At 45.8% G+C, this 122,749-nt stretch overlaps 3 protein-coding genes across 3 annotated transcripts; all 3 read right to left on the bottom strand.

Annotated features, from left to right (window-relative positions):
• Positions 1-17,897: 17,897 nt before the first annotated feature.
• RPAP3 (RNA polymerase II associated protein 3) lies at positions 17,898-60,032 on the bottom strand. The gene is made up of 17 exons (XM_032420731.1): positions 59,959-60,032; positions 57,139-57,322; positions 56,021-56,161; positions 53,248-53,370; positions 52,298-52,425; positions 39,495-39,616; positions 38,696-38,766; positions 37,406-37,531; positions 36,315-36,442; positions 33,475-33,596; positions 31,425-31,495; positions 31,205-31,306; positions 24,714-24,949; positions 23,282-23,468; positions 22,361-22,458; positions 21,683-21,783; positions 17,898-19,329 (listed from the first exon to the last, which is right to left on the bottom strand). Exons 2-17 carry the CDS (start codon positions 57,289-57,291, stop codon positions 19,244-19,246), a joined length of 1,995 nt encoding a protein of 664 aa, XP_032276622.1. The 5' UTR covers positions 57,292-57,322; positions 59,959-60,032; the 3' UTR covers positions 17,898-19,243.
• A 10,125-nt stretch (positions 60,033-70,157) lies between these two features.
• ENDOU (endonuclease, poly(U) specific) lies at positions 70,158-85,518 on the bottom strand. The gene is made up of 10 exons (XM_032421054.1): positions 85,277-85,518; positions 80,394-80,516; positions 78,053-78,124; positions 77,440-77,574; positions 76,810-76,981; positions 76,200-76,399; positions 73,852-73,965; positions 73,106-73,212; positions 72,203-72,345; positions 70,158-71,512 (listed from the first exon to the last, which is right to left on the bottom strand). The coding sequence occupies exons 1-10, from the start codon at positions 85,329-85,331 to the stop codon at positions 71,392-71,394; spliced, it is 1,242 nt and encodes a 413-aa protein (XP_032276945.1). The 5' UTR covers positions 85,332-85,518; the 3' UTR covers positions 70,158-71,391.
• Positions 85,519-97,026: 11,508 nt separating this feature from the next.
• On the bottom strand, positions 97,027-118,655 carry RAPGEF3 (Rap guanine nucleotide exchange factor 3). The gene is made up of 28 exons (XM_032420805.1): positions 118,325-118,655; positions 117,636-117,848; positions 111,848-111,901; positions 111,656-111,762; positions 111,338-111,459; positions 111,016-111,184; positions 110,382-110,466; positions 109,960-110,020; positions 109,768-109,844; positions 109,427-109,573; positions 108,746-108,858; positions 108,385-108,473; positions 108,015-108,093; positions 107,657-107,807; positions 107,490-107,572; positions 106,621-106,660; positions 104,208-104,289; positions 103,729-103,875; positions 101,698-101,795; positions 101,104-101,229; positions 100,833-101,014; positions 100,471-100,561; positions 100,318-100,368; positions 99,306-99,393; positions 98,893-98,957; positions 98,451-98,505; positions 98,295-98,366; positions 97,027-97,519 (listed from the first exon to the last, which is right to left on the bottom strand). Exons 1-28 carry the CDS (start codon positions 118,328-118,330, stop codon positions 97,401-97,403), a joined length of 2,772 nt encoding a protein of 923 aa, XP_032276696.1. The 5' UTR covers positions 118,331-118,655; the 3' UTR covers positions 97,027-97,400.
• Between the last annotated feature and the right edge of the window lie 4,094 nt (positions 118,656-122,749).

Below are 122,749 nucleotides of genomic sequence, written 5' to 3'. Positions count from 1 at the left end.
CCTGCTTTCACAGCTCTTCTTCTCTCTGTCTGGAAAGCTCTTATCGCCCCTTCTGCACCTGGCAAAATCCTATTCATCTTTGAAGGCCTCGCTCAAATGCCATATTCTCTGTAAAGCTTTTCAAAATCTTCATCCAACCATCCAGCAAAATTAGTCACACAATTCTTTCTCTCTTAGTGTTTTGTTCCTACCTTGAGCTTAAGGCTTACCACAGTTTATTCACACATCATATTGTAGTAGTTACTGGTTTGTGCTCTGTCTCCCACACCAGACTGTGAGAAAATAGAGGGCTTTACTCATGTTTGTGTTCCTGGGATCATGTACTTAGCCTGGCATATAGTGGGCCCTCAGTAAATGATGGTAGAATTGACTCCATTAACTTTGGGGGAAAGTACTGAATCTCCTCAAGCCTCAGTTTCCTCCTTTATAAAAGGTGACCAAGATATCTACAACAAAAGGTCAGTGTTCAGAGTCTCTATGGCAGATGTGAAAAATTATCTTACACCCAACATAGATCCCTGTACTCACTAGGGATTAGCTCACTAGGAGCTGATTAAATTCATCCAATCAGTAAAAAATACTTAGATACTGTATCTCTAGAGCATCTCAGTAAACAAGATAGGAAATAACCCTGATCTCATGGAGTTTATATCTCATAAGGAGAAGACAACTGATGACTAGTAAACAAATATACCAGGAAATATTAGGGATAGATGTTTTGAAGAAAATTAAACAGGGTGTTAATACAGAAAGTTACTTAGGTAAGAGAGGTGGTAGGGAAAGCTTCTCAGAGAAGGTGATGTTTAGCTGGAATCCACATGAGCAAAGGAATCCTGTGAAGATCTAGAAGAGCACTCTGGGCTCTGCAATAGCAAGTGCAAAGGCCCTGAGGTAGGTACAAGATAGAAGTACTGAGGAGGAAAAGTAAGGTTATATGATGGGATCATTTTGATTTAAAGGAGGAGTAAAAGAGATGCAGTTAGAGAGGTAGGCAAGGGGTGAATCATTTGGATACTTAACAGACTATGACAAAGAATTCACATTTTATTCAAAATGCAATGAAAAAAAAATTTAGAGGTTCTTTTTTTTTTATTTTATTTATTTATTTGACAGAGAGAGAGCGCAAGCAGGGGGAGCAGCAGGCAGAGGGAGAGGGAGAAGCAGGCTCCCTGCTGAGCAGGGAGCCCAATGTGGGGCTCGATCCCAGGACCCCAGAATCATGACCCGAGCCAAAAGCAGTCGTCTAACCAAATGAGCCACCCTGGCACCCAAACATTTAGAGGTTCTTAATCAGGGTAGTGACATGAAGTTATTTACGTTTTTAAAAGTTTACTGTAGTAACTGTGTAGAGAATGGGTTGCAGGGGCAAGAAATGGAAGCAGGGAGACCTGTTACTCTTACATGTAGTAGTCTAGAAAGCAGATCCTGACTTGACCTTGGATAATGAAAGCGAAGATGGAGAGGAGAGGATCTGAATATGTTTCAGAGATAGAGCCAAGAGGACTCAGGGATGGAAAATGAGGGAAAGTGAGGAACAAAGCACGATGCAGAGATTTTGACTTAAGCTTCTGGGGGAGATTGTTTGAAAGTACATAAAATATTTTAGAACTATTAGTAGTAGGTATATTTTCCCTAGTTCTCTTGCTAAATACAAATAAAATCTCTGGACATTACTTATAAATCAAATATAAGAAGATTGAAATGTAGAGAGAATGAGGCAACCTCAGATCAACTAGGGAGATTGGGACCCAAAGAACACAGTGGTGAATACCCTGGGCTTTCTTTTTGCCTCATGTATCTCAAACATGTTGCTGAAAAGATCAGCAACCCAGAAACACCAATGGGCACAGACCAAAATAAGGCCCCAAAAGTTTGCCAAGGACCAGGAAAGGAGCAGCCAAACAAGGGAGAAACTTCTAGATAATAGCAGTTTTGCTCCAGACAAATACCACAAAAAAAATCTATGGCTCCACTCTCATCCATACCAGCAAAAGCCAAGTAGGGAGCCTAGGCTCCCACCCTCATGAGGCTGTAATGAGGAGCTCCAACACTGAAGGGGGCTGATATGAGAGAAGGACAAATAGGGAGCCAGGAATTTCATCCCCACTGCCCAGTAACAAGCATGCCAACCCCTCATGATGTCAGTGGACACCACAGAGCAACTGAACTTCTACCTCTACCCAGCAATAATGAGGTGCCCACTCCCCTTCCCAGATGGAATGGTGTCAAAGGAGACCTAATAAAGAATCAGGACTTTGATCTCCATTCAGCAATAAGGAGACTGCCCCAGGGTGCTTGGGTGGCTCAGTCAGTTGAGCTTAGAACTCTTGATTTCAGCTCAGGTCATGATCTCAGGGTCATGGGATCAAGCCCCGTGTCAGGCTCCATGCTCAGTGGGGAATCTGCTTGAGATTCTCTCTCCCTCTGCCCCTCCCCCCCACGCATGCTCTCTAAAATAAATGAACAAATCTTTAAAAAAAAGAGAGAGAGACTGCCCCTACCACAGTGTCACCACATGAGGAAACGACACTCCCATCTCCACCCATCAGTAATGAGGAATCCCCACCCTCACCCAGGTGTCAACAGAGGCTGAGTGGAGAACCCAGAATTCTACCTCCACCTGCTAGTAACAGGGTGGTGGTGCCCCCCACCCACATGCCTGCCAGAGAAGTGCCAGATTAAATCGGTTTTAAAAATAAGGTTTAAATAAGACCCAGACTTTCATACATAATATGAATATCCCCAGGTTTCAATTAAAAATCACTTGTTGCAAGTTGGTACAGCCACTTTGGAAAACAATGTGGAGGTTCCTCAAAAATTTAAAAATAGAGCTACCCTATGACCCAGCAATTGCACTACTGGGTATTTACCCCAAAGACACAGATGTAGTGAAAAGAAGGGCCATATGCACCCCAATGTTCATAGCAGTAATGTCCGCAATAGCCAAACTGTGGAAAGAGCCGAGATGCCCTTCAACAGATGAATGGATAAAGAAGATGTGGTCCATATATACAATGGAATATTACTCAGCCATCAGAAAGGATGAATACCCAATTTTTACATCAACATGGATGGGACTGGAGGAGATTATGCTAAGTGAAATAAGTTAAGCAGAGAAAGTCAATTTTCATATGGTTTCACTTATTTGTGGAACATAAGGAATAGCATGGAGGACATTAGGAGAAGGAAGGGAAAAATGGGGGGGGCGGAATTGGAGGGAGAGATGAACCATGAGAGACTATGGACTCTGAGAAACAAACAGGGTTTTAGAGGGGAGGGGGGAGGGGGGATTGGTTAGCCCAGTGATGGGTATTAAGGAGGGCACGTACTGCATGGAGCACTGGGTGTTATACGAAAACAATGGATCGTGGATCACCACATCAAAAACCAATAATGTATTGTATGGTTACTAACATAACATAATAAAATTTTAAAAATAAATAAATAAATAAAATAAAAAATAAAAATCACTTGTTATACAAAGAAAAAGGAAGTGCTCAAACTGAATGAAAAAAAAGGACTAAATGCCAACACCAAAATGACAAAGATGTTGGAATGATCTGACAAAGATTTTCAAGCAGCCATGATTAAATGCTTCAATAAGCAATTACAAACATGCTTAAAACAAATAAAAATTAAGAAACAGAAGATGTAAAGAAGTGGAAATGGAATGTGAGAACTGAAAAATATATTAACTGGAATAAAAATCTCAGTAGATGGGCTCAACAGCAAGGGGAAACATAGGGGAGAAACAATGAACTGAAAGAACATTAGAAACTACAGAATAAAGGAATTAATAGATTAGAAACCTTGAAAGCAGCCAAAGAATAATGACAACTTACCTATAGGAAAATTACAATGACAGTGGAATTCTCATAATAAACCATGGAGACCAAAAAGAAGGGACACAATACTTTTTAGTTATGAAAGAAAGAACTACCAACAAAGAATCTAATAGACTCACTGGATTCCAGTAAAAATACCTTTCAGGAATGATGTGGAGATCAAAAAATTCTCACATGAAGGAAAACTGAGGTCTTACCAGGAGACCTGTCCAAAAGAATGGCTAAAGAAAGTTCTCTAAACAGAAAGAAAACAATAGGCTTTCCTACATTATTTTCTTACATTTTTCCTATATAACATTATTTCCTACAACAGGCTTTCTAAATTATGTTTGAAGGTTGAAGCAGAAATTATAACATTGTCCGATATGGTTCTAATATATGTAGAGAAGATATATAAGACTTACAAATATGGGAGGATAAAGGGACGTAAAGGGAGATAAGATTTCTATATTTAACTCAAACCGGTAACATGACAATACAAAGAGACTGCAATAAGTTATGTATATATAATGCAATACTTAAAGCAAGCAATAAAAATGCTATATTAAAACATATACTTTAAAAAACTATATGTAGAGATAAACCAAAATGGAATTTTAAAATATGTTCCAGTAACACACAAGAAGGCAAGAAAAAGAAAACAGAAATGAAAAACAGTAAGAAAACAAAAAATAAAATGGCAAACTTATATTCTAATATATCAATAATTACATTAAATGGCCTAAATATACAAATTAAAAGACAGAAATAAGCAGATTGGATTACAAAACATGACCAAACCATAGCCTGTCTACAAGAAACTTACTTCAAATATAATGATACAAGAAGTTTGAAAGTAAAAGGATAGGAAAAGGCATATCACACAAACATTAATCAAAGGAAAGCAACCAAAGGAGTACTTATATTAAGTAACAAAGAAAATCACTAGAAACAAGGAGATTACATAATGACAAAAGGATCAATCCCCCAAGAAGACATAGCAATCCTAAATGTATATGTTCCAAACAGCACAGCTGCAAAGTATGTGAAGCAAAAACTGATAGAATCAAAATAAGAAATAGATAAATCTGCAATTATAGTTGGAGACTTCAACATTCCTCTCTCAACAACTGATAGAGCAACTAGACAAAACAGCAGATATAGAAGAACTCAACACCATCAACCAACAGGTTGAGCATTCATAAAATACAAATTATTTTAATTTTCACAAGAATACATAGCTTTTTCAAGGGCCCACAAATCATTTACCATATGCTGGGCCATAAAACAAACCTCAAGAAATTTAAAATAATTGAAATTATTTTAAGGATAATAAGAGAATACTACAAATAACTCTACACAAACAAATCTAACAACTTGGAAGAAATGGATCAAAACACAAACCACCATTATCATTCAATATGAAATAGATAATTTGAATAGTTCTATAGTTTGAAGGAAATTTAATTTGTTATCTAAAAACTCCCAAGAAATAAATATACAGACCCAGACTGTTTTACTGGATAATCTGATCTAATGTTTAAGGAAGAATCAGCACCAATTCTACATAATCCCTTCCAAAAAAGGTAAGAGGAGAGAACATTTCCCAATTTGTTTTATGAAATTAGTACTACCCTAGTTCCAAAAACCAGACAAAGACAGTACAAAGACAGACCAAATATTCCTCCTGAATATAAATGTAAAAAATCTTAACAAAATATTAGCAAATGGAATTCAGCATGCTATAAAAAGAATTCTATACCATGAATGGGCTTTATTCCAGGGATGCAAGCCTAGTTCAATATTTGAAAAATAATCCATGTAATCCACCATATAAAAAGGCTAATGGGAAAAAATTACATGATCTTATTAATCAGTACAGAAAAGGCATTTGAAAAAATTTAACACCCATTCTTGATTTAAAAAAAAAAAAAAAAAAAAAAACTTTCAGGGGCACCTGGGTGGTGCAGTTGGTTAAGCCTCTGACTCTTGGTTTCAGCTCAGATGTGATCTCGGGGTCATGAGATTGAGCCCACCACCCCCCCTGTTGGGCTCCACACTCAGTGTGGAGTGTGCTTGAGATTCTCTCTCCCTCTCCCTCTGCCGCTTGTGCTCTCTCTCTCTCTAAAATAAGTAAATCTTTAAAAAACTAAAATTAAAAAAAATATAGAAATAGAGGATAGAGGGGACTTTCCTCAGCTTGATAAAGAGTATGTACAAACAAACAAAAAAACACACCTAGCATTATACCTAATGATGAAAGACTGAATGCTTTCCCCCTAAAATCAGGATGAAGGCAGAAAGTTCCCTTTACCACTCTTATTCAGCATAATTCGAGACGATCTGACCAGTGCAATTAGCCAGTGAAATTTTCACAAAAACTTACTCAAGATGGATCATAGTCCTACACGCAGAACACAAAACCTCTAAAACTGAAATGCAAAGAGAAAAAAGGGAGAAAAAGACAAAACAGAATATTCCAGAATTGTGGGACAATTATAAAAGGTGTAATATATATGTAACAGGAATACCAGAAGGAGCAGAAATATTTGAAGCAATAACGACTGAGAATTTCCCAAAATTTATGATAGACACCTACCCTACCCTTTCCCTGGTCCAGAGCCTCTGAAGCGTTCTGGAATGCATTCCAGAATACATTCCGATTAGTTTGCTAGGGCTACCATAACAAAGTACCACAGACTACGTGGCTTAAACAACAGAAATTTATTTTCTCACAATTCTGGAGGCTAGAAGTTGGAGATCAAGGTCTCAGTAGGGTTGATTTCTTCTGGAGGACTCTCCTTGGCTTGCAGAGAGCTGTTTCTTCCATGTGTCTTCATATGGTCTTCCCTCTGTGTGTCCTAATCTTTTTTTCATAAGGACAACAATCATATTGGTTTAGGGTCCAATGACCACATTTTAATTTACCTCTTTAAAGACCCTATCTCCAAAGACAGTCACATTTGGAGGTACTGGGGGTTAGGACTTCAACATATGAATTTTGGGAGAATGCAATTCAGCCATAACACCTTCTTTATATTCCTTCATGCAAATTCTTTCTATAACTCCGTCCTTCATCTTTCCAAAATTTGTTGATATCTCATTTCCTAAAGCCCTGTTGCCTTTCTTTTTGCTGTTTATGACTTATTCATTTGTAATCCTTTACTACTATCTTAGTAGGATCTGAGGAGAGAGGGGAAGAAAAATGAATGTGCTTAAGCCACATCTTTATCCAGAAGTCCCCACCTCCCTTTAATTACCACCTCTGAGAAGTCTTCTTGCTGGTATCAGACCACAGCAATCTCTCCTTCCTCTTAACTCCTAATTTAATACAAAACTGTCATATGTTTCACTGTTATTAACCTTGTGAGTCCACATCTAGGTTTTAAGCTTCTTAAAGCAATTAAGGCTTTTTATATTTCTACTCTACCCACTGAAAATCCGGCACAGAGATTAAGTGTTCACTATTTGCTTGATTAAAAAAAAATAAGATTAATTTTATGAATTTAAAATACGACCCTATTCCTATGACTCCAATTCAATGTTTTACTATTGTTTTAGTATAGTAAATCAATGAACACATTACATCATGGATTTCACAATGCACTGTCGTATTATACATGCCAGCTTATGGGAGAGGGAAGTAAAAGATTTCACATCCAAGTCCCAAAACAAAAAGCACACTGCCATCTCCTGGATCAAAGTTAATAATGCAGCTCTTTAAAAAATGACAATAATACAGCTCCAGCTAAGAGCAGATCTACAAAAAGTAATTATACATGAAAATGAGGCTCTGCTTTCCTTCTAACAAACATTATGGGCAATGTCATTAAAATCAGTATTGATTGGGTGCCTGGGTGGCTCAGTCAGTTAGCCACCTGCCTTCGGCTCAGGTCATGATCCCAGGGTCCTGGGATCAAGCCCTCGTTAGGCTCCCTACTCAGTGGGGAGTCTGCTTCTCCCTCTCCCTCTGCCTCTCCCCCTGGCTTGTACTCTCTCTCTCTCTCAAATAAATAAAATCTTTTTTAAAAAATCAATATTGATCACTATAGTAATGAAAATCTTAGTCCTAAATTCAGATCATTTACAGCTAGTTAAGTTGACCTGTTAACATGATCTTCCAAGTTCATCTAAAGAGCCTCATTCCCTTGTATCATTTATTCTTTTCCTGAATTTCTACCAAGTCTGGATTCAAAATGCTCTTGTGGTTGATGATGCCATGTGTTCAGGTAGTAACAGCTTTGTTCTGCTTTGCTCTATCAAAAGCAATGACAAATCAAGTGAGATGAAAAAAGGGATGGCAAACGCACTGTAGCCTGACTTTGAAACATTTCAGACTGCAAAGGCTCAAGCTTACTTGACAGACTATACACTCAATTCGAACATTCTGACTTACTCTGGTTACCCAAATCAGGCTTTCTTGGATGCAAAAGAAGGTAAAAAGGGTGAGTAAAAAGGGCTAAGTCAAATCCTAGGTACCCAATGTAAGACATGAAACTAAAAAAAAAAAAAAAAGTAAACCCAACAGGCAACATTCAGGGGAATCACAAGCATTCTCTGCATCCTGTGTGTACTGGAATTTTTTATTCCTTTGGGAAGGTTCTCCTACTGCTCTGAGAAAGACAGTTGGTGTTTTGGTCAAGCACATCTAAGGTTAGGTGCATACGCACTCTTCCTGGGAAGTCCTGAAAGCAGGTGTGGTCCAAGTGCAGGGGCAGAGGCTGCAGCCTGAGAGGCTGAGCCTGCAAACATAAAAGCCACCTGAGAGGAGGGAACCTGTGCGGAGACTATTAGAGGAGGGTACATGGTCTTGGCTTCACCTGGCTTAGGCCAGCTGGGAGAGAATTCTGGATTGAGGAAGGGCACTATGCAAGGAAGCATGGCCTCCAGGAGCAGGCATGCCTGCTTTAATGTTCTCACTCCTGTAATGCTGTGATGGCATCCTCAAGCATTCGGTGAAGTCTTGTTAAACTTTGCCCTCTAGTACCACCTGTGTTTGGGAGGCTAACAGAGAGGTCTATGCCCACACTTGGGGTTGAGCAGGCTTTGGGAGGAGCAGAAGCCAGAAGCAGCTACAAAGGCCATGGCAGGAAAGGCTGCAGCAGCTGTGCACAAGAAGAGCCGAGGAGAAGCGGACAGGATGGATTTGCGCAGGTGTGCACACTCCCTGGGGTGGGGGCTGCTGGGAACGAATGGAAGATGATGCCTTCCGGGGACACAGGTAGGCTCAGGCTATGTTTGGGGGAAATCAAAGAAATGGATGACCCACTAGAGCTGGAGCCCTTGGAGATATCGTGGTGACAGGTACAGAAATCTATTTGAATCTGGATTCTGCAATTTGAGGGCTTCAAATGGTCTTGCTATTTGGTTTGCAATAGGGCTGAAGGCAGATGGCAGCCACTTAGAGCATCCTACTGAACCTTACCTTCCACTAACCTCAATCTAGTTATTACTGGGGTAACAGAGTACCTAATATTGAACTGACTCGGGAAAACGCTCACCCTGGGGACCCATTATATTTACATCAAGGTTGTGAGCCCAGGACTTCAGTGTGTCCAGGCCCCAGGCTGTGAGACATGTGCCTTCCTCTTCTCCTCCATTTCCCTAGTTAGATCACTCTTCACTTCCGGATTACTTGGAACTCCACCCAGGCTTTGGCATCCCAAACCTGCCTTTGGATTCCTTCAGCATCCTCTCCAAGGCCTGAGGGTAGTATGGATTTTATCTGATAAAATCATCCCTAATAAGGGACCAATTAGCTCTTTCAAATGATAATGTCTGGGCCAAAGTAAAACCGTGTCTCCACGAGGTCCAGAATAGGTTTCTCAGGCACTGCAGCAAGCCAGTGGGGAGATGTATTTGGCAAAAGGGGTTGTCCGGTGCCTGTTGGTGGCCGTCTAATCCAGGCCCAGGGCTGAGGACTTGATCAAGCCTATACTCAAGCAGAGTTTGTACCGCTGTATAATACTGCCCTGGGTCTCAAATTATAGGCTCTCGGGGCTAAAATCAGGTCAGTAGCAACTTCAGCTAGAGAAACAGAGTGGCACATCACTTTATTGCTAGGCAATAAATGGATGAGTCCTTCCCTTTGGTCCTCTTGCCATCCTAATAAGCTAATTTCTGCCCAATGAGCAGTGACTAATCACAAAGAATTCAAGGATGTTTAGCACTCACAAAAGGCTTGATACAAAGTGTAGAAAAGAGGATTGAACCTGGTATAAGCTTCAGAATATTGAACAAATGACCACAAAACTATGACAACTTCTTCTCAACTTGGCTTTCTCCTGTGGCAAATGCACCACTTTACCATAACCCAGAATCTGCCTTGACTTCATAGTGATTATAGTTTTTGCTCTGATGTTATAGAACATGCATATCCCAGTAAGAAATTATCCCAGTGAGAAATAAATACTCAAATCACCACATATTATTTACTTAAATGGACTCCTTAAAGCAAAACCCGAAACAATTTATTGATGGAAAATGGGAGGCAAGGAAATTAGAAGAGAAACAGACCCGAGTATTATATAAAGACCTTTAGCCATTTGCCACATGCACACACACACACACATGCACACGCATGCACGCACACCCACACACACCTCCCCCTTTACTGTCCCAAGGAAGGACAGACATTTCTACACACTCCTTTCCAACTGCATTTGTGACATCTCTTCCTTTCAAAGTCCAGTCTTTTAGATCCAGATCCCGTGCACTAAAGTACTGAAGGGAAGAATACCCGCCCCCACACCCTCCTAGTCAAAAGAAAGACTTTGTGACACTCTAGAAAATGAGATTCTGCTTGGTACAGGAAGATGGAGCTTCTGATGTGGCATAGCTGGGCACTGAGTCTGATGGGTGCTCCCTGGCTGGACATTTGCCCAGGGACTTCACAGAACTCCCTGCAGGACCACACCCAGGGATGCCAGACAACTATGGCCAGGACAGTGAACCCAATGGCCCATAACAGGGGCTAAGTAAACACTAATATCCTTTCCTGTGTGCCAACTACCCAAGCCAACCCCACGGTGCCCAGCACAGAGGAGGTCTGCAGGACCTATGTGTTAGTCAAGAGAATGAACTGAAGAACTCATGCAGGACCAGACTTAACAAACTGTTGGCCACACTCCATTCTTGCACCCTATCCTCCTCCCACTTTCCAATACTGGACAACACCGTCCAAGGTTAGACCTTCACTTTTGCTAGAAGTGCTAGGAGACTTCCATAGACACTGAAGAGTCAACGTCTTGCTAAGAAACTAAAACTCACTCTCATTTGGATTCCTATCAGCATGCTGTCTGTCATGTTTGTGCTATTTTCTGAAGCTACAGTGGGTGGCAGTGATACCACAGAAAGGCCGGCTGCCAGCCTGCTTCTCTAGCCACCCTACTTTTGTGTTATCGTGAAGACTGCTTGGCCGTGATAAAGTGTAGAAGGAAGTGTACGAGTGTCTAAGTCAGACTCCCAGCTCCGCAGAACAACCTCCTTCTGAGCCTATGTCTAGGACTGAGATAATACGTGCAAAGCCCCTGGTACAGTGCCTAACAAGAGCGCATATAAATGGTGGCTAATATTATCACTAAGCCTGTTGGAACTGTGAAGACCAATAAAAGAGAGTTCCACATGAGAAACAAAATTCTTATTCCCTTTCCACGCTCATTTAAAATTCAAAGAACATTGGAGCAGGGGTGCGGAGCTCTCTCAACATAATCCTATGAAATAGAATTAAAATCATCCCCATTGATGATGAAAAGGTCTTTAATGTTCAGGCAAGTGCTTTGAGCCAAAGTTAAAAGGCTATTCACCTGATACTTCATCTCATTCCACAGTACTTCAATTCATTCATTCATTTATTCAGCAAATATTTAGTAACTTCATATTATGTGCCAAGTAATGTGCTTTGGAAGCCATCCCCTGAAAGCACATTGCATGTCTATAATCCCACTGATAGGCAGACTGAATCTACTTCCCATGGAGTCCACACTCAATGGTTTGTAGCACTAAAAGTTGAGTCATGATATCATTACTGGCTTCCACGAGAGGGGACCTGATAGAAATTTCTAGAACCACCACCAAATTTTGAGTTGTATCACTATTCTCATGACTTTGGGCAAGTAATTTAACCTAAGAGCCTACATATAGTTTCTACATATAGGTTTCTAACCTACAAATAGTTTCAAGGGTCACAGAGGATCAACTGAACGTCAAGAAGACTATGCTGCACCACAGCATGTTGTGATAGTAGAAGTGGTATCTTCTGTTATGGCCCTGATTCTCTGGGACAGAACTCCAGATGTATTCTAGATGGTATTGCAAATTCCATTCTGGTACCTGATCAGTAGAATGACTGTGAGTCATCTACCCTTGTGTGTTTCTACCACTCTGGCTACAAGATGGCCATCTTAAAAATTCTTTTGTAAGATCGAATTAATGTAGATTCACTTGTGACTGGTGTTGGTGGACAAGACGGCAACAGCTGTCTGGAGCTTTACTCACCTCTCATTCAGTGAATGTTCACTGAGTGCCTACTCTGTGCTCTGCTCCATGCAAAGCGATCTCCATCCTGAGGGAGGAAGCAAGCTTGTGTAGCGAGACACTAATTACTAAAAGAGAGCCAGACCAGGTCAGAGAAGCATTTGATATACTTCAGTAAACTTACTGGCAGCTGAGAATCTTTTATCATTGATGACATTTTTACAGATTTTTTTACTATTTCTGTCTCTACCCAACCTTTATTAATCTTCTCGTTTTACCCTGTTCATCTGCCCCACACCACCCAAAGGACGCCCTAGTTTTATGAAACTACTTTTCCCCCCACCAGCGGCCTCAGGGTCATCATCGATGTGTTCGTCAGCTTGGGTGATTTTAAATGTCAGTCAGTAAGGCAAGGAGTAAGGAGTAGATTAAAACCGAACTCAAACATTTCTTCCTCATTTATGCTATTCCCTGAAGAGAGAATAAACCAAAGGAAGGATTCTAATGAGGCCTAAATGTATAGTTTTATCCATGTCGATTGCATGACTGTCTGCTTCGATTTTTCTCTCTGACCCTCAGGCTGGTATTTCAGAAGCATGAAGTTTAAATGCTACAGTCATCAGAGAAAATACAGAAGCTTCCCGGAGACACATCAGCTGACAACGCTACTACTTACTGTTCTCCCCAAGCTATCCCCGGAGGGAACAGGACTGGGCCTTTCTGTGCCATTGGGGACCTGTCATAGCGGCTTCCATTCTGCCACGTGGTTGTCCATCTGCAAGCCCTTGGCAGCTAAGACGCTGTCACCCTTCTTCCACCTAACCAGACCCTCCGTGCCCTGCCAAGCCGCTCAGACCCCACCTCCGCCACACAGTCTTCCCTGCCTATCCCTGTACCTTCAGCTCCAGAACCATCAGTCCTGTCCCTCCACTGCGTCTTTCATCACACACAGCCCCACTTGCTCTGCAGCCAGCAACAAGGCCCCGGTCCCTGCAAGGGCACAGTACTGAATCCGTGAGCCACAGGGAATCCACTGTCCTTCCTCCCACGTTTGATTGGCTGCTTGCAATCAGAGAGGTCACAGAAACTGAAGGAATATCTTCTTCGATATGCTACCCACAGCCCTGTGTCCTGGGAGAGACACAGAGACCGAGCCCTCTGCACCGCCACCTGCCGTCCCCTCCAGGGCTGCATCCAGTGAGACACCAGGGCAGGGCTGCACACACCCACAAGCTTTACTGTGTTGTTGGCAGGGTGCGTGTGTGTGTCTTTTGGTCTTGCTGTTATTAAATATGGATACTCTAAGAGAAATACAGATGAGTAACACTTACTGAATAAAATTTCCCAGAGGTCTTTTTCAAACTCCACAGTAAGCATCAGCTAATGAAGGTTTCCAGACACTTGAGGTGCTCCTACTTTAGGAGCAGCGATTTTCAGAAGAGGGATGGAGAATTCCGACCCCTCGCTAGCAGGTTAGAATCAGGAGTGTGCATGGCCTGCTACATAAACGTAAAAGAAGTGATCCATCTTGTTAAAAGTCTGGCTAGACAGGCTGCTGTTAGGGCTAATTTAAAGTGAGGCTTTCCATCCTCATGCCTCAGGGGGGAATAATTGAATTTTTAAACTTATATATAATTCAAAACAATCATGTTAAAAAGGATTGCTAATCAAGTCCTTTTGTTGCCCCAAATTACTATTTGACAAACTATAATCAAACTGATTCTGGAATAACCTACACCATGTACAGCTTCATTTTATTTTCTCCTTTTCAAGCAATTACTCTGAAAAAGTTGTGAATAGTGTAATTCACCAGTGAACTAGAAATTTTGCTCTATTTTTTAATGCCACCTGCTTTATAACTCACTTCAGGAAAACAAGTCAATCTCTCACATCTTTTTCAAAAAGCAAAAACTCCTGAAAGTCAACTTGCCACACCATTTCAGATTTTTAAAAGCATGAAAACAAGTTTTATTTACCTACCTATGTAAAGATTAGCCATCGCAAAGTATCTGCCATCCAAGCCACATTAGTAGCAGCCCCAAAAGAAAGGAGATGGTATACAATAAACTAAATCCATAGTTTCTTCATGGAGTTGTTTCATTATCACTGAATCTTACTAAGGAGAAACCCCCTGCTTAGCAAATGGTGTGACACACCTGAGGCTCCCTAGAACCAGCATTTGTGTGATTTGAGGGTCCTGCATTAAACAATCACAGTGAGAGAAGAAACGCACCAATAATAGTAATAACATATAGATCAATCATCAATAAAGATTAACTCAGCCTGTCTTAAACAAGGCCAATGCTAGCACCAACAGCCTACAAGCCAACGTCGGGACCTTCACTTAGCTTAAAATCTAGTACAGAGTCAGGATATGCTTGCATGAAAAATGAGTTAAAAAATGAAAGGAAAATGTAGTCAATCAACTCAGCCTCTCCCCCACTTGCTACCTCCCATGATGTATGGCCTTGCTTACAACCCCCACGGCAAATCAAGGTGCTAATGACCATGTCCCATGAGTCTTCCGCTATGCTGATCCTTCTCTGTCTGGACACTTTTCCTCCCGTTTGTGCACCCTGACCATTGTTCTCTTCTCTCAGCTCTATCACCCTCCGCCTCCTCCTGCCCCTCCCACCTCATATGATTCAGAGCTGCCCCCACCGTGCCCCCTTGGTGCCCTCTCCAAGCCTCTCCCAGGGCACCCATAACACTATTCTGTAGCTGCTACTTAATGACTCCCTAGCTACACTGGGATTTACCTGAGGGTAGAAGCTCTGTCTCGTTTTCCCCGGTGCTTAGTCCCCTGTGTCACCCTCTGTCGTCTCTCTTTCAGTGAATGAAACTACCACCCTCTGGGAAAAAAATCTGGGCACGGTCTTTAATGCTTCCTCCTGCTTCTCAACTTGTCTCTCACCCGAATATCCAGCCCACACAGGATTGAGAGGTTGCACAAATCAGGAAGCATTCACACTATATCCAGAGGTGCCATTCCCTAGACAGCATGAACAGGTGCTCTAAATGTGGTGGCCCTGAGTCCACTGCCAAGTCTTACCTATTCTACTTCCTAAATATTTCTCCATTCTTATTACTTCTCTCCGTCCTTATGGCTAGTTCAGAATACTCTAGTTCAGAATACCATAATATCTTGCCTTAATTACCCAAAAAGTCTTCCAACAAGTGTCCCTGACTCCAGTGTCCCCATGTTACTGTTCTTCCCACAGCAGCCAAAGTAAACTATTCACAAAATACAAACCTGATGGTCACTCCTCTCTATCAATCATCACTAGCTCCCCAGCTCCCTCATGCTGAAGTCCCAATGTCTCCTATGATCTTGGCCCTATTTTCTTCTCCAGCTTTTTCTTACCACTGTCTAGCTCCCACTCCATCCTCCAAATTCATCTGTCAAATACGTCTTGTATTTTGCATCTGCTACTTCCCGTGACCCCCTGGTATTACCTGTCATGGCATTTATCATACTGTTTATTTGCATCCCCCACGCCACTTTAAGCTTTGTGAAGGCAAAATCCATTTTTAGTGCCTGGCATTGTATGTGCACTCAATAAATACTTGTTAAACTAATAAATGAATGAATGAATTAAACAAAAGTTTCATTAACATTAAATTTTTTAATGTCACCTTAAACAGAATTCTCTGATAAAAGCCAAACATTAAGAAATTGTAAAAAGGTAATCTGAGCTTTGGTACTGTGTTCAGAAATGCCTTCTGTTAACACAGATAATAGATCTATAGGTCAGAAGTAAAATCTTTCTCAAATGCATTGGCACAAATTACTGAAATAGTGAGGACTTGGGTATACTCTACCCATTCATTGAAATTAGTGCAAATAAAACAAAAGACTGGGAGGAAGCCAATAAATGATAGGCATGGTATTTCTGTCAATAATGCCAGATTAAGATTTAAATGATGCTATCAAGTAAGAAGATACTTTTAACAATGAAGAACTACATTTTTAGAAAGAAATCACTTGGGAAAGTTCTGCTTTTGTGTCTTTATGTCAATTAATGATATTCCTATTATTAACAAAAATAACTTAGCACTACATGGCAGGCACTGTAGTAAATGCTTATATGTATTAGCACATTTATCTTTCCAAGAATCTTTGAAGTAGGCACTTACTATTTTTCTAATTTTATGTAACAGGAAACAGGCTTAAGGAGGTTGAGCAATGTGTCCAAAGTCACAAGCTAGTTAAGTGCAAACAGGATGTCCACTCAGGTCATGTGACTATACAAAATGACCCTATTTACCACCGTGCTATTTTGCAGTAAGGTGACAATATAACATTCCCTAAAGACTATAATTTATTCCAACAACTTTAGGACAGGAGGATAACTGCAGTAATAACAACAACAGTAATTAGTAAGTACTTACTATGTATCTGGGTGCTGTTACAAACACAAACATGTCCATTCCTTTAATCCTAGCAGTCGTCCAATGAGGTAGAAACTATCAGTATGCCCACCCACAGCTTAGGAAACCGAAGCACAGAAAAGTGATTAGTCCAAGGCCCTAAAAGCCAGATGAAGCCAGAATTCAAATATGAGAAGTCTGATTCCAAAGCCTTTTGTCTTAACCACTACATGAAATTGTCTCTGGAGGAAAACAGGTTAACATTAAAAAATAATAGTAATAATTAATGCAAATTCTAAAGTAAATCTTGGGATCTATACCTCTTCAGTCCAGTCTCTACAGAAGTAACGCAACATAAATAATAAATGTTGCAGCCTGGAGTAGTTCAAAGAGCTGTAGATTATAAGTAGAAGACAGCACATTCTGAACCTGTTCTGCTATTTTTTTAGCTCTGTAATCCTGGAGCCATTTGCTCTCTGAATCTCCTCTTATGTTAAAAAGGACAATCAGCTAGCAATAGATGAATGAATAACAAAGAGGTGGTACATATATACAGTGGAATACTACTCAGCCATCAAAAAGAATAGAATCTTGCCATTTGCCATGACATGGATGGAGCCAGAGAACATTGTGCTAATAAGCAAGTAAGTCAGAGAAAGACAAATACCCTATGATGTCACTCATGTGTGGAATTTAAGAAACAAAATAAATGAGCAAAGGGGGAAAAAAAGAGAGAGAGAGAGAGAGAAACCAAGAAGCAGACTCTTAATTATAGAGAACAAATTGACGGTTACCAGAGGGGAGGTGGGAGGATGGGGGGAATAGGTGAAGGGGATTAAGAGTACACTTCTCATGATGAACACTGAGTAATGTATGGAAGAGCTGAATCACTATATTGTACACTTGAAACTAATATAACGCTGTATGTTGACTATACTGGAATTAAAAAACAAAACAAAAAAAATGGCAATCACACTACCTGCCCTACTTTGTAAGTTTCTTCTAAGGATCACATAAGAAAATATATGAAAGAACATTTTTGCCTTTGGAAGGTTTTTATGTACATCAAAATCAACTTATAGGGGCACCTGGGCGGCTCAGTCGTTAAGTGTCTGCCTTCGGCTCAGGTCATGATCCCAGGGTCCTGGGATCGAGCCCCACATTGGGCTCCCTGCTCCAGGGGAGGCCTGCTTCTCTCTCTCCCACTCACCCTGCTTGTGTTCCCTCTCTCACTGTGTCTCTCTCTGTCAAATAAATCAATACAATCTTTAAAAAAAAAAAAAACAACTTATATAATGATTTGAGAAAAATTCAAGTCATTCAAAATTCAATACTTATAGTTCACGTATAAGCTATACATAAAAGGCACAATTTCATTACCTTTTCATATGCCATAATACAATACATTTAGCAATGCATAACACTAACAACCTCTATCCTAAGTGCATTGTAAAATACTGAGGCTACACAAGTTATGATCATTTCAGTAATTTATACTGTGAACTGGGGAAATTATCTTTGTAAATAGATTTTGATTCTTACTCAAGCAATTTTAAGCATATGTATGATGCAACAAAAATAACTAACAGTACAAAAGTCTTAAATTAGACAGTCTTACTGATGCTGATAACAGCTAGAGGACAGTGACCTAATATTTTAACAACCTGGTAGCCTCTAAAATTAACTTGGTTTTAACAACATTTACAGTATGCCCAAAATTTGCTAGGGTGCTATTTTATACATTTGCCAAAGTTGGTCCCTATGGTAAAATTCAATTAAGTTGTATAAACATCAGTTGAGCACCTAACTATGTGTAAAGGACTGTGCCAGGTACTATGCAAAACCAGGATGAGAATACTAAGCCCTGCTTTCAAAACTTACAGACACCACACTCATATGCAACACATATACACAAGCTATATGCTAATTACTACCGTAGACATTCCTAGTTTTTAAAATTCTTACACTTTGCTTTAGATTATTATCTGCCTTTAGATGACATATAATGTGGATATCATGAGGGAAAAAAACTGCAGCATGAAAATTTAAGGATGCTGTGACTCTTCAAGTAACCTACTGAAAGAGTCTAAAATCTCCTTTCGTTGTCAATACTAAAAATACACACCCTGTAAATAAATATTTCTATGTTAGTGAATTAGCACAATATTAAAACATTTATAAAGAAACTATCTACTTAACACACTCTATACAATGTATGCTAATGAAGCAAACTTGTCACGTGGCTACAAAAACTTATGAAAATATAAAAATATGTTAAAATTATGGGGCACTGAAGAATGCATCTAGATTTAGAATTTTAAATGACATAAAATACTGATCTTAACAAGTATAGGTCATTATATTTTTATTTTTGGAAAATGACTTATAAATAGTTCACCTGAGTACATTTCTCATTACTTAAGTCACAATTCACCGTATAGTTAATTAACTTATGTCTAAAGATAATCTTTTCCTGCATGATTTCATTTTCTTAAGAAGCAAAATACTTTATTTTCAGTAAAAAAAATTTTACATATGAAAGTCAAAGACAATAATTTCAGTAAAAATGAAAATCAACCACCATATCTTTTCTTGAGTTCTTCAACAGACTTATCCTTCAATCCTGATTTGTCTATGTGATTGAACAATATATGTGCAACTGAAAAAAGAGAAAAAATTCATTTTAATCTCCATTTTTTAAAAACTAAGTGAGACAAAAATTAAAGAGAGTAATCTGATAAAACTTTTTATATTTTAAAGCAATAACCATTAGGATTATTTATAAATTCTAATTCAGATATTTAAAAAGCTAATCTGAGAATATTATATAAGAATCTAATGATGTTTCTTACCAGAATATTTTGTAAAAAATTTCCCCTACTTTCTCAATAACACTAATCTTGCAGATTTAAAAACTTAACTCATTCCGTACTACCTTAAACATGTTTGCCCTCTGTAACAAGTATCCTTTATTTACTTAATATTTCAATTAACTGTTTTTCAAACTGAAACCATTTTATAAGAAAATTTTTTATCTACTACTGTAAACTGAAACTTAGTAATAACATCTATAAAATATTAGCTATACATTTTTATAATATCCAATAAACTATGTAACTATTAAAAATTAAAACAAAACTTCTCTGTAAATCATATACAATCACCTTTCATACCACTGAATGGTCCACACTCAACGCTTTGGAAAACTCTGTATAGTTCAAAATTAACACTGGCTACCGGTTGTTACTGATAAAAAAGGTAACAACAGCTAAGACTGATTGAATGCTTATTAGTTACACTCCAGGAACCATTCCAGGTGCTCCCTGTGTTTAGCTTAGCTGACAGTGGTGACCCAACCAAGACAGTAATGTTGGTAGGCCAGTCTAAAGAACCAACTCATATTCTTTGAGTACACTTGTACTTATCACATTACAGTAGCAAGAAATTTATTTACTCAATGCATTTACACTAACACGTTGTTATGCACTGTTCTACACCCTGAGGCCTAGAGAACAAGGTATACAAAGTTCCTGCTCTCATGGAGCTTTCATTCTTTCAGGGAGAGAGAAATAATAAACAAATACATGAAATATTTTCAGCTAGTTACATATTATGAAGAAAAATAAAGGAGGGTAAGAAGCCAAAGGGTGATAAAGGGAAGCGGACAGTTGTTTTGAGTAGGTCTGTTGAGTAAATAGTGTCTCTGAGGTGGCAACTCTAAGGTGGAAACTGAATGAAGTCAAGCAGGCAAGGGGGAGATCTTCTAGGCTGCAGAAATGGCCAAATGCAAAGCACCTAAGGCCAAAATAAGTTTACCAGCTTGGTATATCAAAAAATATAAAGTCCGTGTGGTGGGGCAGAGTAATCAAAAAAAGTAGTAGAAGAGGTTAGAATAGTAATAAGAGAAGCTAGTATTTTTCAGGGAACTTCAGGGACTGTTTTTGAGTAAAGATAAACAGAAACGTCTTTTAGCTTAAACCCTATTTAAAAATCTCATGTAAAATGATGTGTCCTCTTCTCTAAGTACAATGTAAAGAGTATTTTTCTTAGTGATTCAGACTCATTCAATGTCGCTGCTAGAAACATAAAGAAACAAGAAAAAGAGCCCGAGGTATGTTTAGTCCAGGAGGTATGTGAAAATGGTACACACAGAGTTTCTGCAATTTTTAAAACTAAAAACCTGGTACTCTTGTGTTCTAATAATTTTTCCTTTTCCTAAAACTAGAGTAAAGCCCAAAACTCTGAAGTAACTGAAGTTCCTGAATGGTTTGATTTTATTTAAGGTTTCCCTAAACTGGCACTTCATGGGAAAAACTGAGATGTAGAAATAGATAAGGAAGAGAATTCTGCAAGCTCATCACCTGCCAATTGTCCCCCTGACTCTACAATCCAGCTGCACCATACTTCTTTTAATTTTCTGAAGGCAATTTGCTCTTTCCTGCCTCAGAACTTCTGCATACATCATTCCCCGGGTCTAAAACTCCTCCCCACCCCTTTCATCTAACTGACTCCTGCATGTCTCTGAGGAGTCACGTTCAATCACACACACACTAGGAAACGGGCTCTCACAGAATGGGGTGGACCTCCCCTGCACCCATGCCCAGTGACACGCGTCTGTGGTAGGTACCCTTTACATGTCCCACCACAGCAAGCTCTCAATCGTCACATTTTCATGCATTTTCAAGTAGAAGAGTCCAGACTATAAAGCCTAACTTTAAATCCTGGGTCTGGCTTCCTACCTAGGTGACCTTGGTCAGGTTCCTTACCTCTCTATGCCTCAGTTTCTGCCTTTGTAAAAGGGAATTGATAATCACACCTAAACCTCATAATGCTGTTGTCAGGATTAAAAGATCTGATTTTACTTAACTGTAATTCAATTTAACTTGTGATTAATTTAAATTTAATTGTATGTATCTTAGAGTAAATATTCAATAAATGTCCACTATTTTTGTTGACTAAATAAAGGAACGTCAGAATAAAGAGATCTGGAAAAGCTTTCTTCACAGACTTACTTTTTTTCTCAGGTTCTGACATAAACATCACTGCCATATCAAACCTTTTTAGTTCAGAAAGTTTTTGTAAGATTTCAAAGATGAGTGATGGTTCTTCTTTCCTGAAACAATCCAAATATGAAACAAATGATTAGTTAAAAGTAGCTCATGTAATTCTGTTTTCCTAATACAATATTTCCAATTATATATAAATAAGGTCATTTATCTTTTTTCCCTGGATGTGATCTACATTTTAAGTGCCCAAATGAAGAGATTTATCAAGTCAATTGAAGAAATTATAATTTTCTTAATTTTTTTGAATTTATTTTTTAATTAAAATTCAATCAATTAACATATAGTGTATTAATAGTTTCAGAGGTAGAGTTCAGTGATTCATCAGTTGCATATAACACCCAGTGCTCATTACATCCCATAGCACAGACTTAATCTGCTATCACATTTGTCACTTCTACACCTCCCTTTCGTTAAAAAAAAAAAAGTTGGAAAGACCTTTTTCCTCCTACCTAATCATTTCCCTTTTTATTGCTTGCACTTGTCAGCTCTTCACAACTTATACTAGAGAGCTAATTTTGCTTTACAGAAGGTAGTAATATGACATCAAGGAGAATGACTTTCCCAAATCACCAGAAATAGCGTAACATTACAATATGCAGGTATAACGAAAAAAATTCCACTTACTCAATATAAAAGTCATGCAGAATTTTAATGATTTGGTTGAATACATCTGGATCTAGATTTTTCTGAAACAACTTAGGATACATGGATGGCTCAATTTGCTTGGAAAAGATATAAAGAGTTAGAAAATTACATCATGACAACATTCACATATCACAAATTATGTATATAACAACTGCGTAGGTGAATATAGGGAAGAGTAACTGTTATGCACACTAGTCCTTACTGAATAATAATGGGTCACAGTGCAATGTAACTGTGACAGAAGAATGGAAGTCAGAGTAACTGTAAGATAATCACTCTGTTCAAGGCAGAGAAAAATCTCATGAATAGAGAGATGTTCCCTGAGACAGGAACTTGAGAGAGCTTTCAAGGAGCAATAAAAATAACTAGATAGTTTAAAAAACAGAATTACATGAGATAATGTACTTAGAAGTAACTGGATACTAGAAAATTGTAAGGGATTATTACTATAATCACACTTGAAAAAGACAATGCTAAAATCCATTATTTGGTAAACTTCATAAGATCTGGTCTTTTTTCTTGGAGCAAATAAGAGCTCATTTTCAGGAGAATGATTGTCTAAATATTGCAAGCACAGTGCTTGGGGCACATGGAAGGCACTCAATGTATTTTAACATCCTTCCCCATCTTGAAGAATGAAGAATTAAGTTTAAGTTATGATTTCTGAAATTAGAATAAGTTGTTTTAGACCACAGAACTTAACACAGACCTATTTCCAAAGGTTTCCTGGCTGCAAATATTTAAAATAGTCTGGCCGAGGTAATACATGCAGCAGGCAAGGAAGGGGTCTACAATCATATTATACAAAAAGCAGATACAGTGCTATTGCACAGTACTAGTGACAAAAGAAGTTCTTTGACCTTCTACTTAAACTAGAACTACTAGCTTCCTCTTTCTTACCTTCAAATACTGATACAACATATCCGGAGAACTTTTCAGTTGTCTGAAATCAGATTCAAGCTGGAATGAGTTTGCAGGAACTGGAGGGAGAACAGTTGTGACAAACTGAGCAGGTGTCTTGTCTATCTCTACAGAATTCTTCTCACTGAAAGACTGACATACATCCTGTTTCAAGTTGACTGGAGGTCTGAAATATTTCAGAGGCATCAGTCAAACAATTAGAAAAGAACCAGAGATAGTTACAGCTTATATAAGGAAACATCAATGGTGATTTCTCAATTTCTGACTTTATTAATATAGTATTGTTAACTATTTATATTCTACATGTAGCAAATTCTCTCAGCTGATAAAAATATACCTATATTTTTGCCAAGACAAATTATGCTTTTGCCAATTTTCACATGCTGGCTATGTAATGACTATTCTCATCTGTTGGGCTAATGTAGCCTGGCCACCTTTTGAAGCACACCATTTCTATATACTGCGTTACTACATCCTATCACATATACTCACAACTCAGCCTTTCAGAAATCTGAATTATCACAGTTTCAAGAGAGATAGCCCTAGACACCAAGAAATAGTTCCTCCTTTAAAAAAATCTGCCTGGTTAGCGTTTTCCCCAAATCACTAAATAATCACTATCACTTTAAATAAAACCACTCAAATTCAACATTAAAAAAACTTTTAATAGGATTGCTGAGTGGCAATACAAGAATGCATGAATAAAGTTTCAACATCCCCAAATAAACCTAATTAATCTAGATCTTTTATATTCTCACCATCAAGCAAACACATGACTATTTTTTAAAATTCCACACATAATTTAAAGAGCCCACAAATAATCTTAAATATTAATGACTAGAATAATGATAACTAAATTCTACATTTTTAATGAAGTTTCCTTTTAAAAACTTTAAAAAGTGAAATGCATATACTGAAGTTCTAGAATAAAAATGCACAAAATCAATTTGTTCAAGATACTTTCTTACCTCTAAATTCCCCACGATGGTGTAGGAATAGTGATCATACCTTAAGCAAAACCTCTCTTACGGTTAAGTACAAATAAAAATCTAGAATGTGAAGTTGGGCAGTTCGAAGAATTATGGTGATAAGCACAAACCAGAAGTCTCATCAGTAACACCAATTCTCTAGTGAATTATTACCATTCTAGAGGAGTATCAAGTAAGAGTATTTCCTCTGGGGCGCCTGGGTGGTGCAGTCAGTTAAGCATCCAGCTCTTGGTTTCGGCTCAGGTCATGATCTCAGGGTCATGAGATGAAGCTCCACACAGGGCTCCTGCTCAGCACAGAGCCTACAAAAGACTCCTTCTCCCTGTCCCTCTGCCTCTCCCCTCGCTCTCACTCCCCTACTCTCTCTCTCTTTAAAATAAATTAATAAATCTTTTAAAAAAAAGAGTACTTCTTCTACTCACGGCAGGGCTGAGGTATCACTGATTTCTTCTATTTTCAATACTTTTGCTTTTGGAATATCACTTGCGGGCAAAAGGTCACCCTGGCTTGAATTCTTCTTACTTGCAGGGCCTGCGCTTGCTCTTCCGTTTGCCAGGAGAATAGGATTACTCTGCGCAGCAGCAGCAGTGCTATCTGGCACATCAATAGTCTGTATCAAATCACCAGTTTCTTCAATAACAACTTTCTTGAGTGGTTTCTAAAACAATTAAAACCAATTCTTCAAATCAACGTATAAAGGTTTCCTATTTGAGGGTCACAAGTTAAAAGGCTGCCGTGTTCTTATAACTAATATCTGCTCCATATTTAGAGAATGTACTCAGATTTTAATTTCATAGACGAACAGCTGTAAGTCAGTTCAGTCTGATGGCTAGATAGACAGGAGTCATACTCTGAGAATACAAAGAATTAAAAGATGCAGAGCACCTAGCACATGTAAGTGTGAATGGGAGAAAAAGAGATGTACGTATACATAATTCCAAGGCAACGGGCAGCATGCCGTAAAAGAGGAAAGCACCACATGCTAAGGGAACACAGAGGAAGGAAGACAAACAGTGGCATCGGGGGAGTCGCCACAGAGAAGTACACACGAACGGCAATGTGGAAGGGCAAGCACGGTCAGTGGAAGAGGAGAAGTCCAAAGGGGCTAGAGCAAGGCGAGGAGTTGGGGGGACAAAGTCTGAAAGGCTGCTGCTTAGAGACAGCTTATAAAGGAATTGTGCGCCATGTCAAGGAGTTTGGACTTTATCCGAGAGGCAACAAAGCCAAGAAACATTATGGCCAAACCTACAGTGGGCTAACTGAAGGCAAGCAGAACAAGGTCAGGCAATAACCAGTATCCTGTATGAAACAGAGTAACATTAAAATCTAAGTAGATTAAAACATAACAATAATAAACAAAAAACACCTAAGTAGATTTTCTAAATATGTAGCTGCTGGATAAAACCAGCCCAGGATTAAAGATTTGCCAAATATATTCACAAAGTTTCTAAGACGTGACCACAATGGTTTCTAATTTAACAAAATAAATAGGATTCACTGTTTATTTCAATCATTACAAATGTCAAAAATGTTCAATTTCTTCTTAAGTTTACATATAGTATTCTATTTTTAATAAAAAAACTTTTCTTCAATTTTTCCTAAGTGTTCATTCCAACTGTATGGTTGAACTTTAAATCAAAAAGTTGTAAATATAAAAACTTTAGACATATATATTAAACTCAGTGTTAAATCCAGACATTCTATTAGCTAAGACCTAACAGCAACAACCAAGTGTTACTGGATGAACAAACATAAATTTTAAAAGCTATTAGCAAAATTGTTAACAGAGTCCTAGTAGCAGTTCTATTTAAAGTACAATCATGTTAAGCTGAAGCCTTTGCCTTGCTGAGAACTCTCAACAGCAACAGTTTTCTCTGAAGATATTAACCAAGAATGGGCATGTCTTAGTGCTGCACAATGGACTATCATTTCTGACAGGCAATAATCATTGGATTAAATTAATACAGTCCCATTTAAAACCAAATCCCTTCACTGACAACAGATGTGTGAACATGATAATAATTTTAAAATTTCCTAATCAGTGGTCTCTATGAAGTGTAGACCAGCGGGTACTGGGAGCTGCTGAGGGCTACTGATGGTTGGGAGGGATGGGTGGGGGGGAGGCGGTGACAGTATGCTGGTTAACAGGAATGAAACACAAAAGATATCACTACAGAAAGATTTAAGAAAATATGAAAGGTTGAACTAACCCTTTCTCAAAACTAAGACTTAGATGCATAACATTTTATTTAGCTCTACGTTATGGCCATTTCAAGAAAAGGAAGAGAAAAATAAAAATAAAACAGGGAGAAAGAGAAGGGGATGGACCAAGTAGAAAGATGAAGCTTTGCTATATAGGAAAACAGAAAAATGAAAATAAAATAAAGTATTTCAGCAGAGACTACGAGACCAGTAGACCCTTCATTTACTACCACCTGTGCGGGAACCCCAGGTCCCAGGAGACCTACATCATTGCTCTCCTACACGCTCTCCAGAGAAGATTCGCCAAAAGTACTCCCAGGCCGTCAGCCCTTGAAACACAGACTTCCCTGGCCTAGACTCTCATTTGACTCAAGTAATCCTAGGACTCTCCTGCCACTTCCTGGGCCTTCCTCTCTTCCTGACCACTTTCCCCAGGGGTCTGGTTGTCTCACAAATATGGACTGAGAAGGAAATCAATATTCATTTCACCTAAAACTGCCTTAGCATTAATGGATATTATTTCCCTTGATCGAAACTAATCTGAGTTATCCTCAAGGAGAAAAAGTAAGGATTACACAGGGATTAAGTAACTTGCCCAAGATTTCAAAGTTTATAAAGTGAGGCTCAAATCAACTCTTAAAAACATTACGCCAAACTGCATCTTCTATCTTTTAAATAACGCCCACATTTTTATTATGAAGACCTATTACAAAAATAAACAGCAATTTTCCCCCTTGCTGCTAAGATACTGATTTTGTTTGTTTGGGATCACTTACAGAATGGTTTACCCCAGATCTTTCATTTCACAGAGGTGTTTTGTTTTAAGATCTTGCCACAGAAGACTTAAATACATGTTCCATTTTCAAACTATTAACATAAGTTGATTTTTAAGTGAGGGAGAAGAGAACCCAACAAATGTATAAACGCTCCTTATATACTGGCCATGGGACATCATATATACAGATATTTCATTTACCACATGGCCATGTTCTTATAATTATGGACAACAAAGTCTGACAAAGGCTTTTTTAAACCTTGTGAATTTTTTGTGAAAATGTCTTATAAAGATGTACAAGTTTAACCATTTTTTAAACCACTTTTCATTAAACATTTAATCACCTTTATTGAAAAGAATAGTAGCACATTAACATAATGTATGAAAATGAATACAATGTACAGAAGCAACTAGATCTATGCCTGGTCACGAAACAAGTATTGTCTCAGAAAATCCAAGAATAAAAGTCACAAGAACACGGAGGGGGGGGGCCTCTGGCTGGCTCTCAGTAGAGCACAAGACTCCAGATCTCAGGGTCATGAGTTGGAGCCCTCATGTTGGGCATGGAGCCTACTTAATTAAAAAAACAAAAAAACAAAAAGAACACTAGAAAAGCATTTAACTAAGAAATTCTCTTACTAACCTGAAATTTGAACTCGACAAAACAAACTTTTTTTGCCTCACTTTCTTCCTTTGTAAAAGCAAGATAAAAATACCTGCTCTGACTTCCTTATAAAATTGTTAAGAATCTCAAAGCATCCACCATGCATAACAGTTACTTCCAGGAGGCAGGGAGAGGATCATGACCAGTGAGGGGCACACAGGGAGATTTTGGAGACTGAGACCTTTCAATTTTTGACCTAGTTGGTGATTTCATGGGTGTTCACTTTGTAATTATTTTTTAAATCTTATTATTTTGTCTTGTGGACTCTTTTGTATATGTTAGGTTAATGTCAGAAATTACCAGTCATATATATATATATATAAAGTTATAGATAATAACTTCAAAGATTCAGCACAAAACAAATTGCTAAATTCATGCCAGCTACTCTTTCTGTTCTAATATTGCAGGAAAAAAACTGGCTTTGTTGGATTTAATGAAAAATTGTATGGTATACCAAAAACAATGTGCAATGTATATTTTTAAAGACAATTTGCTTACACTAGAGTTTTGCCTTAGGTGATTTTTTTTTTTTTTTTTTTGAAAAGAGGTAGGTATGGTACTGAGGGTCTTGCAATGCAAGGGTAAAGCTGGCTAAGGACACTGTACCCATCCTCAAGTTTCTCAGGACACCCCTTATGATGGACTGTGTCATTTCCCCCACATGATGGAGCTGGAGAGCAGGGGTCTCTTGCAGAGAGGGAAAGAGGCTGTTTACAGAAAGGCAGACATGCACCACCTCCGTGGATGTGCACTATACAAAGACCACGTGCTGGGTTCTCTGAGCCATGAGGCACGCCTCCAACTTTTGTTCCAGCTGATGTGAGCCCCAAGCTGTCCACAGTTGTTTGATGAGTTATGAAAACACCTGAACCAAGGCCCTGTGGTGTCTTCACCAAGTATAGGGGACAGGGCTCCCCCTTATCCTTGCGGATCACCTGAGCATGTGGGAAATCCTCCGCCAGTCAGGGACCTGAGAGTAGGGAAGAGTTTAAGGTGGTCAAGAAATGAGTGGAGGGTTTAATTCTGCACAGTCTATGCAAATCAAAATAAACCTCCATGCCTTCTAGGGCCTGAGATCCAGAAGCTGGCGCCGCTCCCCTGAGAACAGCAGCTCTGTCTCTACCAAGGGCACAGGGAAGGGCAAGGTAAATGCTGTGGCCATTCTCAGTTGTACCCCTTTTGCGAAACCATCTTACTGTACAGCGCTCTCTCCTGGCCTTACCTCTGTTTTGCGTGTTGGTGAGACGTCTGCTTGTTATTTATTTTCAAAGTGCAAACTCTTAACCCAAAAGCCTACCGGCTTCTCTCTTTTCAGCGTGTCATCTTGGTTGTGCCTCCAGAAGCCAAAAGTACCTAAACGCTGAGGACCTTAGGGCTTTGTGTGTTTCTGGGAATAACAGGAAGAGGATGACACCACACTCCACACTGAAGCCTCCTGGCCTGGCTGACTCCTTCCAGAGCTCCTCTAGGTGGGATCATTGTTGTTTCCTCCTTTCCTATTGTTAGGCGATTAACCTGTTCAGAATGTCTGCGGTAATCCTCACAATTGGAAAACGTGAAATGCCATCCCTCCAACTTTACATTGTGTGCTTTGTGCAATTCTGAATGGTCTTAGATAAGGTCAGTTTCCTAACTCATCACTGCTCCATCTCTGGTGGTAAATGTGCCACACAGAATCCCTCCAGTTGTACCCTGGGTAAGAATATTCTGAATTATCAGAGGTGACATATTTGTAGTAGAAAACGTACACCAGCAATGAAGTCATGAAGAGAGAAAAACCAGTTACTACTGCAGGGCCAGTTCCACACAAAGTCCTTCAGCTGTGTTCATATGAGCAGGTTCTGTTGTGTCCTGAGTCACTGGTTAGGGCTCATTCTGCCTCTCATGATAAAGCATGGGAATTTTATACCAGAAATCAAAACACATTTGCGTTAATTCTGTTATTTAGAATTTTTGCCTCCTTCTTCCACAGAACATAATTACTCTGTGTCTCATAGTGTCCTTAGAACTACCTATGAATTGATAAGATAAACATAGCTGAGCTTAGCTGACATTTATAAGGAACATGCTCCTCCCAGAAAACACCATCTCAGTTCCCCTCCAAGACTGCAGGCATCCCCATCTCCCAGAGGTCTCTGAGGCCACTGACAGAACTTCCAGAGAGAAGACCCCTTTGTCAGGGAGGGAAACAAAGGAAGGTGGTCATGGGCTGGCAGGCAGAACTCTTCCACAGGAGTGGAGAATGGGCTTTTTATTCTCACTCATTCTTTCTGTTCTCAATATCCAAAGAACCACCTCCTGCAGCCACGGAGGAGGGACGCAGGGTTATCCTGGACACAGACGCCTGCCTGTCTGGAGTACGCAACTTTATTCGTTTGTAATTACTTCCGGTAATCCTCTAGGATGGAACCCCTTGCCGTTCCACACTGCAGACATGGGCAGTGACGTGTGGTGACAGTCATTTAACCTCCTGGCCTCTAGTCCCCCGAGCTGCAGGCAGCATGCAGTGGAAGGGCCGGAGTTTTCTGGCGCTGATGCTGCCCTCTGGGAACCTGGTGATAGGAAAGGTAGCAGGTGCTGACGCCTGCTTTTCTGGGGTTCAGCTGTTGTTGGTATTGGCTCTTTTGTCTGTCATATCAACATAGCTTCCACTTCTGCTCTGCAAGCCAGTATGGCGACAAGAAGACCCCCTTCCTTACCAGGACCATCCTGCCCGTGCTACTCCACGGGCCCCCCTTTATCACTATCCATGGGCTATGAGCCACCTCCACCTCCTGCACCTCGGCGGCCCCAGGGACCACACGCACCACCCCCACCTGCACCAGCTGATAAATGATGTGAGCAGTGTGAGATGACTTGTAAAGCACGTTCATCTTTTGTTGTTGTTGAGCTTAAGTGCTAATTTTAGATCTAACCCCACATGAGATGCAAGGCTATTATTATAATAAAATCATAATCCCAAATAAAAATGGTACTAGAAATTAAAAAATACTTATTATAAAACGTAAAACTACCTAAAATTCCTTTAATATCAGAAAATATGTCAAAGTATTTAAATTCATAGTGCTAAATTAAGTCACTGAAAAAGTTCTCCCAGAATTCTAAACAGCTGTATTTTCCCCATTTTTATTATGTCAATAATTATCCTAAGAGTGTTTTTTAAAGATTCTAAGAGGAGTTTATTAATTCAACAGTTTGCTTCCAACTCTTATTAATATAACACTGATATTTAAAAAGGAAGGAAAAAAATGAAAGAAAAGTGCTTCACTTACAGTTGACCCAAGATGAGATGGATTATCAATAGGTTTTATCACATTTTGCCTTTGTGTAGAATCGAGAAAAACGTCATCCCAGTGTCCTTTCTCAATTAAGTCCTTGAAAATAAATTTGTAAGCATGACTACCAAAATACATTCTCAAGTTAATTATGTAATAGATAATGTGTTTCTGTTTTAGAAAATAAGACCATATTTTGGTGAAAAGATTACATTACCTTTTTAATTTTGGAAAGTTCAGTTACTGCTTGCTTATTCCCAGGTTCCAAAAGTAAAACAGTTTCAAAATCTAAAGTGAATTTTTAAGAAACAGAATAAATTAGTGAAAATATTTACAGAGTTCAAGCCATGATACATTTAGTTAATAACCCATGTTTCTCTCTAGAAACTTTACTCAGGACGCTAGGAAACAGGTGAGCAATAATAAGAGCTAAACATTGACTAAGTGCTCCTCTAGTTACTTTATGTGAATTCTCCTGTCACCCTCATTACAATCCCACTTTCCAGATGTTACAACTGAGGCCTAGAGGTCATCTAACTTACCAAAGCTCATACTATTAAAAAATGACAGGGTTACTCACCAAATGTAAGACAGAATCTAAGAGAATTCCATATAATGGAATATTATTCAGCCTTAAACCTTGAAGACATTATGCTAAGTTAAAGAAGCCAAACACAAAAGGACAAATACTGCATGATTCTACTTATATGGGTTACCTAGAATAGTCAAATTCATTGAGACAGAAAGTACAATGGTGGTTATCAGGGGCTGGAGAAGGGGGGAATGGGGAGTTCTTGTTAATGGGTAGATTTTCAGGATTGGATGATGAAAAAGTTCTGAAGATTGTATGGTGGTGATGGTCGCACAACAGTGTGAATGTACTTAATGCCACTGAATTGTACACTTAAAAAATAGTTAAGATGGGGGCGCCTGGGTGGCTCAGTCGGTTAAGCAGCTGCCTTCGGCTCAGGTCATGATCTCAGGGTCCTGGGATCAAGCCCCACATGGGGCGCCCTGCTAAGCAGGGACCCTGCTTCTCCCTCTCCTCCCCACTTGTGCTCTCTCTCGCTATCTGTCCCTCTCTCTCAAATAAAGAAATAAAATCTTTAAAAAAAAAAAAAAAGGTTAAGATGGCAAATTTTTATGTTATGTATATTTTACTATTTTTTTAAATGCATGAGCTTCAGCTGAAGCCAGGCTTAGAGAGAAACTGTCAGATTTAAATGCACATATCAGAAAAGAAGGAAGGCTTAAAATCAATTATCTAAGTATTGATGTCAAGATATCAGAAAAACATCAAATTAAACCTAAACAAAATTGGGGCGCTTGGGGGCTCAGGTCATGATCCTGGGATCCTGGGATCAAGCCCTTGTTGGGCTCCCTGCTCAGCGGGGAGTCTGCTTCGTCCTCTCCCTCTGCCCCCCACCCCCGCTCATGCGCATGCACGCACGCTCTCTCTCTCTCTCTCTCTCTCAAATAAATAAAATCTTTTTTTTTTTTTAAGATTTTATTTATTTATTTTGACAGAGAGAGAGAGAGAGACAGAGAGGGAACACAAGCAGCGGGAGAGGGAGAAGCAGGCTTCCTGCTGAGCAGGGAGCCCGATGCGGGGCTCAATCCCAGGACCCAGGGATCATGACCTAAACCGAAGGAAGACGTTTAACAACTGAGCCACCCAGGTGCCCCAATAAAATCTTTAAAACAAAATAAACCTCAACAAAATTGAAGGAAAGGAATAAAGAGCAGAAATAAATGAAACAGAAAACACCCACAATAAAACCAAGCTGGTTCTTCAAAAAGACTAATAGAACGAATACTTAAAAGATAGATCCTGGAAAAATAAAATAACTAGTAGCAACACTGCTACTAGTTATTTATAAAAAGGAGCATCACTGCAGATCTCACGTTATATCCTCTAACCTTTAACAGCTGATTCCCTTTCTTTTTCTTTTTGCCTTTTCCTTCTCACCTATAATTCAAATTATTCATTAACTCTGATTGGCAATTAGCCAGGTCAGACTGTACACTATTAAAGTAAAAGATAATCTGGTCCAGTATGGAAGCTGCATTCCTTCAAATCTGCAAAGTATTCACGATCTGAACTGTGAAAGAAAATTTACTTCTCTAAGTTCTGTATCCTTGAACAACAGCAAAGCTACATAAATCTCTGCTTCTGTAACTTAGGAGTCTCATAAGGACAAGTGAGTGATAGTTGTTTTATTTATTTATTTATTTTTTTGTGATAGTTGTTTTAAAAATAGTCGTACCTTGTTTGGCCTCATTTAACTTTCCCAAAAATGTTCTTGCTGTTCCTCTTCTGGCAAAAGCTTTAGAGTATGAGCCATCTAATAAAATAGCTTGTGTGCAGTCTTTTTCGGCTTCTTCATATCTATTTAATATGACAAAATTACCAACTGAAAATGCAGCTTATAGATAAACTTCACATAAACGGAGTTTCTAACGTAAAACACAGGCATATTATTTTAATTAAAAACTCCCAAATCTGTCTTTGAGGGGAAAGACTATTTTTTTTTAATTGTTCACTCTCACCAAATCTTGGACACATCTAGGAAGGAGTGAAAAGGTACGAGGTTAAAAGAAAGTCAGGAAGAGTGTGCTGGAAGAATGTAAGAAATGATGGCAAAATACAAGCAGAGCAGACAAAAGAATATCACGTGCTGGCAGCCCACTTCCCCCTCAACATTCAAAACACACAGGTACTACATTGACAATTAAAACTGGCATTAATTTTCTAATATTTACCCACCTAAGGATCACCTAAGATATACATCACCTAAGGAAAACCAACCTATGCAAAACTTAGGACTCGTTATATGTGTGATGGCATATCATCTAACGTTTTCATAAATTCTACTCAACCATGCAACTAGCCATCAATTCAGTCAGACTGGGTAGTGCTCTAAAAAACAAAAAGTTAAAGAGAGCTAAAAAAAAAAAAAAAAAAACCAAACAAAAAAACTGAAGACCCTCCTATATGTCAAAATGACATTAATGAATTACTGTAAATTTATTTGGCATGATAATGGTATTACAGTTATGTACAAAAGATCCTTTAGGGACAAGATGTCATCATGTCCTAATTTGCTTTGTAACAATTCAGATGGGAAAAAAGCTAACTAAATATAATGACAAATGTATGGCTTGTTAAAACTAGATGATTTGGTACATGGGATTTATTATATTACTTTCATGAAAGCTATAAAAGTTTCAAAATAAAAAATTCCAAAAAAAGAGACTCTCCCGTGATTACATTCTCCCCAAAGCCTAAAATGAATGCCATTCTACCCTCAAAACAAGACCTCATAAGAACAAATCAAAATTTCTAATGAAACATCTTTTAATTCTTTAATTCACTTTTCAATGAAATTATGTCTGTCTGTACAAGTGTGTGTGCCCACGCCCCACTAAGAGATTTTCTATTTTGCTGATTGTATCATTCTCTCATTCCAGACACATGCATGCCCTCCTCCCCCCGCCCCAGTTTTCAGGGTAAAGTACTTGAAGGAGCACAAAGTCAAGGGCTTGCCTGACTCTCCAGCCTTATCTCTACCACTGTACCCTGTGTAACAGCCATAATATGGGCCACTTGCCCTTTCCAGAAGTTACATTAACTTTTCCACTCTTGTGCCTTTAAACCTATACTGGGATACTCAACCTGTTTTTCACCTCACTTACTCTAACCAAAATAATGTAGCTCTATTGTGTCTGTTAGTTTAAATGAGAATAAATATACAAACAAAATTTACTCCTATGACAGGAGTTCCTAACCTGAGGTCCTTTGAGAGATCTGAAAAGTTGGATGGGAAAAATATTACTCCTTATTTTCACTAACTCTTAAATGGGATTTGGCTTTTCTTTCTATTATAACTGCAGACAAGAAAACCACAGCAGCAAAAGCAATAGCTATGACTTCGCCCCAATAAATATCATTGATATTTTCATATCACATTACAACTGTTACAGATATCTCAAAATATTATTTATGTTCACCACTATTTCAGAATTATAGTAGTAATTAAACCTGCTATTTGTTTGTATGTGATCACAGCATCCCGGTCTATAAATGCTCCTAGGACCTAACTGGCCAACTATTAGGCAACTAACTCTGCCCCTAGTAGTCATTCAGATACCAAAGAGCAAAGTCATATGTCACCACACTGGTAACATAATCATCTGTGTTACTTTTCTTACTTCCTATCCACACTTATTAGTTCATCAGTATGTGGAAGAAGATGTCACAGATCAGCCCAAATTTAAATTTTCATATTATGTCTTCAAAGCAAATTTTTAGCTTTAAATCTACCTGTATTTTAAATGTAGCTTCTCGTTTTGTTGTGTCAATAAAAAAGTATATATACCACTGTGTCACAAATTGTAGCATTTTAAAAACTATATTTCAATATAATTGGCTGCCTCTGTAGTCTCAAATGTATAATTATGCATTCAAAGATATCCTGAGAAAGGTTCCCCATGCAGCCAAATGGGTCCACGGCACCAAAAAAAGTTCAGAATCCCTATTTTAAGTATTCAGTGTTTTTTCTTAAATTCTGTCACTAGTATATAAAATATTATGACAAGAGATGTAAAGAACTGTGAGACACAGTTTCTGCGAGCAGATATATCCAGCTGATTGTTCAACTTGGAACCCTTGAGTGCATCCAGAAACAGCTGTTAGTATATCACAGGACCAAGTCTTAGCTGTATATATAATCAATCAGCTGATCTCAATGGCAACAATTCTCTTTTGTTATGTATGGATATGCATATACAAAACACTGCCAGATAAGAATTTGCCCAAAAGGTTCTGAGGTTAAAAATAATTTTTAAATCACTAATTCAGAGTAACATGCATTAAACAATTAATGAAATGTTAAATTGTGTAATGCCACACTATTACAAGTGGGAAAATAATAACAAGAGCTAACATTTACTCAATATGTACTGATACACACCCAGTTTCTCTCTCATTTAAATTTAATGCTCATGAGTAAATAAATTATATTTTAATTTATTATTTATCTAACATGCCAATTTATGGTAAATTTCATTTTCATCCTGAAAAGCATTAAATAGAACCAATACTTACTTCTGAATCCTCAGATAGGCCATCGCTCTGTTACCTGGAAGAAGGGCATTAGTGCCATCTGCTGCTATCCCCCGAGTATAGCATTCAATTGCTCTTTCGTATTTCCCCTCTTTGAAAAATCCATTCCCCTATCATTTTGGAGAGAAGTATAAAGAATGACAAAATATGCAAAAAATTAGCTGAATTCAAATCTTAAGTAAACACTACAAGAATACTCATCAACACTGTATCAGTAATTAAAGTATATTTTAATGTTAAAAATTTAGTCCATGATACATGTTCTAGAATCTGTTAGTTTAGGTTGTTTTTTGTAATGGCATTATTCTCTTTTCAGTACTAAAAAGAAAAAAATGTATACTACTATACTACTTTGCACCATTAATCATTATTCTACTAATTAAATATTACACAAAGCTTAAATCTAAAAACACACTTCAATAAATAGAGGCCCAAATATTATACTCCTTAGTTGTATTGGAAGCTGTACAATAGATTTTCATTAACTCAAATAATTTTTGTGAAAGAACAGAGTACCAGAATTGTACAACTCATTCTTTGGTAATACTAACATGCCCAAACACAGGATAAATCAAACCATATTGGAATGTGTACCAGATTTCCCTGTAATATTTATTTATAATCAGTCAGGTTTATCACAATCAATATCATTCCATAAAGTATTTGTCATTCCATAAGTATTTTTCCAAGAAAAGCTACAAATATGTTAAACTAAATCTCAAATCAGGATTTCTAAAGGAATTTTGACCAGAAAACAGTCCAGTGTGAATTAATGAAAAAAAATTCTATGTAAGAATGAATTGTAACTTATTTCTATGTTAAATTTATAACCATCTATATGTAAATATGTTAAAATCCTCAAAAGTAACTTCCTCCCTAAACTATACTATTTTTTTAAATTATGTATTAAATCATCAACTACTCAAATTTTGAATTAGTAACCTCCAGGGGTTTTTTAGTATAATTTTCAGTTCCTACTGAAGAATTTTAATATTAGAGAAGACAGAAAGAGACACAAGAAATGAAGAGTAAACTCAGCAAAACATATATATGTTGAAATCCCTCTGGATTACCAGATCTTTCTCTGAAATGGCCTGCTGCTTATTCTTTTGCTCTTCAATTTGTTTTTTCTCTCCTTCAGTTGATTTAATCATTGTATCAGCTCCCTTTGGATATGAATTTTCTTTGGATGTTAAAGCCTAGGAGACACAGTAGTCAGCTAAAATAAAACAAGTAACGCAAGATGCATATACATTTGACTTTAAAATACTAAATCATTCAAATGTATTAGAATTTGTCACATTTCAAATTAATATTGAAATAATAGTTTTTACGCTAATCAAAGTCTAATTCAAATTAAAAAACAAAATAGTGGATTTAATATACATCTTATTCCAATTAAAATAAGCCATATCCACTAATGGTAGTTGTTCATTTATTTATTCAAGAAATATTTATTGAATTTTTACACAGGCCAGGCACCATTCTAGTAACTATTTTCAAAAATAAACAGATAATTAAGACCACATCACCAAATTTCTGATTTAATATTGAGTCATTATTTAATCTCAGACAAAATACAAAAATATGTAACATAATTCACCATTATAAGCAAGTTGATAAATTTATCAGCAGATTATGTGCAATAAGTAATGGCAATATTTAAAAGCAGATTTTCCCCAAACATTGTCACTTTTTTCTCAAAGTTTCAACAGATGGCACAGTACTTGTAACTGATTCAACAGCAACATGAAAGGAATATGTAACATCATTTGACAGCAAATTTTATAGCTAAGTAACAACTTTTTCTCACTGTTAAGTAATTAGTATTGCTTTTGCTAAAATATAAACTATGAGGATGGAGCAACTTAAAATTACAAAATCAAACTTACTTACTTTTACTTACAAAAGTAAAAGTTTAGTACAGAAATCAAAGCACAAGCCAAAAAAGAAAAATCAGTGGGATAAAGAGAAATAATTCTATCATCTGGGAAAAAATACAGCAGCAGGAGTTCACAGACCTCAGATGACTTTTTTTTCTTTTAAGACTTTAAGTAAATCTCTACACCCAACGTGGGGCTCGAACTCACAACCCCAAGATCAAGAGTTGCATGTTCTACTGACTGAGCCAGCCACGTGCCCGTCAGATGACTTTTTTAAGATGATGACTCCTAAGGATCTTTAAATACCATTCATTCTACTTCCTCTGGCTTGCAAATCTGTTTAATAAAACTATACAGTACAAAGAACTAAAATTAGAAAAAGTCCGTATTAAGTAATCTACAGTACAAAGACTATGCAAAAACTTTTACTTCATCAAATAAAGGTAAGTAATGCACTTAATTTAAGTAACTATGATTTACCTGATTAATTTTCCTGAGTTCATTCGTTGCTTCGAAGTTATTTGGTTCCAGTTCTAATACTTGTTCATAATCTGGGTAAGCGAGAAGATTAATATTTAAAAGATAGGATATTTTAAAAATTCTGTAAAACAATAATCATTTGCTACCTGTGACAAAGAGGCAAGTGTCCTGCAGCAAAATTAAGAGGAATAAGAAATACTAAGCAACAGCAGGCTACTGGACTTTCTCCATTCTCCCCCAGGACAAACAAAACCCTGACAGAATCCCACGACAAATCATGTTCTTCCACCAGCCCCAGGAAGGATACTTGCTATCATTAAGTTGTACATCATAAAACCAAGAAGCAGCAGAATCCCAGACTATCAACTTTATTCAGATTTTGTAATTTATAGTACACAAACCTATTTTAGAGAATAATAAAAGGCTTAGATTTTACAAATAAAGAAAAACATGTTAAGAACTTTATGTACAGTGCCTCTGCCTCAAATTATCCAACAAGGTGTTTTAATCCCTATTTTGCAGGTGAGAAACTGAAAATCATAGGAGATCCTTCCATAACCTTCCCTTTGGTCACACAGCTAATAAACGGTGGAATAAGAATTTGAACCAAAGTGAAATTGGTGGCAAATAATGCATTCTTTCCCAAAGTATCAAGATACTTTTAAATAGCAAAAGTGAGCTTTATTAAAATACAGAAAGCTCTCTGAAGGTAAGAACGGTGATTGTCTAGTATTCTTTGTAAAGCATCTGTCAAATTAAACAAAGAATTTTTTAGATACTAGGGCCTGGAAAATAATACCTTTTTTGGCATCCTCTAATTTTTGCAAAGCAAATCGAGCAGCACCTCGTCTTGCATAAGCCTTTGTATAACTTCTATTCAAGGCAATTGCTAAATTACAATCAGACTCAGCAACAGCAAATCTGCAATTTAAAAAAATTAAGGTTAATAAAATTCATTTGTTAAACCAAAACTTCAAAATTTGTTTCTGAAATCCCCAAGAAGGGGATTTAGTTCCCAATTAAAGGTGTGTTACCCACCTTCTTTTATTTACTTAAGGCTACTGAAAAACATTAATTCGTGATGGTGAGATGTAAGTAATGTTCCCTTTAAAGCAAGGAACAAGAATGTCCACTATCACTGCTTTTTGTCATTATTGTACTAGAGGTCCTGACTAATGCAGTTTCATAAGGAAGAAAAACAGATAAAAAGACTGGAAAGGAAGGAATAACACTGACATTCTCAGATGATATGATGGTCTACCTAAATAACTCAAAACCATCTAGAGACACTGTTAGAAATAGTGAAAGTTTGCCAGGTGGCTGCTTTACTAGAGATAAGCAACAAAAACAGAAATAAATCTAACAGAAGATATTTAAAGACCCATACACAGAAAATTTGAAGACCGTCTTCAAAAACATTAAAGACTTAAGTGGAGATACAGCATATTCATGATCTATAATAAGTCACAAAAACATAGCAATATAGGGCGCCTGGGTGGCTCAGTTGGTTAAGCGACTGCCTTCGGCTCAGGTCATGATCCTGGAGTCCCAGGATCGAGTCCCGCATCGGGCTCCCTGCTCAGCAGGGAGTCTGCTTCTCCCTCTGACCCTACCCCCCCATGTGCTCTCTCTCTCAAATAAATAAATAAAATCTTAAAAAAAAAGAGTTTAAAAAAAAAAAAAAACATAGCAATATAATTCTCCCCAAACTGAGCTCTGAATCCAAAGCAATTGTAATCAAAACCCCAACATAATTTTTCAAGGAATTTGACAAGATGATTCCAATATTTACACTGATAAGCCGAAGTCCAAGAATACCCAAGACATTCCTAAAAAATAAGGTAAAAAAACATGCCCAGTGTCAAATATCAAGACTTGTAATTATAATGCTATAGCAATTAAAGATAGTATGGAATGGGCAGAGGGATAAGCAACAGATCAATTGGAGAACAGAGTGATAAAAAAGAGATCAGTGCAAACTTGATATAGAACAATGGTGGCATTGCAAATCCATGGGAAAAGCATGGATATTCAATAAATAAGACTGGGGGGCCCCTGGGTGGCTCTGTCGTTAAGCGTCTGCCTTTAGCTCAGGTCATGATCCCAGAATCCTGGGACCCCTGCTTGTGCTTTCTCTCTCTGTCTCTCTGTCTCTGACAAATAAATAAATAAAATCTTTTTTTTTAACGAAAAAAAAGATATTTCTTGAATGTTAAAATTTTTAACTGTTAAATTATTATTTGGAAATATAAATTATATGGGTATCTGAGTTTTTACTATTTAAATGACATATTTAAGTCCTTGAAACTTATTAATATCTTGACAAATTACAATATTTACCTTTTGTAATATACCTATAATTTAGTATGTGTAAGTTATGGAAAATAATTTTAAATAAACGCACATGCACTCACCATGCAACTTAGGAACTAGAACATTACTATTATTTTTGAAGCTACCTTGATACTCCTTTCCATATCCTGACCCTTGCTTCTCTCCCAGTTAGCCACTGTTTTAAGTTGCAGATTATTCTTTTGGTTTAAAAAAATTCATTGTATATGTATATATTCCTATGTAGTATATTGTATGACTGCTTATTTTTGAGCTTTAGGAGTGTATTATACTGAATATAATTTTCTATGGCTTGCCTATTTCTCTGATTATATTGCTAAGATTTGTTCATGTTTTGCATGTAGCTGTAGATCTTTCATTTTCACTGTTATATGTAATTCTTTTCTAGGAATATACTATTCTGTATCCATTCTCCTGTTGGCTGGATTGTTGGTCTCCTTTCTTCCTTTCCTTCCTTTCCTTCCTTTCCTTCCCCTTCTCCCCCTCCCCTTTCTCCTAGGGACTCCCACCCTTCTTTTCTTCCTTATTTAAAGCAGTGATACTGTCAAGATTTTTGTATGTTTCTTGGGGCTGGGTCACAGGATATATGTGCAACTTTACATGGTGACGACCAATTGTATAAGTAGTCAAAGGTGGTCGTATAAGTTTATATTCCCATTAGGAGCATGTAAGAAGCTTGCTCCATTGTCTTTACCAACACTGGTAGAATCCTAGTGGATGTAAAATGGTAATTCATTGTGGTCTTAATTTGCATTTCCACGATTGCTAATGAGGTTGAACATCGTCTTATATATTTATTCACCACTTGTATTTTTTTTTTTTCCTGTGAATTGCCTGTTTTGTCTTTTGGCCATTTTTCTGTTAGGCTATTTTTCTGTTGATTTTTAAAAATTCTTTATTCTGGATACTAAATCCTCCAGTGTTTATTTATAATAATTATTTTCTTCCAATTTGCAGCTTTGCTTTTTTTCTTTCTCTGTGAAGTCTCAATGAACAGAAATTCTTAATTTTAATATATTTCAATTTATTGATTTTTTTTAAAGGCTAGCACTTCCAAAAATATGATTTGTTAAAAAAAAAAAAAATAGTTTCCTTTCCTGAGCTCATTATAGTCTTCTATATTTCCTAAAAGTTTTTATGTTTTACTTTTCACGTTTAAGTCGTTACATATGCTTAAGGTAGAATTCAAATTTCCTATCTTTTCATGTGAATATTTCAATCATTTCAGTCTTATTTTTTATTTTTTTATTTTTTAAAGATTTTATTTATTTGACAGAGACACAGTGGGATGCGGGACTCAATCACAGGACCCTGGGATCATGACCTGAGCCAAAGGCAGACGCTTAACCGACTGAGCCACCCAGGCATCCCTCAAGAAATATCTTGATGGTATTTGTCTTTGTTTAAATTCTTATGATAAGTCCATTCTCTGCATATGATAAGACCGTAACACATTCATGTTCAACATTAAATATGTATTTAAAGGGTCAGTATGACTTAAAGATAAAAAGATTAGAACACATTTTAAGTTTATTATAATGAAAGGTCTCTAGGTTAAAGAGTGGATAAATGATTTTTCAAAATAAGGAAATTAATTTCTAAAAATTTTTACCCAGCTAACTTTCCTTTCTTTTGTGAATTAGGTAAAGAACATCATCACTCAAATTTTTATTGGAGGATACATCTTCGTAATGTAAACTACAGGAGCATGGTCTGAGTATCTGAAACCATTTAAACCATTTAAAATTGTTTGAATAAAATAACTCAATAAAAAGAAGTGAGCCAGGGGCGCCTGGGTGGCTCAGCCATTAAGCGTCTGCCTTCGGCTCAGGTCATGGTCCCAGGGTCCTGGGATCGAGTCCCACATTGGGCACCCTGCTCAGCGGGAAGCCTGCTTCTCCCTCTCCCATTCCCCCTGCTTGTGTTCCCTCTCTCACTGTGTCTCTGTCAAATAAATAAATAAAATCTATTTAAAAAAAAAAAAAAGAAATGAGCTGTAAGAATTTACAGTTGAAAAGAAATGTAGTATGTGTTTAATCTTTCACAGATACTTTATCATGAAAGATTTTTTTATTCAAATTTCTTTTATTAAGATAAATTTTCCAGAGCAGTTTTAGGCTCATAGCAGTACTGAGGGGAAGGTACAGATATTTCTCATCTGTATACTCCCTGCCTCCACACATGCATAGTTACCATTATCAATATCCCACATGAGTGGTACATTTGTACAAGGGATGGACCCATACTGGCACATCATTATCACCCAAAGTCCATAGCTTACATTACAGTTTATTCTTGATGTTGTATATTCTATGGGTTTGAGAAAGTATAAAATGGCATGTATCTATCATTACATTATTATAGAATGTTTTCATTGCCCTAAAAATCTGTCTATTCATTCCTCCACCACCCCCAACCCCTGACAACCACTCATCTGTTTACTGTCTCCACCATTTTGCCTTTTCCAGAATATCATAGAGTTGAAATCATGAAATCATACAGTATATAGATTTTTCAGATTAGCTTCCTTCACATAGAAATATGCATCTAAGGGGGGAACTAAGATGGCAGCGCACTAGGAGGACCCTAGGCTTGCCTCATCCCTCCAACTCAGCTAGATAAATATCAAATCATTCTGAATAGCCAAGAAATCGACCTGAGGACTGAAAGAACAAACTGTACAACTAGAGGGAGAGAAGAGGCCACATCGAGGAAGGTAGGAGGTGTAGAGATGTGGTTTGGGTGCTATGGAGCGGAGGGAGCCCTGATGGAGGAGAAAGGTGAGAGTACTCGGGGATATGCACAAAGAGCATGACCCCAAAGCCACTGGCTTCGAAAACGAGAGGAGCTGATTTTCATGAGTTTTTGCAGCCAGGTGGGCTCAAAGCCTGGAGTTTTAGAGGTCGGGCTTGGCTGGGATAGAGCCCTGAGGGCGCTGCCCTACTCCTAGAAAGAAGACAGGCGAACTACCCGGGGGCAGAAGGTGCGATCTGAGGTTCACCTATGGCACATGGGGAGAGACCGTTTGCGCTTCTTGGAGCGCATAGGAGAGGTGGCATTCACAGAGATGTCTCTCAAGGGACAAAAGAGCCAAGAGGCACCATTTTCCCCCTCCCCCAACCCTCAGCAGAGGCGCAGAGACCCCTGCTGAGGGCGGCTAACCCGGACACTGGCTTAGCCGGCTTGGCTCCAAATCCCACGCCCCTGCACTGACTACCCTTCTTGGTCAAAGCTGCATTCGTCCCAGCGCAGCGAGACCCTCCCCCAGAAGACCAGCGCAGGCCCTTGCCACAGCATGTCCCGAAGGTTTGGAGTTTTAAAAGTCAGTAGGCTTGGCTGGGACAGAACGCAAAGTGCACTGCACTGCTCCAGGCAGGCGAGCAACCTGGAGACAGACAGCGGGAAAAGAGTGACCTGAAAAACGCCTGGCAAACTGTCTGCTCTTCTGGAAGTGCTTCCCTGAGAGCAGCAAGTACGGAGACCCCACTCCGGGGAAAAAGGAGCCATTTTCCTCCCCCGCACCCGGCCCCCCTTAGCATAAACCAACTTCAGTAAACAGCACAGCACCAATACTGGCTGCCTAACCTGCTTACCCCAAGTCCCAGCCCCCCGCGCTCCACCGGTACAGCTGCTCTCAGGCAAGCGTGCCCAAGTCCCAGCGCGGCAGACCCCTTCCCCAGAAGACCAGCAGAAACTGCCACACGCACATCTCCTGACCAGAGAGTTCCACAAGGCTTCGGTTCTAGGGGAAGTAGTAGCATCAGGTCTCACTGAACAAGCAGACCAGAGCACACCTAGTTAAAACTCACCACACTGTGGCCAAGGCTCAAACGCTGCCCACGGCAGGCAAGGAGAACCCCTGCAGACGACTGACCTGAGGGACAGAGCAGCCGAACCACAGCAGCACAGTGCGCGCGGCACACACCAGACACTCCCCAAGCGCCCCGCCCTGGACACGATCTGACCTCTTCCCCATGAAGCCATTACTCTCAGGAGCAAGACACAGAACAGGCTTTTCTAACACACGGAAGACAGTGACTTAGACAAAATGCCAACACAGAGGAATTCATCCCAAAAGAGAAGAAGAAAAGGTCATGGCCAGAGATTTCATCGAAAAAGACGTAAGTAATATGCCTGATGTAGAATATAAAGCAACAATCAAGGATACTTGCTGGGCTTGAGAAAAGTATAGAAGACATCAGGGAGACCCTTACCACACAGATAAAAGAGTTAAAAACCAATCAGAATGAAAAATGCAATAACTGAGATTCGAAACAGACTTCCAAAGATGGAAGAAGCAGAGGAACAAATAAGTGATACAGAAGAGAGAATAATGGGAAATAATGAAGCTGAACAAAAGAAAGAAAAATTATGGGGCGCCTGGGTGGCTCAGTTGGTTGAGCGACTGCCTTCGGCTCAGGTCATGATCCTGGAGTCCCTGGATCGAGTCCCGCATCGGGCTCCCTGCTCGGCAGGGAGTCTGCTTCTCCCTCTGACCCTCCCCCCTCTCATGTGCTCTCTCATTCTCTCTCTCAAATAAATAAATCTTTAAAAAAAAAAAAAAAATTATGGATCACAAGAATAGACTTAGGGAACTCAGTGACTCCATCACACATAACAACATTTGTATCATAGGAGTCCCAGATGAAGAAAAGAGAGAAAAGGAGGCAGAAGATTTGAGTAAATAATCACTGAAAACTTCCCTAATCTGGGGAAGGAACCAGACATCTGAATCCAGGAGGCACAGAGAACTCCCATCAAAATCAACAGAAACAGGCCAACACCAAGACATATTGTAGTTAAATTTGCAAAATATAGTGAGAAAGAAAAAATCCTAAAAGCAGCAAGACAAAAGCAGTCCCTAACTTACAAGGGAAGACCCGTAAGGCTAGCTGGAGATCTCTCCACAAAAACTTGGCAAGCCAGAAGGGAGTGGAATGATATATTCAACATGCTGAATGGGAAAAATATGCAGCCAAGAATATTCTATACAGCAAGGCTGTCATTCAAAATAGGAGAGATTAAAGAGTTTCCCAAACAAAAACTAAAGGAGTTCATGAGCACTAAACCAGCCCTGCAAGAGATATTAAAGGGGACTCTTTGAGTGGGAAAGAAAAACCAAAAGTGACAAAGACTAAAAAGGAACAGAGAAAATCTCCAGAAACAACAAAAGAACAAGTAATACAATGACACTAAATTCATATCTATCAATAATTACTCTGAATGTAAATGGACTAAATGCTCCAATCAAAAGACATAAAGGTGTCAGAATGGATTAAAAAAAACAGACCCATCTATATGCTGCTTACAAGAGATTCCTTTTAGATCTAAAGACACCTGCAGATTGAAAGTGAGGGGATGGAGAACCATCCATCACGCAAATGGAAGTCAAAAGAAAGCTGGAGTAGCAATACTTATATCAGACAAACTAGATTTTACACCAAAGACTGTAACAAGAGATGAAGAAGGGCACTATATCATAATAAAGTGGACTAACCAACAAGGAGATCTAACAATTGTAAATATTGATGGCCCCAACGTGGGAGCACCCAAATATATAAAATAATTAATAACATAAAGGAACTCAATAATAACACAATGACAGGAGGGGATTTTAACACCCCACTTACAGCAATGGACAGATCACCTAAGGAGAAAATCAACAAGGAAACAATGGCTTTTGAATGACACACTGGACCAGATGGACTTAACAGATATATGCAAAACATTTCATCCTAAAGCAGCAGAATACACATTCTTTTCAAGGGCACATGGGACATTCTCCAGAACAGATCACATACTAGGTCACAAATCAGGCCTCAACAAGTACAAAAAGACTGAGATCATACCATGTATATTTTCTGACCACAACACTATGGAACTTGAAGTCAACCACAAGAAAACATTTGGAAGGAGCACAAACACAGAGAGGTTATAAACAACATCCTACTAAAGAATGAATGGATCAACCAGGAAATCACAGAAGAAATAAGAAAATACATGGAAACAAATGAAAATGAAAACATGATGGTCCAAAAGCTTTGGGATACAGTAAAAGCGGTCCTAAGAGAGAATTATACAGCAATACAGGCCCATCTTAAAAAGCAAGAAAAATCTCAAATACATAACCTAACCTTACACCTAGAAGGAGCTAGAAAAAGAGCAACAAAGCTTAAAGCCAGCAGAAGAAGGGAAATAATAAAGATTAGAGCAGGAATAAATGATACAGAAATAACAATAACAAAAAACAGAACTGATGATCAATGAAACCAAGAGCTGGTTCTTTGAAAGAATTAATAAAATTGATAAACCCCTAGCCAGGCTTACCAAAAAGAAAAGAGAAAGGACCCAAATAAATAAAATCACAAATGAGAAAGGAGACATTAACAACCAAGACCACAGAAATACAATTATAACAGAATATTATGAAAAATTATATGCCAACAAATTTCCCAGAAACATATAAACTAACATAAATGAAACAGGAAGAAACAAAAAACTTGAACAGACCAATAACCAGCAAAGAAACTGAACCAGTAATCAAAAATCTGCCAAAAAGCAAAAGTCCAGGACCAGATGGCTTCCCAGGGGAATTCTACCAAACACTTAAAGAATTAATACCTACTCTTCTCAAATTGTTCCAAAAAATAGAAATGGAAGGAAAACTTCCAAATTCATTCTATGAAGCCAGCATTACCCTGATTCCAAAACCAGAGTCGACTAAAAAAGAGAACTACAAGCCGGGGCGCCTGGGTGGCTCAGTTGGTTAAGCGACTGCCTTCGGCTCAGGTCATGATCCTGGAGTCCCGGGATCGAGTCCCGCATCGGGCTCCCTGCTCGGCGGGGAGTCTGCTTCTCTCTCTGACCCTCCCCCCTCTCATGCTCTCTCTCTCTCATTCTCTCTCTCAAATAAATAAATAAAATCTTTCAAAAAAAAATACAAAAAAAAAAAAAAAAAAAAAAAAAAAAGAGAACTACAAGCCAATAACCCTGAAGAACATGGATGCAAAAATTCTCAACAAAATACTAGCAAATCAAATCTAACAGTATATTAAAAGAATCACTCATCATGATCAAATGGGATTTATTCCTGGGCTGCAAGGGTGATTCAATATTTGCAAATCAATCAACATGATAACACCACAATAAAAGAAAGGATAAGAACCATATGATCCTCTCAACAGATGCAGAAAAAACATCTAACAAAATACAACATCCATTCATGATAAAATCCCTCAACAAAGTAGGAATAGGAGGAGTATATGTCAACATTACAAAGGCCATACATGAAAAACCCACAGCTAATACCATCCTCAACGGGGGAAAACTGAGAGCTTTTCCTCTACAGTCAGGAACAAGACAGGGATATTCACTCTCACCAGTTATTTAACATAGTACTAGTAGTCCTAGCCTCAACAATCAAGACAACAAAAAGAAATAAAAGGCATCCAAATCAGCAAGGAAGAAGTCAAACATTCACTTTTGCAGATGACATGATATTCTATATAGAAAACCTAAAAGACTCCACCAAAAATTGCTAGAATTGATACACAAATTCAGTAAAGTCACAGGATACAAAATCAATGTACAGAATACTGTTGCATTTCTATACACCAATAATGAAGCAGCAGAAAGAGAAATCAAGAAATTAACTGCACTTACAATTGCACCAAAAACCGTAAGATACCTAGCAATAAACCTAACCAAAGAGGTGAAAGATCTGTACTCTGAAAACTGCAGAACACTTACGAAAGAAACTGAAGAGGACACAAAGAAACTGAAAAACATTCCATGCTCATGGATTAGAAAAACAAATACTGTTAAAATGTCTATACTACCCAAAGCAATCCACACATTTAATGCAATCCCTATCAAAATACCATCAGCATTTTTCACAGAGCTAAAACAATCCTAAAATCTGTGTGGAACCACAGAAGACCACGAACAGCCAAAACAATCTTGAAAAAGAAAAGCAAAGCTAGAGGCATCACAATTCCAGACTGCAAGCTATATTTCAAAGCTATAGTCATCAAGACAGTATGGTACTGGCATAAAAACAGACACATAGATCAATGGGACAGAATAAAAAACCCAGAAATGGATCCACAATTCTATGGTCAATTAATCTTTGACAAAGCAGGAAAGAATATGCAACAGAAAAGGACAGTCTCTTCAACAAATGGTGTTGGGAAAACTGGACAGTAACATGCAAAAAAAAATGCAACTGGACCATTCTCTTAGACCATACACAAAAATAAAATCAAAATGGATGAAAGACCTAAATGTGACACAGGAAACCATCAAATTCCTAGAGAACACATGCAGTAACCTCTTTGACATTGGCTGTAGCAACTTCTTACTAGATACATCTCCGAAGTCAAGGGAAACAAAAGCAAAAGTAAACTATAGGGACTTCATCAAAATAAAAAGCTTCTGCACAGCGAAGGAAACCATCAACAAAACTAAAAGGCAACCCACAAAATGGGAGAAATATTTGCAAATGACATATCTGATAAAGGGTTAGTATCCAAAATCTATAAAGAACCTATCAAAATCACCACTGAAAAAAAACAAATAATCCAGTTAAGAAATGGGCATGAGTTAACATTTCTCCAAAGAAGACAAATGGCCAAAAGACACATGACAAGATGCTCAACATCACTCGTTGGGGAAATACAAATCAAAATGAGATACCACCTCACACCTGTTAGAATAGCTAAAATTAACAACACAGGAAATAACAGGTGTTGGTGAGGATGGGCAGAAAAGGGAACCCTCTTATTCTGTTGGTGGGAATGCAAGCTGGTGGATCTACTCTGGAAAACACTATGGAGGTTCCTCAAAAACTTAACAATAGAACTACCCTACATTCCAGCAATTGCACTACTAGGTATTTACCTAAAGGATACAAAAATACTGATTCAAAGGGGTACATGCACCCCGATGCTAAAAGCAGCATTATCAACAATAGCCAAATTATGGAAAGAGCCCAAAAGTCCATCACTGATAAATGGGTAAAGAAGATGTGGTATATATTAAATGGAATATTACTCAGCCATCAAAAGAATGCAATCTTGCCATTTGCAATGATGTGGGTGGAGCTAGAGTGTACTATGCTAAACAAAATCAGTCAGAGAAAGACAAATACCATAGGATTTCACTCATATGTGCAATTTAAGAAACAAAACAAATGAACATGGGGGTAAAAAAAGGAAAGACAAACCAAGAAGCAGTCCCTTAACTATAGACACAAACTGAGGTTTACTGGAGGGGAGGTGGGTGGGGGGATGGGTTAAGTAGGTGATGGGTATTAAGGAGAGCACTTGTGGTAAACACTGAGTGTTACATGTAAGCAATGAATCACTAAATTCTACACCTGAAACTAATATTACACTGTATGTTAACTGGAATTTAAATAAAAATTTGGAGAAAAAAAAATGAAGATCCCATCTCCATTTTCAAGGAAAGAAGAAAGTTATCTTTTTATGATGTATGATTCCCAAATGCTAGTCTGCAAGTAAGTGCCAGAATTTGGGACAAGTTTTTACCACGTCATGATGAAAACTGGGAAAAGACAGGCCGTACAGTAAATTCTTATAAGGCCAAATTATTTCATTTAAAAGACTGTTCTGGGGCGCCTGGGTGGCTCAGTCGTTAAGTGTCTGCCTTTGGCTCAGGTCATGATCCCAGGGTCCTGGGATCGAGCCCCACATCAGGCTCCCTGCTTGGCGGGAAGCCTGCTTCTCCCTCCCCCACTCCCCCTGCTGTGCTCCTGCTCTTGCTATTTCTCTATCAAATAAATAAAATCTTTAAAAAATAAATAAATAAATAAATAAATAAATAAATAAAAGACTGTTGGTAAGATTATGTCCTTAATACCGCCAAACAGTCTTTTGTTCAAGAAATTATAATGACAGCAAATGACTGTATGTTTGTTTTACTAGGCTTAGTTATGAGAATAAAAAGTCAGTAACACTAAAAAAAGAGAAGAAATAATGCATCTAAGGTTCCTCCATGACTTTTCATGGCTTCAAAGGCAATAACTCATGCCTTTTTATCGCTGAATATTATGTCATTGCCTGGACGTATGAAAGATTTTTTTAAAAAATCAGCCTCCAAAGGGAAACAAAAGCGAAAATGAACTTTTGGGACTTAATCAAGATAAAAAGCTTCTGCACAGCAAAGGAAACAGTCAACAAAACAAAGAGGCAACCCACGGAATGGGAAAAGATACTTGCAAATGACACTACAGACAAAGATCTATAAAGAGCTTCTCAAACTCAACACCCAAAAAACAAATAATCAAGTCAAAAAATGGGCAGAAGACATGAACAGACACTTCTCAAAAGAAGATATACAAATGGCTAACAGACACATGAAAAAATGTTCATCATCATTAGCCATCAGGGAGATTCAAATCAAAACCACACTGAGATACCACCTTACACCAGTTAGAATGGCAAAAATTGACAAGGCAAGAAACAACAAATGTTGGAGAGGCTGTGGAGAAAGGGGAACCCTCTTACACTGTTGGTGGGAATGCAAGTTGGTACAGCCACTTTGGAAAACAGTGTGGAGGTTCCTCAAAAAATCAAAAATAGAGCTATGACCCAGCAATTGCACTACTGGGTATTTACCCCAAAGACACAGATGTAGTGAAAAGAAGGGCCATATGCACCCCAATGTTCATAGCAGCAATGTCCACAATAGCCAAAGTGTGGAAAGAGCCGAGATGCCCTTCAACAGACAAATGGATAAAGATGTGGTCCATATATATAATGGAATATTACTCAGCCATCAGAAAGGATGAATATCCAACTTTACATCAACATGGATGGGACTGGAGGAGATTAAGCTAAGTGAAATAAGTCAAGCAGAGAAAGTCAATTTTCATATGATTTCACTTATTCGTGGAACATAAGGAATAGCATGGAGGACATTAGGAGAAGGAAGGGAAAAATGAAGGGGGGGAAATTGGAAGGGGAGATGAACCATGAGACTATGGACTCTGAAAAACAAACTGAGGGTTTTAGAGGGGAGGGGGGTGGGGGGATGAGTTAGCCCGGTGATGGGTATTAAGGAGGGCACATATTGCATGGAGCACTGGGTGTTATATGCAAATAATGGATCAGTGCACACTACATCGGAAACTAATGACGTACTGTATGGTGACTAACATTAACATAAAAAAAAAAAAATCAGCCTCCATACACATATAAAACAGTCACACACATTATGGGAATCCCTTACTTTTTCAACCTAAAGTATGCTGATGCTCTGTTTGTTGGCAACACAGGATTATATGGATCAGCATCCATGCCTTTGGTGTAGCATTCAATTGCTTCATCATATTTTCCTTGTTTGAAGTATTTATTGCCCTGAAAAAGCATATGAGTCAGATATATACTGGCAGAGAATTGCAGAACCATTTTCTTTCAATATTATGCATCTTTTTCTAACTCATTAGCTCTGTGTTCAAGGTTAACAGGAAAGAAAAGAAAATCAAGCAAAATGGTCTTTCAACAAATGCTGAAATTCACTAGATAGTCATTGTATGAGCACAAACCAAAAAAGCCTTGGTAGAAAAATGAGTAACATACGTAGAATTAGGTACTTTTGATTGACAATACCCACAGAAATGTAACAAAAGAAAGACATCAAGATGAAGTTTTATCTGAAAAGAGTTCCACCTTTTTGAAAAGCAATATAGTTAGTTTTATAATGAGGCTTTCTGAAGAGGGATGTTTAACATTCCAAAAAGTAACCAGAGATGACCTGTGATATGGAAGGGTGGAATTTAATGTTCATGTCAAGATTCACACTCTGATTTTAAGTTACTTTAGTCTACTACAAAAAACCCTAAAAGGAGTCTCTGTACAGTCCACGCATTTTACATATAATAATTCATTTAATATTCGTAACAACCCATTAAGGTTTAGTAATAATATTAATCTTATTTTTACAGTTAAGAAAACTGAGGTACAGGTAATTAAAGAACTTGTCACAGGATCTGAGCCCGTACAATCTGGCTTCAGACATAAACTCCTAACCAACAAGCTATACCGCCTCTTGATACGGATACATTAAAGTCTGAACCCCCCCCCCGCCCAAAACTACATTGAAGAAATACTGGGATCCACATGATTTTCTACATATCCTGCTTACATGAAGGACACTAATGCTAACCTAAAGAAAAATACCTTTTCTTTTAGAGCAAGAGCCTTTTGTGAATCTACATGAATCCCATCTTCTTCTGACTCTGATTCTTGAGACACAGAATCATGGATACTCTCTTCTTTATCAAGCTCATCAAGGATACTGTCCTGAAATTATAAGTAGAACAGTGCTCATAATTACATAACCATTAAAATAAAGAAGACATTAAAAAAAAAAAGTACACTCAACTTAGGTTGTAATGATCTAAGGACCTGAAGGCCTAAGGTTGCTTTCAATCCAAATAACCTCTCATTGTTAGGATTCTCTCCAGAGAAAAATGTACCCTGTTTAGAAAACCAAGATCCAAACCACTTAAAAGAATCTAGCTCTGAACTCATTAAATAAGCTAAGTCAATAGAGTCTACAAATCACCCCTAAATCACAAACTATTAGTAGTGAGGTATTTATGGCTTGACATAAGGCAAGTTTGGAAATAACCCCAAACTAATGTAATAAATAACTAACAGCCAAGGAAGGGTTTTTACTAAAAGCCTTTTTTCTTCCTTATTCTCAAAACATGAAAAACTGCCTGTAAAGCACATTAACTCCTAATCCTCACAAAAACGTATGAGGTAAGTATGATTCCCCGTGTTTTTTACTAGAAGGAATGAATCAAGACACAGAGGTTTGTTAACTCAAGATCACCTGGCTAATGAGTGGCCAAGTCAGGATTTGAATCGAGGCAAATCTGCCTGCTCTGAAGCGCTCTCAATGACTATGTTATAGTCTCAGTGAATTCCAAAAATACAGCCGACCCTACCAAAGAAAATACATAATATACTAGTCCAACAATTCCCAATCTCTTTTGGATCACACATTCCTTTCATGGTAATAAATCATCTCATAAACCTCATCAGGATTTTTTAATCATATTTATCATATATGATAAAAGAATGGTTTTTAGTTAGAGATTTTAAAACCAGTAAGCATTAAAAAGCTCATTTAAACAAAAATTTTAATTATATAAAATCTTTTTTGCATTTAATATCATACTATTTTATGTCAAAAAGCCCCAAATCATTGACAAATTAAAAAATAAAATAAAACCTATGCTTAGTTTCACTGAATGAACATTAAAAGATAGACTAAAACTCAGCTATGTGTTTTAGCATGAAGATTCTACAAATACCACCAGCCTACCAACATTAAAGAGCCAAGATTATCCAACGCTGCTATGCTTGCAAGTGGAGACCACCACCAGCAGCAGAACACTAAAGCAGCTGCTCAGATCTCAACTAGAGTGGAACGGTAAATAAACACCTACATCTTGTATAGATACCCTAAATTGACGTCAAGCAATGCAGTACATCATGATGGCATCGGCCACACAAAGCATGAGTTCAATCAGTATCTGCTGAATGAATAAATGACTGTATAGAAAGCACCTCTCTCAGAAATGATCTGAGGATGATGGCTTTCAGGAAAAAGCAGTATAAGAAGATACCACCTTATGAAAAGGAAAAAGCTATATAATGAGGAATAAGATCACAAAAAATGAAAGTAGACTATATAATACTCAGCAGAGAAAATATCATGTTCAGAAAGCATCATTTCCCACAGCAATAAATCCAAGACCTAAAATTATACTTTCCCTACATCAGGACAATACTGAAGCAGATGGCAAACTATTTAATTGGTAGTGCCAGCTCTATCTTGAGTCAATTGGCCTTGGTTTCATTAAGAAAAATACAAGTAATTTGGAAAACGATTGAGCAGTGTCTTCTAAAACTAAATGTATATATAAAGTATGACCTGCAAATTCCCTCCCAGGTGCTTAGATCCATCAAAAGACACATACAAGAATGTTCATAGCAGGCTTATTCATAATACCCCCAAACTGGAAACAACCCAAATGTATGTCAATAGGAGAATGGATATACAAATTGTGATATATTCACACAATGGAATTCTGATCAGCAAGAAAAAAATTACTGTTACTGATAATATGGATCAATCTCAGACAATGCTAGCAAACAAAGCCAAACACAAAAGAGTGTATACTGTATGATACATTTATATGAAATTCCAAAACTGGCAAAACTGATCTATAATATTAAAGATCACAATAGTGGCTACCTCTGGGAGGTAATCAACTGAAAAGGAAGGCTTCTGGGATGCTGAAAATGTCTTGTATCTTGATGTGGATGGTGGTTTTTCAGGTATATACAGGAGCAAAAATTCAGGAAGCTGTACACTTAAGATGTTTGCACTTTACTGTATGTATAACCTCAAATAAAAATGTTAAATAGAAAAGAGCCAATAAAATAATAAACCTAAAAATCAGAAGAGTGGTTATTTATGGGGGTAGAGGGAAGAAAAGAAGATGGGATGGGGATGCAGTATTTTTGAATTCTAAATGGTGGTTACCTAAATCTATGTGATATATATATATACATTGTACCATATCGATTTCCTATTTTTGATACTGTACTATAATTAAGGAATTACTGGGGTAAACTGGGTGGGGAATACGTTGGACCTCTACGTACTATTTTTGCAAAAAAAAAAAAGAAAGAAAAAAAGAAAAGAATCCTGGCTGTTTTAGCCACTACTCACTGAAAGAGGGCTGCAGGAGAAAAAATAATCTAGTTAATTGAAAAGAATTGTAATTAAAGTTGGATTCACATAAAATAATCTATAAGTGAAAGACACAAGGGTAAGATACTTTACACTATTTTTCATTTAACCCATTACTCTTAGCTAACTCCAAGACAATCTTATTCAAATACTAAGAAGCGTATAAGTAGATTAACTTACCACATCAAGTTTTGCCCATGCCTCATAATCATAAGATTTTATCCTGTTTTTTGTGTTTTCATCTTTGGTTTTTTTAGAAGACTCTTTAGGTTTGCCTTTCTTCTTTTTCCTAAAATTCCCATTTCGAATAGGAGGTAAATTCTAGGGATGGGAAAAAATAAACACATGATGTTTGAGCACTGCTCTATTGCTTTTTTGTATAACTACCAATGTTTAAAATTCTCACTAAATTATATTTTCAAGTAAAAAGTACTTTTAGGGGCGCCTGGGCAGCTCAGTCGTTAAGTGTCTGCCAGGGTCCTGGGATCGAGCCCCGCATCAGGCTCTCTGCTCAGTGGGAAGCCTGCTTCTCCCTCTCCCACTCCCCCTGCTTGTGTTCCCTCTCTTGCTGTGTCTCTCTCTTTCAATTAAATAAATAAAATCTTTAAAAAAAAAAAAAAGTACTTTTTAAAGTGCTTAAAAATACCAATTTACCATCTTCACTTATAACAATTCATGCTTGAAATGTTTAATTCATTCTTTGACAAATGCTGAATACTGTTTAGTCACAAGGAAAGTATTATCTAGAAATTTTAATTATACATTTAATTTGCAATCCTAAATTCACACTTCAAAACTGCCTGATCTTCAGCCTTACTACAATGAATTAGCAGTAGTACAACAGCAAACTGAACTGCCTGCACATCATTAGTATGAAAAAGTTATCCATATTTAAATGCACAGTCTTAAAAAAAACGTTTGGTTGAACCTACATAAGTAATCTGTATTTTATGCCAATACTATATGTTAAGATATCATTAAACACATAATTATATATGGTCTGTATTATACATATATATATACACACACACACCCCTAAACATCGAAAATGCTATTCATTTACCTTAAGAATTATCACATGGTCTTCCTTTCCCTAACTATTGGCTAAGCCTTAAAATGTCTTAATAGAGTTAATATAAGTACTACAAAGATTTAAAAAGCAGAATTTTTCAAAATGTTGACAGGCAGCAAATCACTTCAATTTCAGTATTTTCACAAAACATTTTAAAAGGCTGTGCTTTATTTTAAATTAAATAGTTTTGCTGGATGCTAAAGTAGGATTTAATTAAGAAATTTACCTCTTCAGGAACACCATTCTGTCTTCTTAGTTCCATATCCTTCTGTTTAATATCTTTTTCCCAGTTTTCTAAATCCCTCATAAAGTCCTGTAATTCTTCTGCATTTTGTTTCACTTGTAGTTGTAATTCAATTGCTTTATTTGTGGAAGTCATTATGTCCTGCAGAGTTTTGACCAACCAATTTCTGACAAGAATTAAACAGATTTGGTTTGTTTTTGAAGCATAGCTATCAATGAGTTTTTACCACTTCATAAATGGCAAAAATACACGCACAGAGGAGAGCCTAAAGTATGCTGAAGAAAGAAAACATCAATATATTATTTTTTAAATGAATCAATGTTTGCTGAATGAATAAATGAAAAACAGACAAGTCTGGCATCACTGCAATGCATTATGAATAAAAGGCAATGAGGGGGAAATCACTGAAATTAGCAAGTACCCCTTGGTAGCAGACTCTGCTCGTCTCCCATTTATAAATTAATCCTAATTATCTCCTTTACTCCTTTTCAAAATTTATTGAACTTCTGCTATGTGACAGGTCCTATAAAAACAAGTAAGACAAGGTCCCAGGTCTAATGGAGAAGGAAACAAAATAATCAAGTATCGAGAGCCACAAAATATTACGGTGGCAGGGTCTTTCAACCTTGGAGTTATTGACATTTTGGGACAGATATCTCTTTGTGGTAGAAGGTCTGTCCTATGCATTGTAAAACGGCAACATCCCTGGCCTCTTCCAACTACACAGCAGTATTCTCCCTCCCCTCCAGACTGTGACAATCAAAAATGTCTCCAAACATTGTCAAATATCACCTAGACGGCATAATAATTCCTGGTTGAGAACTGTGCTAGAGGCACATACAGATGCTGTGGGACTGACCACAAAGGACAGGCATAAATCAGATGGTGCGTAGGGTGGTGGGTTCAAGGAAAGAGTCCCCAGAGGTGCTATAACTAGCCACATTTCAAAGAGGCCAGCCAAAATGATTAACCATGGAGGAGCAGGCAAGCAGACCAAAGGACTAAGAAAGAGAATGATGGAAGAGAAGGCTGAGGTGGCTATGGGACAGATCTCAAAATGCCAGGCCATGAGGTCTGAAAGCTATGAAAGTAATGTGGAGGTAAAATAAAAAAGTACCTGATGACTGATTCAACTGAGGAGCTGGGAGCAGAGAAGGACCTAACCAGTGTCTTAGATTTCCGATTTGGTAGCCTGGTGAAATTAGCAGTGCCATGTGAGTCAGGATCACAATTTTAAAAGGAAAAGAGGGGGGCACCTGGCTGGCTCAGTCGGTGGAACATGCCACTCTTGATTTTGGGGTTATGAGTTCGAGCCCCACGATGGGTGTAGAGATGACTTAAAAAAAAATTTTTTTTAATCTTAAAAAAGGAAAGGAAAGGACATTTCAGGATTGCAGGACAAGAAGAAAAACAAATATTTCAGCTTGGGATATGCTGAATCGGGTGCTTATGGGACATGAGGATGACATATCCAGTAGGTACTATAAGTTTATAAATTTGAGTGTCACTAGCTTAAAGGTGGAAGTTACAATCACGAATCTGGACCTGCTTAATCACTGTGACTACTGGGTTGGGTGGGCAGGGGGTGGAGCCTGCAAAACACTACTATTTAGGGAACAAGCTGAGGAGGAGATACCAATATAGGAAAAACTAGGGAGCAACATCTAGAGAGCTGGGAGGAAAACTTGGAGAGTACTGTCACAGGAGAGAATTCTCAAGAAAGAGTTCAAGGTGACAGAGGTTGGCAGTGCCTAAAGACACAAAGGTGGCATAAGGGGAAAGAACGTGCATTGTATTCAGTCATATAAAGATTTATTGAGAGTTTCAATGAGATTTAAGGAAAGGATAGAAATAAAATGAGCTGCTGAGTAAATGAGATTATATGGGGATTAGCGTAATTCTGTCTTTAATAATCTAAGACTGCTCACGAGTATAGTCTGGTAGAAGACGACGAAGAGAATCAAGGTAAAAGGAATCTAGGAAAAAGGATGAGAGATGGGGCAAAGTCCGTAAAAGGGTGGGAGGGGATTCAACGCTTAAGAGGAGTGGGGGAGTAGCATGGGAGACAGAGCAGATTAGAAAAATCATTTTTCTAATGGTTGCAAATGCAGATAGGTCTTCTGACCCCTAGCCTGGCCTTGTAACCTAAACTAAGTTTAACCTTTTTTTCAGGCAGTGCCCAAGTTTGATCACATACGTCTATCTCGTTTTTAAAAAACGAAACCAGTATAGTGCTTTGCTGGGGGCTCAAAAATAGGAATAAAAGCGCAGCAAGCCAACTGCGATGCTGCAAAAGGTCGAAACCCTTTTCCATTTCACTCATCACCTCCGCTGCTCCCGCAGATACAACTGCTCCCACGGAACCTGCGACGGGGCTGGAGTCCGAGCAGGGAACCAGAAACTTCCAATGCTGGGGGCTATCGCTTTCACACTCAGTATCCCGGCGAACACAGCACACCCACGCCGAGAGGGGGCGGGCCCCCCCCGCAGTTCTCCAGGGAGGGTGGATCTGCTATCGGATCACCGCAAATCGGCCCAACACCCCGGGCAGCCGGGGTGGAGGGACAGTCGGCAGAGCAGATCTTCCATACCCGGGGACGCAGGGCGAGCCCCTTCCGGAACGCTCGCCCGGGACGCCGCTACCCTGGACACCACCGCGCCGCCGCGCCCTCGCCGCCCGCCCTCACGCCTTCCTGCCCTCCGCCTCCCCCGGGACCCACGGCCGCACGCCCTCTTTGCGCCAGACCACCCCCGAAGCCTCGTCGGCTACTGCAACCGGCGATAAACGTAAAGCCGGCTCACCTCGCTAGGCCGTTACTGCCCACAGAGCCGCTACCCCAGGCCCGCAGCGTCTCACGCCGGGCCCCACCTTCCCGAGCTTTCCCACAAGTCCCCGCGTGCCCCCGCCCCGCCCCCTGGCGTCCGGGCGGAGCGTGCGCAGAAGGGCAGGTACGGTGTGCCTCTCCTCTCAGGGTAGAGGTAGAGAATTGACAGGTTTGTTAAAGCCAAATCTGACGCCTTGCCTGCTTCCAGTATGACTGAAATTCGCGGGAGATAACCCCAAAACTGCAGAGTCATCCTGACTCGTTCTGATTCCCAAAATAATAACGCCTTGGGTATTAACCTGGAATCCCCTCAAAACAATTTTAGCCCGAATATTTGCCTTGCGGGTATCAATAGGTCACGACCTTTGTAGGCATGATAATCATCTGAGAAATTTACTGTTTCGAACAGACTGTGTCATCTTGTAACTCTGACAATTGTGCAGGGTTTTGTTTTGTTTTGTTTTTCCTTTAAGTACTTGTATTTGGCAAACCAGTTCTTCAGTCCGACTCTTTTCACCTTTGCAAGTAAACTCTCCTTTTCTAAGTGTATCTACATCTGGGTCTTTCTTGGACGTGTGTCAGTGTTAAAGTCTGTCTTTAGATGTGCCCTGGCTTACAAAGAAGAAAGAATGTGAAGCTTTTAATACTTCTTGCTTCTGCTTACCATATGAGTAAGCTGTCTTTCATTTTCATGACAACTCTAAAATTGTAAAACAAAAATAATGTCAACAGTCCACAAAAACAAACAAAAGCAAACAAAACTGTCAGTTTGAAACAACTCAATGATCTCAAACATTAGCCCCAAAATCCAGTTCAGTGACTCTCAGTCTTGGCTGAACTTTGGAATCATCCATGTAGCATTGAAAAATAAAGGGGGGGAGGGCGCCTGGGTGGCTCAGTCAGTTATGCCTCCCGCTCTTGTTTTTGGCTTAGGTCATGATCTTGGGGTCCTGGGATGGAGCCCCAGTTAGGCTCCATGCTCAGCAGGGAGTCTTACTTAGGATTTCTCTCTCCCTCTGCCCCTCCCTCTTGCATGCTTTCTCTCTCCAAAATAAATAAATCCTTAAAAAAATACTGATGTCTAGGTTTTGTCCCTAGAGATTCTGATTTAATTAGTGCAGCCTAGACATCATGATTTTTAAAGCACAAGGATACAGCTGTGTCTTTGAGGCTGGGAATCACTAATCCAGGTAATGGTCAATGAAAAAAAACACCCTGGCGTCCTCTCTTACAAGGGAATATTATTAGCTCATCTTTCCAACTGTAAAATTATAGGGTATCTTTGTATTTTAACATCATAGTAGTCAAATCATTAAGTATATCATCAAAATATTTACTAACGGAATGACTTTTTGGGTTTTGTGTTAGACAGCTGAATTTTCAGAGTTATTTTGTGTTTTAAAATTAATCTAATAATAAATAATTTTAAAACAGATGTTGATTTATGGATGTTCTTAACAAAAGCAACTGTATTTTTTTTTTTAAGTGAATTCTACCAGAGTCGATTGAGATGAGAGAGAAGGGGACAGCTGGCTGCTCTAGTAAAACCTCATAGACCCTTGGGTGAATCCTCCCTTCTCTATCTCCCTCTTAAGTCATATAATAGATAGTTTCTTAGTGAGTTCAGAAGCAAAGTGAAAAGAGTTAGTCGAATGGTCTTGATGGCCATTGTTACCTAATTCTGAGGCTTGCAATGTTCTACCAAAAAAAAAAAAAAAAAAAAAACCCAAAAAACAAAACACTATACTTCAGTGACAGCCTTCTCTCTTGTGAGCTCAGACATGGGCCATCTTACGTTCTTTTCTAGATTACAGACCTCCCCACTTCTGTTGACACGTCTTCACATAGTTTTCACCAAGATTGATAAATTATGCCTTTCTTTTATGTCTCTTTTATTAATTTCTTCTTAGTGTGAATAAACTCCAGTCATCTCAGTTGCATTTATTGTTAATATCTCAATAGTCATTGTTGAAAAGATATCTCTTTTCATAGTGGGAATATAGATGAATGTTTTATCACAAGAGTAAAATGCTGCAATTAATGATTATGGTGTTAATTTTGTGTTAATGTCCAAGACAATTATTGAGATCTTTCAAATAGCTAAATAAGGAAACATTCTGACAGTTAATATGAATCTTAAGAAAGGGAATATGAGCTAAGTAGCTTTATTTAGCAAGAACATTTATGAACCTTGGGGCTTCGTGTTACAAACTATATGAGGTTTGATTGCATGTAAGATAAAGCCCAGTATAAGAGTGGCTTAAACTTGAGAGAATAGTATTGCTCTCTCAAATAAAAGAAGACTGAATATGAGCAATCCAGGGTTGGTATGATCATTCCAGGGTCAGACCCAGGCACCTTCTGCCTTGCTGCTCCATCTTCTTCAGCACATGGCTTCCCTGGTGGCTCTAGCCACCACTCAAGCTCCCGCTATCTTTTTTTTTTTTTTTTTAAAGATTTATTTATTTGACAGAGAGAGATAGTGAGAGAAGGAACACAAGCAGGGGGAGTGGGAGAGGGAGAAGCAGGCTTCCCGCAGTGCAGGGAGCCCGATGTGGGGCTCAATCCCAGGACCCCGGGATCATGACCTGAGCCGAAGGCAGACGCTTAACGACTAAGCCACCCAGGCGCCCCCAAGCTCCCGCTATCTTATCTTCAATCCAGACAGCAGAAAGGGACAGAGTAGGATGAAAGATGGATGTAATGTACCCCCTGGCCTTTAAGGACTCCCTTTTGCATGCCACTGGCCAGGACTTAGACACATGGCCACTGCTGGCTGCAAGAGAGGTTTTTACTCTTGGAAGTCATGTTGCTCATCTGAACCCTAAGAGTTCAATGATTAAGGAAAAACGAGAGGAGAGCAGATATTGAGGGGAACCCAGTCACTTCTACCACAGGCCTTGAGAAGTGTTCTTTGAAAGAATAACAAATGAATCAATGAGGCAATACTGCTGGGAATCCAGGCTCACCATAGCGTGAGGAAAAGGGTTAAATTTTGTAACCCTGTTCTGCTACTTACTGTGAATGTGACTTAGTCACAGTAAAATTAAAGTGGTAAAGGTAAAAAATAACTAATAGACTGAGAAAATGTTTGTAAAAACCCTACCTAGCACAGCTTGGGACAGCTTGAGATCTCAAATATTAATTCCTGCCCCTCTCTCCTTGGCAAAGCTAATGTCCAAGCCCTGGGATATGGTCACTCTTTAGGTTTCCAATAAATTGAGATGAAGTTACCAAGATTTCCCATATACCTCCTGCCCCCACACATACACAGCCTCCCTCATTATCAACATCAGTCACCAGAATAGTACAATTTTTTACCAAAGTTGAACTTACATTGACACATCACAGTCACTCAGAGTCCATAGTTTAACTAAGGGTTCACTCTTGGTGTTGTACAGTGAGTTTGGACAAATCTATAACAACTATATATCCATCATTGTACTATCATAGAGAATATTTTTACTGCCCTAAAATTCCTCCGTGCTCTGCCTATTCATCCCTCCCCACTATCTGCATTTCAGGCAGCCACTGATCTTTTTTATTATTTCCATAGTTTACCTTTTCCAGAACATCATATACTTGGAATCATACAGTATGTAGCCTTCTCAGATTGACTTTTTTTCACTTAGTAATATGAATTTAAGGTTCCTCCATGTTTTTTCATGGCTTGATAACTCATTCTTTTTGGTCTGAATAATATTCTGTTGTCTGGATGTACCACCGATTATCCATTCACCTACTGAAGGGCATCTTGTTTGCTTCCAAATTTTGACAATTATGAATGCAGCTGCTATAAATATTCTCATGGGTGTTATTGTGTAGACAGAAGTTTTCAAACCCTTTGGGTAGATATCAGAAGAGTAATTGCTGGATCATATGGTAAGAGTACATTTTTGTTTTGTTTTGTTTTGTTTTGTTTTGTTTTAGAGAGAGAGAGAGAGCACGTGCAAATGCATGGGAGCAGGAGGGGGAAGAGGGAAGAGAGAGAAACTTAAGCAGGCTCCATGCCCAGCCCAGAGCCCGACACAGGGCTTGATCTCACCACCCTGAGATCATGACCAGAGCCAGAATCAAGAGTCAGACGCTTAACTGAATGAGCCACCCAGGCGCCCCAAGAGTATGTTTTGTTTTGTGAGAAAATGCCAAACTGTCTTCCAATGTAACTCCATTTTGCATTCCCACCAGCAATAAGTGAGAATTCCTGTTGCTTCACATCTCCACCAGCATTTGGTGTTGTCAGTGTTCCAGATTTTGGCCATCTAATAGGTATATAGTAGTATCTCATTGTTTTAATTTGCATTTCCCTGATAAAATATGATGTGGAGCATCTTTTCATATTCCTTTTTGCTATCTGTATATCTTCTCTGGTGAGGTGTTTGTTATGGTCCCATTTTTTAAATTGAGCTGTTTTCTCATTGTTGAGTTGTAAGAGTTCTTTGTATATTTTAGATAACAGTCCTTTATCAGGTGTGTATTTTGCAAATATTTTCTCCTAGTCTGTGACTTATCCACTAATTCTCTTGATGTTGTTTTTCACAGAGCAGACGTTTTTAATTTTAATGAAGTATAACTTACCAACTTTTCTTTCATGGATCATGTCTTTGGTGTTGTATCTAAAAAGGCATCACCACACCCAAAGTCATCTAGGTTTTCTCCTATGTTATCTCCTAGGAGTTTTATGCTTTTGTGTTTTACATTTAGGTCTATGATCCATTTTGAATTAATTTTTGTGAAGGGTGTAAGGCCTAGACAGATTTTTTTACATGTAAATGTCTGGTTATTCCAGAATCTTGTTAAAAATAATATCTTAGCTCCATTGTATTACCTTGGCTCCTTTGTGAAAATCATTGACTATATTTATGTGAATCTATTTCTGGGCTCTCTATTCTGTTCCATTGAACTATTTTTCTTTCACCAACACCACACTGTCTTTTTTTTTTTTAAGATTTTATTTATTTATTTATCAGAGAGAGAGAGCCTGCCCAAGCATGGGGAGAACAGGCAGAGGGAGAAGCAGGCTCCCCGCTGAGCAGGGGGCCTGACGCGGGACTCGATCCCAGGAGGATCATGACCTGAGCTGGAGGCAGATGCTTAACCGACTGAGCCACACAGGCGTCCCAACACCACACTGTCTTGATTACTGTAACTGTATAGTAAGTCTTGAAGTCAGGTACCATAGTCCTTCAACTTTGTTCTTCTCCAATATTGTATTGGCTCTTCTGGGTCTTTTACCTCTCCATATAAAATTTAGAAATGGTTTGTTGACATCTATAAAATAACTTTCTGGAGTTTTGATTGGGATTGAGTTGGGAAGAATTGACATCTTGACAATATTGGGTCTTCCTATCTGTGAACATGGAATATCTCTCCATTTACTTATTTTTACATCTTATGAGAATTTTTTAGTTTTCTTCATAAAGATCTTGTGTATATTTTGTTAGGTTTATACTTAAGTATTTCATTTTGGGGGGTGCTAATATGAATGGTATGTTTTTTCATTTCAAATTCCACTTATTCATTGCTGGTATATAAGAAAGAAACTAACTTTTTATATATTAACCTTGTATCCTTTAACCTTTCTATAATTGCTTGTTACTTCCAAGAGATTTTTTTGTTGATTCTTACAGATTTTCTACATAGATGATCATGTCATCTGTGAATAAAGATGTATTTCCCAATATGCGTAACTTTTATTTTGTTTTCTTGCCATATTGCATTAGCAAGGACTTCCAGTTCGATGTTGAAAAAGAGTAGTGAGGGGGACATTTTTGCCTGGTACCTGATTTTAGTGGGAAACCTTCAAGTTTCTCAGTATTAAGTATAATGTTAGCTGTAAATTTTTTGCAGATTTTATCAAGTTGAGAAAGTTTCCTTCTATTCCTACTTTACTGAGAATTTTTATCATGAATGGGTGTTGGATTTTGTCAAATGCTTTTTCCGCATCTATTGATATGATCATGCAATTTTTCATTTTTAGCCTGTTGATGTGCTAGATTACATTAATTGATTTTGAATGTTAAACCAGCTTTGCATACCTGGAATAAATCCCACTTGGCTGTAGTATACAATTCTTTTTATACTTTTTTGGGTTCTATTTACTAATGTTTTCTTGAGGATTTTTACGTCTATGTTCATGAGATATATTGGCCTGTAGTTTTCATTTCTTATAATGCCTTTGTCTGGTTTTGGTATTAGCGTAATGCTGACCTCATAGAATGAGTGAGGAAGCATTCCCTCTTTTTATATCCTCTGAAAGAGATGGTAGAAAATTGGCTAAATTTCTTCCTAACCTATTTGATAGAATTTACCAGGGAACCCATCTGGGCCTGGTGCTTTCTCTTTTAGAAGGTTACTAATATTATTTATTTATTTAACGGATATAGGCCTATTCAGACCATCTATTTCCTCTTGCATCTTTCAAGGAATTCATTCATTTCATCTAGGTTATTAAATTTATGAGCATAGAGTTGTTCATAATATTCCTTTATTATCCTTTTAACTTCCATAGAGTCTGCAGTGTTGTTCTTCTCTCATTTTGATGTTAGTAATTTGTGTCCTGTCCTTTTTCTTAGTTAGCCTGGCTAGAGGCTTATCAACTTTATTGATCTTTTCAAAGAACTAGCTTTTAGTTTCATTGATTTTCTCTATTGATTTTGTTTTCAATCTCTTTGATTTCTGCTCTAATTCTTATTATTTCTTTTCTTCTACTTTTTATTTTTCTCTGCCTTTTCTAGCTTCCTAAGGTAGAAACTTAGGTGATTGATTTTAGATCTCTCTCCTTTTCTAATATATGTATTCAATGCTATAAATTTTCCTCTAAGCATTATATCTCACAAATTTTGATAAGTTGTATTTTCATTTTCATTTAGTTCAAAATATATTAAAATTTGTCTTGAAATTTTTTTTCCTTTGCTCATGTTATTTAGAAGTGTGTTGTTTAATGTCCATGTATTTTATGGTTTTCCAGTTATCTTTTGTTATCAATGTCTAGTTTAATTCCCCAAATTGTGAGCTGAGAGCAGACATTGTAGTATTCTATTCTTTTGAATTTATTAAGCGGTATTTTGTGGCCTGAAATGTGGTCTCTCTTGGTGAATGATCCATATGACTTTGAGAAAAATGTACATCCATTCTATGGATGAAATAGTCTATAGATGGCAATTATATTCAGCTGATTGATGGTGTGGCTGAGTTTAGCTGTATTCTTCCTGATTTCCTGCCTACCAGATCTGCCTCTTTCTGAGAAAAGGATATTGGCATCTCCAACTATGATAGTGGACTCATCTATGTCTTCTTTCTGTTTTATCAGTTTTTGCCTTATGCAGTTTCATGCTGTGCTGTTAGATGCATACACCTTAAGAATTGTTACATCTTCTTGGAGAGTTGACCCATTTAACATTATGTAATGCCCTTCTTTTTCTCTGATAACTTTCCTTACTTTGAAGTCTGGTCTGTATGAAATTAACATAGCTATGCCTGCTTTCTTTTGATTGGTGTTAGCATGGTGTATTTTTCTCTATCCACTTACTTTTCATCTATGTGTGTCTTCATATTTAAAGTGGGTTTCTCGTAGACAATATATAATTGGTTCTTGGTTTTGATCCACTATAACAGTCTCTTTTTTATTTGTTGCATTTAGACCATTGACATTCAAAGTAACTACGGATATAGTTGAATTAATATCTGCCATAAGCATTACTGTTTTCTACTTGTTGTCCTAAGTCTTTGTTCCTATTTTTGTCTTCCATTCCTTTTCTGGCTTTTATGCTTTTAATTGAGGATTTCAGATAACTCCATTTTTTCTCCTTTCTTAGCAAATCCATTATACTTTTTACTTTTTTTAATCATTGTCCTAGAGTTTGCAATATACATTTACAACATCAATCCATGTCCACTTTCAAATAACACTATACCACATCATGGGTAATGTGAGTACCTTATAATAACAAAATAATCCTAATTCCTTCCTCTCATCCCTTGTACCTGCTATTCATTTCACTCATATATGAGGATAAATATATATATATATGTCCATAATACATATATGTATACAAGTATACATAAATATATGTGTATATGTATGCGTAATACATATAATTGAACACATTATTGCAGTTGTTATTTTAAACAAACTGTTGTCTGTTAGATCAATTAGGAATAAGAAAATAAAAGTTTTTATTTTACCTTCACTTTTTACTTCTTTGATAGTCTCTTTTTTTCTTTATGTATATCTGAGTTTCTGATCTATGTTATTTTCCTTCTCTCCAAAAACTTCTTTGAAAATTTCTTGCACAGCAGGTCTACTGGCAACAAATTCTCTGGATTTTTGTTTATTTGAGAAAGTCTTTATTTCTCCTTAGCCTTTTGAAGGATAATTTTGCAGGGCACAGAATTCTAGGCTGGTGAGTTTTTTGTCTCAACTTTTTTTTTTAAAGATTTTATTTATTTATTTAAAGGGAGGGAGAGTGTGCATGAGCAGGGGGAGGGGCAGAGGGAGAGGAGAATCTCAAGCAGACTATGTGCTGAGTGCAAAGGCTGATGCAGGGCTCAATCTCATGACCCCAAGATCATGACCTGAGCTGAAATCAAGAGTTGGAAACTCAACTGACTGAGCCACCCAGGTGCCCTCTCTCAACATTTTAAATATTTCATGCCATTCTCTTCTTGCTTGCATGGTTTCTTAGGAGAAGTCAGATGTATTTCTTATCTTAGCTCCTCTGTAGGTAAGATTTTTTTTCCTCTGGCTTCTTTCACAATTATTCTTTATCTTTGATTTTCTGTAATTTGAAAGTGCTGTGTCAAAATATAGTGGTTTTTTGATATTCATTCTGCTTGGTGTTTTCTGAACTTCCTGGATCTCTGGTTTGATATCTGACATTAATTTGGGGAAATTCTCAGTCATTATTGTTTAAAATATTTCTTCTGTTCCTTTCTCCCTTTTTTCTCCTTCTGGCATTCTCATTATGTGTATATTACACCTTTTGTAGTTGTCCCACAGTCCTTGGCTATTCTGTTTTGGTTGTTTGTTGGTCTTTATTCTCTTTGCTTTTTGGTTTTTGAGGATTCTATTGAGATATCCTCAAACTCAGAGATTCTCTCCTCAAATGTGTCCAGTCTGCTAATAAGCCCATCAAAGGTATTCTTCATTTCTGTTACAGTGTTTTCATCTCTAGCATTTCTTTTTGGTTCTTTCTTAGGATTTCCATCTCTCTGTTTACATTGCCCCTCAGTTCTTGCATGCTATCTACTTTATTCATTATAACCCCTAGCATATTAATCATAGTTACTTTAAATTCCCTATCTGAAAATTACAACATCCCTGCCATGTCTGTTTCTGATATTTGCTCTAGCTCTTCAAATTATGTTATTTTACCTTTTGATATGCTTTGTAATTTTTTCTGGATTGCCAGGCATGGTAAATCGGCCTTTGGTAATGTGGGGGGCAGGGGAGGGAAGCATTCTACGGTCTTATGATTGTGTCTCGGTCTTTTAGTGAGCCTATGCCTCTGGATTGTGAACTTCACAAGTGTTTCTCAGGTTTTTGCTCCCTTTGTGTGAAAGAGGATGGCTAACATGGGTGGAGTTGGGTATTTCCCTTCCCCAGGTCAGCTAGGCTCTGATAATAGTCTAGCAGGTTAGCCAACAGCTAACAAGTTTCCCCCAAGGGCAGGCTTTGTTTGCAAGGACAGAGTTCTTTGGCTATTTCAAAATGGTTCCACTTCTCCTCCCTGTGCCAGTAACCTAAGAGGGTTTCTCTCTGGTACGCACTATGGGAACCTGGTGGAGCTCCTGGAGATAAATCTCACAATCCTGTGGCATCCCCCTATGCCTGGCTCCCCTGGAGTTTTGAACTCAGAATAGTCTGCACCACCTCTCCTTCAGGCAATTCACCTATTGCAGTTCAGATTTTCCTATCCTGGCACTGGTTTCTGCAATGGTTTGCTGCATGAGAGTCTCTGCTCCAGTATGCTCGTCTTTCCAAGCTTATTCCAATCTATATTTGCCTGACTTTCCAATCTTGAGGGCACTGGTTTGCCTGTGTCCTCTCCTCTCTCGCAGATCCAAGAAGACTTGTTGATTTTTCAGTCTGTTTGGTTTTTCACTTGTTGTTAGGTTGGAATAGTGACGTCTAAGCTCCTTATATGTGGAACCAGAAGTCATAAGTACCCTCCTTCTACACTTCACATTACAAATCAACCAGGAATAATTCTCTTCCCCTCTTGGCTAGAGAGACTTGATGAGTCCTCAGGGACTTAGAGTTACCACATTCTCCACACCATCCTGAAGAGACTGAAGCCAGCAACATCACTCTCAGCTCCAGGGAAAAGGCAGGGAGGGAGACAGACAGTTGAAGGGGGTCATATACGAAATGAAGACAGATTTCAAGTTTTCTTAATGACTTTAACTGGAGACTCGAACCCTGTAAACCATAGTTCAAGCCTAGTTCTGTGGGACAGTGTCTGGTTCTCCCTGAGGTCATGGGAGGAGAAATGCATAATTGAGGTTGGAACAGGGAGCCCCTGTCTTTAATTCCAGAGTAATTCCAGCAAATTATGGCTGCTGGATAAGCCTTAAAGTAATTGTTAATGTCACCAAGCTATAAGTTCCTTTCTTCAGATGCAAAATCTTCCTCCTGTTTGGGGAAGTCTTTCACAAACTGTGTGGGATCAAAATACACCTCTGTCCCTGCACTAAACATCTACAAGTAGAAAGCTTCTGATGCAGTCACTGAACGGGCTGCAAAAACACTCGGGCCTACAGAAGTTCACTCCCTCCCAGGCTCACTCACTGTGCTAACCCACTATCCCCTCCATCAAGCATCAGAGTTCTCCCAGACCCTGTTCTGAGAGGATAGAACCCTAGAAAAGACCAAATACCCACTGCTTGATTTCCATGACCAGAGTCCTTTGAGGCCCCAACATAGGGCTGAACTACAGTTTGCAAAGCTGTGTATGATAACAGCCATTATAGTAACCTTGAATTTTTATCTGCTGTTCTTCTTAAGAACAATTGAAAACACCTTCACAGTAATGATATCATCAGGTTTGCCCTCTCACCGACTCCAAAAAGAAGAAAGGGGGCAAACCCCTTCCCTTTACATTAAAAGGAAACATGAGGCCTGGAGAGGTCAAGGACTTGTCTATGGTTTCACCTCCCATCAGGGCAAAGGGCTACAGAGGGCTCCCATCTTCTCTGTCTGGACTCTATTTCCAAAATGCTGGAGCACAAAGATTTGACTGTTTCTCTGCATTTTTCTTATTTGTGTCTTTTCTCTCTTAACCATGAGGGCATTTCTAGACTTAGTAACCCCTCCCAGTCTCCTCCAGCCCCCTGCAGCCCAGAGCAGATAGCCCCTGAGTCCTGCAGGAATTCTCACTGCCCTCATGCTCCCATCTGGCTCCAAGCTCTATCGGGTGGAAGACACCACGTATGCTGTGGCGATGTATTTCTTGCCATTTCCATAGGTGGACTTGTCCCAGGGATAGGTCTGGATGGCCAGGGGATATCCACCCAGGCTTAACTGGCACCTGTGGGGAAAGATGGCCAAGTCATAGGAGCCCACCACATCTCTCCATGCCCATCCCCTGACTGGGAAGATCAAGCCCAACCCATGCAGAAGGGCTCTGCCCTGACTTCAACAACCCCCAGGAGAACTGCCACAGCTTTCTTCAGACATTGCCTCCCACTTCCCACGCACAGGCAGCCCTTCAAAATTGTGCCTTAGTTTCTATCTTCTTAAAGAACCCTGCTCCTCATATTTCCCAGAACAGTATTCTAAAATCTCAGATTCTAGAGCTGAACCCCCAGAAATTAAATGTCTGCTTAGGGTTTCAGAAGTAGTAGGACCCAAAGTCCTCAGATGTTAGAAGAGATGAAGCCCAGTGGTTTCAAGCTATACTCTCTGGGGCTTCAGGTTTCCCCCTAGCAGCCTTGGGAACCAAATAGAGAGGGTTGGAGCACCAGGGCAACTCCATTCCTAACTGTTTTACATATGAAGGTTCTGCGTAAGATTTCACATGGTGGTTCTGCTGCTAAGATAAAGTTTGGCAACCACCAGTCTTATCTAACAACCTCATTGCCCGAGTGAGAAAACTGAGGTGCAGAAGGGTGATTTGTCCAAGCCACTAAGTTGTAGAATCCAGCTCTCCTGATTGTCCTGGCTGAGGACAGCCTGTGGCCCCAGCCTGCTCCCCAGGCCTGGCTGGCCCAGTACTTACGCTTTGCCTGGCCTAGCAATGAAGCACAGGGAGTAGAGCGCAAACTCAAATTCAGGGCTGCTCCCAATGAAAGCTGAGCCCACTTCCTTATAGTAGCCGTCCCAGTTGAACTGCATGGCTAACACGTCGGGGTAAGAATCCCACTGTGGAGAGTAGCAAAGGGGGCCTGGTGAATACCATGAGCAGAGTCTGACAGAGAGGTGGCGCATGGTTAGCAGTCAGCCAGGGTTTGCTGATGGCCCGTTAGGGGCCTGTGTGAGTTTTCTGGGGAGGCTGGATTCTTTACATGGACCAAGGAAACAGTCTGCCCTGCTAAGGTGTCTGAGCCCTACTTGGACCCTCTGTCTGGAGCTGCCAGTGTGCATCTCCCAGAGAGGCGAGAGCCCGCATTCCTGTGACTGCCACCAGGGCCGCGGGGGCCATGACTGTTTCTTGTGGCCATCACACGTGGAGGAGGACAATTTATTGTCCCCAAATTATTTCCTGGCACAGGGCAGCAAAGGTTTCTTTTTTATAAAATGTAAGGAGTTGAACTCAGACTAGCCAGGCTGAAACTTCCAGCCAAGGCCACATTCTAAGGAAATTTGGGCAGGGGGTCATTACACACCTTTGAGACTTGTCTTCCCCTCTGAGGATCCTCGCCTGCCCCCAGCCTCCCATCCAGGGATAGTGCTCTCTGCCTCCTGCCCTCTGCAGCTCTGGAGCCTTCACTGTTTGGAAGGGAATCTCAGGGTCCTGGCTGCTTATCCAGCAGATCGGGAAGTCATCTTCACCATCCCCACTGGGCGGCCAATGAGAGTCAGGGTGAGAGGCAAGTCTGGCTGCTGGGAGTGCAGAGTGAGGGCAGGAGGTCTGGGTACTAATAAGCTTCTCCAGCCCACGAGGTCAGCACTCAGTACTCACGGGGCCGTCATAGACGTGACTGTAATAGTCAACCAGGCCCTCCTTCTCTTGCATATAGAAGCGGATCCAGTTATGGAAGCCGGTGACCTTGCCTTTTTTTATTTCACCTATAATGAAGAGTTCAAGGTGGGTGATCTGGGCCTCCCCTCCAACCCCTTTTGCCCCTCCCATGCCAAGGCTGTCCCCCTTCTTGAAACTTTGGCTTGTAGAATGCACACCTGCTTAGCCCCTTGCCCTGACTCCCCAGCATCCCACACATCCCTTAACTCTCACCCAGGAAAGCCCTCCCCACCCCCTTTCAGCTTAAGCCCTTGGGAGAATTCCTCCTCCTGGTTGGCCCCGGGTGACCAATCTGGGATATTCCTCTCAGCCATTTCTCCAGTAGCAAGCCAAACTTGGTAGGAGCTTTATGGGGTGGGACAGTGGGCAGAAAGACCTTGGCCCTCTTGGAAAGCAGAGAACCATTCAGAAGTAGACAGCCCTGCCCCCAAACACACCTCCCTTCCTATGTGTGCCCTTTGGGGGCCCCAGTATCTGGTCTCCTTTCCCCTTTAAATACTCCAGAAGACACTGTTCCTCAAAAACAGCTCCTCGGACCCCTCCGTCTTGGCTTGGGAGTGGACATTGTCCGTCCCTGAGAGCTGGCTCGGCTGCTGATTCATCAGTGCCTGATGCTGCCCTACTCCTGAGGGAAGCCGTCTCTCTTCATTCCTCCAACTCTTTCTTTCCAAGCAGAATGATCCCACCTGAGAAGACGTGTTCAAAGCCACTTGAGTCCTCCTCTTCATTGCCTCTTGAATAGAGCCCAAACCACATGTTCTTCAAGTCAGTGACAAACTCTTGTTCCGAGCTGTAGCGGTCTGCGGGGAGGAACACAGAGCACCTAAGAGAGGGGAAGGCGGAACCAGGTCCTGGGAAGCAGGGAAGGGCCACCTGCTCCAGCACATCAAGAAACACAGTGGTTCAACCAACAAACGTATTCAGTTGTCCATTCCACAGTGCACCTGTTCTGTGCCTAGCCAGATCTACAGGCTGAGGATTCAGCAGGGAATAGCAAGGACAAGATCGCCGCTTTCATAGTTTCCATTCCAGTGGAAAAGACAATTAATAAACAATATGATCAGAAAGACCTCTCTGAGAAGGTACCACTAATCAGAGACCTGAAGGATAAGGAGTCAACCACACAAAATCTGGGGAAAGATTCTTCTATGTGGTGAGAACAGCAGGTGCAAGGCTCTAAGACGACCTGGGCTTTGTGTTTAAAGAGCTAAGGGAAGTCAGTGTGGCTGGAGCATAGTAAGCGCGCGGGGCAGTGGTCGGACAGGAGGTCCGAGAGGTAGGCAGCGGCCAGGCCTCACAAGCCATGGCAAGAAAGTTGGGGGTCAGTCAAAAAGTAAAAATACAAAAATATTTTAGATTTACTGTCTATGTTCTATGTGCCCCAACTGTTTTAAGTGCTTTCAGTCCTCACATTGAATCTTCACATAAGGTCGATACTAATTATCTCCAATTTAGAAATGAGGAAATTGAGGCAGACCAAGGTTATGTAACTCACACAAGATCACACAGTTAATAAGAGGTAGAAACGGCACTTGAGCCCGCGCGATCATTACACATGTTAACTGGTCTCTTAACGACTTTATAGCTTCTTAGAGGTGAGAGAGCCACCAAAGGGTTTGAAGCAGGGGAATTATGTGAGAGCTTTGTTCTTAAAGGCTCACCCTGGCTGTGTATATAAAAAGTCAGTGGGGTGTAGGAGCCGCAGAGAGACCAGTTTTGAGGCTAACACTCTGTCCAGGTCAGAAGCAGTGGTGGCAGCCATGGGGGGGGGGTGAGAAGCGGTCAGATCAGGGATAGATTTTGAAGGAGGATGTGACAGACGTTACTGATCGAGGAGTGGAGGTGGGGAGCCATGAGGTAAAGAGAAGAATTGAATATAACTCCTGGGGTTTGGGCGTGAGCAATGGGATGGACTATGGTGTCATTGATGGGATGGGGAAGACTGAGGAAGGAGGAAGGGGTGGGAATCATGAGTTCTCTTCAAAGTTCTGAGTAGATGCCATGAGAGAGCCACGTGAGATGTTAGACAGGCAGCTGGGGCAGGTGCAGCGTCGGCCATGTGGGATGTGAGCTAGAACTTGAAGGACAGTCTGGATTTGGACGGGGAGAGAGGTGAGGACAGGAGAAGTAATGGAACAGCCCGGCCTCAGTATCGGATCCCTGGGTCCCAGACCCGGCTCCGCTCGGGACTTCCCTGGTCTCAGACCAGTCAGCCAGCCTGGCGGGCTTCTGTCCGGAAAGCTGGAGGGCGGGCCGGACTCCCAAGACTCTCGCTTGTGTTTGCGGCAGAGGACCGCCAGGGGGCGGTGCGGGATCGCGCCCTCTTCACAGGGGCGGCCTGTCCCCCGCTTTACCCAAAAACCGCCGGTGACTCACTCGTAAGGGAAGGCAGGCAGACGGAAGGCAGCCGCTCTGGGCAGAGGGGAGACCTGGACAAGAGCTGCCCAGGGGGCCCAGCCCAGCGGCCTGGAGTTCCGTGGAGGAATCTGCGGGACACGAAAGAAACACAACCCCTTGCCAAGAACTCCTGCGGCTCAAACCTTTTTTGGTCTGATTCAGATGTATCCCTATCTGGAGCCACGCTAGCCAGAAGCCCTCCCGGGAGAAGCTCTGGGTGCTTTTCTGTTGCTGTTTCCCCAGCAAAAACGTGGAGTGAGCCACGCATCCTTCCTGGACCTGGAGCAGGAGGGAGGAGAATCAGGGACCCTCGGCGCCTCGGCGATCCGCTGAAGTGGGGTGGCGCGGGGTGACTCCGCGTCTTGCAGGGAGCCTGAGACTGGAGCAGTGAGTGCGGGGATGCGCGGCGGCCCAGAGCAAATCCGAGGAGAGCTGACTTCCGAGCCACACCAAGGCGGCTTCCGCTGCTTAGGCCCGTGGTCTCTCCGGGGCTCCTCTGTGGCCCCCTCGGAAGTCCGCTGGCCACCGCACACACACCCCCGCCCCGCTCGCTTCACCTCCCCACCCTGGAGCCCCAGGCCTGCCAGGCCCTCCTGTCCTCAGCCCTGCCCCGTGGGGCTTGGGGAGGCTCACTCACTCTTGTGACGGAGGAAGCCATAGAGCTCCTTCAGGACGGCCGTCTTCATGACCTCTCTGAGGAAGGCGTCCTGCTCGGCCAGCTGCTGCGCACTGAAGTGCTCCCCGCGGCCCGTGGCCCGCTGGTAGTTGTTGAGGAGGCTGATGAAGGCCGCGTAGGTCGGCTTGGAGAACAGCTTCTCGTTGACATACGTGAAGAGCCTGGGGGAGGCGGAGGGAGGCCCGAGAGAGGCCTGAACATGGAGCAGAACCCCACCCCCACCCCCGCAGGGGCGGCCAGACCCGGCGGGGCAGGCCTGCGAAGGTGCGGGGCCGGAGCAGAGTGGGGCCGTGAGCCCCTCCAGAACGGTGTGCCTGAGGCGGCTCTTTTCTCCCGCTGCAGCGCTTGGAAGGTCGGTTCTCTTTGCAGCCCGTCAACCACAGAAACCCTCCCGGCTGCACACCCACAGTCCCTCAAGCTGTCTTTCTTTGTCTCCGGAGACCTACTTTCTTCTCTCCCTTCGATCCTGCCTGCCCTGAGGAGAAAAGGGCTGAGGCGTGGAAGGAAGCGAAGCCAGCCGGGGGTGGGAGCCGGTGCGGGGCACTGCGCAGGAAGAGTGAAGGGGACTCACGGCTCTGGGCAGCGGTCCACGTGGTCTCTGGTCTCCGAGGGCGAGATGCGGTTTTGGCTGTTGAGAATGATGTCTTCCTTCTGGGCTTTGTTGATGTCCGCCCTGTAGATCTTCTCAGAGATGCTCTGTAGCTCCTCCTTGGTTATGGCGTCCCTGCTGTAGGAGAAGCCCTCTGGGAGGGATGGGAAGGGGGCTCTCAGCCCAAGGAAGGCCCCAGGGCGAGGGAGCAGTCTGTGGGCCCCCTCCCCTGGGCACCTTCCAGAAGCCGGCAGCCAGGGAAAGAGGCGGCAATCCATCACCCTAATGGTTGGACGGCAGGGGCCTCGGGGCCTCAAGGCTACTTAAAATCGGCAGGTGGCCTCCCCGCAGAATGTCCACACACTCCTCTGCAAAGGTTCTCAAACTTGGGTGCCCACCAGAATCACCTGGAGGGCTTGTGAAAACAGGTCTGGGGGCCCCGCCCCCCGAGTTCCTGATTCAGTGGGTCTGGGGGGAAGCCCGAGAGTCTCCCTTTCTAATACAGCCCCAGATGGTCCTGACGCTGCAGGTCCAGGGAGCGCACCCGCAGGACTATTGCTCTGGAGAGTTCCTCGGTCCCTGGAGCCACGCCAAAGGGAGCAGGAGACTGACCGTGGCCACACAGGCTCTCGAAGTCCTTGCAGCAGTTCCCAAACTCTGGGCAGCGGGCATTGCAGTGACACGGCTGGTGCCTGTTGAAGGCCTCGTGGCAGCGGTCCCGGCAGGAGCTGGGTGCCGAGTACAGGTCTGAGAGGACAGGGAGGGGTGTGTGTGTCCTGGACAGATCCCTAGAGGTCGCTTCGGGCCGGCCGCCGGGTTCTCCCAACACCCCCCCACCCCCACCCCACCCCCAGCCTCGCCCTCCGCACTCCTAGTGAAGATCTCCAGGGAAGGAAAACAAACAGGCTGAACTGGTACACACCCTCCACGGTCAGGAAGCCCTTTCCGAGAGGCCAAACTCTACTTTCTGGCCTGTTGTTTTTATAATCTTTCCACCCTAAAAATAAAATCTCTTCCACTTCCCTCCATAGGCCTCAGACTCCCTTTCCTGCCTGCACGCCAGGCTGCCAAGGCCAGCCCCTCGTACCACCTCCAGGTGCTGGGTTTGGGGTCCGCCTGGCTCAGGCCTGTGCCTGCTGCCACTGGGATGGCTGCCTCCTCCTTGTCACCTCCCATGTCCCTCCTCCTTTAGCCTGCAGGCCCCCCTTTAGAAAGGCAGACTCACTGCTCGCTGGGGCCTCCAACATCTCTTCCTCCAGCCCCAGGAATGGCTCTGGCTCTTCAGGGTCCTCTTGCACTGTAGGTCAGAGAAGTAGAGTCACCAGCCCCCCCCCAACCCCCCCACCCCCGAGGGCTCCCTTCCCCTTATGTCCGATTCTCAGTTCCCCCAGCCTCCGGGACAAGCAGTGCGGTGGAAGAAAATACAAAACAGGGGCTAAGGCACAATGAACAAGGAGACAAACTGAAAATGGAAGACAGAAGGGGACAGATGGCTGAAAACTGTTACAAAAAGTGCAAAGAATTTCCCCAGGTGACAACTCTCCTTGCCACTTGAGCATTCTGGTACTCAGTGTGCTCATCCTTACAAAGAGGAGGGGAGGCAGGAAGGGGTGCCTTCTGGATTGAAAACCCTGATTTGGGTATAACTTTTCTTTAACGCACTTTGATAGATGGACAGGCTTGCCCTTCTCCAAATGGCAAGGCCCTCACTTAGGAACATCCCTTACCTATAATAACTCCCAGTCACGGTCAAGGGTGAACTCCACCCAGGCCCTCTGGGACTAAGAACTGTTTCCTGAGATACCAACTTCCCTTCTTTCTTTACAACACTTGGCAATGGCCACAGAGATGGGGGGGAGGGCGTGTTCAGAAAAGCACGTTCATATTGCTGCCCCGTTCCCTTGGCCTGCAGGCCGTGTGACTGGAGCCTAGGCTCGGGGCAGAGCAGTGTGGGCAGAGTGGGGGTGGGGAGGAAGAGGAAGGATGCTCCTGGGGACACTGAGCTCCTTTCTCACACGCAGTGGGGTAATTTCCCCCAAAGAAAAAAAACGATTACAAAGTGATTCAGAATCCGTTAGTGAGTTTGCTGGATAGTGTTGTCTTATTACCATCAGAACCACAGGGCAGGTGATTCGTTCAGCAACACACATCTTCTAATCACTTACTTGGTGCCAGGCTGTGCTCTAAGTGCTGACAATCCACAAGGTCCTTAACTCCTCGAATGTTATGCTAAAGAGACTTTCAAGGGCTGATTTAGAGTCTCAAGCATCGTCCACATTTTTTTCTGTGGGAAAAGGATTCTGAGGTGCAAGTCAGAGACTTGGAGATGGACTGGCTCCTAAGCTAAGTATTTTCTTTGCTGTGAGTGCCAGCCCGATGGTCCAAGGTAAACAGGCTCTCCTGTGTCTGCTGAATAGGGCACAAGGCAAGAGAAAGGGGCAGGCTCTGATTCTGGCACTGAGCTCTGGACCTGGGTCTCCCTCCCTGGGCTTGATCAGCAGAACTTCTGCTGGTGTAGATGGTGTTTTCATGTAAATTGAAGGAGGGTTCCTTCTGGGTGGAAGCAACCCAGTGGGCACATGGCTGGGTCAGCATATACCACCTTTGGAAAAATTAGGAAAAGGTACTTCTTTCTCTCAGCAGACACAACTCTTCACCAAGGCTTATGGGTTAGCAAGAAGGATATGGACTCTATTTTGGTCAACTTGCCTTCTCAGCCAGGTGCCCTTGTGCAGTGCATAACCTGCACAACTGTATGCCATGATCTTGCTAGCCATTCCCTACCATGGCTTTAGTGATCATGTTTTCCAAACTGAGAGTCGGGGCACCTGGTTTGACAGTGAACTTAACAAGGCTTCATGTCACAAAGCAGAAGACCATTTATCTGGCGGTCTAAAACACTGGAAGCATCCAAACAGGGGGATTATTCAAAATAATTTTTTCAAGTGATTCCTTTAAAACTGTGTTGTTAGAGTAGCAGAGAAACGATTGGCTTCTGAGAGCAGTGCGTGTCCCATTTAGTCACTGGACAGGGAATGATAGATTGAAAATGCTGCAGCCGCTCGGTCCACTCATTATCGGAAGAATGGTGTGAATCACGACAGTCACTGTGACGCCGTGCAGGCTTCCTGGTGGCACGCAAGTTGGAAAGTTCTACTCCCTTTTTACACTTTTGCAATGTAAAGTGTTGAATTACAATTGGTAATGGGACTCATGTTATATTAATGTTTGTTACCATTCTGCTGTTTTTGGAATTACTTGAACTTTCAAAACATTGTTAATCCTGATAGTTCAGATAGATATTCCAGGTGAACAACCTATTTTCTTTGAAGTTGGGGTTTTCTACTGGGGACATCCTAGAATACGTGGGACAAGTAGTGGCCAAATCCCTGACCGTTGCGCTGCCCCTCAGTGTCCTCCTCCGGGCCCCTGGAGTCTTGTCATCCATCTCGAACCCAGCTCTGAATTGCTGGACACCCGAGCCAACGTCCCTTCAGGCAGTCTGGGTGTGGACATGGCCTGGCCCGCTGTGCCTTCCAGACCCTTCACCCCACAAGGAGCCTCACCAGTACACAGGTGCTCATAGTCTTCACAGCAGTCCCCATGCCGGGGACACTGGCGGTCACACTGGCAGGCAGCATCCCGGTTAAATTTCTCATTACAGCGAGATGCACAGGACTCCAATTTTCCTACGGGCAATAAAGGTCACAAACTCAGCTCTGTGAGGATCCTCTTCTCCTCATCAAGGTGCACCCTGCAGTAAGGTTTGCAGACAGGGGCACGGGCCCCACCTAGCAGGGAAGATCATTGCTATCTGCAAGGGAGAAATACATGCGCAACCTCTCACGCACCAGCAGAAGCCTCATCCCCACCACCCACCACCCACCCTATGTTGCAGGGCTCATTATATAGATGAGGATCACAGACTCAAATGCCGAGTGAGGCTAGACCTCTAACAGAAGCAAGTAAAGAAGCAAGGAGGCAGTAGGAATTGGTGGGGACCGTGACAAACTTGGAAGTGATGCTCGGCCTGAAATTGGCAGCCGCTATCAGCTCCAGCCCCTTCTGCCATGTTGGGATGCAGGCTCAGTGTTGCCAGAGCCTCTAGTTTTTCAGGAGAAGCCTTTATTTTTATGTGAAGTTTTCCAATTTTTAAAAAATTCAGGCAGACCAACGAAAGAGGTCTGTAGGCTGGTCGTGACCCACAGCCCACCATTCACCTGTCACGTAGATCAAGGTGAGTCACTGCTGCCCCAGTGATCCCACCTGCCCTCTCCCCTCCGACACCCCCTTCCTCTCATCCTGTCCCTTTTATGTCTTCTGCTGCTTTGTTCTTTGCTCCCCTTCACCTGGTCTCCCCTGCATCCTGTTTCCCCCAGGTCCCATCTTTCTGTTTCTTCTAGTCTTTGGAATGCGTTTGAATTAGTTTATGCTCCGGTGGGGAAAGAGGCGAGTATGGGTGCAAATTGGATTCTGGAATAGGATCCGTTGTGTAACCACAGACCACATCCCTTACTCCAGCCACATGGCTTGCAGAAGCAAATTTTTGGTCACAAGGGGCATAGACAAAAAATTTTGAAAGAAATGGTACAAACCCACTACCACTCCTAAAAACACAACCCCCGCCATGCCCACCCCAGCAAAGACAGTGTCAGGAGATATCTTTGGTGACAGCTGGCTTCAGGGGCCCTTTCCTTCCACTTTGAGCTTTAAGGGTAATTACAGAGTCTTTGTTTCCACTTGAGGTTCCTGAGGTTTGGATTTCGCGAATGCTGGGTTTAGGGGCCAGGCTGTGGGCGACGGAGGATGTCAAGATCAGAGTCAGTGTTGCCATTAGCATCGAGTTCGTATGAACGCAGAAACTGAAACCTGATTTGGGCCAGAGTTAGGGTTAGTTAGGTTTAGATTAAGCGTTATGGTTGGCAGGGGCGCCCGGGTGGCTCAGTTGTTAAGCATCTGCCTTCGGCTCAGGTCCTGATCCCAGGGTCCCGGGATCGAGCCCTGCATCAGGCTCCCTGCTCAGCGGGAGCCTGCTTCTCTCTCTCCCTCTCCACACCCCCTACTTGTGCTCTCTCCCACTCTCTCTCTCTCAAATAAATAAATGAAATCTTTTTAAAAAAAGAGCTTTGGTTGGGATTTGGACTTGAGTTAAATTTATTGATAAAGTAACAATTTTGTATTGCTGTTTGGCTGAGGAATGAGGGGATAGGTTTAACACCACTTCAGGGTTGAAGAGTGTGTCAGGATTAGGAGAAGAGAAATTATCCCACTTTTGCCTTCGATTAGATTTGGGGTTTGGTTCTGGTGGTGATTCCACACAGGTACAATATCTCAATTTAAGCCTGGATTGCGTGGGAGGTGAATATTAAGGATATGGGTTTAGTTACTGTTTGGATCCTGGGATTAGGGTTTATGTGGTGTTCATGTGGGTGGCATAGCAAAGAGCTTGAGAACCTGGACTCTGGGGCCAAAACTGCATAGGGCTGGAATTCTGGTTCTGCTGCTTTCAAGCTATAAGGTCTTGGGCAAGTTATTTGACCTTCTGTGCCTCGGTTTCCTTATCTGTGAAAGTGGCATGACAATGGAGTCCATCTCATAGAATATTTATAAGAATTAAACGAGTTGATATTTGCAAAGCACTTAGTACAGCGCATGATACATAGTAGCAACATGTGCTGCTTAGATAAATAAACAGTGATAAGGCTCCATGCCCAGCTCCAATGTGGCAAGCGCTCAGACTGGCCGGAGCAGTCTTCCCTGTGGACATACCTCATCTAGCTGACTCCCTCCCTGGGTTTCAGCTGGGCCGTCCCTTGGACTGGGGTGTCAGTGCATTTATGCTGCTGGCAGGTTCCCAGCTGACGTCATTGCTGTGAGCCTGTATTCTTTACATTAAAGAGGTGTCAGGTCAAGGTTAACCAGGTCCTGAGGCAGCCTCAAGTTGTGTCCAGGGCCTCCCACGCGGCCAGGGAGGCAGGCCTTTGATCCAGTGGATTGTCCTTAAAAAACAACCAGGCCCAAGGCCGCTTGTCCTTTCAGGGGAACTCCTCCTGAATCTTAAATGATGCTCCCTTGGAACCTGAATGCAAAGACCTTAAGGAGAAATTTTTAGGCCATGAGGAAGGCTCGGTCAGCTGCCTGCAAGGTCAGCCTGGCAGAACACCCAGAATCCAAAGGGAGAAAATTCAGACAAATCAAGGCAATGTTCACAATGGGCCAGATCAGCAGAGTCCCAGGAAAGAACTCACTTCATTCCAGTAGCTGGCACCGGTTGAGAAGGGCTCCGAGTGAATAGTCAGCTCTCTGGAGCTCGGGAGAGCACCCCCCACGGCCCTGGCTGAGTGCACTTTTTCATCTCTGTTCAAGAACTTTGTCCCCAGTAAGAACCCCTTCCAGGGGTTCCCTGTAAACTTCGTCTGCTTCAAGAAGACCTTGGGATTTGAGGGTGGAGGGGAGAGGTAGGAGGGACTTTTCCTCATAGGCGCCTCGCTGTGCTGTCCTGGGGACACTCAGCAGACGAGTCACCCCGGCTCCCCACTCTGGTGTCCCCACCCTGTGCCTGCGAGCCACACAGGGCTTGGTGTGAGCCTGGCTCACGGGCCAGGTGCTGAGTCACTGCTTCAGCAACCATCTGCCCCTTGGCCTCTGCCTCATCTCTCTGAGCCTCTGCCTTCTTCATTTTGGCCTTGCCTATCTCAGACTCAGGGTTTCCCTCTATTCCCCTTGAAAAGCTTAGGGCCTCCCCTGTCTCATGAGATGCTGAATTTCTCTGCACTCTCCAAGACTTCAATATACCAGAAGGCCCACTCCTTATCCATGCTGCCCGCCAAGAGAGCCTGGTCCCAAACCTGGGTGTCCCTATTACACCAGCACTCAGGCACTCTGAGGGTCAGGGCATCATCCTACATCCGTGCCTGTTCAGGAGCCCCAGATGCTGTTTCCCTGGAGACCTAGTCAACCAAGAAGATTCATTTCCAGGACCAGCTTCCTGCCCCAGTTCACCCAAAACAACCAGGGTCCTAAGACTGGCCATGACTCCTCCATATGATCCATAGTCTTGCATCTAAGTTCTGAGATGTTGGAACTAGGATGGACAAGGGCCGAGCCTCCTCCCACCCACCTTAGGAAAGAAGGAGGCATTGCCCACTGGACCTGCAACTCCCCATCCATCCCACAGCCAGGCTAGATCACCCCCCCAGGCACAAGGGCTTCACATGCCCTTCTGAAGGTGCTGTTGCCTCTGTCCTCGGGCATAGCTGCCCAGAGACCCAGTGTCTCAAGTCGTTCTCCTCTCCTGAGAGTGGGATGTGCCAACCCAGCGGCCGCTGGCTCACACTAAGCTAGAAGTTCTCATGCCCTCCGCATTGGCTGTCCACCCCCCAGGGCCCCGACAGAGTTGACGCCCAGCTGCTCAGCAGCAGGTGCCAGAATAGAGGTCCCCGGTCCCTCCCAGCCTTTTCCTCCAAAGGTCCTCCATTTGGGAATCCCATTCCGGGTCTCTGTATACATAACCTGGCTAGAAATGAGGAAGTTTCTCCCAGGAATATGTATAAACATAATCGTAACCAAAACCCCAGCTCATTGAGATCTCACACCACGTAAGGTGCTTTTTATACATTATCTTAATTCGTCCTTACAACAGTCCTATTTGGGAACAACCTGGGTTGGGTGGGGTGGGTATCAAGCTCTGATTCTTTCTCCTCTGGGCAGAGGAGGATTCTCCCCACACCCCTCAGCTCAGCCCCCTTCCTTAGCACTCGTTCCTCCACACCCATTAACCAACTACCAATGAACACCTCAGCATCAGCAGTTTGCATGGCTACTGCTGTCCTTCTGCAGGCCCCCTCCCCTGCACCCCTAGTAACTGTAGGCCAGGACCCTTCTCTGTGCTCTAGTTCCTCAAAAACTGGGTCGAAGGCCCATTCCTCTGACCACTTGTACAGCTTAGAGAGTACACAGCCTACCTCTTGGCCAGGGGCTTTTCCAGTTTCCCCCTGAGCCTGCACATCTCCTGAGGCTTTTACCCAGAGCAAGGTCCCACCCCAACAACCTCACCCACCCACAGGCAGTGGAGGGAGTGACCAAGGGCAGCCAGGCCACTCGAACCCAGCAGGCCACAGCCCCGGCTTTATATCATACAACAGTCCCGCAGACAAACCATGGTGAAATCAAAAGTCAAGTTGGACTAAGGGATGTCTGGGTCTCGTCTTCCAAGGACTCAGGAAGGGGCTTCCATGACATTAGTCCATCAGCCCTGCAGCCCCCTTCACACAGTCCCCTCCACCCCAGAGACAACTCCTATACTCTGACAGGGATAGGTCTAAGGTGCTCCTTGGCTTTAGGACAGAGCTGACCCTCCCTTGTCCCACTCTGCTCACCCTCTACCAAGTTCCCTAACTCTCTGCTTCTTTACGTAGGACCCTTTCACCCCCACCAGATGATGACTTACCAGCCCAGGCCAGGCTGCAGAGTATGGCCACTATCAGGGGCACACAGGCCCTCATGGTGCCCAGTTGGAAGCCAAAAGGGGATTGGCTGTTGGACTTTCACTAGAGTCAAGGTGAATGTCACAGCTCTCAAATGAGCTTTATTGCCCAGGCTGATCCTTTTAAAGACATCAGAACTTGTGGATCTGGTACCTCCAGATCCTTCCAGGAAGAAAAAGGGGAGGGAGGGACCCTAGATGGATAGGATGTGGAGAGGGGGTGGGGCCCTACAGCTGTTTGAAGCCAGGTGGAAGGTGACTAAGCAGGCAGGTAATTCCAGATGTTTAGAACAGGTAATACTAGCTGTAGCCAGAAAATAGGTCATGTAAGCAGGCACAGCAAGATAGGCCTGGTTTGGGGGGTTCTCTGTCCCAAGTGGGAGCACCAATGGGCTTGTCTCTGGGTGATGCCCTCCAAACACCCACCTACCAGCAAACCACTGTTCTGACCTTCCAAGGAGCTATAGGCTGGCTTCATCTTTGAGTTCCTGGTGCTAATATGAGGGACATAGTAAAGCGATCATTCCAGATTTGACCAGCAGTGAAGTGCTCAAGCAAGTGTTAGGGTCAGTGCAAGGAGAGATATAGGAGGTGTGGGTCAGAAACAAGGGCTGCTCTTATGAGCATCAAACCACACATAGCTAAAGCACCCCAGAAATAGTATGGAAATAGTCTCTAACTTACTGAGTCAGCATCTCAGCTTTTCATGGTTCAGGTTCTCACAGGTTCTAGCTTTATGAGGTCAGCGGTGGGCAAGAGGCCTTAGAGACAGCCAGAGGACATACCCTTGCTCTTCTGGGGGCCCAGAAGCCCACTCCCTTCATCCCCTACTTACACTCGTCTTCCGAGGACCCTCCCCAGGGAGGTGAGGCTTCTTGGCACTCCTTCCTCCCCAGGTCCGAGAGCAGAAGTGCAGCAACGTGGGGCTGCCAAGTTCCCCCTCCTATTAAAGGTAAAATCTGCTAAGTAAATTGCCCTTTCCAGAAAGAGTGCCGCATGGAGATTCTGCCCTCTCAATAAAAGAAAACTCCCATATAAAAAGGCAAAATTGATGAACCGTTGAGACTACTCTATAGTGATTTTTTTCCAGGGGTGAAGTAGGGGGGCCTGTCCTCCTCAGCCGGTGTGCTTGAAATGTGGGATGCTTCCTCTCTCTGACCTCAGTTTCCCCATCTCCAAAATTACGGCCTTGAACCTGACAATCCCTGCCAAGTTCATTCCGGGGCTTCCCGCCAAGCCCAGGGTGAGCCGCCACGGTGGTTGGGAAGAATGCCCCTGCCTCGCTGTGCAGAGATGAGACCCCACGTAGGGCTCCGGAGTGCCCAGGACAGCCTCGAGGAAGCCACCTTGCAAGAGACTCACAGCAGAAGCACAGCCGCAGCGTCAGCCTGGCCCTTCCGCGGAGGAGGGAGGCTGGTTGAAGGAGTAGGAGCAGAAAGGCTGCTTGGCCTGCTCCAGCGGCCAAGTCCAAGCGGAGAGCGGGCTGCGACCACGGCCAGAGGGAGCCCGCAGCCTCTGGGGGGCTGGCGGCCCATGCCCGGATCTCGGACTCTGGTTAGCTTAGGGGCTAAAGGAGACGGTCACTGGCTGGGCCAGGAGAACAACGCCTCAGAATTTGGGGTGGACGGTGCCTTCCAAGGGCCCTGCTGGGGGGACCCCACTGAGGCCGAAGGTGTGGAGTCCGTCTGGCCGGGTTGACCCTACTGTCCGGCTGAGCAGCCTGTGGGGTGGAGCTTCTGGGCAGGAGCGCCTCCCTCCATCGGGGAATTTTAGGTCAGGAGCAAGGCTGGGAGCTGGGGGACGGTTGACACTTACCCCATAGAGCCAGAGGGCACATCTGAGGATCCAGGTCTTTCCGACTGGGTCCTCCAACAAGAACCACAATGGCAACTTTAAGGACAACCACCAACACTGACTGAGCATGTGCTGGGGTGTCACACGCCAAGAACCTCCTACGCATTCTCTCCTTCACTCCCACTACAGCCCTTAATAGTACTATTGTTATCCTCATTCACAGAGGAGGAAACTGAGGCACAGAAAGGTTAGCAGGCACACCCAGGGCACATCAGTAAGTTATGCGGCGGGACTTCCAACCAGACGCCGTCCTGATGGGCACTGATGCCACGTTGTCCCACAGAATGCGTCAACAACCACTTAATCACGTCTGGGTTACCAGGCAAAGTGGTCTGCGCTCAGATTCCGTGGAATTAAAGGGACCTCAGCGGTCACCTGGCTCCACTTCTCATATGAAATTGCCAGCCCGGCACGATCCTAGGAGGCTGTCCTGCCTCCATGCCTCTCAGAGCTGCTCATCCCCACTTCCCAGATCTGATTCCCAAAGCCCAGGACTGCATAACCCAAGACGTGCTGACGTGGAGGAAAGTAGATAGGACAGTAGGAAACAATCCAGCGAGCCAAGGTATGAACACACCTCTGTACACTCCTGCAAAGATGCCTCATAGATAAATTAGATGCACATAGGCGTTTATAGAGATAAATGCAGGCTGGCCTGGTCTGGACAGAAAACTCTGCTGCTCCTCTTTCCAAGTTCTCCCCCAGTTAGGTTTTCACATGGACTTTCCACCCTTGATTAAAAGCTGTTCCCAGGGAGCCAGCCAGCAAGGTAGGAGTCCCGGGAGGCTGAGTCCTGGAGACTTGGGGCTGGGAGGGGGTGGTGACAGGTGCATGGCAGATGGCATTCCCATGACGAGAACACCAAACAGAGATGCCTCCTCTGATCAGGAAGTGAGGACAGGGTGCAGCTGTGGAGGGTGAGGGCATGCGGGCAAGGATCCAGGAGGCAGTCAGGCCATGAGTGGTGTGGAGAATGCGAATTCTGTGAGCAAATATTTCCTAGTAAGCCTGGTGCTATGCTGTTACTGGACCGGCAGCATTCAGGCCAGGCTGGAAAACAGTTCTTAGAACCTATTGGTTTCTCGTGGGACAGAGGACAGAGAAGCCTCAGCATTAGACGGCTGTTTGAAGTAGATCCCATATATCTCTGAGCTACCAGGGTGGTGAGGGGTCTGTCAGGACCCACAGGCTCTGGGAGAGCCTGGCCCAGGGGACATATGCCGAGGCCAGCCTACCCACTAGCCTTGTCCTCTGTGAAACCAAGGCTGAGTCACTTCAGCACCAGACCAGAACTGGACGGGCTCAGCACAGGGGAGGCCTAGAGTCCCCTCCTAAGGGGACCCCTGGCCCCTGAAGATGCTAGACCTCCAGGCTCCGTCCCACCGTGGCCCAGAATTGCCCCAGGATAGAGACCCGGGACAGTCGCCCACAACTAGTCACTTGTGACCCACCTCAGTCTGCGGTTCCCTCTTGCTGAACGTGTTTCAGAATGGCTCCACCAGTGGTTTTCTTTCACATTGGTTTGTATGTTGTGTTCCACAGTTGGGTTTCCAGGCATTTCTTTTTACGTTTGTGGGCAGCCCTGATATTCAACATTGCACTCACCCCCCGCCCTGTGAATGCACGAGTCACACGTGCCACCAAGGCCACTCACCAGAATCCCGGGCTGCCCTTCTGGTTCTGCTGGCCAAACCCCAGGCTGGTCCTCTGCCTGCAATGCCCTCCCCTGGACTGTCCATCTCTGACTCACCTCCAGGCCCAGGGCAAACCCACCCTTCCAAGAAGCCTGACTTCAGCCCTCCAGCCAGAGGAATCGCTCCTGCCTATGGACTCAGTTCTTGATATTTGTCCTGGGCGCCTTTGGCATATCACAGCACTTCTGGTGTGTGTTTGCCAACGTGGTGTCGGTTAACCCCTGCACTGCCATTTAACTTTTCATCCATACAGACTGTTTCTTCACCTCTGCTTCCTGGGTCCCCTCTACTGTCTTGTATTGTCATTGAAGGTGTTAAATAACCGTCAACATGTAAAGGGACCAAGAATGAATGAATGAGCAAACTGAGCCTTCCAGCCCCGCTCGTTATAAAGGCTCGAGGGAAGATGATGAGCCAAACAGAGAGAGCAGACGGGGCCCTCTTTGAGATTTGGAGGCTTCCGAGGGGGGCTTATGGGCAGTGGGTGGAAACGGGGTCTAGGCATTCATTGTGTAGTTATGCTTTCGTAGCGAACACACCGTCTGTGGCAACATTGCAGGTTTGTTTGGAACTAACGGAAATGTAGGGGCATCTAACCCCCCCCAAGGCACCCCCTTGCACCACCACCGCCAGGGGCAGCCAACGCAGGGATCAGACAGGACCCCGGATTCCAGCAGCTTCTGAAGCCACAATGTAACAGATAACTCAACCTAATCCCGCCTTTTAGGATCCCAAAGTAACCACCTGCCTAGATTTTTTTGCCAGCTCTGCTAATGTTTGGTTTACACTGCCTAATAGAGTTTATAAAGTAAAATTTCTGTCTCATGTCCTCAAGCCCCAGTAGTTTCGGGGAGGGTCTGGAGGCACAGCGGGAACAAAGGGAAGCGGATGAGACAGGCAGCCAGAGATAAGGAGCTTCAGAGAGACAGCAAGGGAGTGAGCAAGGGCAAGGTCAGGAGCGGGGTGCGGAGCAGCCAAGCAGGAGCCGGGCACGGGCACCAGGCACCTCGCCTCCTCTTGGCCCTGGTGTGTCAGCACAGGCTCTGTCCTCCCAAAGACGCCAGAGGAACTGGCAGGAGCGCTTCCTACCCAGGGTGTGGAGATCTACCATCTTTCAAAACTGTCCTAATTAGTGTCTAAGGTAGCTGTGTCACGGCCAATTTCCCCCTTTCTCAGCATTTGTTCATCTGCCTGACTGCTAAGCAAAATGGATGCGAGGATGAGGAGCGCAGCCTCCAAAGGCAGAGGGAAACGATGGGCAGAGCACATTGAAAGCTGTGCTTGGGGGAGCAGAACCCAGTGCTGAGACTACTGGTTCTAGAGCCAAGCTGCCTGGGTTCGAATCCCAATTCGGCCCCTCACCAGCTATACAACCCTGGGCAGGTTTCCTGAGCTCTCTGTGCCTCAGTTTCCCCCCAGAGCTGTAAAAATAGAGCAAGTAAGAGTACCTGACAAGGCTCTTGGGCAGATTGAATGAGTTAATACCCACAAAGCTCTTAGAACAGTGCCTGGCACATAACAAGACCAGAATAGTGTGTGTTTAAAAAAAAAACAGGGCCAGCCAAGGCAATCTTGAGAAAGACCAAAGCCGGAGGTACCACACTCCCAGATTTCAAGATATACTACAAAGCTGTGGTAATCAAAACAGTATGGTCCTGGCACAAAAACAGACACATAGATCAATGGAACAGAATAGAGAGCCCAGAAATCTGTGGTCAATTAATCTATGACAAAAAAGGCAAGAATATACAATGGGGAAAAGTCTCTTCAATAAATGGTATTGGGAAAAACTAGACAACTACATGCAAAAGAATGAAACTGGACCACTTTCTTACACTATACACAAAAATAAGTTCATAATGGATTAAGGACCTAAATGTGAGACCTGAAACCACAAAATTCTTAGAAGAAAACATAGGCAGTAATCTCTTTGACATCAGCCATAGGAACATTTTTCCAGATATTTTTCTTTTGGCAAGGGATACAAAAGCAAAATTAAACTGTTGGGACCAAACCAAAATAAAAAGTTTTGCACAGCAAAGGAGACCATTGGAGAAGATATTTGCAAATGATATGTCTGATAAAGGGTTAATATCCAAACTATATAAAGAACTTCTACAACTCGACACCATAAAAACAAATAATCCAATTAAAAAATGGGCAGAGCCTGACTAGACATATTTCCAAAGAAGACATAAGAATGGCCAACAGACACATGAAAAGATGCTCAGCATCACTCATCATCAGGGAAAAGCATATTGAAACCACAGTGAGGGGCGCCTGTTTGGCTGTCAGTTGAGCATCTGCCTTTGGCTCAGGTCATGATCCCAGGGTCCTGGAATCGAGCCCCACATTGGGCTCCCTGCTCAGTGGGAAGCCTGCTTCTCCCTCTCCCACTCCCCCTGCTTGTGTCCCCTCTCTTGCTGTCTCTCTCTCTGTCAAATAAATAAATAAAATCTTAAAAAAAAAAAAAAGAAACCATAGTGAGATATCACCTCACACCTGTCAGAATGGCTAGACTCAAAATGACAAGAAATAACAAGTGTTGGTGAAGATTGTGGAGAAAAAGGAACCTTAATACACTGTTGGTAGGAATGCAGTCTGGTGCAGCCACTATGGAAAACAGCATGGAGGGTCTTCATAATTTTTAAAATAGAATTACCACATGCTCTAGTAACTCCACTACTGGGTTCCTACCCAAAGAAAACAAAAACTAACTCAAAAAGATTTATTTACCCCTGTGCTTATTGCAGCATTATTTATAATAGTCGACATATGGAAGCAAGTATCCGTCGATAGATGAATGGATAAAGAAAGAAGCAGCACTATATATGCATAGTTATATATATATGTTTCAAGTTATATATATATATATCAGGCTGTTACTCAGCCACAAAAAAAGGAATGCAATCTTGCCATTTGCAACAACATGGACGGATCTAGAGGGTATAATGCTAAGTGAAATAAGTCAGACAGAGAAAGACAAATACCATATGATTTCACTCATGTGTGGAATTTAAGAAACAAAACAAACGAACAAGGAAAAAAGAGACAAACAAAAAAACAGACTCTTAAATACAGAGAACAAACTGATGGTTACCAGAGGGGAGGTGGGTGGGGGAAAGGGGGGGATGGGGGATGGGGATTAAAGAGTACACTTACTGTGATGAGCACTGAGTAATGTATAGGATTGCTGAATCATTGAAACTAATATAACCGTACACTTGAAACTAATATAACACTGTACATTAATTATACTTCAATTAAAAAAGAAGCAGAGCCACAAAAGACCTAATTTGGATAAGATGGTTAGGGAAACCTCTGTGAAAAAATGACATTTAAGACAGACATGAAGCATGAGAAAGTGGCAGTTTCTCTAAACTCTTCATAATGTGATTCCTTTTTATAATTCCAAAACCAAATTTTATTTTAAGACTATGATGTGCTTTTGAGTATGTTCAAGCATTTCACTTTTGAGTATTTCCCAGTTTGGGGGGATGACTCTCAGTAGGTCACACTGTCTAGCTCACATGGTTTGGTTGCCAAAGGGGACCACTTATTTTCTGGGGGCGGGGCTACAGCCTAGAGGACTAAGCTTGATCTGGGGAGAGCTAGGAGCTTCAATGGGGAACAAAACTCCCCTAGTGCATTGCCTCAGGCTCTTCCTCTCCTATTTCTGGCCATTGGGATGAGGATCCTGACCATTAGACCATTAGAATCTTCCAACTTACGTATCTACACAACAGGGGCCTTGTACAGACAATTAGAATTCAGGGAGGCTGCAGGCGGTAATATTTAGGGGTAGGGGACTCTCTGAAAATCCTTCTAATAAAATGGCTTGCAGCTGACATCCCTCCCTCGGGTGGTCCTGGCCGGAGGCCACCCCTGGGAAAATGCTCAGGGAGTCTGCAGCTTTATGATCAAGAGAGGTCGGTGCCCCCTCATCTCTTTGGTTGACTTGAGAGGCCTACACCAAGACACTGAGAGTGGGAAAACATCCCAAACCCTTCTAGTCAAAATCCCTGTTTATAAATAAGGAAACCGAGAGAGAGGAAGACACCTGCCCCAGGCTGAGGCCACGTGGCTGCTGAGGCCCAGGCTCCTCTGGCTCCCCACACTGCCCCTCGCAGAGGCCCCCCTGACGCACCCCTGCGCGCCTCCAGCTCTGGGTGACAAGGCGCTTTTCTGGGAGGCAGGTTGAGCTGAAAATGCCTTGCCCTCATGACCCCACCTCATGACTCTCCACCCCTCTGCTGGCTACAGTCCTCGCAGTGCCAGGAAAGCCTGCGTTCTCCTCCGCTCAGCAACCCAGAGATGGCTCTGGCTGCCCACAACTCACACCCCAGTAAGAAACCTGAGACCCTGAGTTCTCCCCAAGGGCCAAGAACATGTGGGGCAGAGTCAGACGAGGTCCTAAGGGTAGGGCTCCTTCACCCAGGGTCCACGTGGGTCAAAGTCTAAACAGATTCGAGAACTTGAATCCCACACTTTCCCGTAAAAAATGGATCTGGGCTCTGAGCCCAGCCTTCCTCTTCCTCTGGGAGTCCCTGGGCCCATGCTCCTTCCCGGCATTCCACCTACCACCAGCAGCAGCCCTGCTGGCCCCAGCAAGGCCCCCTGCTCCAGGAAGGCCCCAGGCATGACCAAGAAGATGCTCTCAAAGCACAGCTGAGTCAGACTCATCTTCTCAGAGGATCTGCTTTCATCATCACTGGGAGGTACAATAGTCGCTCATCACGGAGCCTGTAAGCCCCTTCGTCCTCAGGTGCCCTGCCCAGCCGGCTGCAGGAGGGCGGGGCTTGGGGCTTGGAGAGTCCAGAATCTCAGACAGGGGTGCCTGGATTGGCTGGGGCATCGGAGCAGGGCAACTGGAGGCTCTGGGGCCTTGGGTAAGGCCCAGGGCCCCGGCAGCTGTGTGAGAAGCCTAGCACTCCTGTATGCGGCAGGGTACAAGGATACATTTTGGAAATGCGTTTACATCCTGGCCTATCAGTCCATGGAAAGGAAGGAGGAGCCAACTGCCGGGTCAGAGTCTGCCCCAGCCACCAGGCACCAGCCACCAGCCATGCTAGCTGTCTGATCCTCAGGATCCTCGGGGGCTTGTACCCGTGCTAAGTGGAGAGCAGCCCCAACGCCAGGAGGCAGAGCGATGCCTAAATGCTTGGGGGTGAGCAGTGAGACCCCGCGGCCCTGGGCATCCACTCCTCCCTGGACTTGCACTCTGCGGCACCCTCTCCGTCTAACAGCCTTGCTCCGGGTCTGTCTGCGGGGCGGGGCGCTCTGCAGGACCACCCTCGCAGGACCACCTGTCTCATTCACAGAGCCCCTACTACTACATAAGATTTCAAGAATGAAGTGAGGGAGGGAGGGATGTACATGCCTGGGCCTATTCCTCTAAGAGAAGAAAATGCTGGGGTTCAGGGAGATTGCATCTGGAGCTCCAGGGGCACAAGGAAAGGGCAGGGGTGAGCAAAGTTCCATGGCTCGGGTCCAGCGGATACACACCCAGGCTCCTCACCAGTCCACCTGCTTATTAGCCAGCTATGTGACCTCAGGCAAATCATTTTGTGCCTCAGTCTGACTGTAAAATGGGGGTGGGGGGGTAAAAGGATGTGCCCTACTCTCAGTATAAAAATAATAGAGGTTAAAGAATACTGGAAAAGATGAAAACTAGTCACATCTCAGTCTATCAGCATGATAAATACTATGAATAACAGCAATATTAAAAAGATTAATCTTTGCAGCTTGGGAAGTTTAGCAGCCAGAGGCCCAGGGCTCGTGGAGAGAGAGGGGCCTGGCTCCCAGGGAGAACAGCTGGGGCAGCCAGGGGTCAGACAGTCAGGCTCCCAGACTGCCCTACCCTTTCACCGGATCCTGCTCAGCCTGCTGGAGAGGCATGACCCTCCCCGGTGTGTACCCCACAATTAGCGTCCTGGACTTCCCGGGGAAGCCAAGGAGAAGGGGTAAGGGAGTAGTGGGTATATGTGTGCATCTGAGAGGAGGAATAATCTGCTCCATTCTGTTCTCCCTCATGGGGCACAGGTGCACACACGCACACACACACACACACACACACACACTTTCTTCCCTGCTTTACCTCCTTTTAGGGAAGAGATTTTTTTAAGGCCTCTTATACTTCCTTCTCTCAGCAGTCCCATGAGTTCTTTCTCCCATCATGGCTGTCCTGAAGCTGGGACACTAACTGGGAGTCCCCTACACGCAGCCCGGGTTGCTAGGACATGACACGGGAAGATGCCTCCCACCTACCCCGTGCCTCGGCAGTCAGGGAGACAAAAGATCATGTGGCCCTCAGAGCAAGAAGCCACCATGACCTAGAGCCTTTCCCTCCTCCGTGGTGACCCAGCCCAGGCAGCAGCATCTCCAGCACCCAGTCTGCATCCTCCTGCCCATCCTGGGCACTGTTTTCCTGGCCAAGCCTCTCCCAACAGGCTCAAAAGGTGTACCCCAGAGATTAAGGGAGCTGGGAACTTGCAGGGCAGTCCAGGGCAGAAGGGAGATTTGTATGCTGCCAAAGTTCCTTCAGGACATAGGTGTGACCACAGAGAAGAAAAATGAAAATGCTGATGGAGGACACTGGCCCTGACCACGCTTGGCTTCCATTCTGTTGTTGGAAGGCTTATCTCACTCTGGAGTCTGAAAGGATGGTGAAGGGCTGTGGCCGGCAGGCTGGTCTGGCCTTGGCCAAAACCCCATCAGACAATGGGTTTAGGATGGAAGAGAGCCCCTGGGAGTCCTGACTCACCAAGACTTGGGCCTCATGTCATGATTGCTCAGCTCTGGAAGCTTCTGTGCCCCGTGGTCCTGCATCTCCACCCACAGGCAAAGGAACCGGCTTGGTTACCCTGTCATCTGCTCTACCCAGGCTCTCCCTGGAGGAGTGGGCTCTGCCCAACTTCACTCAAGGCGTTGCTGCCCACCCATGGCGTCAGGCCGAGGACGGCGGACTGCCAAGGCTGTCTCTGTGGCTCTGGAGGCAGAACTACAGTTTGACTTGTTTGTCACTAAGGGCTGAACTGAGATCATCATACCCATTTTACAGATGGAGAAATGGAGGCAGGGAACTGTTCCTTAACTTGCTGGGATTCTCCCAGAAACCTGAGGTATAATCCCAGCTGTGCTGCTTCCTGCAAAAGGCTCTAACCCTCTCCAGAAGCAGTTTGTATGTGTGTCCCTGACCACAGGGATAAGAGGTCTGGCAGGGCAGGGGTGAGGGGAGGTGGACTTGAGCCAGTACGGGGCCACACCAGCTGCCTCCTCGGCCTCCAGGTATGGGCCCTGCCACTCAACGCCTACTCTGGGGTCATCCCCAAGGCCGAGAGGTCCCTCTCCAGGCCAGACAGTGTACCTCCCCCTACCAGGTTCAGGGCCATAGGAAGCCAAGAGAGGAGGGAGCCCCCTGCGTGGGAGGGGAGTGCTGAAGGGGAGGGGAGGGAGAACAGAACGCTAACAGAGCTGGCTGGCACCAGTCTCAAGAAAGTGGATCTCCTGGGAGCCTGCCAGGCCTCAGAAAGGGATGGGCTCCCCTCAGAAGCCTCTGCCTCAGTGTTCTTTCTATTACTGGCCACTTGTCCTCGGAGGCCCCGGTTCCTGAGAGGACCACCCACCAGGCTGAGGCGTGCTGCAGCCAGGAGGGGGTGGGTGGAAGGAGCTAGTTGCAGCTGGCTGGAACAGTGCTCTCAGACCACAGCTGACAGCCCAGGGTGACCCCCACTGGCCACTGACAGGGGCTCCAGGCTCCGGCAGCTGCCGAGGCCAGGGGCGTAGGTCTGGACGGCAGTGGCAGCCGTCTTAGTGCTCCGCCTGGGACCCAGAGACCCTGTGCAGCAGTGGGACTGCTTGTCAGCCTCCCTGCGTCCACCCTCGACACAACACCCCCTCCCCAGCTCTTGGGGTTGGGACGGTCTCGGCCTTCATTGACACACCCCAACAGGGCTGGCCTCAGAACACAGCATCCCTGGTCACTGATGTTAACGGAAGGGCTCCTCAGGGACCAGCCCTCCGCCTCACACAGCCGCGGCCACACCGACCGTTCATCACCTGTTCCCGTGCTCGTGCTCGGGGAAGAGAAGCCCCACTGCTCCTCCCCACCCCCACCCCCACCCCCCGCCCCAGGCCACCAGCCCTGCCCCGGCCATGGATGTGACCTGCTCCCTCTGTCCACTGTGAAACCGCCTGGAGATGGCCGGACAACAAAGCCACAGAGGCACAGAACCTGGGGGAAAAACCTGGTGTGGAGAGCTCTCTATTGAACACAGAGTCCCAGAGCCTGCCCTGCTCTCCCGCCCGCTCCAGGGCCTCTCTGTCCCCCATTCCTTGGCCTTGGGCCCCGGCTCATTCCACTCGAGGTCCTCCTCGGGCGCCCGTCATCACAGGGGACGGCCGCCGCCACGCTGCCCGTTCCAGGGCCGCGAGTCCAGTCCGCGGAGAGCCCTGCCCAGCTGCGGCCGGCCTGGGGGCCTCTTGGCCCGGGCGTGCCCTGGCTTTCCTGCCCGGAAGTGCCTGCTCCAGCCCCAGCCGCCTCAAGGCTCCAGCTCCCGGGAGAGGCGGGAGAGTTCCCGCTGGTTGTCGATGACCTTCAGCTGCTGGACATAAGCCCAGGTGCTGGCCGGACTGCGGGTGCCCAGGGACTGCTCGGAGCCTGCGGGGGAGGGGGGGGGCGGGACAGGGGTCAGGGGGGCAGCCCTGCCACTCTGTAGAGCCCATCCCTTCCCTGTCAAGGAGCAAATCAGCCTTGCCGCCCTCCACCCCCTACCCTGCCACTTCCCACAGCCAAGCTAGAAGACTGTCTAGCCCTCCAGTCTGGAGAAGTGTGGTGAAGAGCTCAGACTCTGAAAAACAGGTCCCCGAGATTACATACTGCATAATACCCCTTTTTACTAAATTCAAAAACAACTACAACTCAAGAATTTTGTTGTCATAATAAGCGTATGAAGCGTTTTAAAGCTGTAGGTGTATGTATATAAGTCCATATAAATATATCTACATCAATATATTATAGCGGCCCAGGAGAAGGGAAGAGTGCGTGGGGAGAGGAGGCTCTTGTCAATGTGCCCCTACTTGGCTTGGGTCCAGCGGTGTTCGATAGATTATCACCATCGGTACATACGTAAAACAAAGGGCCAATGGTGACAGCGTCGGCTGAACCGTGGACTACGATTAATCCGCTTCATGCGACTGAAGGCCAATTAAACAAAATCAGGTCTGGAGTAAGAGGGCCTGGGTCCCAGCTCTGTCATCTGTCCCAGCCTTCCACAGTTACTTCAGGGCTCAAGCCTGCTTGTGTGTCTTTAAGCTGGGAGAACATTCTAGCTTCCTCACAGAGGTGTCGTGAGGAGGCCACAGCATCCTGTACGCAGGTGGCGGTAAACGCCAGCCGTGGCTGTGCTGTCGGCACCCAGCCCTGCCCGACTTACACGTGGATGTCCTCGCGGCCTGGCTGTCCTCCTGGAGGTGGGATACGCGGCTTCTGAGCGGCGACAGCGGCACTGGGCGGGGCGAGAGGCGGGAGTCAGAGCCTGGAAGGGGAGGGGTGGGGGTGGGGGCTCCTGGGGGGGGGGGGGGCCTCTCACCGTTGCTGTGGCTTCGGCAGCGGTGCAGCATCCGCACGGCTCTGGCCAGCATTCTCTGTGGGCAAAGTAAGGACAGAAGAGCAGGCCTGAGGGGCAGGACCCTGGCGTGGCCCGTGGGGCAGCTGGGAAGCAAGCCCCCTTGGAGTGGGGGCGCTCCTAGGGACTAGACGGGGCCGTGTCTGCTTTGCCCCACACGCCCAGGGGGGACCAGGTGGCGGGTGAAAGAACAGAGATCAGGGAGGGCTTAGGGCTCAGCCTGCCGGGTGAGATAATGAAGGCTGCCTTCCCCAGCACGCAAGGGAGTGACTACTTTAAAAGAAGTATTCATATTTGTATTATTAATAACAACTTTCGGTCATCTCCCGCCCCCCACTCGCTTGCAAGGACACAGTCATATCTCTAACCCACTCTAGGGGCAGATGCCCACTCTCCTTGAACTCACCATCTTCTCAAAGTTGATGAGATTCTCTACCAGTGTGTGGTTTCCTTCATGGATGAAGGTCATGTCTGCAGAGAGATGGGTTTTGCTTAAAGGTCCCCAAACTCCTGCCCTTCCTGCAGCCCAGGAAAGGTGAAGGGCCAATAATGGGAGCCTTGGGCCTGTCCCAGCCCCACACTACCCTCTTCCTCTGGCTCCCCTCTGACCTCCCGGAGCAATTTCCTTCTATCTCTTAGGCCTCATATCAGAGGCCATCTGATGTCACCAGCACTTGTGTCAACACTGCTTCTAGCCTGTGAACTCACAATTCGTCTTTGTGTCCCCCAAGGCATGGGTACCCCAAGGGTCAGATGGACATACGGACAGACGCAGGAACGGATGGGTGGAGGCAGGAAGGTAAGCACTGGTCCAATTACCTTTGAGAAGAAGAGGCATGAAGGGGATGATGGGGGGGGAGAGCTTGGTGAGGAGCAGTCGATAGACTCGGTGGTTCCATGAGGGGTCCTGAGAGGGCAGAAGCCTCAGTGAGGGAGGGACATGACCCACCACGCACCACGACACAACCAAACACCATCTGTTCGGAGCTCAGCTTCCTCTGGGCCCCAGGTCTCCCTGAGGCGGGCTCCGCAGCAGGCGGGAGGGGACCTGAAGCACGGCCAGACCGACCATCTGCGCATATGGCTTCCTGGCCTCTGGTTAACCCCCCAAGCACACTTCAGGGGCCCTGAGGTTTCATGGAAACCACTCCCCCCCTTCTGTCTCTGTCCCTGTTCTTGTTTCTGTCTGTTTTTCCCTTTCTAGTAGGTAAATTCCTTTGAACCTCTTGAGCCCACAAGGTAGATTTTTTTCTCAAGAGCTCAGAGCCAGGCTGATAAAAACACCTTTGTGTGAGTTCTCTCCTGAACACTCTCAAGACCTCTTAACCACCCCCCCAACAATTCCTGGCAGGGGGTGGGAGGGGAAGCCAGCTCCTCAGCTTTTCCCTCATCTATGGCCTCCTTTAGCGTCCTCCAGCATCTCCTGAGGGGCCACTGACAGGCCCTGGCACACTGTGGGCCTGGCCAGGACTTGCTCCCTGGGCCTGAGGCAGGTCAGCTGGAGACCCATGTTCCCCGGATGTTCCCCTGGTGCTTCGGAGCCCAAGGCCAGACACCACACGTGCCCTGTCCTGGTCTTCACACAGGACGTCACAGCCACAGCCAAGGCTCCCCCCCCCCCCCCCCCCCCCCACAGGATATAACACGCTGGGCACCCCCCTCATACCGCTAACACTCCACGCCTCACCAGCTCCCCAAACGTACAACCCAGAGGGAATCCCACTCTGGCCCAGCGCTAGAAACCCTGGAAGTGGCCAGAGACAGGTAGAGAGGCTGCCGGGAAGCCCAGAATCAGGGTTTCTGGAAGGAGGAGCCAAGGCCCAGCACTCACCAGCAACCTCTCGAGGGCCGAGTACAGCTTCCGGACTTTGTGGGGCAGCCGCTGTGAAGCAGAGGCAGATGGAGCTCTCACTGCTCTGGGATGGGAGCCCCATCCCCAACCAGCACTCCCAGCATGGGCACGGGCCATCCAGATCACACCTACCTCCCACGTGTGGGCCAGGCGGCTGATGGCCGAGTTGCTGAGGCCAAACATGATGGCAAAGAAGGAATTGAGATTTTTTTGCTCCTTGAGGCTATGAGTGGAAGACCCAGAGGATCTCAGGGGAAACAGCCACACCCTCAGAGTTCCTACCCAGACAACAGCCGGCCTGGGGCCCAGGATCAGGTCCAGCCAGCGCTGCCTCTGTGGGGGCTGGGCGAGATGGGGTGGGGAGGCAGAGACTCTAGGAGACCCAGGGAAGCAAGGGGAAGGCAGATTTGGCAACATACTGAACAGGGACGGGGACATGAGATAAGGCGGCCTCGGGACTCTGCCACACACCCACCCAGCCCGTAGGCACTCACTGGGCAGCCAGCTTGATGAACTTCCTGAGCAGCTGGGCCCGCAGGCCCGGCACGGGGCAGAGACACAGCTCTGTGGCCACCCAGTACTGGAGCTCATTGAAGCGGCGCATGAAACGCTCCAGGTTGGCGGTGGTGACGTCCCGCAGATGCTGGGGGCCCAGCACGTAGTGGATCAGCTCCACCTGGGGAGGGGACAGCAGGAGAGATGAGCCCACGCCAGGCGGGATGCCCCTGCCATCAGCGCTCCTCCCCTCAGCTCTGCTCCCTGCACCTGGTGGATACTGTTGAAGAGGCTCCAGTCGTGGTCTGTCAGCTGGCCCGCCAGGTCCTTGGCACTCACCAGGTCCAGCCCCTCAGCAGAGCCCACAGTGGGCCCCAGCTGCTCGGGGTGTGGGGTCTGTAGGTGCAAGAGAGCTCAGGAGGGGTACCTGAGGAATCCAGGGGGCAGGTGCGGGGTAGGAGGAGAGAGTTTGGGGCAGAGACTCCATGCCCATGGTCCAAGGCATGTCGGGGAGGATAAGGGTGCTACCAGGAGTAGGCCTCTGAAGGATAAGGCTTCCCAAGGAGTTGTCTATCCTCCTGCCAGCTCCCCAGTGCTGAGACCCCCTCCTTGTAGGGCTCCTGTCTCCTGGGGAACCCCCAATGAGGGGAGGTCTTCTTTCTCCTTGAGAGCTCTCAACCAGCTCTCTCCCTTCCCCAGCATCTGGTACCTTCCATCAGTTGAGGCCCACTCCTTCCACTTCACCCTTAAGACCCAGCAGCAGTCAGAGCCAGGCCCTCCTCTCTCCTCTCTGTGACCCTCCCCTGCACCCACCTCTGCCACCCCCAAAACACAGCTCCTCCCTGGCCCCCTGCCTGTTCCTACCAGTTCATGCACTTCCTGTGGGTTGACAACAAAGAGCCGCTCGTTGAGCCCCAGGGATGTGGCCACACCGCGGGCCTCTGGCTGCAGGCCAATGGCATCTGCAAAGAGAGCAGAGGCTGGGGGGGGCGGCGGGGGGCAGTGGTGGGCAGAGAGGGAGGCCAGGGAGCCACCGAGGGCAGGGTCGCGGCCCCAGTCGGGAGGTCCCTTCTCCCAGGAGCCGGGCTGGAGTCCTGGGCAGGTGCGCTAAATGCACAGGCGCCCGTGCCCCCCACATCCACACTGCCCAGGTTAGCACGCCGAGGAAGACGGGAAAGGATCGTTAGAGACAATACTCGGGCAACGGCGGAGACTCCCTGAGTTTCCTTCTTTGTCAGATGGAGACAGCAAGACCAACCCTGACTACTCGCAAGCAAGTCTAACAAGTTAATTTATGTAAGCAGTGGCAATAAGTAGGCGATGCATGTAACGGCCCTTTGAAAACTGGGAAGTGCCCCACACATGTTGATTTTCATCAGCAACTACCGACCGAGACTGTGTTCTTAGTCATGTGTGAATCCCTACTCTCTAGACCAGTAGCCTCCAAAGCAAGACCATCCTATGTCCAAAAACTATCAGCTCTTCTTCTATTTATTTTTCTCATCTGTTTTTGCATGTTTACTTTGTGGGTAGCTTTAGAATTATATAATGTTAGTGTGGGAGTATATGTATATGACTTCCAAGCAAGTATACACATAACAGGGGGTTTGTAGTAAAAATATTGGTTACTGACATGGGAGGTGATCTAAACAATGGGAAGGAAGGTCAGTACTCTCAACAGTTCCGGTCCGGTAGCAGAGTCTCTGGTCCTGGGGCAGCTGCAACTTTCTGGGTGGCCATCAGAGGGCGGTGCTTCCCAGAGCAGAGCACAGGACCACGTGACTGCAACCCGTCTCCCCACTTCCTGAAGGAGGAGAACGGTTTGCTTTTCTGGCCTCCACTCCTTGTCATTATTCCCTGGGTGCCCCTAATTCCTGTCTACCCTAGGCTCCAGCTGTCAGCCCCGGGCTGCGTCCTCCACAGAGAATGAAGAGTGGTTTCTGATGGCCCAAGTTCCCTGAAAGCAGGTCTAAATAATTCTCATGCTGCCATGTTCTGAGCACTAACTTTGTGCAAGCCCCATGCTAAGTGTTTTATATATGTGATCTCTTTTATGGCCACAGCAGTCCTGTGCGACAGGTACAGTGTTAGTGCTCATGCGACCGATGAGGAATCGGAGGCTCAGCAAGGTTAAGCACTCTGCTCAGATCAGGATCACACAGCTCGTCAGCAGTGGGTCCTGGGATCCCAACCCAGGTTAGGGGATCCTGTGGATGCTCTTAACCACCAAGCTTCTTATCTTACCTGCCATGGTGCCTCCAGCTCCTAACACATTGCTGGCCCATAGCTGACTCTCAAACATGTTTGCCAACTGACAAAATGAATGAAGACTACCTAAATTCAAAAGCCAGACACTCTCATTTACTGTATGAACTCAGGACAATTGCCTCATCCCCTTGAGTTTCAGTTTCCTTTCCAGAATGAAAATAGGATGAAAGTACCTATCTCATAAGGTGGTTACCAGGACTCAATGAGTAGATGAGGATGATAATAATAAAACTAATGTACAAAGTGCTGTGCCAGGCACCGTTCTAAACCCTAAAATAGATACGCCCATTCAATCCTCACAGTTCCTCTGCGAGGTCGGCACTCTTACCAGCCCCACTGAACAGATGCTGAAAAGAGCACAGAGAGATCAAGTCTCCTGCCCAAGGACACACAGACCGGTAGCTAAAGGGCTGGGCTCAACTGCCGATGGCAGGCTCCAGAGTTCATGCTCTCAAGCACTACATGCAAAGCACTTTGGAGAGACATAATAAACCGCCCTTAAATGCTAACCATCATTAACACTGATGAAGACGATCAAAACGCTGATCTTAATTCGAGGGGTGGGATCTGGGCACAGACTGAGGGGCCCCCTCCCTCGGAGCCACCCCCCCCAGAGACACAACTCACGGCCTGTAGAGTTGACCTTCACCAGCACCTGCCCCTTGGTCCAGCCGTCCTCCTGGGCCAAGGCCGCCATCACCTCTCTCACGGAGGCCGTCACCGGCAGCTTCAGGGTCAGCACCGAGTGGTCGGGCCGGCAAATGTCATAGGGGACTGCGGAGGAAGACCAGGCCGAGCTGTAGGAAGGGGCTTCTTGGTCCCCCCAGCCAGAAGTGAGCATGCAGCAAGCGCAGCAGTGGGAGGGGCCCGAGGAGGCAGGAGGGGTGGTGAGGGGAAGCCTGGGTGGACCCGCTGCCCAGAGTGGGGGGGAGGTCCTGAGCTGGGGAGGGAGGGAGGGAGGCGCAGGGTGGGGGGGCACACCCTGTCTGGCAGCCTGGAACAGAGACCCCAAGGAGTCCAGCGCGCCCTCCTCGGCCAAGCATACTAAGGTCAAGGGTGATGACCTCAGGGTGCAGCCTCTGTCCTGGCTGGCCCGGACCACCAACCTTTGTCCCCAACTCGAATGGCACAGTTGCTGCTGGGGAGGGGCTGGTCCTGGCCCGGGAGCCAAACAGGCACGTTCCTGGCCTGAGAGGGAGAGAAAGTAAGGCCCCGGAGGCACAGGGGAGAGTGCACAGAGCCACGCAGAGGCCTCTGTCCCTGGGAGCGCGGGGCCCACATGGCGCACACACCACCAGCGGGCTCTGCTTGGCTGCGTGGACCTGAGCCGGGGAAGGCGTCAGGCACCAAGGCTCCCCGAGGTGAGACAAGCCAGTGCCCCTGTGAGTTCGTGTCACCCCCTTTGCCAAATAGGCCCAGAGCTGTCCTAATATGAACACACCTCAGCCGTTGGCCCTGGTTTTGTCTTCCTTTTCCTCCTCTGGCTACCGTTTGCTATTGGCCATTTGCTGTGTGCTAGGCTCAGTACAGGCTTATTCTAAGTATCTAAATAGTCACAATAGCCCTCCAGGGCTGACGGGGCAGCCATGCCGGGCAAAGGCCTCCATAATACAACTCCTCTGCCCACTCCCAGATCTGAATGGGGCCGATCCTCCGAGTTCAGACCCCAGCCACAGGCCTTCTCTACTCCACGTCTCAGAGCTCCCCCCAGACATCCGCACAGCCTCATACCACCTGCATGCGGAAGTTGCAGCATCGCCCTCTCTTCCAAGCACCTCTGGGATCCTTCCATATCTGGGCTCCATCCCCCCAGACTCAACACCTCCCTCAGACCCCCTCATCCTGCCTCCCAGCTGTTCTCCTGGGCTTGGCTCCCGCCTCTCCCCGCCCCCTGCCCCCCCATTTCCGCAAAGCTTATCACCTTGTTCTGGGGGTTCCTCTGAGCCCCTCCTCCCAGCCCAAGCCAACCCCCAGTTCCACTTGCCCAGTTGTTTCCCCCCCTCATGTGCTACAATGGCCGGACTATTCTCTACTGTCAGCCCTCGGGTGCCTCCAGCTCCCCCCCTTCCAGTCTGCCTGACCAGAGCCAGATTAAGCTTCCTAATGCAGCTTCAAGGCCATCATTGTCTGCTGGATAAAGCACGGGGTCCTTAGCTGACCTCCTCAAAACACACATTCAACCTTGTCCACCCATGGCCCCAACATCTCCAAGGAATCGCATTGTTCAGAGGACAAAGCCCAAACCCCTCAACATGGCACACAGGGCTCTACATGCTGTGGGCCCTGCCTGCCTCCCCAGCCCCCTCTGGTGGCTCCCTCTCACACTCCCTCTGCAGGGTCCCGAACAGGTGGACTCCCTGCCCTGTCGAACCTCACTGTGGGCCTCTTCCCCCCGACCCTCCCACCCTGTAGCTCTCAGCTCTTGCGGTCACTCTCCCTGATCCTGACCCCGAGTCAGCCCTTCCCTTCTCTGTTTTCAGAGACTCCTGCCTTTGCCATTATGCATCAGGACGCCGTGCAGTCTGTCTGTGAGCCCCACAAGGCCCGGGGTGGCTGGCCCCCGCCACTGCGGCATCAGCACCTAGCAGAGTGCCCGGCACATGAGGGCGATCCCATACTAGATCCTGAGCGTCCGCCGCGAGCCACAGGTGCAGGCGCTCACTCTGGAAGCCAGTACTCTAGCGGGGTAGGGCAGGCCCTAACAGAGGATAAACAGAACAACCCCACAGGGCCTGAGGCTTTGACGAGGGTCATAGAAGACACCTTGTCAGGCGAGGGCGGTGAGGGGTGCTCTGGATAGGGAGATGGGAAGGGGGCCTCTCTGAGGACCCAACATTTTGGCTGAGATCAGAAAGATAAGGATTTGAGTGGGCAAAGAGCCAGAGAAAGAAAGTTCCAGGCCCTGAGGTGGAAACAAGCTTTGCCTATAGAAGAGAAGGAGCCTGTGAGAGTCTCTAGCAGGGAGGGGGTGGGGAGGAGACACAGGCCACTGGGCACAGAGAGCCTGGTGTTTATTCCCAGTGCAGCACTCCCCACAACCAGCCCCATCCTACCGTTCCAGCCCTTTCTCCCACCATTCCTCAAGAAATCTCGGTTCCAGCCACACGTTCTCAGCCCCCTTTGCTCCCTGTGGGCCCCTGCCAGGAATGGTACCAGCCACCTCTGACTCCCAGGAACCCCTGGGCTTCAGAGGCTGCCTTCAGGCACCATCCCCTCCCCCCAACCCTCGGGGAACTGCTAACTGGCTCTGCGAACATGGAATACCTCCCAGATGCAACAGAAGCCCCTTGGGGTGAGGTAGGAATGGAGGGGTGACCCTAGACCTCTGTGTCTCCCCACTAGGCCTGGCCCCCACGCCACACCCAGCCCCTGCTCTGTGAACACCTATCCCAGCCCCAGGGGTGTGTCTGTGCATGGGGATCCTTTCCAGGCTGAGCCCCTGGGGTGGGGGCTGAAGGAGGGGCAGAGGGAAGAAGCTGGGGCCAGACAGAGAGGAGAGGAGCTGGTCTGCGCAGGCACCTTCATCTGAGGAGATGCATTCCCACAGCCATTTTCCAACCTGGGGAGCAAGCGAGAAGGGCAGTGAGATGCGGTGAGCCAGGGACCCCTTCGGGCAGGACGGAGCAGGGGGTGGGGGGTGGGGGGCCTGGCTCTGGATTCCATCTACCCTCAGCAGAGGCTCAGAGCTTTGCAGACTTGCTAAATACCAGCTAGAGGGGGCAAAGCAGGGGCTCAAAACTCAGCCCCTGCCTTCTGGGATTTCCACAGGCCAGCAGGGGGGAAAGAAAGAGAGTTCCAGGAAGTAATGTGCCCCAGGTGTCAGGCTGGGCAGGTGAGCTCTCCCTGACCCTCACCTGGCCCCATGGGAATGTCTGGGAAGGCCAAGAGAAGCTCTAGGGAATTCACCGGGCTGGGCCAGCAGGACAGGGCACCGAGGATGCTCGGAGTAAGTATGTGCAGAATGGAGAGAGTGGGAACGGCAGGTGCGCTCGGGAGAAGGACACGTGAATGCCTGCGTGGCGCGAGACAGTGCGTGAGCGTGGCGCGAGGGGGAACAGCAAGGGGACTGGTAAGAGCAGGACTAGACAAATGAGCAGCCACAGCCAACACTCGCATAGCTCACAGCGCCTGCAAGGCATGGCTCTGTGCTCAGAAGGCGCCGTGACACCCCATGCTCGTGAGATGGGTGCTCTCCCGGTGCTGGGGACGAGAGCCCGGAGCCCGGGGGGGGGGGGGGGGGGGCGTGCCCAGAGCAGCACGGCCATAGGCGGTGCAGCCCGGATTTCCAGTGCGTGTTTGTGTTGGTGTCCAGCGTGGGTGCGGTGTTCTCCGTCCCCAGTGCACTGCCCGCCACGCATGTGACAAGTGACGTGGAGCCCAAGCATCACCTGTGGTGCCGCCGCCTCTCCGGCCACTGCTCCCGCAGCAGGAGGCAAAGCCGGGCGTCTCTGCTCACCAGGTCTGAGAGTTTCTGGGAGGAGCCAAGATTCATTGACCCAGAGGTAGCTGCACCCCTCCCGGCAGCCCGGGCCAGCCCTGCCTCACTCCCAGGTACCTGGAGAAAGCTGGTGGCCACGGGGTCCGTGTGGAGCATGGGGCCATAGAGGGCCACCCACTGGCTGACCAGCCGCAGGATCTGCTGCCTCTTGTTGCAAATGTAGGTGCTGTGCTCCTGCTCACTGCCCCCTGAAGGCTCCGCATGGAAGGTGGGCACCAGTCAAGGGAACCACAGCGGCCAAGCGGGCCACCCACCACACCTCAGGCAAAGGAGGGGCAAGGCTGCCCGGGGCCTGCTGACAGGCTGGCCTCGGCACGAGGCTGGTACTTCGGAGGGTTCAGCGCAACCCTGCTCTGAGAGACCCCTTCTCCCTGTTCCATACAACCTCCTCGTCCCCCTGGGGCTGGAAGGATATTGGTGCAGGAGGGCAGCACAGAGCTGGGCACTGGGCATGAAGACACTGTAGGTCAGGAGGAAGTCACTGAGGAAGGTCTCTGTAGGGCAGGGACAGGGGAACAGGAGGAAGCCTCAGAGGTCAAGTCTGCCGAGCACAGATGTCTGCGTGGCTGGAGTTCCCTTCTGCCAGTCCTGTGGTGGGCAGTGTCCCAGCAAGGCCCAGGCCCTGTGACGGCACTCCCCACCCAAGCCAAGGGCACAGGAATGAGGACTTCCTGCTGGCCCAACCCAGCACCCAGTGACGTCACACTCGGGGTGCCTGGCCCTCTCCCAGACTACGCTGACCACCCAATGAGTCACACAGCACGCAGGGTATCTCTTGTCCTTACCTGTTGGGTCGTGAGCACTGGAGTCAGGTCGCATGGCCTCCAACAGCAGTTCTAGAATCTTCTCTGGGGTGCCAGACATCACTGTATACCTAGCAGAAACAGCCGATCCACAGCCCTTCCCCCATCTGGACAGACAGCAGGAATCACATCACCCCTCCCTATCTGCCAGCTCTGTCCCACCTCAGGGGTGGAGGGAAGCTCGCTCTGGGGTGCATCCGACCCCCGGAAGCCCCTTCCCCCCATCCCGGGAGGCCAGCGAGCAGGGGTAAGACATGCGGGAAGGGAGTAAAGCCCGGGAGACGGAAGGAGAGAAGGTGGGCAAGAGGGAAGGTGTGCAGAAGGGGCGCGGCGGGTGTGTTACCGGTTCCTGCCTGGGGGTGGGGGCCGAGAAGGGCCAGCGCCCTGAGAGGCTCTCTCCAGCACCAACACCACTCTGCCATGTTCTTCTAGCCTCATGGTCTTTGCTTCCACATCCTGGAGAACAAGCCACTGGCTGACCAGCCGCAGGATCTGCTGCCTCTTGTGCTCAGTACACACCACGGGTCCTTTCCCCCTTCCCAGGGCATCTCCCTCCACCTCCATGCCAGACCCTGGGCCCCACAAGGCACCCACAAGGACATTCAGCCCTTCTCCCACCCCATTCAATGCCCGTGACCTTGGATCTGCCCTACTCCCAGTCCTGCCCATCATGCAGCCTGAGCCCCCCTCCTCCACCCATCCCTCCCCCACCTCCTTCTGTGGCTCCCACTCTCCATTACTCTGCCTCCCCTCACACCCTACTCCCCCCCGACCCTTCCGTAACCCCCCACCCCCATGGTCTCCCACACTGAGCTGGGGTTCTCCAGTTTCATTGAACCTCCTTAGTGTGCTAGAGACCTCCCCACATGCCCACGCCCCAGCCATCACCTCCAAGCTTCTCCAGCTCCTACCTCGCCATGATCCTTATAGACCCTCTCTGGTCCCTGCCGCTTACCCCCCTGCCACTTCTCCAGAGAAGGATCCTGGCCATGTCCCCTGCCCTCCCCACCCCCAGTAATGGCACCTTGATGATACGGTTGAAGTCCTGCTTGTCCACGCGGAGGAAATGACAGTTGTCTTCTCGTAGGATGATGGTGGCTGCCCGGGGTGCGTCATTCACCAGCGCCAACTGTCCAAAGTCATCTCCCTCGTGCAGTGTGGTCACCAGCCCCTGCAGCCAGGTCTCAGTCATAGCCCAGCCAGGCCCCCCAACCCTCGTCAGAGCAGATCCATGGCGGGAGAGCCCCTGGGCAGGAGGAGACCTGGGGGATTGGCAATCTTGGGTCCATCGAGGTCCTGCCCACGAGGGCTTGGACCAGGGAAGCGGGTACCACCGAGAGGGCCGGGCAGAGAGGGAGAACTCACCTTGCCATGGGTCACCACGTTGACAGACCCCTTCCAGATGATGTACCATGAGGTGCCCTTGTCTCCCTGGCTGAACACTGAGAGAAGGGCCGATCAGACACCTGGGGTCACCTGCACTTCTCCGTGGCCTCTGCTGCGTCCAGACCCCTGGCGCCCGGCGTCCTGCCCCCCCCCCCCCACCGTCTGACTTACACACGGTCCCTGCTTTGCTGTGTGGTTCAAAGAGCAGAACAGCCGCTAATTCCCGCTTCACCTGTGAGGCGGGGAACAGAGGGTCAGTGGGGCGAGTCCGGGGTAAGAGGGGCCAGGCTAGCGGGGAGGTTAGGTCCAAGGACACAAACGCCCGTGGGGGGGGTGCGGTTTGTGCGCAGTGATGTGGCTAGCTCAGATGCCTGGGATTCAGCAGGAGACAACGCCCGGGGAGGAAATGTGCTGGGGCGGGGGTGGGGGGGAGGGAGAAGGATTTTTGGACAAGGATGCTGGGAACCAGAGATGGACATTTCCAAGCCAGAGGCCGAAGAGGGAGGGAAGCATCTTCTGGCCCAGCAGGTGGGGCCTCAGGGGTCCACAGGGAGAGGAGGTCCTGGGGAAGGGGTGGAGGCGGGCGGACTGACCGAGTTGGAGAGGTGGGCCACAGCCTTGATGTGTAGCAACTCCTCAAAGATGAGGTCCAGCTCCTCATCTGTGCGCTGACCCGGGCTGCGGGCACAGGGCGGCCGGGAGGCAAACAGTGCACTTTGGGCCTGAGGGCAAGGGAGCCACGCCGCCCGCCACGCTGGGGCCTGGGGCCAGCCGGCCTCGGCAGTGATGGTGACCGGTAATGGGCCAGCCACTACCGCGTGCACACCGCGCGCCGGCCTGAGGCCCAGGGCTTCGCACGCGTTATTTCAACCTGCCCTCGTGACCACCCCATGATGTGGGCAGGACTCTCCTCCTTTGACAGAAGAGGAAGCTGGCATGGAGAGGCCCAAGGCCACCCAGGGAGTCACCCATGGAACTGGAACCTGAACCCAGACCCGCCCGCCTGCCCCCTCCCAGCCACCGCTGCACCTGAGTGCGCAGGGTCTTCGTAAGCCCCGTGCCTTCCACCCACAGTTACAAAGGAAGAAACAGGTTCAGAGGTGGGGAAGGGGGCTCCAGATCACACAGCGAGAAGAAAGGGAACCTCTCAGAGATGAAACTGAGAGACTACAGAGTCTGAGAGCCGTGCGAGGCCTGGGATTGCGGGCTGCAGGGTTCCCGACTCACGGCTTTCGGAGTGCCACGGTGAGCAGGGCATCAGGCCCCCGCTGGGAGAGCAGGGCCACAGCCTCGACCAGCTCCTCCTCCAGCTCGTGGATGCCCACGGTCTCTGGCTCCGGGCCAGGGAAACGGTAGAATTGGGTGTCTCGGTCCTGGAAGGTCCAGTCGTGTTTCACTGCAGGGCAGAGGCCCGGGTGTGAGGGAGGCGACAAACCGAGGCCGTGTGGGTACGAGTATGCCCACCGTAATGCCCACCGACGCCTCGCCCCCAGATGCCTGCTCCCCAGGACTGCCAGGCCCGGGGGCCCCACCCTGGGCTTGGGCTCACCATGGCAAAGGGCACCTTCATCCAGCAGCACCTGGCAGATTCCCACGGCTTGGCTCCGGGAATGGACCCCAAGGCCCAGGGCCAAGATGCCATCCACCAGCTCCCGGCCGGAGCAGCATTGCCTACGGGGGGTAAGGGGACAGGGAAGAAGAGGGAGAATTAAAAGGCAGGAGGGTGGAGGGCAGAAGGGGGAACTTTGGGTCAGAACGGTGCCTTTCTAGGCTAGCAGCAGGGCGAGGCCCAGAGGCCTGAAGGAGAGCAAAAGGGAGAGAAGATGGGGGTGGGCAAGGACGCAGCCCAGCCCAGGCCTCCACTCACCGATAGAGCCGAAGGTGGTACTTCCGGTCTCGGATGAGGGTCGGGCAGGTGGCCAGGAGTTGCCGATGCAGCTGCTTCCCAGCCCTGAGCACCCGCTCCGTGGAGGCCTAGGACAGGGAGCGTCCCAGCGGGCTCAGGCCCCGAACCCCTGGCTTGCTGTCCCCTCCCAGCTCCACCCCTCCCGGCTGGTACCTGCTCCAGGCTCACGCTGAAATCCAGGGACTCCTCACTGTCAGTGAGTGGCGTCTAAGGGCAAGGGGGAGGGTCTGCACGTTAGTGCCAGCTCTTGGACCTCAGCCCTCCCCCTTTCCCTCACCTCTTGCCCAGTCCCCAGCTCCAAACACATACACTTAGCTACTCGGTCAACAAATAAACTAATGCTCCCCGAGCACCCCTGTGCGCCAGGCATCCACCTCTTCCCACCCTATCACCAGACCCTTGTCTTCCTTCTAGACATGAGCACTGCACCCCAACAGATGAGATCCCCATTCTGCTTACTCAGGGCCCACGTGTGCCCAGGCCCCCAGGTAAACCACACCTGTGTAGGGAAGAGAGCTGAAAGAGCATGAGGATGGGAGGTAAGAAAGGCCCATGTCGTGCCAGGAAATGAGCATCTTTGCTCCCAGCCTGGGGTCACAAAGCCTAATCCCGAGCCGGGGTTCATCCCCAGCCACAAGACCTGGGGACTCCTGGATTCAAATCCCTATTCCTTCATTTACTAGCAGTGTGACCCTAAATATATGGTTTAACTTCTCCCTGTCTCAGTTTCCTTGTCTGTAAAATCTATAAAACACTCATAATACCAATACAGAGGCTTCGGGAAGGGTTCTGTGAGTTAATGTGTATTGAATGTTTAAGGCACAGCTTAGCATAGAGCTGTATGTACATGTTAGCTATTATTACTCATCAGTGAAGCAGAGGGCGGGCTGCCTGCTGGAAAGCCCCTGTCCTCTCTGAGATGCTGCTGCTAGCCCATAACCCTGCAAGAGTGAGTAAGTCTTGACAGCACCCAGGACTGGCTCTGGAAGACAGGATTTATGTAGAAACCCTGGTTAACAAGGCTGCCAGGCCCTTGGTATCAACTGAGCCATCCAGGACCCCAGGGCCTGTATGTCCCGGGATGTTGGCCAAAATAGCCCCTTACAACCCTTCTTTCTCTGCCACCTGGAATTTGTGGACATCTCTGGACAGCATGCCCGACCCTCCATGAGCCCTCCCAAAGGCAGAGTACTTTACGGTTTACAAAGCATGTCTCGCTCCATGATTTCCTCTGATCCTAGACAGAAGAGGACCAGATGGAAAGTAGGCGGAGCAGGGATTGTCTGCCTTCTCTGACTTAGGAAACAGAAGTCTTGGGGTGAAGAGCTCGTGTAACTCAGTCACAAGTACTTGGGATAACCAGACAGCTGTGCATAAACTCCAGAAGTGCTCACATTCTTGGTCTCACCCCACCCACCGCACCTCCCTGGTTCCTGCCCCCCTCTCACTAGCTCTCCCTCCTGCTTTCCCAGCTGCACTCAGGGCCCTGAAAAGGACCTGGCTGGGGAGCTGGGGTGCAAGCAGGCCCGGGGCCAGAACCCCCTCCCCTGGTCCTGGCATCTTCCCCCTGTGTGCCAGGCAGAGGCCTGAGGTCGGGCACGCACAGGCGCCTGGCCCGGGGCTGGGCGGAAGTCGCTAGGTGTCCCTAGGGTATCCCTGCCCGGGTCATGGGGCCCAGCCTGGTGCCAGACACAGAGCCCTAGAGACTTAGCAACAGGAAATGAGGAGGAGGAGGAGGAGGAGGAGCCGGGGAAGGAGGAAGGGCAGGAATGCTACCCAGCCAGCCCCCTGTGTCGGAACAAACAGTGCCGAGTGCTAACGACTTGCTGTTGTTCATGTCAAAACGCCCAGGTGGCCCCATCCCTGCCCCAATTCTCCCTGGTGCCCACGACCCAGGCTCCAGCCTATGCTCCCTTCCTGGTATTATTCTGACCCTGGAGGGCACATCAGGAGGGTTGGTGCCTGCTTCTGTGGCCAGGCTGGGCACAGCCCAGATGCTAGATCCCCAGGCCTTGGTGAAACCATTTCCTGCCCTGCCCCAGGGAATAAGCACGAGGGTCAGGGGAAGGGGGCTCTGGCCCATCAGAGCTGAGGAAGGTTCCTGAAGGCATCCCTCTCCATCTGCCAAGGAAAACGGGAGCCCAGAGAGATGAAGTAACTGACCCAGAGTCACACAACTACTCAGAAATTCTAGAGCCTACTGAATAACCAGCGCTGGCCCTGGAAGGAGGTGTTTGTCTCCTACCTCGCAGCTGGAGAGAAGGAGGCTCAGAGGTTATATGACCTGTCCTGAGAGTTGGTGAAGAGGGGCACCGGGATTCACGCTGTGCCTGCCCGATTCCAAAACACAGGTCCTTAACCACGAGGCACTAGGGCCTCCCAGGCACCTCCATGGCCTCGTGTTTCCCCCACCTTGTGCTCTGGACGGATAAATTTTGCCCTCAGGAATGTTCCATGGGTAAGTAAGTTTGGAAAACATTGCGTTAAACAAAGTTGCACGGGTTTGTTATCATAGTCCCTCTGGGTCCCTACCATGTGCATGTGTACTGGGAATGTCCTAGGATGGGGGCGAGGGTGCTAGTCAGGAGATCTGGTCAAGGCTGGGGGCTCCCGATCCAGATGCGCAGGTCAAATCTCAGTTCCCCATTACCAGCCGGTTGGGTGACCTTGGCTGCTTATTAACCTCCATGTGCTTCAGTTTCCTCATTTGTAAAATGGGGTTCATGATAATAGTACCTATCTTATAAGGTAATTATGAGGGTCAAATGAGTTAATAACATAAAGCACTCGAAGCGATGCTTGGCTTGTGGTAACCACTCAGTAAATGTTAAGTAACTTTGATTAAACTTCATTATTTTATGATGGGTGCCTATTACCCGGACATAATGCAAAAAATGTTGTACCTTCACTAAACCTGTCCCTCATCTGATAACCCTGAGTGTCACCATAGGGGTTCTCAGTTGGAAAGAAGTGGCTGGTATGGGGGGGGTGAAGGCCCTTGCCCACTGCGTGCCCTCCTGCCCGGACAGGAAGGACTCAGGGTAGAAGAGGAGGTGGCAGCTAGCTTCCCTGGCACCAGTGCCATAAGCCTGCCCCACGCTCCTTCCCTGTCACTCGGTGTCAGAGCCACACTGGAGGGGCCGGCACTGAGCCAGACAGCCTCGTGGGGACCTGTCAGACCAGTTCCCTTAGGCCATGGCTAGGGTCTCAGGCCAGGGCTGTGTGTGTTGGGACAGGGAGAGGACGCAAGGGGAGGGGTGATGCTTTGGCGGGGGGGGGGGGGGGGGGCGGTCAGTGTTACCATCTGCAGCAGAAGAAAGTACACCATGAGCTCGGCCTCTACATGGCCAGATCACCCGGGACAGAAGCCTCACTTTGTCTCTTAGCAGGTGTGTAACCCTGGACCTGTCACTTAGCCACCCCGTACCTCTGTTTTCTCATCTATAAAATGAGATGATGACATTAGTATCTATCTCACAGGGCTATTGTCAGATGATTTGATATGTTAAAAGTAAAGCTCTTATAATAGTGCCTGGGACTGGGGTGCCTGGGTGACTCAGTCGGTTAAGCGTCTGCCTTCGGCTCAGGTCATGATCCCAGAGTCCTGGGATCGAGCCCCGCATCGGGCTCCCTGCTCAGCGGGGAGCCTGCTTCTCCCTCTGCCTCTCACCCTGGCTTATGCTCTCTCTCAAATAAATAAATAAAATCTTAAAAATAATAGTGCCTGGGACCTAAGTTTTAGACAACTATCAGCTACTACCATTGTTTGGACAGGTTGGATGAAAGCACGTTTTCTGAGTTAGAGAATAGAGCCACCTCCCCCAAAACAATCTCTCAAAGGGAAGCTTCTCTGAGCTTGTAAGAACCACCAGAGGTATCCTGATCTTGCCCTTGTCCCTGGATAAATTGATTCTTCTCTGGCTTCCAGACATCAGACAAGATCTCCTCTCTCTCTCGCATTTTCCAAAGGAGCGGTTCTTCCATCCCATTCCAGGGTCACTTTTGCCATAGTTGGTAAATCTTTTCTCTATCTAACCTTGGGCCGTCCTGCTGGAACTTGCTTTCATTTTCTCTTGTCCTGATCTAGTCGCAACAGAAGGGCCCTCTTGAGGCCTCAGGAGATTGATGGGTTCCCCCTGGTTTTCTAAGAGGCTGTCGTGGCCTAAATAACTGTCCACATTGTCCTCCTAGCCTCCACCCCTCTACAACATCCACCCTTTACCCCATGTGTATACACTCCCTGCCAGCCCCTCGTTGCCTCAGGTGAGCGGTGCAACTTCCCGGGTACCCAGAGCCTCTTAAACCCAGCTGCAGTGGGCTGAAACCAACCCCCCCCCCCCCGCGACTCCCCAGAGGTGGTCATCAGGAGAGGGTGTGGCCCTTGCCCCTAGCCCTAAAAATCTAAGTTCCCTTTAATTACCCATTCCCACCTACCCCTACACACAACTGGCTGGGCGGGGTGGGGGGGCGGGGGGGCTGTGTTTCAGTGACTTTCAGCCCATTTCCACTCCAGCAACCCTTATGCCACTCTTCTGGCCTCCCCACACACCCCAGCTCTTCAATTCTGGGGGCCGGAGGAGTCAGGAGACAGCCTGGCGGCCTCTTCCACTCCCCCGCCAAGTCTTTGGGTCCCAGGGGATCCTCCAGTGACCTCATTGTCCCGGCACCTGCCCTTTCCCCCACTCCCCACCTTGCCTCTACAAGCTGGGAAGGGGACAGGAAATACACAAGTAATTATAGTCTGAGAGGGAAGGAGGGAGGGAGGGTTCCAGCCCACAGGCTCCAAGCAGTAGCTCCTGCCAGTGAGCTGGAGGGGTGGGGGAGATGGCTTGGCCCAGAAGGGGCCGGCTCCCCTGCTCCCTCCGGAGCCCCATCTTGAGCAGGACCCAGGCCCAAGTGGCCCCTGATCAGGAAGACCCAGGGAGGGAGGGAGGGGTTGGGGGAGAGCTAGGGACTGACACCTAGATTATCCTCTCAACTCTGATTGTGGGGAGGCCCCCATCACCTTAGCAGACCTCATTTTTCTCACTCAGCCTCATATTCTGATAAATATAAATGGCAGTTGGGCAAGAGGTACGAGGAAAGAGGCAGAAGGTGGTGGTCCTCCTACTCAAAGGGACTTGCTGATAAGAGACATAGGTGACAAGCTCTCCCAATTCTGTCACCTGCTCCTGCTTTCCCTCTACCCCTTTGCCCAAGTACCCTCCTGGCACCCCCCACCCTCTGCCAACGCTATCCCCATGGCCCACAGAATAGACACACGCTGAATCTCAGGGGAAAGAACTCTGAAGTCTGGGTGGTCAGAGAGAGCTTCTCTGCTGATCTGGATCCTGTCCCCCACCCCGCACCCCACCCCTCTTCCCCCTCCTGCCCTCTCCTTCATTCTCACAGCTCCAGGAGGTTCCTCACTGGCAAAGGGAGACTCCAGCTCCAGGCTCCAAACTTCTCAAAATCCTCCCCTGAGCCCCCCAGAGCCAGATGCCAAGCAGCATTCACATGACCACCTCACCCCAAGATCAAGAAGAATTCGCGCACTTCAGTGGCTCGCTAAAGGAGAATGTTGCCACGGTGATAGATCCAGAACAGCAACCAAGCTTGCCTCACCCTCCACCTTGACCTGGCCCCCAGTATTTCACACATGCCTCCCACCACCACCTGGAGGACACACAAGCACCTAACAGGGCGCACAAAGGTGACAGATCTGTGACAAATCCCTTTCCCCTTCCCCACGCCAGCATGGGCAGATGTGAGTACCACACGCACACAGACACACGCGGTGCAGCTGTGTGTGCCACCCACACACCCAGCAGCCAAGCTGCTCGACCCACTGTGCAGCCCAGCAGTGGCCCCTGCGCCCCCAGCAGCGTACTCCGTCTCCCAGTCCAGGCCCTCCTCCAGTCCCAGTGGCTGGCCCTAGCCAGGGCAGCTGATGGGCACTCACCCAGCGGAGCCCCTGGATGCGGCTGGGGCGCTGGTGCTCAAGCAGCAGCTGGTAAGAGCAGCTTCGGGGCCGGTGCATCCTCTTCAGCACCATGTTGAGCAGGGTCCCCTCCGGCACCACGTCCGGGAGGCCTCCCACCTGTGCCGCTCCTAGAGCTGGGCTGCCATCCACGGCCAGGCCCACCCGCCAGGGGCTCTCACCTGGCCAGCCCACCTGTGACGCAGGGAGGAAGGCAGAGAGCCATGGGGCTGGGGCTGGGGCTGGGGCAGCTGGACCAGGGCACAACCGCCCCAGGCAGAACCACTTCCTTTGAGTCCTCTGGACTGGTCAGGCGGAGGTGCTGCAACCCTGCCAGGAGCCGGGGGAGGGACAGGAAGACCTTCACTGGGGCCTGCCGGTCTGGCGCACTTCAGGGTCTCCAGCTGGTAGACCGGAGATCGGGCCTTTCTTCCCGGTCTCCTTTGGACTTCTGCCCCACCCCACTGCCCATGTCCCTGAAGGGATCTCTGCCACCTCCCAGTGTGAGGCTGTGGACTCACTGAAACCCCCAGAAATGCAGCTCCAGCTCAAACCCCTCTTCTCCCCTTCTCCTTCACCCCTGACCAGCCCTCTCTCTCCCACCCAAACACCCCACCCACCATGTCATCTTCCTCTCCTGCTCCTGCCGGCCCTGACCCCACCTTACCCACCTTCATGTTCCTTCGCAAACGTGCACAGCCCTGCGGGCTCGAGCAAAAGGCTGGGGCGGGGGAGACCCTCCGCGAGACCCCGACTGCTCCCGGAGGGGTGTGGGCTGAAAGCCCCAGGCGAAGTGACCAGGGTAATTCCTAGCTGGACCCGCTGCCAGGGCTAAGCGTTGGGTGGAGAGGCTTCTTTTGGGTGGGTAGAGGGCTGGGGGCGTGGGGGGGAGCTACCCCGCCCCCCAGCGGCAAGGAGCCCCAGGCCTCCGCCTCCGTCCCAGGCGAATGAGCCAGCTGGCACCGGGCGCCGAAGCGAGGCTGCCGCTGGCACTGGTCCGGGCGGGAGCTGTCACACCCCCTGCGCTCCCCGCCCCCTTCCCCTCCCCGGGACGGCCTGAGAGGGCGGAGAGGAGGCGCCCGGCCGGACGGTGGGGGAGGGCGCAGGGAAGGGGGCGGGCTTGGGCAGGGGGTGGAGTCCGGACTCGCGGGTAGCGGGGCGGGCGCCAGCCCGAGGCCTGAGAAGCCCCAGGGGGCAGGAGCGGCCCGGCTTTGTGTGCCAGGGCCGCCGCGGCCGGGGTGTCGGGGTAGGGGTGGTGAGTGGCGGCACCGGCCGCCACGTGGCCGGGAGGAGAAATGCAAACAAGGAAACCGGGGGAAGGGGGAGGGGGGGGTGAGTCATTGCGGCCCCACCCGGGAGGGAAATCCGGGCTGGGGCCGCTTCCCGGCCGGGGGCGTCCTGCCTCCTGCTCCGGTTCAGGGTCTCGAACAGCCCGGGGGAGGGACTGGGCTACTTTCCCGTGGGGAATCCCGCTGCGGAGCCTCCCCTCCCCGCCCCCGCCGGACACACACACACGGGCGCGGGTGGGGAAATTGAGGCTGGGGAAGAAGGACTGCTCTCCAGAAGGGATGGGGGCCGGAGTTGGGGCGGAGCTGCGGAAGAGAGGGGGGTTTCGAGAACCACGCCCCCAGCGCGCTCCCTGGCTGCCGGGCGGCTGGCGGCAGAGCCTCGGGATTCCAGAGTCCTCTGCAGGCTCTGTACCAAGGCCGGTCGCTTTCCTGGGCTTCAGTTCCCCCCTCCGCGCAGAAGGCCCAGAGCCGCCCTCCTCGCCCCGCTCCTGCTTCGGAGAGGGTGGAGAGACAGCGGCTCCTCACCGCCACACCCGCAGCGCCCAGGAATTGGTCAGGACCGGGATGAGGGTTTGGAAAGGAGTCGCACGCCCCGCCCCCCAGCTTTCTAGGACTCACTTTTTTTGGCCCAGTCTCGGTCCCTTTCCCTTTGCTGCTGAGCCTGCCTGAATTGGGGAAGACACTAAGCATCCTGCCAGCTTTGGGACGCTGAGCCCCCATCTCCCACCGATGATTATTTTCTCGGAGACAGTTTTTAATGGTGATTAAAATCTCAGTTTTAATGTGTATTTAAAAATCCACCCAGGAGCTTATCAAAATGAAAGTTTTATCCTCCCCACTCCCCCAAAATTCAGATTCAGTTCTATTGGCATGTAACGGAAAATCTGTGTTTTGAGCAAATACACAAGGTTATCTGCTGGGTTCACATTTTGAGAAATGCCCCTTCAGGGAAGGAGGGGAGCCTGAGAATAAATCTGGCCCCAGGCCCAAACCCACCCACCCACGTTCTGGGAATTTGGAAGAAGCGAGAACAGCTTAGTTGTTGGCAGAAAAGAATAACAGGCTAGGGGCACAAGGGTGCATGCAGAAGAGAGTTGAGGGGAGTTAAGGTTTTAGGTTGCTGGGGCTAGTGACCTGATCTAGAAGGTCTTACAGAGGAGTTTCAAGGGACGGGCAGTGGGGTCAGAAAGAGGTTCCCCATTTCGTCTTTATACCTGCCCTTACTCCGGCAGGTGGAAAAGGAGCTGGGAAATGAAGCAGGACATCTGCATACCTGCAGACTTCTCAGCAAACCACGAGAGCCTGTCCGTGCCTGGCACTGTTCCAAGTGCTTCACGTATGTAATCTCTGCCGCTCGTTACCCTGTGAAGCCGCACTACCCTTATTCCCACTTTATATGCATGGGGAAACTGAGGCCCCGAGGTATTAAGTGACTGGCCAAGGTCACATAGCTAGCAAATGATGAGCTGGGGCTTCAACCCAGGTTGCCAGGCTCCACTTAACCCCCATGCTGTACTGCATTGTGTATCCATCATATTCATTCTCCTAATCTGGACTCTATGCCTGAAGGAGAAAGCTATGGAAAGGGAAATTGAGCCTGTGTGCAGGGGTTGGGGTGGGGGGTGCAAGGGTCCAAAAAAAGCCCTTCAAATCGGTGCAAATGGAAGTGTCTCAGACCCACTTTCCCCCCACCTATGTTCTCCCTCAACACTACTCTTTCCTTTTCTCGGGGCTCTTTCTCATTCCCCCTCTCCTGGGAGACGGAGAAGATGGCTGGGGTGATTGCCTGTTCCCTGGCAGCCAGGGCATTGGACCTCCCACTGGTCTCGTTCTCATTACTGGCAGGCAAAGCCTCCTGCCTCCCCCCCCCCCCCCCCCCCCCCACTTCCCAGGCAGATGATGGGCCTGGGTTTTTCCTTCTTGGGATTCCTGAGTGAGGGCTGCTTCGTAGAATGGCCACTCAACAGATGGTTAATCAGGGCTGAGGCCTGCAGGTGGTGGAGGGCAAGGGGAATGTGTCTGAGGAAGACATCCCAAGACAGATGGTGAGGCATCCCCAGGACAATCATGCCCTGCCCCAGTGCGACCTTCACCCTCCCCTGACTGTCATTGGATGCCTGGAGATGTGCTAGGACCGATAAATAATAACAAGAGTTACCCTGCCTCAGGCCCTGCTCTTGATTCGTTACATACATGCACGTTTTTAATCATTACAGCAATCCTATAACATAGGTCTAATTGTCATCCCATTTCACAGATGAGGAAGTTGAGACACAAGAAGGTTAGATGGCCTACCCAAGGTCCCCTAACTAGGAAGACGTAGAGCAGTGGGTTCTACCCAAGCCGTCAGGAGTCCTGTGTGCTTTTCCATTCTGCAATCCTGCCTCTCAAATACATCAACAGTTCCCATGAAGGGGAAAACGCCCTTATCCAGAGTCATTTCCCCCACAGCTGGATGCACAGGCTCCAGAGGGAAGGGAAGGGAGAGGCAGATGATGGAAGCTGAAGGGCAGGGCCCCTTGACGCAGTCTCCCCATACAAGGAACTCTCCGCCAGCCCTGCCCATTCCCTTCAGGCAGATGGCAGGGGACTGCAGAGGCCCCCAAAGAATAATGCAGGAGGGTGCATGGGTAAGGAGAGGCCTCTCTGCCGAGCTGTCCACTCAGAGCCCACAGCTTCCTGGATCCTCACAGGTGCCTCACAGGTGGGGGGTGGGGGGTGGTTGTCTGGACTCCCTCCTCCTGCCCTGCCTCTCCCCGCGCCCTGCCTGCTCCCTGCTCCAGGAGCCCCACCCCTACTCCCACTGCCTAAGCCCCCAACTAGATTCCTCCGTGTCTCCTCCCACATCTAATCAGCCATGCCACCAGCTCTGGCCCAGTCGATGGAGGAATAATCTGTTACATTCAGCCCTTACGCCTGCTGCAACTGCTCTGGCTCCAGGCTGGCCTCTTCCAGCACTTGCTATGCGCAGGGTGCTAGATCACTTCATGGACTTCGTCTGAGAGAACACTCTCCGCTTGCAAGTGAGGACACTGAGGCACAGAGAGGTGAAGTAAGCTGCCCACGGCCCCACAGTGGAGTTTGGTAGAGCCAGACCCAGGCAGCCGGACTGCAGAGTGCACACTCCACCACTCTTGGGGACTGCCTCCCCATTGCTGCTCTCAGCCTCGCCCTCCTTGCCCCCTCACTCTATCCTGTGCCCTGCTGCGCAATCCTCAGGTCATTCCGCCGCATATACCGAGCGCCGGCAGCGCTGCTCTCAACTAGGAACCTAGACCTGAGCAGACCCCGGGCTGCACGGGCACAGGGCCAAGTGGAATTGTCTTTATCTCCCTAACACACCCATCTGGTCAGGCCTCCCTGCCCAGCACAGTGTGATGTAGAGCTTAGCGGTGGAAATGGAAAGAGTGGGAACTGTGGGAGACCAGCTGGTGCCCACCAAGGGCTGTACCCCAGGGCCAGGGGAGGGAGAGGGACTGCTTTTCCAGCTCCCCGTGGTCCAGCTTCCGAGGCATCTGGTTCCATCTCCCTCCCTCCTCGCTGCTTCCCTGCCACCTACTCTGTTCTCCCGTCCTGTGCTGCAGACTTTGCTCACAGGCTCAGCTCTGTCGTCTGAGGTTGGTTGGTGGGATGCACGGTGGGAGGTTAGAGGATTTAACTAATGGGCCTACGGGACTGCAGGAAAGGGCCGGCTTGGAGACCAGAGGTTGGAAGGGCTCTGCCTGGGAGCCCCAGCCTGCTGCAGCCTCCCTCAGCATCCTGGGATTCTCCCTGGGCTGGGGCCGATTGACAAGGGAGAGGAACTTG

This window comes from Phoca vitulina, unplaced genomic scaffold (genome assembly GCF_004348235.1).
Source record: "Phoca vitulina isolate PV1807 unplaced genomic scaffold, GSC_HSeal_1.0 scaffold23, whole genome shotgun sequence".
Lineage (NCBI taxonomy): Eukaryota > Metazoa > Chordata > Mammalia > Carnivora > Phocidae > Phoca > Phoca vitulina.
Note: the sequence above shows the minus strand (reverse complement) of the source record. Positions and strands in the feature narration are given on the sequence as shown.

Bases quoted from the DNA above. Each gene is read 5' to 3' on its own strand.
- RPAP3 (XM_032420731.1), bottom strand. From the start codon at position 57,291: ATGACTTCCACAAATAAAGCAATTGAATTACAACTACAAGTGAAACAA. The intron at 23,469-24,713 runs GTGAGTAGAAGA...GAAATATTTCAG, and splicing joins AGTGATACCTCAGCCCTGCC to ACCTCCAGTCAACTTGAAAC. The intron at 22,459-23,281 runs GTAAGAAAGAGG...ATCTTTTCCAAG, and splicing joins TGTTGTATCAGTATTTGAAG to CAAATTGAGCCATCCATGTA.
- ENDOU (XM_032421054.1), bottom strand. From the start codon at position 85,331: ATGAGGGCCTGTGTGCCCCTGATAGTGGCCATACTCTGCAGCCTGGCC. The intron at 78,125-80,393 runs GTGAGGCTCCTT...TCTGACCTACAG, and splicing joins CTATGAGCACCTGTGTACTG to TGCAAGAGGACCCTGAAGAG. The intron at 77,575-78,052 runs GTGAGTCTGCCT...CTGTCCTCTCAG, and splicing joins GTTGGAGGCCCCAGCGAGCA to ACCTGTACTCGGCACCCAGC.
- RAPGEF3 (XM_032420805.1), bottom strand. The intron at 98,958-99,305 runs GTAATTGGACCA...ATCTCTCTGCAG, and splicing joins CATGCCTCTTCTTCTCAAAG to ACATGACCTTCATCCATGAA. The intron at 98,367-98,450 runs GTGAGAGGCCCC...CGCCCCGCCCAG, and splicing joins CTGCCGAAGCCACAGCAACG to TGCCGCTGTCGCCGCTCAGA.